Source organism: Notamacropus eugenii, chromosome 2 (genome assembly GCF_028372415.1).
Source record: "Notamacropus eugenii isolate mMacEug1 chromosome 2, mMacEug1.pri_v2, whole genome shotgun sequence".
Lineage (NCBI taxonomy): Eukaryota > Metazoa > Chordata > Mammalia > Diprotodontia > Macropodidae > Notamacropus > Notamacropus eugenii.
Window position 1 is genome coordinate 182,950,233 of NC_092873.1, and position 144,179 is coordinate 183,094,411.

The following is a 144,179-nucleotide window of genomic DNA, read 5'->3' on the forward strand; positions in this document are numbered from 1 at the left end:
AGCAGCCTTCAGGGGGCTCTGGGGTATAAGTTGATACTCTGCCAGTGGCTACAACCCCTGCTGATAGTGTTCCTCAAGTGTAGGGAAAGGGTTCCCCTACATTGTGGTTCCATTTTACCAGTAACAGTTGGAATGGTTTCCAAAGGAATATTTATTTCAACAGTTCATTAACAAATATTCAGTCATATTCCCCCAAGAGATGAGACTTAATTTTTAACTCCATAGCACTTCAGTCTCAGGAGAGGGGAAGGGAATTGGGTTCAGAGCATAACTCCATTTCTATAAAACACAATCCCAGTACCAAGTCCACCCCCATCCCTCAGGCCTGAGAGCAAGGCACCCTGGATTCTTGGGGCAACATTTAGCTTGCAATCCTGACTCCAAGGTTGCTGTAACTTGAATCTTCTCAAGTTCTCTAGGTATCACCACTTGCACCTAAAGAATGAGAAAACCAAATGAAACAGAGCGGAGGCAAACACCCCTAGGTCCATTTCTTGGATCAATGTAAAAAAGAGAGAAGATAATTCCTCTCCTCATTTACTTCATGACCCTCACAATGTGGGTGAACTTCTGTCTTCACCCTCTGAAAGCAGCAGAAAAGTGTATGAAGGAAAAAGAGGTAGAAATTGTCTCAGTTGGGCCAGTTTTAAGGGTGCCCTTCTTTATGGCCATGTACCTACTCGAAGGAAGCTCCTGCTCACATTGTTGGATGTTTTCATGTTGTTTGTTGTTCAGTCATTCTGTCATGTCCAGCACTTCATGACCCCACTAACCATACTGTCCTTGCAGTTTTCCTGGTGAAGGTATTTAAGTGGTTTGCCATTTCCTTTAGCTGACTGCCATGTAACCAGAGACTGCCCAAGTTTGTATAACTAGTAAGTGTCTGAGGCCAGATTTGAACTTAGGTCTTTCTGACTTCAGACCCAGAACTCTATTAAATGAACCATCTAGATAGATGGAGTGTCTTATTTAAGACACAATAAAGAGGCCAGTGTCATTTATTTGAAGAGAATAATTAGGAAGGGAGAGGGAAGAATTTGAGGATCTAAAAAGACTAGAAAGCATGTGATGGGGATCAGGATAGGGATGAGGTGGAGGTAGGGGACAAAGGACTCCATTATGAAGGACTTTGAATACCAAAACAGATTTTATAGTTGATCCTAGAGATAATAGAAAACCACTAGAACTTCAGCTGGGGAAAATGACAGTCAGAACTACACTTCAAGAAAATTATTTTATTGTCTGAGTAGAGAATGGACTAGGATGGCTAGAGATTTCTGGCAGACAGATTAACAAATAGGCTGTTTCAATATTACAGGCATAAAGAGATAAGGGCTTATACCCCAACATGTATGCAGTATCAGAAGAAAGAGCAGAAAACATTGGAGAAATGTTACAAAGGCAAAACTGACAGTTCTTGGCAATATTAGATTATGGGGGATAGGGGGTGAGAGAGTAAACAGATGAGGATAACACTTGGGTTGTGAGCCTAGAAGAGGATAGCTGTACTCTTGACAGTAATATGAATGTTTGGAAGTAGAGAGGGATTGTAAAGGAAAATTATGAATTCAATTTGGGATATGCTGAGTCTCCAGGCCATACAGTTTAAAATGTCTAATAGGTAGCTGGAGATGTGAGACTGGAGACAGTCATGGCTGGCTAAGTATATTTGAGCATCATCAGCATAAATGATAATTGCATTCATGGGAACTGGTGAGATCACCAAGGGAAATAGTATAGAAGGAGAAAAGAAGAGAGTCCAAGACAGAGCCCCGTGGGACACCCGCAGTTAGAGGCTATGATGTGAATTAAGATGTAGCAAAGGAAACAGAGGAGTGATCAGATTGGTGGTAACCTATGATTTTTAAAGACAATAACTTGCAACAACTAACTGAGCAGAGGGCCATACAAACAGTTTTAAACTACATGATTTTGGAGCCCTAAGAAATTATGTTATGGTTCTGGTGAAAAAATCAGTGGATTTGGAGTCAGAGGAATTGGTTTCAACCCCCATATAACATGTATATTTATATATAAATATGTCCAAATATCTGTGTATCTGTAAATATGTATATTCACATGCATATTCTCTACATATATGTGCATTTAATACAAGGCAGTTTTTAAAGAGAGACCTCTTACAAATCTGAGTATCAGGAAGGTGATGGGAGAAAGGGATTCTGTAAGGAAGAGGTAAGGGACTTTCAGATACAACCAATCTATTCTCCTCTCTGGAAGAAAAACCTCTTTCAAAATAGATAATCTTTATTATTATAATTAGCTTAATCAGGTGGCTTTCCAGTTGAGAGAATGGAAGGAATGGAATGGAATGGAAGTTTAAAGCAAAAAGGGAGAAGAGCTAAATTATTCTAATACAAGGAGTACTTTGGAGGTGAAGCTTGGCTTTGTGAACTATCATAGTGAAGGATTTCAGGCTGCATGCAGGTGAAGAGTAGGTCTTATGGGGCCTTTTGAGAAAGTATAAAACACACACACATACATACATCGTATACATGTATGTATGTGTGTGTGTTTGTGTGTGTATGTGTGTGTATATATATATATATTTAATAGTGGAAGCACTGGAAATGACAAGATACTTTTTTTTCCATCTCCCTCCATTGTAACATGAGTCCCTAATCCTTCTTCCTGGAACTCTTTAGTTCTTTTTCCATATTTATACTATATTACATGTAAAGCAGGTTTATTTAGGACCAGTCTAAAAGGATGAACACCGTTAATATTGTTTCTGATGCAAAATGCATGTAAGTCTCCAAATGATTGACAGTGAAGGAGATTTTGGAACACCATCCATTCATAAGTCAGGGAGAAACTGCTGATTTTAATAGTCTACCATAAATATTATATAGGAGTTATTTCTTTAACCACCATTAAAATATGATGACATCAGAAGGCAGGAATAGCATCTCAAAGAGCTAAAGAAGGCTAAATAAAGGAATATAATCTGCCAAGTTTCTTCCATCCTTCTCACCTCCATCAGTGCTAGATCTGGAGTCAGTAAGAACCGAATTCAAACCAGGCATCCTAGTTTCAGTCTCAAAGCAAGTCCATGAATTTGTTAGTATCTGTTTCTTCCTCTTTAAAATAGACCTACCACTCAAAGTTGTTGTGATGATAAAGCGAAGTAATATTTGTGTTTCATAAAGCTTTAACTGCAACATAAATAGCTGTTGTCATTATATGCTGTATAGGGAATTTGGAGGAAAAAGAGAAAACAAAACATTTTCTCATTGCATATCAGAAAGTGAAAGCATGAGAAAAAATAATTTTAGTAAGAGATCTGGTTGGTTACAGATCAAAGTTTCAAAGTTGTGGTTGGTTAATTCTGTCTTTTCTCTAAATCTTTTATACTGAAACACTGCTGTCTTTGCTGTTGTTGATCATTCTAAATTGATGTTCATTTCCAGCCACGATGGGGAATGTTATCTGTCATTATTTTTTAAGCATTTTAGTTCAGTCAACCATTGACAAATGCATCCTGTTCCCTCCTGGCTTGCTGTATCAACAGTTCAGTAAACATGCCAAATGTTTTGCTTATTTTTACCAGAGAGAAAACAAGTTTAGGAGCTTAACATCTTTAATACCTCTCTTTGCTAAGAGCCAGAATGAAGACTTAGATGAAGGTCTCCAGTAGGAATAAATATCAGTAATGAAATATTTGGACACACATCGAAGGGACATTCCGATAGAGGATTTTTGTTATCTTGTTTATTTCAAGCAGCTATGTTTCAGGGAGATGGATAGTTTTGCTTTGCTGGTTGTTTATTTAAATAGAAATTGTTTTACAAAATGTGGTAGAGAAGATGAGAAAAGCTTAAGAAGTTTGCCACTCATGTCTGACCATTGACAAAAATAAAATGTTTAATGAAACATGTCACTTGGCCAAATAGTGCACCATTTTCAAATGTCTCAACTTCATGAACTGATTAAGTTCCATATAAAGAAGTATTAAATGCATTCTCTGAAGTTTGACCAGTGGATGATGAAGTATGCTACCCACCTCCTGTCAGAAAGATGATGGACTGAAGATGCAGAATAAGACATATTTTTTGGATATGTACAATGTGGGAATTTGTTTTGCTTGACTTCATATTTGTGAAAAACCTTTTTCCCCAGTAGGAAGTTTGAGAAGGAAAGAATTAATTTTGGTAATTAATTTTTCAAAAACCATAATTATTTTTTTTAAAGTGGACTTCTGATGCTCTCAGAAAGTATCCAGACAAAGGTCCTCTCTCTCAACAATATTTCTACTAATGATTCATTACTTACCTACTTATAGCATACCTGAATTTGTATGATATGATAATTCCAGAGATCATTTTCTTGAGTTGCATAGAGAAAAAAATATTCCATAAAACTTTATTTTTGTATCCTAAATCATGTCTATTTTCATTCAGTTATGCCTAATAATCCATTTCTCTCTTTGGATTAGCCCTCTAACCCAATATGGTGAAGTCAAGATTCCCAAAGGGGTAACCACTGCTAAAATTAACTCTGTCCTACTTCCTCATTTAATTACTGAGTCTATCAATGTACCTCCCATCTAACAAATAAGTCAGCTGAATCCCATTAATTTCTAATCTGAATCATTTACTAAGTAGAAGACCAAACAATAATGATAAAGATGATGATGATGATATCAGTTAAAAATAGCACATTACCAATTATGTAGAGACTTAATAACCCACTGATACCCACAGTGACCATGGGGGAGAACAGGTAGAAATTTGGGAAGTTCATGTGTAGAGAGAACAACACATAACTGATGGCTATGACTCTTGATGTTGGCACTTATTATCAGATTATTTTTTCCCGCTACATTGATTGGCTTTGCAGAATTTCTTTTTCTTCTTTTTCTGTTCTTTTTTAAATGGGATAGATCTCATGGAAGTGAGGGATACAGATGATAATGTTCAAGATATAAAAATAAATGTTGTCAATAAAAATCTATTCTTTTTTTAAATGGTCATATCAGGGAAGGCACATGTATAGTGAGCACATATGCCTGGAACTACTCAAAACTCTAGACTGTGTTTTCCTAAAAGCCAGTGTTCATAACAATTCACTTATAGGCAAGGCTTGAATTTCCACTGACTACTTTAGAAACTCTTCTGGGATACTGAGGGGATGCTATATTTTTGTTTGTTTGTTAAAACAGATATTCTATGCTTGGGTCCTCCATTTCTTCAAAGGCAGTCCTCTTGACTGAGATCTGAGGAGTTTCCACCTTTTAGATCACAAGAGGCAGTATGGAGAAAGATAAAGCATTAGGCAGCCATACAAGCTACAAGATTTCTTCCCTGACCTGAGAAGTCTCACCTAAATGCTGTGAATTGCACCCTTTATGAACTAAACAAAGAAGAGTCAACCATAAATATTTCCACAGAATTTGAGGTTTGTTGTGAAACAGTAAAAAAAAAATCTCTCATATGACTTTAGATTTCTAAAACCTGGATCAAAATTAAGAAGATAATAAATATTATGAAATCTTACTATAATCATCAAAAAGGAACCAAGGGGAAGGAGGGTAGAGGAATTTAAACCTTTATTTACATTTGTATCAAGTTCACTGATCATTAGGAATGGAAATGACCATGTATACCATTTATGTTGGTAGAGTATTCTAACTGTAGAGAAAAACATGGCTAAAGGAAGGATCCTCTTATGTGTAAATATATATATATATATATATATATATATATATATATATATATCTCAGCACTTTTTGTCATAGAGAAAAAATGAGAACCAAATGTGTGCCCATCAGTTGTGGAACAGCTGAACAGGTCATGGCATATGGTATATGGTAAATCATATATTGTGCCATTAAGAAAGGCCACTAGAAATTGATAAAGTATGAAGTGGACAGAACCAGGAGAACAGTTTATGTCATGACTACAACACTATAAAGAAAACTTAAAAATACTAATTAATGTAATGACTAGTAATGATTTCAAAAGATTGATGATGAAAGATATTTCTCACCTCTTAGTAGAGAATCAATGGATTAGAGGTTCAGGACACATGCATGAACAACTATTAAGTGAAATTGTTTTGTTGAATATACTTATCTGGCAGTTACGTGGCTTGGTGAATAGAGTGCTGAACCTAGAGTCAGGAAGACCTGATTACAAATCTTATCTCAGATATTTAATGACTGTGTGACAGTAATCCAAGTCACTTAACCTCAGTTTCCTTAAAGGATAACAAAAACGTTTCCCATGAAGAGTTGCTGTAAAGATCAAGTAAGATAAAGCTTTTGGCACAGTATCTGGCAAATAATAGTAGTTGTATACTTGCTCTCTTCCTTCTACTCATTTCTTATAAAGATGGGCTTCTATTTAAAGGAAGGGGGACTTTTTAAGTAGGGAAGTAGGGTTGTTGATAGGAATAAGGAAAGAAAAAGCATCAGTTAAATATTAAGCTAAAAGTAAGGAGTTCAGAATGAAACACATTCAAGCAGAGCAGTTGTGCTAATATCACATTGGGATTTAACATATATTTAAAAAACACAAAGTATACCTAACAGAAGTTCACAGTTTTATATATAACTCTCTTCTGTTCCTTGTATATTGAAGTCTTTGTGGGTTTTTTAATTTTTTTTTTAACTTTCAAATTAAAAAAGAAAACTAAAAATAAAAAGTCATGGTTATTTTAAATTAGAAGACAATTCTATTGATCAATTGCTCATCTCTATTACATAATCAAAAATCCACACAGTAAATAAAAATGTTTTCTTCTATGTTTCATGAAGTAAAAGGAAATAAATGACCTGAAAACAGTGGGAAATATTAACTATTCTGATATTGTTTTGGAAAATTGATTATATCTTTCTATTTTTCATATAGATGGCTTCTTTTCTAATATATGCTGACTCACACAACCCAAATAGTCATGAGAATTCACTGAATAGCTCAAATCATTTGCTGTTAAGAATAGTTGTCAGGAAAACTAATATTAAAAAAAATATACTAAATTTTTTCAGGTCTTTGTCTAGCAGCTAGTATGAAGGAGGGATTCTGTTGTAGTCTTTGTAATAGCCTAGCTCTCCTAAATCATAATTCAGTTAACTTCAGCAAGCAAAACTTAAGCAGCTAATACATGCTAGGCACTGTGGGCACTGAGGATAATAATAATAAACAAATATTGTCATTAATATTAAAGCATTTGCATAATGCTTTGTGGTTTGCAAAGTGGTTTATAAATATTGACTAAATTTATTCTCACAACAACCCTGGGGAATAGATTTTATTATTAATTCCATTTTACAGATGAGAAAACTGAGAAAGACAAAGATTAAAAGATTTGCTCAGTGTCATATAGATAATAAGTGTCTGAAGCTGGATTTGAACTCATGTCTTCCTGACTGAAGGTCCAGCACTCTATCCATTGAAAACCATCTCTGCCTTTGAGGAATTTAATTCTTCTTTGGCATTGTACTGTTTGTATTGGTACCAAACTGGAACAACTAAGTGAATTAGCCCAGGCATTTGTGTATGGACAAAGTGAGTAGGAGGGAAAAAAAACTCAACTGTGTTTTCTTAAAGCCAGTGTTCGTAACAAAAAACAAAAACAAAACAAAAACAAAAACCAACCCTCCTTATTAAAATAAAAAGAGATCTTTTAGAACACCTCAAATTGTTTCCTACCCTTTAGGCATATAAGAAAAGGGAGAGAGAAGAAAAAATTAGGTGACTTTTCCAAGATTGTGCAATTAATGCTTGCTTCTTCCCTGACACTACTCAACATCAAATCTTTAGAGTCCAGTAGCACTCAATGTCATTTTTAAATTAATGCAATCAAACACAAATTCAATGATGAGGTAAAGGCTTGATGAAGACAATGAATGTTCAGTGAGCCTAGTATTAATTTGAAAGAATGGATAAAGTTGAAGGATTTTGATATCAAAAAAGAAGCTAGTCTCAAAAAACAAATAGATTGTCTGGGATGGTAAAAATCAAAAATATGTTGTAAAATTATCTATGCATATGATCTGATATGAGAGCAACTGATATCGTAAATACTTTTTGAAATGGAGACTCAGATCACTTCTCTGTGGTTCTTAAACTTTTTGTGTCATGCATGTCTTTGACAATGTGATGAATTCAGTGAACCCCCCTCTTCTTAGTCTAAAGTTTTAAAATACACAAAATAAAATATATCACAAAGGTGATCAGTTATATTGAAATAGTTATCCTGATGTTAAAATAATAAATTCATAGACCCCAGGTTAAGAACTTCTAATCTACTTAATTAAAAAAATCAAAAAGAACTGGATTTGTGTTTATTGCATTAATTTGTATAACATTTGTTTTTCTCTCAATCAAAATGCAGCACCACTTTTTGGAGTCTGAGACTTGCCCAATATCTGTATAATTTCACTTCTTAAATTTAATTTTAGTCCAGTTGCCATTGTCACAGTCACTCAAAGAATAGACTTTTAAGTAAAGTGATTAAGATAGTAAGAGGAATTTTCTTTAACCAAATCTGTAACTAAATTGAGGTAGTAGTTAAAATGGAAGTGGAAAATGTTTCTTTTGTTGAGGAGTGTCCTCTACACATCTTCCCTAGGTTCAATCTTCTGTTAAGAGATAATAAGTAGAACTCTGTCAAAGTCAGCCCCTTAATATATCACTCACATCTAAGCTCCCAAAAGGACCTCTTAGTGTTCTTCCTTGACTGTGAAGGATAATTTATGAGCAATCTGCTGATAACAAAGCACTACTCTCCACTCAGTCCCATAAAGATTTTGATCTTTGGGAACCACGTAGCACCATTGTGAAAACAAGGTAAACAGCATCTCTACTGGAAATATATCAAGTAGCCATTAACACATATATTCACATACACATAATACAAAAAGTACTATAAATCAGGAAAAAAAATTGTGTAAGCATCTCTCTACTGTCAGTTTCAATTATACAACGAGCTTGTTAAGTATAATATATGGAACAATGACTTCAGTCTCAGAAAGCTTATAGTTTCCTTGATAGTGCTCATCATATTGTCTGGTCTTACCAGATTATTATGAATATCTCACTTACAAACTACCTGAAATAAGCATCTGTCTCCCCTCACCTCTCTGCTCAAGCATAGGAAGGAAAATGGACACAGATGCTCTTTGGTAAGGTTCATAGACTTAGAACTTTCCCACAATCAGCTAAAGTTCCAAAATAAATTGGACCATGACTCCACTTCCTTAAGTTGCCATTCTAATTTCATGGACCAGTGGTTCAACTTTACTTCAGGGGTTCATGTTAGGTAGGAAAGATAACTATTACTTAAAGGTATAAGGAAGTCTACTTTGATATATTCCAGAACAAGTCTGGTCTCCTCTTTTCCCTCAGGACTTCAGATTACTTACTTCCACATAATATTTATTAGCTGCTTCTAAATTCATGCCAGCTCAAAGAGAAGCAAAAAAGCACAAATATGTCATGTATACACTCATACACCATGAATTTGGAAATAATTTGAAAAATAACGTTTTGTAGTGAAAAATGTAGTGCGACTGGAATAAAGCAGAGACCTGAGATCAGTTCTCATGTCTGATACATAAAAAATTGTGTATGCATGGACAAGTCACCATTTAAGCCACAATTTCCTGTCAAATGGAGTAACAAGACCTATTGTTATTACTTCATAAGACTGGTTTAAGGACATAAGAGATAAGATATGCAAAGTGCTACAAACCTCAATTTGATATGGAAATGTGAGTTATTATTTTGCTCTTTTCAATATTTTGTCCTATTTTGCATTTTAAAGTAACAATCTGCTACAACTAGACAATTACTTTAGGAAGAAAGGCTATATGCAGCCAATGAGGTAAATTAATTACCTTACAAGATTTATTCAAATAATAGAAAATGATAGCTACTGCTGCTCAGTCATCAAATATTTTCTCTCAATCCCCACTCCTCCTCTGAGCAAGCCATTGAATTAATCACCACAAGGATGAAAAAACAAAATTAAGAATAAGACATAGGAAATTTCTGGGGGAGCCAAGATGGTGGAGTAGAAAGACGCACCTACTCTAGCTTTCCCCCCACAACCCATAAAGTACCTCTAAAAATGACCCTAAACAAATTCTAGAGCAGCAGAAGCCACAAAATGATGGAGTGAAGGATATTTCCAGCCCAAGACAGCCTGGAAGGAGGACAGGAACCACAACAGGTGTGGAGCGCAGTGCAGCCCAGCCTTGGCCACACGGTGCGAGTAGGCTTCAGGGGCAGAATCCTAGGCAGCAGTTACATTTCCCAGATTGTTCAACCCACAAACACCAAAGACAACTTAAAAGGTCAGTGAGAAAGCTGTTTCACATGGGGGATAAGGGAATGCGGTTTGGCGTTGTCAGCAGCAGCCACTACAGCAGCACGTTCATTTTTGGAACCCTCAGCCTAAAGGCCCTAGGGAAATTGAGCTGCTGATCTAGGTCTCAGCCCTGAGTGGTGGTCCTGGGTTGAGGAAGAGTGCTGGCAGTGGAGTTGGGAGTGGATTTGGAGGGGGAACCCTTCTGGCAGATCCTGGGCAGAACAGAGTGCTTGTGGTTGCTACCAGACCAGAGCACAGTCCAGGAAACAAGTAGACTCCTCTCCCTTGACTGTGCCACCTTGGAGATAATGAGGACTTACAGGACTCTAGACAAAGGACTCAAAAGTCAAGTAAGTGGCTGGAAAAATGCCCCCCCAAAAGGGAAAAAGAATAAGACAATAGAAGGTTACTTCCCATCCTCTCAGATGAAGAAGAACAATGCATACTATCAGAGGAAGACCTAAAACTCAAGGGCTCTGCATCCAAAACCTCCAAAATTAATATGCAATGGTCTCAAGCCATGGAAGAGCACCAAAAGTACTTTGAAAATCAAGTAAGAGAGGTGGAGGAAAAATTGGGAAGAGAAATGAGAGAGATGTAAGAAAATCAAGAAAAGCAAGTCAACAACTTGCTAAAGGAGACCCAAAAAAATACTGAAGAAAATAACACCTTGAAAAATAGGCTAACTCAATTGGCAAAAGAGGTCCAAAAAGCCAATGAGAAGAAGAATGCTTTAAAAAGCAGTTGGAGTTCAAAATATTAGGAACAAATTTTGAGAAATGTTTTGCATACAACTGGGAAATAAGAAATACAGGTAATGGGGTATAGAAATCTATCTTACACTACAAGAAAAGAGAGAAGATGGGGATAAGGGAAGGGAGGGGTGTGATAGAAGGAAGGTCATATGGAAGGAAAGGGGTAATCAAAATGCAAGACATTATGGAGGGGGAAGATGGGGAGAAAATTTGGAACTCAAAATTTTGTGGAAATGAATGTTAAAAACTGAAAGATTATAAATAAACATTAAAAATTAACAAAAAAAAACAGAATTAGCCAAATGGAAAAGGAGATTCAAAATTTCACTGAAGAAAATAGTTCTTTAAAAATTAGAATGGAGCAAATGGAAGTTAATGACTTTGTAAGAAACCAAGAAATTACAAAGCAAAACCAAAAGAATGAAAAAATAGAAGATAATGTGAAATATCTCATTGGAAAAACAACTGACTTGGAAAATAGATCCAGGAGAGATAATTTAAAAATTGTGGGACTACCTGAAAGCCATGATCAAAAAAAGAGCCTAGACATCATCTTTCATGAAATTATCAAGGAGAACTACCTTGATATTCTAGAACCAGAGGATAAAATAAATATTGAAAGAATCCACAAATCACCTCCTGAAAGAGATCTGAAAACAAAAACTCCTAGGAATATTGTAGCCAAATTCCAGAGTTCCCAGGTCCAGGAGAAAATATTGCAAGCGGCTAGAAAGAAACAATTTGAGTATTGTGGAAGTACAGTCAGGATAGCAGAAGGTCTAGCAGCTTCTACATTAAGGGATGGAAGGATTTGGAATATGATATTCCAGAACTCAAAGGAACGACGATTAAAACCAAGAATCACCTACCCAGCAAAATTCAGTGTGATACTTCAGGGGGAAAAATCGTCATTCAATGAAATAGAAGACTTTCAAACATTCTTGATGAAAAGACCAGATCTGAATAGAAAATTTGGCTTTCAAACACAAGAATCAAGAGCAGCATGAAAAGTAAACAGGAAAGAGAAATCATAACAGACTTACTAAAGTTGAATTGTGTACATTCCTACTTGGACAGATAACATTTGTAATTCTTGAAATTTTTCTCAGTATTTGAGTAGTTGGAGGGGTTATACACATATTTATATATAGATGGAGAGCACAGTGTGAGTTGAATAGGAAGTGATGATATCTAAAAGAATAAAATTAAGGGGTGAGAGAGGAATATATATGGAGAAAGGGAGAAATGGAATGGGGTTAATTGTCTCTTATAAAAGAGGCAAGATAAACTTTTCCAATGGAGGTGAAAAGGGGGGAGGGGTGAGAGGAAAGGTGTGAAACTTGCTCTCCTCACATTTGGCTTAAGGAGGGAATAACTTGCACACTCAATTTGGTATGAAAATCCATCTTACACTATAGGAAAGTAGGGGAGAAGGGTATAAGCAGGGTGTGGACATGATTGAAGGGAGGGCAAATGGAAGGAGGGAGTAATTAGAAGTAAACAATTTTGGGGAGGGCCAAGGTCAAAATAGAGAATAGAATAAATTGGGGCAGGATAGGATGGAGGAAAATATAGTTAGTCTTACACAACATGACTATTATGGAAGTCTTTTGCAAAACTACACATATATAGCCTATATTGAATTACTTGCCTTCTCTGTGTGGATGGGTGGGGAGGGAGGAAGGGAGAGAAGTTGAAGCTCAAAGTTTTAGGAATGAAGGTGGAGAATTGTTTTCGTGTGCAATTGGGAAATAAGAAATATAGGTAATGGAGTATAGAAATCTATCTTTCCCTACAAGGAAAGGGAGAAGATGGGGATAAGGGAAGGGTGTGTGTGTGTGTGATAGAGGGGAGGGCACATTGGTGGAAGGGGCAATCAGAATGCAAGTAGTTTTGGGGTGGGGGGAGGGGAGAGATGAGGAGAAAATTTGGAACTCAAAATTTTGTGGAAATGAATGTTGAAAACCAAAAATAAATAAATAAACATGGAAAAGAATAAGACAAAATTCCTTTCTTTTAAGAAATTTAAAGTTTAGGAAACTGAGGCAAAAATGTGTATCTTCATTTTAGCAAAATTAGAATAATGACTCTATTTCTGAAATTGTGTTTTATTCTTGAACCCATTACGCATTTTGGGCAGAGGTCAGCCATCTAAATAATAATTTTGAAATATTTCTATCAGCTGCCAATACCATTTCCTTCAGTCCATTACATTTTCATTTTTTCTTTCTTACAAAGATGAACAAATCAACATTCCAAATCTAGTTCCAGTCAGAAGGCAAAATTAAATATAAAAATCAGAGATGACATTTTTCTCTAGCAAATGTAATTTTCAAGTCATCATGCTTATCAAAATAATTAAATTGGATTTCTTCTTTGAGTATAATTAAAAGTCTTTGTTATTTCTGGATTTTTAAAAATAATTATAGTTTGGCATCTTTTACTTTTCCATCACTATCCTTTTCACCTTGTCCATGAACATCAATGTCATTTTCCACTAAAAAAAAAAAAAAAAGCCAAAATGTATTTCAAATTCTTACAGTAATTCATTTTTGTGTTCCTAAACACCTTAGGCACTGACATTAAGCTTACATCTCAAAGGTTAAATGATGGAATAAAAATATTTATTTTATGTTCACTAAGGTATTCTAAAAATGATAGAATTTCTGTGCATAGCTTCCTATGTGAAATTAAGAAAAATTAAACGAAATCACATTTCACAACATGCATTGGTTAACTGAACTGTCAACTTTTGAAAATCTGATTTTATTTATCCATTAAAACTAAGTGTTAAGAACATAGTTGTTACAAATATCAGATTTTAAGGATATGATCTTTTGTGATCCTTGGCACCAGTCCAGACATCAGTCTTAATTTCAGTCTCCAACAGACATCTCAACAAACTACTGTGAATATTTCAATTCTTTAACATTCAATTGATTTAGAGTCTTCTGAAAGCAACTGAAAGATGATCTATCAGAGTTACCACTCATTCAAAAAAAAGAAAAGAATTCCAAGTGTTTGACATTGAGGGTAAAAGATTCATTCATGCTCATGCTACTCTGGCTTATAGCAAAAAATCAAAGCACAAAGCTATGGAAAGAACATTAGACATGGAACAGCAGAACCCAGTTCACACTCTACTCAACTATTTAAGGCACCACTAATCTAAGCATTGGGTTCCTTACCTGCAAAATTAGGAAGATGCATTGGGTGACTACTAAGGTTCCTTATACCTCCAATTGATGAGTCATCCACCCATTCATCAATTAGCAAACATTTAGTAAGGTATGCTTGGTGCTAGGAACAAAAAGACAAAAATGAAGTATTTCTTCCTCTCAAGGAACTTATATTTAAGTGGGGAAGATAACATATATGGTACTTCCTACCATATGTGTAGGTGACATATGCTCAAAGGTTGCAAAAACTTGTTAGCCCAAGACAGATAATCAGAAGGTTAACTTGGAAATATTGAGGGTAAAAATACTACATAATTCAAAAACAAATAAATGATTCCAGGGTGATCACAGTTCCGCTCTTGTTTGCTACTGCAAACTAAAAAGAGAGAGCTACATTAAAAAAGGAGTAGTCCCAGTCCTAATTGGACAACTAAGGAAAAGAAGGATTGCCCTTTTCAATTCATTTCAATGTGTATTTGTTAAATGCCTACTGTGTGCCACTTCAGGCAAAGGAAAATCCAGTCATGATACATAGATTGCTTTTGACTTCTTTTATGAAAATCCCAAAGAGATAAATTTAAAAGTAACATTCCTTTAATCTAATTGTCAAATTGCCAGTGTTTTACTCAGTGTATAAACTCATTTTGCTCCATGGGCCTTTCATAGTCATATGTTTAATGAGAAAAACAATTTAAAAAGATCATTCATGCTGAGCAGGAAGAAAAAGGTGTTACTGTTATAATTCACCAATATGCACTGACATCCATTAGAGGTCTCAAGCCTCAGAAGTCTCAAAACAGTGTCTCCTAGGAACTGAAACCCACAGTTCATCTCATAACACATCACTAAACACCCATCAGATAGTAAAATAATTTGGTCACACACAACTGGTTTTTTATCTCCCTTACCATTAAAACATAATCACATGTCTAGTTTAGACAAGATAAGATCCTCATTAAAGTCTCATAAAGTTTGGCTGGCTTGAGTAAATCCCTAAGGGATAGAAGGTTTTTCTCAAGTATAGGAAACTGAAATATATATATTTTAAAATTCATCTATGTAATATGTTAGCATTAGTGAGAAAGTTCTCCTGCCTAGTACTCTTCAATCCATTTTTTGCCAAATCCTAATGTTCTAAATTGACTTTCCTTTCATTTCTAATCTTAACAAATAAGATAATAGCCTTGTTTAAGCAACATCAGAGTCTTGCAGGCTTTTGGATCATAGATTTAGAGCTAAAGGGGTAGCGATCAGGCATTGAGACCAACTTCCTCACTTTACAATAGGAGACAATGAGATTTATAGAGATTGATGACTTCCCTCCTTGGTCACACAGATAAAAATCTGAGATTTTCTGGATCTAAATCCTGTGCAATTTCTAAGATGTAAGGCTTATTTTCCTTCTTCCCCATCCTCTCCAATTTATTTATTCTTTTCATTTTTCTTTGGGAAAACATTCTTACAAAGTGTATAGAATTGGCATAAATAAATCAAACATTTATTAAGCATCTACTGTGTGTCAGGAATTATGCTAAGTGTTAGCAATACAAAGAATAAAGCAAACATTCCCTACCTTCAGGGAGATTTCATTCTGGTGGAAAAGACAACACATATACATTCATGTGTATCACAGTGTACATATGTGTGCATATGAGATATATAAACACATACATGTGTGCATATATGTATGCATATATACGTGCATGTGTGTACATATGCATATATAAACTAAAATACGTATTAAATGTAATAGTGTTTTGTTGTTACATGTGTGTACACACATGCATATATACACATACCCATATGCATATATACATGTATATATAGATATATATACATATATACATATATCTATATATACACTTATTCTATGTATGTATATACATATATATCAAGTAAAATACTTTCATATACATAAAGTATCAAAGAAGTATATATCCAGATACATAGATAAATACGTTGATACATAGATATATAGATAGACACATAGATCAATCAAAAATCAGGAAGAATATTCCCATACAAATCAAATACAAGATAATTTTGGAGGAAAAACACTTGACGTTTGTGGCACTTGAGTTGAATCCTGAAGGAAATGTTTAATAGGTGCTTCATGATATTGAACTGAAGCTCAGCAGAAAAAGTAACATTGAATATAGTGAAATGGGAGTTGGCTGCATTGAAATGATCATGGAATCCAAGGGAAGTGATGAGGTCATCAAGTAGAATAGCATAGAAGGAAAATATGGTCTAGGACAGAAACTCTGGGAAAAACCTGCAGTTAGTTGGTGTGCCATGGATTATTGATCCATGGAAGGAAACTGAGAAAAAACAGTAAGACATGTATGAAAATAGAAGAGAAAAACAAGTTTTGTAAAAACCCAGGGAAGTTATCCTAGAGGAGAAGGTAGTCAGCAAAGGCAAGTGTGGGAGGGAGGTCAAGAAGAATAAGAACTGCAAAAAAATGCCATTGCTTTAGCAATTAAGAGATAATTGAAAATTTTTGATAGGGCAGTTTCAGGTTAGTGATAAGCTTGGAAGCCAGATGGCAGAGGGTTGAAAGTAAAGTGATAGGAGCAGATGTAGAGGCACTGAGTGCAGAAGATTTCCTTTATAACTAACTTTGACTTTTTAAAACTTTTTGACTTTTTTGACTTTTTAAAACATGAGAAGAAAAAGTCAATAACTGGTGTGAGGGATGATAGGGTCTATTGAGATTTTCATAAGAAAGACTTTACCATATTGTAGACCACATGGAAGAAACCAGCTTATAAGGAATGATTGAGATTACAGAGAGAGGAGATGACAAGTGGGGCCATCTGCTGGAAAAGATAAGGAGGAATGCTGTCAAGTATAGAGGTAAAGGGGTTGGTTTTGTGGATGAAAAGGACATCTCTTTATCAGAGACTAAAGTAAATAAGCAAGTAGTAGAAGAAGAATTCAAGGTATTGTAATATGGGGGAAGGAAAAAAGGTCAGCAAATGACCATTTTTCTTTAAAAAGTATGAGGTGAGGTCTTCATTTGAAAGGGGAGAAGGAGGTGGAGAAAATACAAGGTTAAGAGCAGATGCCATGGTGAATAAGATAAGAATAAAATAGTGAGGAGTAAAAGGATTGCGTTGCTACAATGAGGGCCCAAATGAAGTCAGCTTCTCTTTTTGTGGTTTACCTAGCCATAAAGTGATAATCTGTGTCTAAACTACAACAATGATATTGGCAGTGTGTGTGTATGTGTGTGTGTGTGTGTGTTTAGGATTCTTATAAAATTTTTAACTCTGAAAAATTCTGAGCCCTCTAGGCATCACTGAAGATCTCTTCTTACCTCTCCTAGCACTCTTCCTGCCTGAAACCATTCCCTTGTGTTGTTAGCTTACCAAGTGCCTATGGTTTTTCTCTCAAACAACCCTGTGGAATCCTACAAATCAATAACTGTATATTATACATTTTGTATTCCCTTCTTCCTACAAAAAATAGTTTGTGCAATATGTGAAGAATAAATATTAATTAACTGAGTAAGGTCATATTCTGGTTTCAGAATTGGACAGTATTTCTTTATTTGTCTGACCATGATACTATAATCTCGTTAAAAATGAATTTTTAAAAAACTTTTTCTTCAAAAACCACAAGCATATAACCCCCAAAGATCACTCCACTGGGAATTTCCATATCCTCATGGGTTTTCCCTTTGTGAATTCATGACATTATTTTAAAAGGATTTTTCAGGTCTTCATCATAGAAAATTATTTATAATCACAACAGAATCGCAATTTACTTAATCTGGGATTGATATCTGTTAGCTTGAATCTTACTCCAAGTACAAAGTTTAGACAAGTAAAGACATATTCAGGGTTTCCAGGAATTCAATGTTAATATATAAGTACAAAGCATTTATCTATGACATTAAGTGCCCCTACAACTAAGAAATAAACAAAGAAGTAACTAAACATGTTGGTCCAACCAACAAATCCAATTCTTAGAGTTGGAATCAAGTTTTCTAGTCACATTTACAACAAACCATGGAAACTGAATCACACTTATGTAGCATGTAGCACCAAAGCAATATTCACAGAACCCACAGCAGCTGTGAATATCAATGCACAATTAAGCATTGGGAAATACCACAGACTCTCTTCATGGAAGGCAGAACCAAAACATTTATTCAGACCCAAATCCATCACAGCAACAAAAATCTATCACAATAACAATGCAAAGGACAACACCATCCCCAAGTCTTCCCCCTACTAAGCTTCCCACAAACCAGGTCCATTAAACAAATTACAAGCAGGATTTCCTTAAACAAAATCACTCATGCTACCCAGAAGCCTGCATCCTTCCTAGATCTGATAGCTCTCAAGACTAACTTCCTCTCAGCTTTGCTCTAACTTGGCCTCTTCCTGCTCCACCCATTCACCAAAACTCCTCTCATCATAGGCTCCATATGACTTAATGAGACTATTAATGAGTAGGAAAGATTTTCCAATTCAAGTTACCATTACAACTTATTATCCAGCTTTATTTTTATATAAAGGACTATAAATGAGAGGATAATGTGAGCAGTAGTCTAAAGTTTTAGTCAAAACCATTTACAATGATTGAAATTACTTTTTATTTATTATTTTATTTTTCCCAGTTGCATGTAAAAACAGTTTTTTACATTTGTTTTTAAAACTTTGAGTTCCATATTCTCTCCCTTCCTCCCTCCCCATCCCCACTGAGAAGGCAATTAAAATACTTAACACTATAGGTAAGTCAAGGAATTATCCAAACTTCAAAATGTCTTAAAGGTCATCATTCAAATACTGCTGTTAATGAAATACAAATGTTCAATGTATACAACTTCTAAAAATATTAAACATCTTTCAGAAATAAATATGGTTAACTCAATCTAGGATGACGTTTCCAACATCTCTCCTTAATACTTCACAGAGTCTCGCTAAATCTTCAGATCATAAGCAATAAAATTATCATTTAAATAAATCTGGTGAAGGTTTTTTCTTTTATTTTTCAGAAATTTTTTATTTTATTTCCAGATACCATTTGGGGGTTTTGTGATAGTCCCAAACCTTCAGTTTTCTTGGTCTTCTTTGAGGTCCAAAAGGATTTCTGCAATAGGCAGCTTTTGCTTCTCTTTCCTGGTGCCTTCTCTATTTCCTGGAATTTGTTGGTGTCTAGGGCATTCCAAGCTATTAACATTCATGTCATTTGAAATGAAAGGATGATTCACAGATTCTTCTTGTCAGAGGGAGAAAAATAAAATTTAATTTTGTCCTGGACCCAAAGGATATAAGAAACATAATTTCAAGGGATACTTGGTCATCTCACCTTTCAGTACTTATGCAGGCCACTGGGAAAATAATTGCAGCTTAAGGGTCAACATCTTTTCAATTCAGTTCAATTCAAATGGGATAACAAATATAAAGGTTTTTTTTTTTTTGCAAATTTTAAAGCATATGGAAATACTAGCTATTATTATTACCATTTAAATCAATTCAATTTGGCAAATATTTAATACCTCCTCTGTCTAAAACACTGTTCTAGGTACTTCTAGGTATTGGAATACAAAGTAAAAATTAAATACATACATATGTGTATGTACATATATGTGCATGTATACATATATATATAGGTGTGTATGCACATGTGTCTCTATCTATATCCATATCTATCCCTCTACCCTCAAGGAATTTTCATTCTTTTGAGTATTATTGGGCCATTTTATTGGGTATTATGTGTTGTGGGATATCAGATGTAAAAATAATAATAAAGGATAATTTAAGGAAGAAATGAGCCATAAAAACTTGGAAATCAGAAAAGGATTTAACTAAGTTTTTGAAGAAGTGAAGGTGAAGAGAGAGGAAATAGCCTGTGATAAGGCATAGAGTTTTGAGATACAGTGTCACATTCAGGGAAGAGCTAATAGTCCAGTTTTTCTGGTATGTACAGAAAAGAGGAAGAAGTAAATCTGAAAAAAATAGAAGGCAACCCTATTATCAAATCCTTTACCTGTTATGCTGAGGAGTTTATATTTTAAATCAAAATGGGTAAGAAACTCTTCAAGGTTTCTGAGCAGGTCAGACTTCTTAGTTTTATTAAAGAAAGTGGGGCTTGGATCAAAGCAGTCTCATATCTATTAAAGATCCTAAGCTTCAAGAATATAAAAACACCATACTATACATAAGGGTACCAACATCTCAGATGCAAAAGTAGATCAATCAGAAATTCTGAGTGTTGGGATGTGAAAGATACTAGAAGGGCTGTTTCTGGAGACTCATAGTATGGGTGCCAAATGTTTCTGACATACACAGAATATATTTCATAGCTTGCCATGTTGAGATGAAGCTACATAACTAGAACTTATCATGAGCTCAGCCCAGCCTCCACTGACCTAATTACAACAGCCCCAAAGAGCCAAGGCAATAGATCTAAACCAAAAGGGATCCACATACATCTAATGTACTAAGAAGATCCAACAGGAATATTCTCTTGTGATAACAAGAAGCAAAATCCCCTTTTCCTGGCTACCTATCCCCTTCCCTGTTTACCTCAGCCATTCTCTCCTCTCCTGTCCTGTCCTGTCCTCTCCTCTGCTGTCCTGCCCTGTCCTGTCCTGTCCTGTCCTCTCCTCTTCTCTCCTCTCCTCTCCTCTCCTCTCCTCTCCCATTCCACTATGCCCTCTGGAGTCCTTCTCCTTCATCCAAGGTCTCTTCACTGATCAGGGACATTGTAATAGATATTGCATCTTGAGGTAGAGAATAATAAAATGAAAGTGGTGATGATGATGCTGATAGAGACAAAAATGATGTTGGTGTTGTTGTTACTTTATATTATAGTGATCTATGGGGAGATTTTATCTCCCATACTACTACCACTATGGCTTTAATGATAAAAATGTGTCTCATACTTCACATGATTGGCCTACACAATAATGATGATGGTAATAATAACAATAATAATAAAACTAGCATTTGTACAATGCTTATTATGTGCCAGGTGCTCTGCGAAATGCTTTATAATTATTATCTCATTTGATTCTTACATTGCCATTATCTTTATTTTTACATGTGTGGAAACTGAGGCAAATAGAGGGTCAGTGACTTGCCCATTATCACATAGCTAGTAAGTGACTGAGGCCAGATCTGAACTCAGGTCTTCCTGATTCCAGGTCTACCACTCTATCCAATGCAACACCTACTTGCCATAGATATACTATAAAAATGTATACCATGTAAGCATATCTCTCTAAATAATACAATTACTTTATAATTTATAAAGCACTTCCTTCAATACAATCTTGTGATATGGGCAGAACAGGTGCTATCGCTAATTTACATGAAAGGAAAATGAATGTAAAAAAGATAAATTGCTTTCTTCAAGCTCATGTGGGTTATAAAGTGTCAAATCTGGAAGCTTGAACCCAGGCCTCCTGACAGGAAGTCCAGTGTTCTTTTACTCAGCAATGTTTTCTACTCACAAGCCTCAGGGTAATTTAAAAAATAAATGAACTACCTATGAGGACTGCGAGATATATAAGTGCAGATATAAAATCCTGGGCAAGAAGAAAGATAAATAATTAAAAGGTGGTGATCTTTTCAATCAAAGACTGCCAGTGGCCCTCTATTGTCTCTAGGATAAAATAGAAGCAGCAGAGCCTAGATTTTAAGGCATGCTACCTTCTGAGTTCAATTTACCTTTCTCCAACTTATACCCTATTAGTATCCTTCATGCACACTACAGAGCAGTCAAACTGGCCTTGTAGCTGTTCCTAAACTTGGTACTTCACTGCCCACCTCTATGTATTTGTATAGGCAGCTTCCCATATCTGAGGGTTTGCACAACTATGTATTTGCTTCTCTGAATACTTACTGTAAAAGATTCAGCTCATGTATCATATTCTCTCAGGCAAGCACTCCCTTATCCCTTTTAGTTATTAATGTTCTCTTACTAGTTACATTACCTTGTATTAACTAATCTACATAAAGGGTTCATTTTCCAAGTAGAACATACTCTTTTGGGGAATAAGATACGTTAATTTTTAAGTAGTTGGTCAACATAGTAAATAGTGTTGTACTTGAAGTCAAACATCTGAGTCTGGATCTTCCCTTAGACACATTAACTAGGAAAACCACAAAAACTTTCTCAGCCTCAATTTTTTTCATCTGAAAAATGGGAATACTAATAATAACAACCCTATATATCTGTTGTGATGATAAAATATGTAAAGCAATTCACAAACTTTAAGGTACTGTAAAAAAGATAACTATTATCTGTCTATGTGATCATGTCATCCCCTCATCAATAAATTCCAGTGACTTCCTACTATCTACTGGATCAAATATAAAATGCTGTTTGGCATTGAAACCCTTCATAACCTATTCCCCCCTTTCCGGTCTTCTTACACCTTACTCTACAACATGTACTCTTCAATCCAGTGATGCTGGCCTTCCAGCTATTCCATGAATAAGACACTTCATCTTTCAGCTCCAAGTTTTTTCTCTAGCTATCCTCCATTCCTTGAACACCCTCCCTTCTCCATTCCAAATACTGACCTCCCTGACTTCCTTTAAATTCCAACTAAAATTCCACCTTCTATAGGAAGCCTTCCTCAACCTCTCTTAATTCCATTGTCTTGCCTCTGTTAATTATCTCCTATTTACTCTGATATAGCTTGATTTCTATATAGGTTGCCTTGTGTATATTTTTCTTGGCATGTTGTCTCCCTCATTAGATTTAAGATCCTTGAAGTCAAGAATTGTCTTTTGCCTTTTTTTGTACCCCAGCACTTACATATGCTAGGCACTTAATTATATATGTTTACTGATCTTTCTCTCATCTATCAATATCAGTCTTTTATCCCTGGCAACTACTATAATGTTGACCCATAGCAGGCACTAAATATATGTTTGTTTATTTTTTTTAAATTGAATTGAATTCATGAATTAAGTACGATGTTTTCCCTGCATGCTCAATAAAATCAACCCTATTTGATTTCTAGACATATTATTGCCCTTGTGCTGTTGGTATGTAAGTATTAAAATACTATTAGTACCAATTAATGTTTATAGATTTAATCTAATTAGATGTGCTGCTCTCTCTACCATATCTGAAATATTTTGACATCTCAAAATATGAAATGTTCCACTCTTTCCAGGCCTAATTTTATCCCTTCTCCCCAGTGAAATAATTACATACAAATATATTTGGACACTCATATGAAAACAATTATTAGGTGTCTGTAATAGAAAAGTGAATCAAAAGATCTGATTTCAATGTTGGGTTTTTTTAATTGTTGATATTTAGTGATGTCACTTGAAGTACCCCAGCATAATAGGTCTAGTTCACCACCCAAGCACAGATAGTTATTTTTAGACTCAGGGAACATAAGTATAAGATTAAAACTCAGCATCATAAAATGTAGCCCTAAATTTCATGAATAAATAGAGCACATCATAATTGTAATATGTGTTTCTTTGCATGGATACAATGGTAGGCTGTAAACATTTGGTCTTTGTTGGAACAATAGAAATGATGACATTTAGAGTAAGGGGCTTTGGTTTGGTTTTGTTTAGTTTTTAATTATTCAAATCTCCCACTTGCCTTTCCCTTTCAGTTCTCATTGGCAGCTGTTCCTTTTCCTCACCATGCATGGAGCCTGAAGCTTTCCTAGATTTGATGAAGCTAAAACACCTAAAGTGGCTTAACTTAAATTTCTGTCAGGGTTCTTAAGTCTTTCCTATAGAAGGAAGATTATGCTCAGCATTACTGTGCAGATGGTAAAAACAAAGTAATCTTAAAAATCCAGTTTTATTACTTAGCCTGGTTTTTATAATCATGACTAGAAGGTAATTTACAATAATTTAGTCTAAATACTATTACCTAAAGCAAATGCTTTTTTTATACCCTTTAAAAATAGTGACAGAGATTTAGACTACATTGACATAAAAAGGAAGACAACTCTGATTTTTACCTTATAGAAAATGTTTCTAAAATTCCTTAAATGGTAAAACTGGAAATTTAAGATTATGAAACAATTAACCACAACTGGGCTTATGAATTTGGACATATTCCTTAACCTCAGTGAACCTCACTTTTCTCAGCTATAAAATGAGATTAGTCTACAGACTTTTAAAAGTTTTTCCCACCTCTAAAATTCCATGATTTGAGTTTGTAAAAATTCTTAACTAAGAGAGCTCAGAAGCTAGCTAGTCCAATTCCTTCATTTTAAATATTAGGAAATTGAAGCAGACTCAGAGACGTTGACTGCCCTGCCCAAAGTCACTGAGTTGTACTGATGGTAAACACCAGATCAAATATTTGAACATAAGTCCCTGACTCTCTGGTGATTTTTTCACTGTACCACATTTCATCTAATTCCCTCTTAAATATACTTTTTCATGATTTTAAAAGAAAATCTAATATTTCTTAATATTTCTATGGAAAGCTACTTAGAATATCCTAAATATTAATTATAATGTAATATCATTAAGGACAGATATTTCATGGAGTAGTAGAAAGAGTATTATTCTTAGAGTCTTAAGACTCACGGTCAAGTCCATACTAGATATATTATTAGCTGATCAAGTGACTTAACTTCTCTGATATTCCATTTCCCATTTCCTCCTCTATAAAATTTGAATTATAATATTTGAACAACCTACTTCATAGAATTTTGTGAATACAGTTTTTATTTATCTAAATCTTAATATTTCAAGACTTCAGCTGATCCATGATTTCCTTAATGTGATTACTACACACAGTTCTGATTTTCCTTTATCTACAATTTTTCAGCTTGGACAGTTCTTTTCTATATCCTCTTATAAAACCTCCATAGTGTATCCATCTAGCTCTCTTCTGGAGACTTTCTTCTTCTAACATTAGATGGGCACCAGGGCAATATACGGATTACCCAACTTTCACTCTTGCCATACAACCAGCTCACTTCCCTTTTCAATTGTACATTTCTGGAAAATATCGTTTATGCTTTTTCTTTACCCTCACCATGTAACCTTCTATTTCTTTGCAGTCTCAAATTTGATTCTTCAGAGATTTTGATATTCCACTATTTTTACCCATACACAATACTAGGAGAATATTTGTATTTTTAGAAACCAATTGTGTTTGAAATTATCAAAGGCATTTCATAGTTTCCCACATGAAATTTAGCACACTTTCCTTCCCTATTCAATATTAAGCACAGCGCTTTGTTCATCTACAGTGCCTGCCAGGTACATTCTTTGATGGTCTAAGTCAATGAATTACCCGTTTAAGTTGAAAAGTAAAGAAGTGGATAATTATCAATATTATAATTCAATATATCATTCACATGTTTCTGTTCCTATTATATATACGTATTTGTATTCATATACTTACTTGTGTGTGTATACTGCTAATTAGCCTTTTTACATTTCACCTCTCTTGAGTACAATCTGATTAACACTGAGTGACCTCTTTGTTTCCCGTAATCTCTCTGTTCACAGATCTTTCCATTTCAAACTGTTTCTGCTGTTGTTGCCATAGCAAGTGCTCTAATAGCCACAATCCTGCTGCTTAGGTGTCTAAGAAGAAGGAAATACCAGTTACCTTTTGAAATTTCCCACGACATTATACCAAAGGAAAGAAAGCAAGAGCAGAAGGACGCCCCATCTTAGGCACAGAATTTCCCAGGAAAATATGAACTCACAGTTTGTCACAAGGTGAGGGATAGGAAGGCTCCTCTTTCCCATGCACCATATTGGATCACCCATGGACAGTTCTTACACTCTGAAGCTGGCAACAGCCTAGAGGTTTAGGAATTGCCCCTTCAGTATATCCACAGTGTTCTGGCTCAGCAGACAATTTTAGAGACTGCAGAGTATAAATCTGAGTCAGTGTAGCCAATGAGAAACAGAGGATATTTGTGCTTGTCCTAAAGTGAGAAGTCCAAGAGGAAAATCCATAATCTCCATCATTTATGTCCAGAAGCAGACTCAATCCAAGCTTCAATATGTTTTACTGGAAGGCCAGTTGAACACGTCCCAAGTGGAAGAGAACAGCCAAGGAGGCACTGCACTCACTGAAACATTCTCCTATCTCTGTTAGAAATCCAGTTTGTTAATAGTGATATGGCTGTAATCTTTTCCCAGGATTTTATTTATATTTTCAAAATTGATATTATTAATGATGTTGATGTTTAGTACTCTTTCTTTGTTTTGCACTTGCCAGGTATTAGGAAAAAAATTTGTCTCATAAAAATCTTCAAATGTTTTCTTTTTCTTTCTGAAATATTGAAAATGATTTCTGCATTGCAGTTTTTTGATTGGTTTTTTTTTGAAAATTTAATATAATTCTCTTGTAAATCCACACACACCAACCCTACCTCATTTCACTCCCACGTTCTTAGGCAGTTCTTTTACAACTGGTTCACACCAGAAAAAGAATAGACACAATGACCATGACCATGTAAAGGGAAAGAACAACAATGATATTACAAGTAAAACTAGATGCTGTGAAATTACAACTGAGACTGACCCTAAAGAAAACATATAAAAGTGAACTCCCCTCTCTTCTTTTCAGAGGTAAGAGATTAAAGATGTGAAATACTGGAATGGGTGTGTAATTTGGATGTGGTTGAAGTGTTGGCTAGTTTTACTGAAAAGGGTTTTTAAAAAAAATCTTTGTCATAAGGATGGCTCTCTGGGAGAGGGAAGGGAGGTACATATATATACATGTGTATATATACATATGTATGTATATATATACATATATGTATATTTATATATATGCACACATATATGTAAATGTAAATAATTATGAAAACAAGTTACATCAATCTTTTTTAAGACACCAGAGAATATTCAAAATAATTCCTTACCTAAAGAATATCGACAAAGATAGCACAAAGGAAGAGATAAATAGAATAAAGCTATTACATGCAAGATCGAATAAAGTTTTCTCTTTGGCTCTTAAAGTCTTTCAAACCTTTCAAGTTTTCCTACATATTACTCACCTCCATAAACTCTTACATCCAGTGGCGGATGGCCTCTTTTTTGTTCCTCTACCAAGAGATTCCAACCCTCCAATTTTATATCTTTTCTCTAGTGGTCTCCAATGCCTGAGACTCTACTTTCTCATCTCTATCTCAAATTCCCTGTCTTCCTTCAAGTTTGAGGTTAAGTCCCACTTTTTCAAAGTGTTTTGCCACTCATCTAAATCTTAATACCTTCTTTCTGAGTTGACTTATCCTCTGTATGCTACAGCTGTACATAGTTGTTTGCAACTTGTCTCCTCATTAAACCATGATCTTGTCAATACCAGGTTCTGATTTTTTGCCTCTCCTTATATCTGCAAACCCAAAAGAAAGAAAAAAAGATCATTAGCCAAAGGAAAACTTAGTCCATTAGTCATCATGGCAATGCTCAAGATGACAATTCCTTAATTAAAAAATAAAAGATGCACCTTTTCACTAGTCCTGAATGGTCCTGTTAGGATGTTCTGAGTTTATCTGGCTAATTCATCTCAATTTATTTTTCATCCAAAAATAGTTCCCATAAGTATTCAGCACTCACATGGGAACTCAGTGTCTGGCAAATAGTAGTTATTAAAAAAAAAAAAACTTTTTGACTGACAACTAATGTTAACAAAAGTAAAAGAGATAAAAGGTTTGAAAAATATTTTTCATTTATTTCTCTTGAATTCTATAGCCCAATGTTAGTTTTTCAAGAGAATACCCTGCCATATTAAGGGTTAGCTATCCATCTCTGTTTTGGGTCACCTGAATATTTCAGAAATTCAGAAAGTCACTGACAACATTGAAAGGCACAGGATCAACTCAATGGACAAAGATTATCAACATATAATATTTGCAGAAATAGCAACAATGTGATATTCACTGTGTCTACGGCAGCCATGAATATCCTGACACAGTTCTGAATCGTGAAATACAACAGACTGTTCACATGAAAGACAGAACCAAAACATTTATTCATATGCCAGAAAGACAAATCCATCATAGTAACAAGAATCCATATGCAATAACAATGCAGAGGACAACACCATCCCCAAGCCTTCCCCCTGATAGGCTTCCTACAAACTGGCTCCATTAAAAAAATCACAAGCAGGCTCCCTTCAACAAAATCACAAACAAGTTCTTTCACTCACACTAGCCAGTTGCCTGCCTGTCTGTATCCTTCCTAGCTCTGACTGCTCTCTGACCAAATTTCCTCTCAGCTCTTCTCTAGCTCTGCCTCTTTCTGTTCCATCCTTCTTGTTCCACCCATTCAGCCAACTCCTCTCACTATAGGCTCTATATGACTCTGACTTCCATGTGACCCAGGCAGATAACATGGGCTTATTAATGAATAGGAATGATCTTCCCATTTAACTTACCATTACAGCAGTTGGTTTAATCACTGTATTATTTATAATACTCTCTACCCATTTCCCACTAACATGCTACTATTACTGTGAAACTGAAAGAGGGTCACACAGAAAAACATCATTTTGTCAATCATATAGCTATGAATCTTCCCATATTTATGATTATCCTTGGAGACAAGAAATAATCTAACACTGGAGTCAAATTCAAAACCTTTCCTGTTTATCAGAATTTTCCAGGCATTGTGTTTCACTGACAGATCATTTGTATGCCACAATGCTGGATTGGCATATGCTCGACATCTAGAGCAATTCCACCCATTTACTGAGCTTCTGTGGTCTCTCTCTCTCTCTCTCTCTCTCTCTCTCTCTCTCTCTCTCTCTCTCTCTCTCTCTCTCTCTCTCTCTCTCTTCCCTTCCTTACCTTGGCTCTCTTTCAAAATAGATAGCACAATTCATCTAAATGCATTATAGTAAGCATGTCACTTGACCTCTCTAGATCTCAATTTTCTCATCTATAAAATGAGGAGTTAGTTTTGTAGGTGTATCTGGATCTAGACCTGTGATACTTTGATCTTATGATTGTTTCAGCAAAGAAAAAAACTAACACTACTCAATTGCTTGAGCACATCAAAAATAAACAACATTGATAAACTTTAATGTTTCTAATTCCTACTATAATACTATGGCAAAAACATTTACCAGTAAAAACAGCTGTAATGTATGTCATTGTCATGGCTTTCTCATTCTCTTTTGAGAATGTCATATAGCAAAGAGTTATGGTAACATATCTTGACCTTTTCAAAATTGTTAGTGAATATGTAGGAAAAGAAAGTTTTTTCTATTTACCTTAAGAGTGGATGTCTTAAGTTGGCAAATATTAGTCAAGACTAAGTCTGAGATATATCATATCTTTGCTTAGCATAGATAAACATGTAAATTATTGAGACACATACATATGTATATATGTATGTATGTATATGTGTGTGTATATGTATGTGTACATGTGTGTATATACACTCCTCTAACTCCCTTCAGTCTAGCAGTGAATATTAGACTCCTGGGAGGACCACATTGATTCTTCTAATACTTCTCATCAACATTAAGTGAATATCCACTGTGTATAACTTTTTTGTATTATGTATAAAAAGGAAAGAAGTGTAAGTAAATCCTATTAACTTCAATAGAATTTCAAAGAAACATTTTGTACAGCAAAATTATCATTGACCCTGTTGGATAACCTACCCACAGATATAGTTTGATCTAATTATAGCAAAATCTATGCAAATAGCTAAATGAAATTCACATAACCCCCTCAAATATCTGTCAAAAATGTGCATAAAAAGGTCTACATGGTAAGTAGGATAGTATGAAAAAAGCATATATAAAATACTTCCAAGGCTTTAGCCTGTAGGCATTTGGACCTCTAGTTTTAAATAGTATACAAGGGAAAGGGATATAGCCAGATTCTGGCAGAACTTCTTTTTCCTCATGTTCCCCCATAGAACAGTACTTCTTAAACTGTGCATCACAAACCCATATGGAGTGGCAAAAAAAAAAAAAAATGGCAACTGTGAAAGGTTTCTGAACCCATAACAACCAAAAATGGATTAAAAATCAAGCATAATGAATCTGAAGTGTTTCTGGCAGCACCTGCCCATGTTGCATCTCACAATTTCACTGAAGCATTGGTTCACACAAAGCATGAACACTTTGCATTGTAGATGCCTTCAGGCCATGCAAGGGCCAAAATTGCCTTAAAGAGAAAAAGGATCCAGAGTGGAAATCTTTTAAGAAGTCTTGCCCTAGAGTTTACATGTTCCTTCATCTTTGAAGAGATTAAACTATAATAATCATGCAACTGTACTTCTTAAGTGCTTACTGTGTGCCAGTCATTATTTGAGAGAACTTAGGTGCAGAAATAAGCAAAACGTGTTCAGGAAATGTTAATTATTTTCTTGACTGAACCAGACAGCATGATAGCCTAAAAGATATACTTCCTTTGGATGATTCAACTTGGTGAGGGCCTTAAAGACCAGAATCAGGAGATCTAATTTAATGGAAGGAAATTGAAAGCTACAATTGTCTTCTGAGAATACCAAATTCAAGAATTGTAAATGTAAAAGAATAGAAAAGAAGGGAAAGGACAAAATCTTGGAAGAGATTTGATTGAATTTTGCTTTACCTTTGGGACAAAAGTTCCCAATATTATTCTTTTTTTTTTCCCCCTAACCTACTGATTCCCTTTAATTCTCCCTTAATAAGCACACATGACAAAATGTTACAATGATAATTGTTTGTATTTTCAAAAAATCATTACATTTAGCATTTTAAAATTATTTGTAGATGTTAGTCTCTAAATCTCCATAATCACCCTGAAATTCAGGCATCAGAAATTAGAAACAAGAATATTTTCTTTCTGCAGAATCAATTCATCCATCAATTGTCAACAATTTATGAAGTTCATGCTAAATGATAGGCATTGTATCATTCATGTGTGGTTGTTACATTGTCATTGATGATAATACATTGTTTAATATATTAAATAAAAATCTGTTCCATTTTGCATCAATTTCTTACCTTTTCAGATTTATGTGATCTTGCAGTGATCTGGCTTGTTGTCAACTCAAACTTTCTGTGAACAGCTTTGTTTTGTTAGTTGGTAATATGCCTATGATCTTCTGGCAGCCTTTACACCAATGTGTTATAAATGTGTTTGTTCCTAAACCATTATTCTCTTTGGTTGTAATTTCCCTCTGCTTGGAAAGGTCAGTTTTATGCCAGCTGTCTTTGCTCAGAAACACCATCTCATTGTGGTAACTTCTTTACTTTCATTTAATCTTCTCTTAAAAATAATGAAAATTGCAATAAATATTATATTTCTCATATTTCTAGTCTTTTTGGAAGTTAGATCAGATTGAAACTTGGATTTACATATGTGCCTCCTTTTCCTTTCTTTATTCTTTTTCTAATTTGATATCAAATTTGACATTTGCTCTTCATAGACCATTGTATATCATTAATAGATAAGTTACTTATAGGCATACAAGGAGCTCAGGAAGTGGTGTGTTGTAGTCTTTCTTACCAGCTCTCAAGAACTGATTATTAAATTTTCAGTAGGGCTATTTACACCTAAGAAATTGACAAATTCTACAAATCAGGACTTGATTTATTTCTGGATTGTCTAGATCTAAGAAAGTGATGGAGAAAATATAACCTTGAAAGTGTGTTGTACATAGAATTTTTCTTTTTCTTCAGAGTACATCCATTTAATTCCTGACTATTTGGCTGTAGAACTAGAAAACACTGCAAAATTCCTATCCTTGATTAAGCAAGAGGCCCAATTTGTAGTAAAGTGATTTTCTAAAATCAAAACACCTACATGCCTTTTTATGTAAATAAATATTATTAGGTCGAATATCATCATTCAACAATATAAAGCATCTTTGTTGCACACTATCCAGGGCTAGTCAACAATTAACAAAGGAGCAAAACAGAAATTATCTTTAAGTAAGTAGTGTATTCATTATATAGAAATGTACTGTGCAGCTTATAGATTTGATCACAACTCATATTTTGACATAAAACTTGTTAAATTTTAGCCAGTTGGTTCCACTATTAAAAATTCAAAATATATTCAAAATAATATAGAATTATCACCAGCAGGTACATGAAAATTACTAGGGTAAATCAGGAAAAACTTTTTAAAAATGGTGGTGTCTGGTTTGTTTGTTTGTTTATTTTATCAAGTTAAAAAAAAACTCATATATGGAGAGAGGTTGGTTTTTTTTTTTTTTGATGTTTCGTTAATATACTTATTTTAAATGTATTTCCCCACTGATAAATCCTTCCAATCTTTTTGGAGTCCACCTTCTGTGTAGTGGAGTGCATAGAGTTCTGAGCCTGGAATCAGAAAGACCTGAGGTCAAATCTATGCTCAGATATTTTTTAGCTCTGTGACCTGGGTTAAATCACCAAACCTTTGTTGGTCCAAGGCTCTTCAACTGTAAAATGGGCATAATAATTGCACTTATATCCCAGATTTTTATGAGGGTCAAATGAGATAATGTTCATAAAGCATTTTGCACAGAACCTGGTGCATAGTAAATGTTTAATAATGGTATTTCCTTTTTCTTTATGAAAAAAAAAATTTGATCAAATTAATCCAAAACATCTGACATGGAGACGATTTCTGATAATATATATCTTCTTGGTCTTCCCCTCACCTCTTACTTTGGAGGTTAGAGGTATATTTCCGTGGCCACATTGACTTCCATTGCTCAGTGCAATTTCCTTTTAGTGATTTTTTTCATTTACATTGGTATTGTGATGTATCTTGTTCTCTTGCATCTCCGTATTTTGTTTTGTCTTTATATAAATCTTTTAGTATTTCTTTGTACGCCTCATATCAGCTAATAAAAGTTTTTAATCACTTGGTTTTTCATCAATACTTAAGGAAAATTAACCATGTGAGTGTCCCAGCCCAGCCTGAAGTTCTAATGTCTAATAGTACTTACCTATAATATCTACTGCCTTGAAAGGTGAGAACTTAATTATCTCTCTATTATGACAGACATCTAAATATTCTAGAGTCACTTGACTGAAAAGATTATTTGTTTTGGCTTGTTTATTTTGTTTTTAGGGAATAGCTCTCAGTTGGGTAGACTTGTAGCCTATTAAGTCAACAAGATAGTCACCAAGGGATACTTAGTTGAGCTCTTTTCTTGAAATATAAGTCACGGTTGCTATGGATACCTAAACCAAAAAGCCTTAGGAAAAGAGACCTGGACAAATCTACTTGGAGATGATAGAATATTAACTACAAAATTACACATTAGTGACTCCATTTTCCTTATGTGGGGCTCATCTTGTGCCTGTAATTAGGGGCAAAAAGAGGACCTTTAAAATAACTGTAACTGCAAATGTCAGTTGGATAGAAAAAGTTGTCATTTACTATTAGTTCTGCCTGCATGTAAAAGCAACCTCACAGAGAACCTTAAAAACGTACCTTTCAACACCTTTGTCCATCTGGTGACTATTTTGTAATTAATGTTTCTGTTTGATTGCAAAGTAACAATTAAGAATAACATCAATATTAGATGAAAATACTGTCTGCAGAACATTTTTTTCACTAGTGAAGCTACTCATAGGAGTAGTTTACTTTAATAATTTAGCCATAACAGGAACTATGAATAATATATATGTATACATACATATTTATACTTTAAGCATGTAAAGCACAAATACATATTGATTCTTTATACATGTAAAAATATAAATATGTATTTATACAGATATATACAAATTAATATAATGTATTTATAAATATGCTATTGTTGTTCAGTCATTCATCTATGTCCAACTCATTGAAACCCTGGGGACTATAGTGTCCCCAGGGTTTTTTTAAAAAGTGGTGTGCCATTTCCTTCTCCAGCGGATCACCTTTTGTCAGAATTCTCTACTATGACCTGTCCATCTTGAGTAACCCTGTACAACATAGCTAACAGTTTCATTGAACTATTCAAGTCCCTCCACCATGACAACATAATGATCAAGATTTATAAATATACATGTATATAATATACATTGTGGTATGTATGTATATATACATGTGGTATATATTGTGTATATATACATGTATATACAGATGTATATATAAATGTATGTATATATACATTGCTATTAAACTTATCTGTATATATCCCAAATACATGTTCCAAACAGAACACTTTATCTTTCCCCAATCCCAAACATTGCCCCCTCAAAAAACCTTTTTTTTCTGATTTGCCCTATTACTACCAAAGTCACTACCATACTTTCAGTCATGCATGCTTGAAATAATTGTTTCATACTTAACTCTTCATTTATGCTCATTCAACCTAAGCTATCTGTTGCTATGTCTTGTAGGTTCTAATTTCACCACATATCATATATACAAATATATATGTATATATGTATAGATATATACACACACACATATACATATATGTGTGTATGTGTGCATGTATACATATGTATATATGTGTGTATCTGTACATATATATACACGTGTGTGTGTGTGTATAAAATTCTCTGTTTTCACTCAGCCCCAACCCTGATGCAGGCTCCTCAATCTTCATTCATGGACTATTACAATAGATTTCTTGTGGACCTCCCTAATTCAAGTATCCCATTTCTCTATCTGCCAGTCAGCTGCTAAAGAAATTTTCTTAAAGGGCAGGTTTGATTATATTACTCTCTTGCTCAATAAACTGCATTTGCTCCCTATTGCCACATTAATAAAATATAGAAATCTTTGAAATCCAAAGCCCTTTAAAAGTTGCACCGTTCCTAACGTCCTAGGCTGCTTACTCTTTAATCCCTTCCATTTACTCTGTATTATAATAAAAAACATTGGTGTTGTTTCTTACCCATGGTACTCTTTCTCTCAGGCTGTGCCTCATACCAGGAGTTCTCTCCCTCTTTACCTCAGACTCCTACTGACCATGTATAGCCTCCTTGATGATTAAACTGCTGCTTCTGAAGCCATGTAGCATTTTACTTCTTTGTCCCTGGCCAGTGAATTTCTGGTTATCATTCTTAGTCCATATGACCACTTAGTCTGTTGGTTATTTTTTTGAACTAATGAACTATTGATGCTTTATGATTTCTTTGTAATTTCTTTCATCATTGTCATATTTCAATGACTCTCACCTCCCCCACTGAACCCTACCTTTTGACAAAGAATTACAGCTAAGAAAAACAAACCAATATCAGTCATGTCTGACAACGCATGCTTTATTTTCACATCTACAGTATAATACCTCTCTCCCAAAAGGAGAGAGTATACTTTATCATTGATCATCTAAAATCAAGACTAGTGGTTGCATTAAGAATAGTTATAAATATATTTCAATGTCATTTTCCTTACATGAGTGTGGACAATGATTCTTTTCCAGGCTGTGTTTATTTCACTCTGGTTCAACTTTATCCCAAATTTTCCCGAAAGCTTCATATTCATTGCTTTTTTACAGTGCAATAATCTTCCATCATGCATGTACTATCAAACACTACAATTGTTCGGTCATTCCCCTATCCCTAGGTACAAACTTTGTTTCAGTTCTTTCCGAACACAAAAAAGTGCTGATATATATGTTTGTACATAAGGGACTATTCTCTCTATTTTTGAAGCTCTTGTACCAAATAGCATAGTAACTGCAGAGGGGATAAAAGGTCAGTGACAATTACATACTATTTTTTGAGATGGTTAGAGTAATCCAAAAGCATACCACAAGTGAAATAACATATCTACTTTTCTTCATTGTTTCCAATATTTTACATTCAAATTTTAGGTCTATTCTAAGTTTTATAATGCAACTTCTCTCCTTTGTTTAAATAAGCATTCACACCCTAGTCCCATTGGATGTATCCACAATATTCACTCTGTTTCTGTCTCTGTCTCTCTGCTTCTCTGACTCTGTCTCTCATATGAATATAGTTATGTCTGTATATTTGTATGTATTAATGTATATGTATGTATAAATGTATGGATGTACAAATATACATATAATGTGACCCTATATTCATTTGTTTCATCTATTGATTCTTGGTAGCCAATATTATGTTAACATCACTGATTGGTCTGTCTTCTCTGGTTTGGATTACTTTTGAACATACTGGACTAAGATGTAAACCTGTTAGTTGATGCCCTTTCTGCCTCCCCTAGCCAGTCCCCTACCCATGCTGTAAGAAAATAATATTTATTCCATGTACAAAATCTACTTCACTTCAAAAATCAAGAAAAGAAACCCACTTTGTTCATATCTGAATGAAACATGACCTTGGAACAAATTAAGTTTAGTTGTTTATGTTTTAAGTATTTGAGAACGTATAAATGCCTCAAAGTGGTCAAACAATTTAAGTCTTGGTATATAGTATCAAACAGGGAGGGCATGTGCACATACACAAACACCATTTGATACTTAATAACCCAGATGTACTTTCATTTAAATCTATTGCATCATAATGATCTTATCTCATTGGAGAAGAAATTTGTTTAATTCATGTACTTGAGATTTTTTTACTAAATTTTCTCAGAATTTTTTAACAGAAAACTATGATAGAGCCTTAAAGTTCCTATAAAGTTTTTTTTTCCAGTAAGAAAAAATATGTCACTGTTGAATAATTCTCACACATTCCACTCCTTCCAGTGGAGGTCAAGAGCACCCATAATTTTTGCCCATAATTTGCTTCCATCTATGAGGGCTGCCTTGGCAACCTGCCAATAACCCAAGAGCCATTCCTAATTCTGAAGAACATAAAACAGATTGTACCCTCTCATCTCCAATATAAAATAGTCAGTACAGGGAGGCTGTGGGTTTCAACATCCAATACTCTATCTTGATTTAAGTAGCCTTACACTCATAAAACCAAATCCTTTTTCAGGATGAAGAATGTTATCTTTCAGGCCAAATATCCATATTACAATAAGTACACCTAATGAGAAGCTTCTTGAGAGACTAGAAGGGTCTTCACTGCCCTCTTCTGCTATCTCACAGTCCCATCTAAAATGGAGAAGACATTTTTGGGAGAAAAATATCAGCTCTACCTACTTTAAAGTGGGTAAAACTATGCTCATCTGGAGTCTGGAGTGTCAGTGGACTGACTGTAGGGCAGGCAGAATTTCCTGTCCTTCTTGCTCTTGTGTTTTGCATGTCTCTCCCTGAACCATAACCTCTCTTGAATTTAACAATGTACTACAGTGACTTTCTCTTGATCTGTGCCACTTGAGCAGCAGCAGGCAGCATAGTACAATAGACTGAACCTCTTCTGCAGTCAGAAGAACTGGATTCAGATTCTCTTCTGACAACTATCTGTGTGACTTTATAGATAGAATTTTAACTCTGGCACTGTTTTCTCATCAGTCAGAGGAGATTGGACTAAATAATTTATAATTGCCTTTCCATCTCTAACACTATACTCCTAATGATTCGAATCTCCCTCTCCTCCAGTCCATCCACAAGCATTTATTAAATATTTACTTTGTGCCAGGCATTGCTAGATTATGAGATTAATTGTAATTATGAGATTATAACTGATTAATTTTGAGATTAATAGATTATATTATATATATGAGTATATACACACACTATGTATGTGTTGATATATGCATTTATATATGAATATGTAAATATGAACGTATATACTTGTATATAGTATATTTTATTTGTATATCACATGTACATATATACATTGGATTTGCATATTATACATAAAGTATGCATAAATACATACATATATATGCTATGTATTAAATGCAATGCATATATATAATATATTTATAATACACAAATCAAATGCAGATAACTTTTTATGCTTGAAATTACTTTATGAAAGTAGAGGAACCTTATATAGTAAGTTCTCCTCTTATCAGAAAAGAATCTACCACAGAAACTTCTTCTGGCGAGGAATTTCATTTGTCAGGTCTGCAATTGCTATCTTAGTAGATGAGTCAGGGAAGGCAGGAAGGGAAGGAAGCTATTAGCAATCCATTACTTGCCATCTTCTCCCAAAATAAAAACCTCATAAACTTTTCCAAAGAGTATAGTTACCTACAGGATGAAACTGTTTTGTATTTTTTTTCATGCCCATGTTTTGAGTACAATCATTCCAGGAATAAAATATTTACTACAACTATGACTTGAGAAAAATGAATGAAGTCTTCCTGTGGTCTTTAGTTCAGCAAGTTTCAATTTTATTTTCCTGCTATAGCACTTGGCTTTCACATATTTCCTTCCTTTTATTTCTTATGTTTTCCTCTTAGATTTACAGTTCCCTTTTCTACCTGCCTTCTCCAAAATATCTTCCCAAATGAAAGATGAATTTTTTTTAAAATTCTTCTTATTTGCCTGTAAGTTTTTTAAAAAATTGAAAAAGATAGAAAATGGTGGCAACACCATGTTTTCAATAACTTTTCCATCTAAAAACAGAAAATTTGCCAATATTTTACTCTGCTTGGAGGCAGTCACCTGATGCCACTAAATGGTGCCAACTTTGTACCAACTCTTTTCAGAATCTCTTTTGCCTTACTCATACCCAATCATCCACCTAACCACTTATATCTACGTATTGTTTTCTTTGTCAGATCACAAGTCAATGAGATGTATTTTGAACATAACTAAAAGACCCTCATTAAATAAGTCTGTTTCTCTTATGTTTCTGTTTCTGAAATATTGAATTAGCATACATATTTTAGTTATTCTACAAAAGATCAAGTTTCTGTCTCAAATTCTGACAGTATGCTGGACACTAAGGAGTTACAAGAAAGAACTGATACAGGGCTTTTAAAATAAGATCAGTGCTCAAACATTTCACACTACGGTACTCCATTCTTCCACCTGACCTTAGACCTTCATGGTAGTCCTTCTTTAGTTAAGTATTGTTTTATGAAAAAAATAACCCCCCATATGAAAAAAAAATTACCTTCCCATAGGTGTCAACAGATTTTATTGACCTTCTAGAAGCTGTAGTAACTGTGAGGATACTAATTAATTTATTATCAGTGAGCTGGGTTTTCTGCAAACTTCATTTTTTAAAATCTATTCTTTTTGTTTTCGATATTCTACAATCACTTCCATAAGTTTTAAATTTTCTCCCCCTCCTTACATCCTCCCTCCCTGAGATGGCATGCAATCTTATATGACTTCTACACATATATTCTTATTAAGCACATTTTCCTATTACTCATGTTGCATAGAAGAATTAAAATGAATGGGAGAAACCATGAGAAAAACAAAACATAACACAAGAGAAAATAATCTGCTTCATTCTGCATTCCAACTCCATAGTTCTTTGGATGTGGATGGCATTTTGCATCGAGTCCTTTGGGGATGTTTTAGGTCCTTGCACTGCTGTGAAGGGCTAAGTCTATCAGAAACAATCCCAGCACACTGTGGCTGTTACTGTGTACAGTGTTCTCCTGCTTCTACTTATTTCACTCAGCATCAGTTCATACAAATCTTTCCAGGTTTTTGTGAAGTTCTCCTGTTCATCATTTCTTATAGCATAATCATATTCCATTACATTCATATACCACAACTTGTTCAGCTATTCCCCAGTTGATGGCCATTCCCTCGATTTCCAGTTCTTGGCCACCACAAAAAGAGCTGCTATAAATAGTTTTGCACGTAAGAGACCTTTTCCTGTTTTTATGAACTCTTTGGGATACAGTCCTTGAAGCAGTTTTGCTGGGTCAAAGGATGCACACATTTTTGTAGCCCTTTGGGCAGAATTCCAAATTGCTCTCCAGAACGGTTGGATCAGCACACAGCTACACCAACAATGAATTAGTGTTCTAAATCTCCCACATATTCTCCAACATTTATCATCTTCCTGTTTTGTCATGTTAGCCAGTCTGGTAGGTGTGATGTGGTACCTCAGAGTTATTTTGATTTGCATCTCTCTAATCAATAGGAATTTAGAGCATTTTTTCATATGACTATAGATAGCTTTAATTTCTTCTTCTGTAAACTGCCTGTTCATATCCTTTGACCATTTATGAATTGGGGAATCACTTTTATTCTTGTAAATTTTCTGCAAACTTCATTGAGAGCCAACTCATTTATCCTTCAACACATTCACTAGCCTATTTACTAACAAAAGAAAACTGGGGTGGAGGGACTGGCATAATGACAAATTCATAGTTTTATAGACTGTAAAGGCTTGCAATCTGCTTTCCTACAGAAATGACTGTGCAATGTAGATAAATAGTTCAGTGGGACATAGTGGAGAGAGCACTGGACTGGGAGTGAGAAATTTCTCCCTATGAATCCTGCCTCAAACACTTACTAGCTGTGTGATCTAGGGAAAGTCACCTAACCTCTCCGAGCTTCATTTAGTGCTGGACATGACCTCATACAGAGACTGTCTAGGGAGAGCCTAGAGGTTCTCTTGGGCTTTAAACAGTTTATTTACATCAGGGAACAGATGCTTGGAGCTGAAAGATTAATGTTATTCTCCTCCCAAAGAAGGAGATCAGGCTAGAGACTTCAGGGAGTGATCTTTCTCTTTCCTGGAATGGGGGATCTTGCTGTTCAAAGTGCTCCCTCTTGTACACTCCTCATCTTACATCACCTAGTTGCCTTGTGCTATAATCCTCCCCCCTTCATTCCTGTGTCACATAGTGAGGTGGCTCTTCTCCTTGAAAACACCAAACTTTCTAAAGTCACTAGTGATCTCATTCCATCTCATTTTTTCCCAGCAGATTGTCTTCCTATCATTCCCATTCTCACTTATCTTCATCTTCTACCTGTCTACTGACTTTCCCTAATCCCCAAAATCATGCCCATGTCTCCCTATCCTCAAAATTGGTCATTACTACCAAAAATTATACAAGGTATTTCTCACAGAGTCTAGACTCATTGATTGTTGCAAATTTTATAAGTAGTAGAAAGTGTAAAATATACCCCTGCAGGTTAAAACATGTAGTACCTACCAAGTCTCTAGAAAGATACAACCAAGGGAAAAGAATTATACATCATAAGTTGCACATCTTTATAATAGATGTTATATCCCTATCCCATAAATACAAACTCCCAAATAATTTTGAGAATTAAACAAATAAAATGAACTTGAAGGGGAGCATTAACATAGACAATATTATCATTTTAATCACTTAGAGATGTAACATTGAACAATAAAAACTTAAGAACTGAAAACTAAGAGGATATCTAAAAACTGAAGAGTAGATGAATAAATTGTGGTATACGAATATGATGGAAAACTATTGTGCCCTAAGAAATGAGGAAATTACAGAGTGTCTCAGATAAAGGTCTCATATATCAAATATATGAACAATTTTGTCAAATTTATAAGAATACACATCATTCCCCAATTGATAAATGGTAAAAGAATATGAACAGGCACTTTTTTTTTGTTCAACAAATCAAAACTATAGATAGTCACATAAAAATGCTCTAAATCACTATCGGTTAGAGGAATGCAAATTAAAACAGCTTTGAGACATCATCTTACACCTATCAGATTGGCTAAAATGATAGACAGAGAGAGCAATAAATGTTGGAGAAGATGTAGAAAAATTGGGACACTTACTCACTGTTGGTGGAACTGTGAACTTATCCAATCATTTTGGAGAGCAATCTGGAATTATGCCCAAAATGTTATAAACCACTATATACACTTTGACCTACTGATACCACCATTAGGTCTGTTTCCAAAGGTAAATAAGGAAAACAGGAAAAGAACCTAAATGTTCTAAAATATTTATACCTGTTCTCTTTCTGGTGGCAAATTGAGGAACACACATCAATTGAGGAATGGTATATGATTGTAATGGAATACTACAGTGCTGTAAGAAATGATGAGTTGGTTGATTTTTAGAAAAACATGGAAAGACTTGCATGAAATAATGAAGAGTGAAATAAGCAGAACCAAGAGAACATTGTACACAGTTACACCAATATTGTTCTAAAATCAACTTTGAAAGACAAAGTCATCTTTAGTACTATAAATACTCAAGTCAACTGCAAAGAACCTATGAAGGAAGATGCTATCCACATCCAGAGAAAGAACTAATAAATAGGAGTCTTGATAGTATGGTTTTACATGTATACATATGTATACATATATATTACACATGTGTTTTGTGTATAAATGGCAACCTTTTCTAGAGCAGAGTAGGGAGAGAGGGATAAAAAACATAAGTGCACAGCAGAGAACAAAAGGAAATTTAAAAGAAAGCACAGGAAACTAGGGTAACTTTGAAAACAGTGTGTAGTGTTTGTTACATAGTTTTTTTAAAAAAAAGTAGACAACATGAATTGAATCTTCTTTTTTTGTTGTACCATATACATGGAAATGGTTTTGTTTTGGTCTTTGGTATTTAAATTCAAAATGAATAGAAATTAATATAAATAAATTAACAAATAAGCAAATAAATGAGAAAATGTGTGCTTAATTCAGGCACACTTTAGAAAGTCCTAAGGTAGATAATTTAAAGTGGCTATATATGACATTTGTCATCATAAATAGAAGGGCATTGACTCTTTGGTCAAAAATGTAACCCTCTGTCATACCATCTACAGAAAACCTAGGAAAAGCAGATTCTAGTTATATAACCAAACATCTAGCACCTTTCCTAGGTATATAACTCTCCTTAACTGTGAATTACCCTTGTACTCCATCGTTAAGCACAGATACCCTTTTTTCTTCAGTTTCCCATTAAAATTAGCTAATTTGTTTAGCCCTAGAACTGGTCATGCTCTAATTTTATGGGACAGACTTTTGATTCAAATGCCTCTGGTCCTTTAGAAGTAAAAGTCTGAGAGTTCCATAAATGTGTTACTTTTCTTAACAAAGTCTACTTTCTTGTGAATAGTATTAACTTTTTCATTCTCTCTAATGACTCACTGCAGCATGGAAGTGATAGATTCTAAAATACTTAGATTAGGCAGCCAGCCATTTGTGCTTGACTTAGAACTGAAATGTCTTATTAGTACTTTGAGAAGTAGTAATATCCCTACTGATCACTAAGCAGGTAAACTAGGTCACTAGATGGATCTTTAAAAAAAAAAAAAAGAAGGATTCTGTCCCTGTAATTCTATTCTTTCAGCCCCCCAAGTTTTATTATATAGTTCTAGAATGTCTTCAAAGCTCACCCTGCATCATTCCTTGGTTTCCATGCTTCTTGATTTTTCTTTGTTTACTATTTCCTGATTTTAGGTTAATGAGCATCTGCTCCTGAGATGTTTATGTACAGGTTTGGAGGCCACTTTATGAATTTGTGAGTCTTGGAGGTCCTTGGTAATTTGGTTAGAGATTAAAGGCAACTGGAGAAAGTGTTCCCAACAACTACTCCAGCACTTCTAAGAAAAGGTGATTGCTGACAGGAGGATAATGCCAATTCCTGACCTGGCTTACCAAAAGATATTTGTCATGAGGAAGATTGTAACTAAAAATCTCATAAATGTCTGAAATATTGAAGAAATTACATGACTGCCATATTTGACAAATGTAATTAATAAAAATAATTAAATTATTTTTTGCAAAAGGAATATAGAAGTTGTCTATTGCCCTTTTCTAAATAGATTCACCTTACTTAAATTTCTGATATTCTGAAGACATAAGGTTCTACAAATATGATCTATCTGTCTATTCTCTATATTCAAGTGATTTATCAAACCTTTGGTTGACAAAGGTTTACATTTACATTTTTCTTAATAATACAAATTTTCGTATCTATTGCAGTTATGTAATGCATGAGAGTTTCTTAGTGTTCATTTGGCTAACTCACTCTGTCACATTATCCCAGAGTCAGGCTACTAAATTTCATCTTCAGGATTCTAAAGGTACCCTGAGAGTTTGAAGTGTCTTTTGCCTAATGCTATAAATTTGAACCACAACAGATTGTGTTCCCCTCACTTTTAGCTACCAGTGAGTGACTTGCATACTAGTTCCATTAAATCAAGTAATATCAATTAGCTCTTAGAAAAAAATATTTGAAGGTAAAGAAAAAAACAGTAGTACAAATATTTCCCTCAAGACCTTGGACACTTAGTTCCCTATATTAGTTTTATCTCTGGGAAAAGTGGACTAGACTTTGTTCAATTTCTGCATAGATAAGTCCCACCAAGTTAACATGCAAATGTGACATTGCCACCAGGTGAATCTTTGTCTTAGCTACTGCCAAATTATATCCTGAAGGTCACTTTTTCATCCTCAGGTCCTTAATATTGAAGTAGACACAAAAATTGGCATGAATTCTGATATCCAGAATCTCAGAACTCAGTGGCTCCCAGATTCCTAGACTTGTAGTGGTTTGATCTTCTGTGCTTTTGAAATTTGTAGTCAGAGCCTCCAGATTAATCTTTGCCATCTAAAACAAAAGAACAAACACTGAGGCCTGAATTCATAGGCCCATGTGTTAATCTTTGAGGATGAAGACGCAAAGTATCTTTCCCTTACAGCATTGTCTCTCACCAAATATCATCATTCAGTAGTAGAGATCCAAAAATTAAAGCCAAGGAGAAGGTTCTGAGACTCTGGTGAGCCAGTGCATTTGAAGACACCAACCCAGTTCTGGCTATGCAACCAATCAAAAAACCTACCATTCACCAAGTGATTAGCAGACCACAATCAGTTCTACAAAGTTCTTTGCTCAAGGTAATTCCTTTACAACTCATCATAACCCTCCCAGAAGCAGGGTTCCTCAGCTTCTTCCACATAGGGAATTGCATTAGTGTCACTCTGAGCATGTGCCAGTTCTCACTTCACTTAAGTTAAGCTTATGTTTGCCTCTTCTATAGTGCATGGAGACAAGCAGCTTTCCTGGTTTTTCCTCTTTCCTACTAAACTTAAGCTAAAACAATCTCAAGACAGATGGTGGTTTTCCTACCCCTGGAATCTGACAGGTAGATCCGATCAAGGATAAAGAAGGCAAGAATCTGGGTGGTTCCTTAATTTCTGATGATACTGCTGCATAAGGAAAGTTCTTTCTAGATTTAAACAAACAAGAAAAAATGATTTTTTGGTTCCTTACACTAAATGGCCCTGGAATCCTATGTTGATAAACTTGGAAGCAGGCAGAAAAATTGATATGCTTTTTTAAAATGACACTTTTCCTCCTGTATCATCTGCTGGTATATCTCACTTCTGGCAGGTTTTTTTGTTTTGTTTGTTTTGCTTTTTGCTGTTCTAGCCTAATGTCTTAATGCTGGGTAGATGAAAAGGAAGAGGCTTTCAACCCAGCAATATATTATTACTGCAACTGTTGTCTTATATTTTTCCTCCTTTCTATAATTAAATTCCATAAAAAGTCTGTCTGTTCTCAACGACTTCACTTTATTATAATTCACTCACTTCTAAATACTCAACAATCTGATTTCCAACCTTATCATTCAGTTGAAACTGCTCTTTTTTCCCCAGATTTACTTGTTTTCAGTTTTCAACCTTCATTTCCATAAGTTTTAAATTTTCTCCCCCTTCTGCCCCAAGATGGCATGCAGTCTTATATGGTCTCTACACATACATTCCTGTTAAGTACATTTACACACCAGTCATGGAAGAATTATAATGAATGGGAGAAACCATGAGAAAAACAAAACAAAACACAGTAAAAAAAAGAAAACACTTTGCTTCATTCTGCATTCCGACTCCATAGTTCTTTTTCTGGATGTGGATGGCATTTTGCCTCATGAGTCCTTTGGAAATATTTTAGGTCCTCACATTGCTGAGAAGGGTTGTCTATCAAAATCAGTCCTTGTACACTGTGGCTGTTACTGTGTACCATGTTCTCCTGGTTCTGCTCACTTCACTCAGCATCAGTTTGTATAAGTCTTTCCAGGTTTTCCCAAAGTCTTCCTGCTTATCATTTCTTATAGCACAAAAGTATTTCATTATATTCATATACCATAACTGATTCAGTCATTCTCCAATTGATGGGCATCTCCTCAATTTCCAGAAACTTTTCTCTTTCCAAAAGTAACAAGTGGTCTCTTGATTAATAAATATGATGGGGTTTTTTTCTCAATTTTCAATCTTTTCAAATTAACAGTAGTATTTGACATTTTAAACTATCTACTTTACTTGGATACACTTTTCTCCTTCAGTTTTTGTGTGTTTTGTATGTTTCTTTGTTTTGTTTCATTTTCTTTCTGTTGAACTGACCTCTCCTTCTCAGTCTACTTTTCTGCTTAATTATCCAAATCACACACTGTAAAAGTGAGTGCATGCCAAGACCCTCTTCTTTATTTATGTTCTCTCACTTGGTGACTTTATCAGCTCCTGTGGATTAAGATATCATCTTCATGCAGATTTCAGAGTGATGGTCAAATAGATGGATAGATAGATAGATAGATAGATAGATAGATAGATAGATAGATAGATACATAGATAGATACATAGATACATAGATACATAGATAAATATTTAGACCTAATTTATCTGTCTCTGGAGTTCCCAGTCTATACAATGAACTACCTATAGTATATTTCAAACTGGATGTCACGAAGTCACCTCAAATTATCTAATTTTTTTAAAACAAAACTCGTTTTCAGTCTCTCTTAAACCTACCCTTCTTCTAAATTTTCCAGTTTCATTGCAGGCATCACCATCCTTCCAAGGCACACAGTCTTGCAACATGGATCTTAAATCAATTAAATTATTACTTTCTCCATTAAACTTTTCCCAATTTCCCTAATTAGAAAATGCCTCCCCATCTCTTGAGTTCACATGGATATTATGGTGTTTACAGCACAGAGCAGAGATTGACCAGCCATATGGCAAAGAATACAGTAACCATGATGGCAGGAACCAATGACTGACTTCCTACAATATCTTCAGCTTCGAGCCTTTATTTGTCATGCCACACTGGCTATTCTACACCATTCCTGTTAGCTTTTTTCATTTTTATCCTGAGCACCTAGTCCAGTGCCTGACATATATAACAGAGGCTAAATAAATAACTTTTGAAAGTAATTCAATTGCATAATCATGATTAGTGGGTCCACATTGTTAGTTGTCCCAGGGAAGCAGGAACAATTGAGGTAGAATCTGAAGCCAAAGCAGAAAGTCAAGCAAATGCTCCTCACAACAACAACACCAAAAAGATAAAGATTATAATATCTTTCTAACCCTTTTTCCTCCATGATGCAGAGAGGCATTCCATCCAGCCTAACCCTATACTTTCCCTTCCACTCCTTAGTTCTGTTTCCAAAACCTCTGCCTGCAGATATATGTCACAGTGTAAGAGTGTAAATAAGTAGCCACCTCCTCCCCTTTCTCCAGACTTGCACGTTCATTCATTCTCAAGGTTTCTATTCTGTAGTATCATTTGTTGTCAGCATTTCCTCCCTCTGGAGCTCAATTTCCTTTTATCTCTTAGCTATAACGACAATTCTTCTTTGCCTGGATATGTTTTGCTCAACTTCAACTTTCTCTTAATCAATATGGTTTGTCTTACTCCAAGTAAAGAAGTAATCAAGTACCACAATATTGCTGTATTCCCCAACAATCAGGGATCAGTAGGCTCAAAAGGTGGAAAGATGGAGAAGGGGCAGAATAATATTCATCATAGCTTTACTTAGCTACAAAGTATATTATCACAAACAGCAATTGCTTTCTATCGCAGGAAGTAGATTAGTAGAATTTACTGTAGCTTTAATGAACTTACTCAAAGGCCAAAGGAATTGGAATACTGAACCTATCAGGCCTAATTACAAGCAGAAAAACTTCCATTCTTTATTTATTTAATTTGTACCTCTAAATCAAACCCAAATACAAAAACCAAACAATAGACCATATGCTCTTGGTCCAGAGATTCATTCATCTGAAGTAGATAGGGTGAAGATCTATATTCATTGGTACCATGTATAGAAGGAAAAAATGCTTGATACTAAAGAAAAAAGTTACATGCTGATGCATAAGATTTACTAAATCCATGAAATCTTACACCATAAACTAAAAAAGAGGGGAGTCAGTGGAGAAAAACAAAGAGAGCTGAAATTTATTATCCTGCAGCAGACAAGTATAAGAAAGTAAGTTATCTTATGTCTTAAAATGGTCGGACCTATTTGCTAATTACCAAATTCAGAGAACCAATCGATTTTGAGATTAAATTATGTTTATTCCTTTTCCAAATCAGTTTACTTTTAAACTTCTTGCTAAAAGTGCCATCATTTGTCCAGTCTCTCATATATATGGAGTTAAAAGTTCATTATAATTTCTAACTCTCCCAATGTATTTCCACTTTTAAACTAAAAAAAACCCTTTTCCCATAACAAATTAGTCTAAATTATTCCAAATACATTGCTCTATAAAGCATACTATACATATAACTCTATATAAACACGTGCATGCATACAATATACATACACCCATTTGTGGATCACTGCCATAAAATCTTTCAAAGTAGCCATTTTCCTGAATGAAGATATGAAGTAGATAAGGCAAATACAGAGATACTACTTCAGTATGATAAATCAGTCTCTTAGTATCTCTAACATACAGTAGAATTAACACATTAGAAAGCCTTCTTTGTTTTCAAACTCCCTGAAAATTACCCTTTACCTTTACCTTTTATATGCCCCTCCTCTTCATTTCAATCTTTACGGTCCCTACTGGTGACCCTATAAGTATAAGTATAGTATGTTCTGATAGAATTAAGAGATGTGTGCATGAACTCATTGAAGTATTGAGGCAGCTAGTTGAAATGAAAGCATTCAAATTGGAATCAGAAAGACCTGAATTTAAATCTAGCCTTAGACACTTAATATAAACCAGGCAAGTCACTTAACCTTATAGGCTTGAGTTTCCTTATTTATAAAAAGGTGATAATAATAGCAACTGCCTCCCGGGGTTGTTCTATGAACCAAAAAAGATAACATTTGTAAACCTTAAAGTGCTATACAAATGACAGCTACTATTTCTGTCATTGTAGTTGTTGTGGTGGTGGTGGTTGTAGTAAGGAAACATTGGATCATATCAGAGGATCACAGATTAGAAGCTAAAGTTCAGCATTCTATCAATGTACCAGGCTGCCATTTCAAGTCCTAATTGACATTTTAATTGCCCAACCATTTAAAGGATAAATAGAAAGTTTCAATTCTTTGCTGCTTCCTATGATTTCCCTCTGAATTAATCAGATGTTGAGATATCAAAGTCCATTTTTTTAACCTTTCCCAGTGGTGGGGAGAACCATATATTCCATCTCAATTTCTAGTCCCTTGTTCTCCTTGAACTTCTCCTACAATTTCTAATTATACTGATTTCACCAAGACTTGCATATGCTTGTGGACATAAAAGCATATATTAACAATATGTTCACATTCACCAGCCCAATCTTTTGTTTTCAGGAATCTAAGAAATCCACCCACAGAGCACTAACTCCCCCTCACATCTCTCTTTTCTCCTTGATGCTCTTTAACCAAAAATTTTAAGAGAATTCTTATCCTTTTCTTTTTGTCTTTAACTTTAATTTTTATAACTTTTGAAGACATCTACATATTCATAAAGTCTTTTATCATATCTTTGTGATTCCCAAAAATAAAAAAGTTCCCTTCTAAAATAAAACCACATAAACCTTGATTTCTTTCTATACTTCCCACCCTTCCCAGTCTATGAGACCCTTTAAGAGGATTCAATTTCTCTTCTTTGGGAATTTCTTCTTAGCATCATAGGCAAACCCTCTATCCTTCTACATATGTTTATCTCTCTTAGACACCTAAAAGAAAAAAACCATTAAGAGCTCATCATCCATCCCACCAAGATATATAAACAGACTCCTTTCTTCTTTCCTTTCATGTTTGTGTGTGTGTGTGTGTGTGTGTGTGTGTGTGTGTGTGTGTGTTGTATATGTTTAGGAAAACAAAGCTCTATGCCTGTTCCTTAAGACTCTCATGACTGGCCAAGGTCCTGACACAGACCCCTACCACATCCTTTTACCAAATCAAATGTAAACTGATATGCCTTTCACTCCTAGAGTCTTTCTGATATATGAATTTTCAGGAATGCAAATTATTGCCCTATTTACCATGCCAAAAATTTCAGCCCACAAAAATTAACTAATCAACAACATGGTGAAGACTACAATATATGATCAGATAGGGTGAGATGATATACTAGAACTGAGAAGTGATTTCAAGGCCACACTAGACATGACTGTGAATCAAGAAAGAGTCCAACTATCCTAGCTACCCCACAAAAGCAACCAAAATAGAAGCAAAAGGATCTTATGAATCAAAGCAAACATTTACAATCCTTTTCTTACTCTATGATGCATTCAAGCATTGTCCATTCTAGTCCCTTCTCAATTAATTGCTTCATCCTGCACCACACATACCACAAATTCTCCTATTTGTTGGCCCTAATTACAAGATAGGGACAACTACCATTCCATAGGAAAATCAAGCCTTGAGATTATTACAATACCTTTTTTTGTGATCTACTCTTTTATTTATGGAATTAAATTTCTTTTAGTTACTTAGTACTACTTATAATTAATCTCCTCCACTGATTCATTGAATTCTTGCAATCTAAGTGCATATGTCCCTCAAGATTCTGCTCTGGGACTGCTTTCCTTCATTTGATTCTTTTTCCCTTGTAATCTTACTTTTTCCTATGGCGTAAAATATTATCTATAAATAGATGGCTTCCGAATCATTATGTCTAGCCCCAATCTCTAGTCCTATGTGTCCCGCTACAAGTATTCATATGTATATCCTACCAGCATCTTAAATTAAATATATCCAAAAACTAACTCATTACTCCCCCCAGGAAAACAAATATACTTCTATTGATGTAACCACCATCTTCCAAATCCAAGAGGCTCAAAATCTAGAGTCAATTTTGACTCCTTTCACTCCTTTCATATCCAATTGACTTCCAAGCCCTATGTTCTTATTTTCAAATGGAGTGAATGAAATTACAATAACATATCAGAAAGGACAACTTTCTTCTTTCCAATTTTTCCAACTTTCTTCCATTTTCTATGCCAAGGAGAATTATCTTTGAACTAAAAAATACAAATAAAAAGAGGAATAATTGGAGCATGATAGCCAAGTTATGTAGAAAAATAGCCAAAAAGGTTTCAGCTGCCTTTGGTGAGTTTTACTCACCAGGTCTAGATGAATTACATCCTCAGGTAACTGAAAGAATTGGCTGATGTGACTATTGAACTGCTAAAAGACAATATTTTTTCAAAGTAGAAAGGCATCTCTAATAAAATACTTGAATGATAGTCTGCGTCAAAGTCTAATTCTCACTCTCATTAACATATAACAGGAACACCAAATAAAACAATGTGAACATGAAGAAGGAAGAAGGGGAGCCCTAGGGAGAAAAGGAGGAGGAGGAGGAGGAGGAAGAGGAGGAGGAGGAGGAGGAGAAGAAGAGGAAGAAGAAGAAGAAGAAGAAGAAGAAGAAGAAGAAGAAGAAGAAGAAGAAGAAGAAAAAGAAGGAGAAGAAGAAGAAAAGAAGAAGAAGAAAAGAAGAAGACGAAGAAGAAGAAGAAGGAGAAGAAGAAGAAAAGAAGAAGAACAAGACGAAGAAGAAGAAGGAGAAGAAGAAGGAGGAGAAGAAGGAAGGAACTTTTTAAAAAGTATATATCATATATATATGTATAATATATATATATATGTTATAGTACCATCCTATTTCTCAAAAATGTGTCCAACACTCCCTTCTTTGTCATATGTATACTACTGAACCATAGTTAATCATTGTGGTATGAAATATGCTTCCAGAAATCTCACAAGTTCAAAAAATATTAGGCTTATATAGGGCAGTTAGTGGTAATATATTATAACATATGTTAGAGCCCTAAAAACAAATAAAAGCATACTTTTTTACAATTCAATATCCTATATTTTGTTTGAATCAAGATGGGAAAAAAGTGGGAGGGACCCTCTTTTAGATATAAATTACATTTGACTGACTTGATGGCACCAATTTATTGAATATACCATGGAACCAGAGCATCTGCTCAGACTGAAGAGTGAAAGATCTACTCAATGGACATCTAATAGTACTTTGAAGTGGACTCAACTACTCTGAGATTGTATAACTTCACCAACTTACTATTTTTATGCTAAATATAGTGCTGTGTTTGGTATGGACAATATTATGTATTATCATGAAAACACATAGCTCAAAAGAAAACCTTTGTAACATCAGTTCACGTCTACTCAATGACAGAGAGCTGTGGGAAGAGTCAAAGCAGAAAGTCCTTGAGAAATATACCTGAGCTGAGGGAATCTACAAATTAGTTTCCCAAATAGAACACATCAGTAGACGTTTTATACAGGAAGGTAAATAATTGCTATTTTAAATCTATCTATAACTCCTTTTTAAGCAAGAAAAAGTAACTTGTATATTCTAAGGTAATCTGTGACAATTTCTCTTTTAGCATTGTGGTACAATGGAAAGAGCCTTGACTCATGATCTGAGGAGCTGGGTTCACATCCCACCTCTGAGGATTAGTAGCCATTTGAATTTGGGCAAGTAATTCTCTTAGTCTTCCTCATAGAGGGTTGTATTAGGTTGCTCCTTATCTTTGTCCTGTGACTTTTGCAAAGTAAATTCTAGGGATTAATAAATAGTAGGCTTTGCTCAACTTAAATATAAATGGAGGCTAGTTCTAAAATGCAATCACTCATCTCAAGAGAGAAAATATTGGTCCTTTACTGTTTGCCCACATACAAGCAAGGTACAAGCAGTCCTTCCATGTGCCAACTCTGTTGCAAAACTGCTTACTGAACTGCACTTCAAAATCATCAACATATCCAACTTCAGTAATGTATAAGGTAGAAAAAAACTAATAATCCAAAAAGAACAAACAAAAGAGTGCTGCATCACATATTTTCCCTTGTTTTGGTATTGTGAAAAAGAAACTGAAGTAGAAATGAAAAGACCTGGATTTGAATCTCCATTTGCATGGGCACTTTGGGCAAGTCACTTAAGTACTTAACTACTGTTATCTTCAGTTCCTTTATGGAAAATAAGATTACCGATACTGGCCCAGACTACTTTAAAAGTTTTTAAGGACCAAATTAGATAAGGTATGTGAAAGCACTTTATGAACTATGAAGAGATAAATTAATGTAAATTATCACTTCATTTTTTATAAAAAGGCCTATATCACAATGTACATGATGACCCTCATATAATTATATACCCTTTGTACACAAAAGTGCTTTAGACAGAGAAAACACACTAAGTTAAAGATCAATGAAGCAAAAAGTATGAGTTCATATTAATAATAAAATGAACAATACTTTCCGGGCAGCATTATCTAGCTTATTGCTTTGTATCTTACATATGAAAGCTACTATTGTGGCTATTCAACCATGGATGACAGGATTCACATAACAACCAAGCCTTTAGGCAGCTGTTACAAAAGTAGTGATTCCCAAATGAATAGTTCCCATAAGCTCAAGTGACTAAATCATATGACCAAAATGAATGGCAATGGGTGTCAAGGAAGGAGTTGTTTTTAAATAAGGATTAGGGTGCTGCACTAATCTGCAGTACACTTAAGGGAGTTAGACAGGACCAGTGAATTGATGTTCACATTTTTCCCACTTTGCAGATAGGAAATCAGTTTGAGATTTAATAACTAGGGGGTGTTGCTGACACGTGTCCTATCCTGTTCACAATAAGAATTGGGCATTTGAAAACCACACAATCTCCCTGGCAATTCAGTTGATCTAACTAATAGGGTAGGAAACTCTAGGGAAGTGCTAAACATTATGAACTGGTGCCATCTATTCTCTCTGTTTATCTAACAGCTACTCTTCTCATTAGTTTAAGGAGTATGGTCAGTGTGAATTTATCTGATCAGAACAAGTATCAATCCCCTATTCCACAAAGAAATTTCTTTCTCTTCTTTGTATTTCATTGAGCTTTCATTATATGATCAAGGCATACTGAGTTTAACTGTACAAACAAGCAGAAAAGCATGCTTCTGCATACATTTTTACTCACAGGTACAGAATCAATAAAGGGGGTAGAATCACTAAATTCAAACACTATGTGTATGCACCTGAAGTTTCTTCCCATCTCCAGGATCCCACTACTCAAGTCATCAAAGGTGTTTCCTTTGTTTGGAAGGTCTCCCTCCCATTCTATTAACCTTGCCTAGACACCAAAGGACCACATCAGCTATTGGTTAAGCCTCTCTCTTGCTATATTAGTAGTCAATCATTTTTTTAACCTGGTTCTAAATTTCTTTAATGACATATTCTATAAAGTTTCTCTTGTGTAATTCCCCATGTGTAATGTATTATGTACAGCATGCTCATAAGTACCATGTCTTTTCATTACCCTTGAGTAATCCTTAACTCTAATTCTCAAGAACACTGGTGTTAAAAAGATGGACTTATGTTTGAAGAGTTAAAATTTTATAAGTATACAAAATTCCAATGAGCAAAACACCACTAACATGCTTTGAAGTCTCATGTTAAACAAAATTTGTACTCTTAGTTTAGCAGTGATTGGCTTTCCAGCTAATGCAGTTGGAAAGAAATCACTCCCAGCAACAATATATACCATTAAAGTAGACAACATCACTGGACCAGTTTAAATAAATTAAAAAGACCAATGCTTTTGTTTGTTTGGGCCTTAAGAAAGCAACCTTCCTTCTATTGAGGCTGTATGATTGTAATGTTAATTAGCTCTTCCCCACCAATTAATAGTACTCTAGTACCTTTTGTTAATTTCTTTTGAGGCACTCCATCAGAGGGTCCTGCCCTCTGACTATGGAAAGTGTATAAATACTCTGAGGTGAGGTTTTACTTTGAGGCTTAGCATTTGGAAGAAGGTTTGTGTGCCAGATGAGACTCTGGGAAGCCCCTAAGGAGCCTCCCCACCTTGAAAACCCAGAAGTTGATGCTTCTCTCTCTGGTAACCGTGCATGTATTGCTTATGGTCAGACAGTTGGAAACCCTGTCTGTCGGTCTTTATTTCTCTATTTGTATTTTCTCTGAAGTTCAGGGTGCTGATTTTGTCCCCTGAACTAAGTGAATGATATATGTGCTTGATTAAAGTAGATTGTTGACCCCTCAAAAGTTTCCTTCCTTTTAGAAAAGTTGATCTAAGAATCTGTACAGCAGGCCCTCTTATGTATGTTTGGGGTCCTTACTGATACAATGACATAATAAAAGAAGCACCAAACTCAGAGTTCAGAAGCTTGGTTTGAATCATAGTTCTAACATGTAACCCTGCACATGTCACAGCCTCAGTTTCTTAATCTGCAAAAGGTAATAATATTTTTGCAACTTACTGATACAACATAGTGTAATGAGTAGAGAAATGGCTTCTGGGCGAAGAAGATTTGGGTTCAAGTCCTTCCTCTAACATATACTGGCTGTTTAACCACACAAAAGTCACTTAACCTCTCAGTGTCCCAGACAACTCTTTTAAGACAATGAGTTTCAGAAAAGATGATGGTACACATTGATAGAAGAGATTCCTCACTTAGAATTTCCTATAAGGATAAAATAACATATTCAAGCTAAAAAAAAATTTATTTTCTCAGGATTAGGAGGAAAAGATATTGTAACCTTAAAATGGTATAGAAATGTGAACTATTTTATCTTCTTTGAGCACAATGAAAATGACTGTACTCTTCTAGTACAAAATAGACTGAACCTCCAGATAGGGAAAAGGGGAATCTGTTCTCAGTATCCACAGTTGCCTTTTAGTGACCCATCTCACTATGGCATTTTGGCCTCATTCCCAAAGCTGAACAGTTTCCTAATTATCATTCTGTGGATGGCCTAGTATTCATCTCAGCCTCACCTGGGTACTGTAAACACACTCAACTATTTGGTGGTTGTCAGAGATGCTTAACTGCAAAGTTTAAAGCAATCATTCCCTCCCCTCAGAAGAAAAACAAGGAAGATTCTTTTCTTACTGCACTCCGTTTACTTTCTCCCTGGGTTATCTATTTGCTCTCTGGATCAAATCCAAAAAAAAATAAAAAGAATCTGTCTGCATGAGAGTCTTCATTACATTTTCAGGGAGAATTCAGTAGTAGTGCTGCTGCTTCAGAATGAGCCACTGCTCCAGGGATCATTTACCTGCTTATTCATCCTCAAGATAGGAAACATGAAATGAAAATGGAAAAGAAAACACACCCTAAAGCACAACCTTTATTTTTTTTAAAGCTGACATTTATCTATTAAGTGCTGCAAAGTTTGCAAAGAACTTTAAACTCAGTATGCCATTTCAGGACATACTGGGGTGGGGGCGGGGGCAATAAGGAAGGAATTAAAAGACATAGTCACACTCTGTCCTAGAAATACACAATTTATTTGCATGAGAAAATGCATCCAAATTTTCAGGGTAAGGAATGATATTTTCTTATTTAATTGTATGAATTAAATAGCAGTTTGCATGTAAATGCAATGATTCTTATGAATTATGATAATGTAGAAAAATTGAAATAATTGCATTTCCAAATCATGTTGCCTAAGTTTTGCTTTCCATACTTCAACAAAACAAAATAGAAAAGAATCACCATATTTTTCAAACTCTTATTTGAAATCTAGGTTTAATATTTGGACTCCACTCACTTTCTCTAAATTTTCTTTAAAAATATGTTTTTTTCTACTGTAAGAAGATTCATAGAATTAGTGGATTAGAGTTCAAAACTGAAGTTTTATATTTTTGTCACCTCTCTAATTTTACAGATGAAAAACTGAAGCCCCAAGAGGTTAAGGTTAGTCATATAATTGAGAGTTAGAGCTAGGATTTGAAATTGGGTCCTCCAATTCCAAATTAATTATGTTTCTTACTATGTTTTGCTGCTGATAGTGAAGAATTAAAAGTATTAAAATCGTGAAACTTTTTTTCAAATGGACAAATTTTAATTATACGTAGTTGATTTTTATTGACAATGTATCAAGTATCTTTTGAGAGATGAAGATACTCCTTCACTGGACATTTTTTTAAAAAAGCTATTTGACTATGATTTGTTGTCAAGATGGCATGGTTTTCTTTCAAGTAATCTAAGAACTCAATGCCTAGTCTTAAATACAAGTGGAGTAGGTTGTTGACCTTCTCTGTCAGGACCTAATACAAATTCCCTGACACAACTTTCACATACACTCAACCAACTGATACCAAATCATCTCTTTTAGCTATCCACATCCTCCCAAGTTCACCATAGGGGCTCTGCTAAGCAAGTTGGAGGAATTCCTTACCTTTTCCCAACATGCCAGGGGTAACAGTAGACCCTCAGGTCATTCACTTGTCATTATTCACTTTTATCACATTGCCAAGTCATGTCTTTTTTTTTTTTTTATTTTATGAGACTCATATGATATCCTGTCCTTAAAGAGATTATATTCTTATGGGTGAAAATCACACAAAAAGAGAGCCAAAAATCAGGGAAACGTATGTGGGAGAGAAGGCTCCCAAGATGGTGTTGAAGTTCATATAGTTAAAAGAACAGTTAGGAGAGGAATGAAACATGTCTGTCTTGGGCTTCACTCCAAAATGAAATCTTCAGGAAAAATTCAATCATGGGAGAAAAGAAAAACAAAATGTCAAAGAAGTGATTTAGGATGAGAAATTCCTATGCACTGAACAATATTCCTGGGAACTAAGGCAGCTGTCATGGTGGCAAAGTCCAAGAGATACAAAAACACATCTAGGAGGTAGCGAACAAGAAGATAATTAAGAAGTCCTGGAAATGATGAATATCAAATAATTTAGTGAAGATAAAATTAATTGTATTTTATTAGAAAGTGACCAATTCCTAATATGAGAAATTTCTAAATTAGCTCTTTGTATCCCCAATAAAACCATCTACATGTTGAGTAAATATCAAAAACAATCTCAAATTGGAAGAATCAAAGTAAGTATACATGGTAGGCAAGTGAGGAGACTCTGACCTGACCCTATTTAAATAAGCAGTTGACAGAGGGAAAAAAATGGATATCAACGCAGAGGATTACCATTTTCTCAGGGAGTTTAAGTGATATAAATCAATTGTCACAAGATCAAAGTAACCTAGAAACTATGTGGCAAGTGAGATATTTCTATCTCTGACAGTGAGGGATGGTGATCAAGAGTTACAATGGTTTAGAAGGCAAAATCATTTATAAACACTTATACAGAAGTATGATAGAAATCATTAGTAGTATTATTAGCCCAAAAATTAGTGAGAAATAATGGAGGAGGGCAGAAACAAGTTTATAGAAAGCATAGTAAGAGATAGCTCCACCACTTCATCTAGAGAATATTTAAACTGGAAATAGGAAGGAAGATAATAAACAGATGGAGGATGAGGCAAAAATTTTCCATAAATGCTTTGAATATCATCAGTGTCAGAGAAAGTGCTACATTTGGAATCAAACACCATGTATGATGGTGAAAAATACAAGATGGGAAGCACCCCTGAACTAGATAGAGTAAACATGAGAGGTAGATACTAGAGGTATCACAGTTTTGACAGTGTTGAGGGACTGAATCTCAAGATTTCTGAAAGAGGAGAATTCCATATGATTGAGGTAAATCATAGCTCTCACCCTTAAAGAAAAATGACCCCTTAGAAAATATATGTAATTTCTAAATTATTTGCCTATATATGTATTTTGTGAAATTATTTATAAGAATAATCTACATTGACATTAAGGAATCCTGAACATAGACAAGAGAACATGGCTTTTGCAAACATTCATTCCATAGCAGATCATTTTTAACGGTCGTTTTCCCTCACTTTCTTCTTCTAAAAATGGCAATTATAATACATCTAGCTCACGGTGCTGTTGTGTGGCTGAAAGAGTTAATGCATGTAAAGCTCCAAGAACACTTTAAATCATTATACATGTGTCAGGCAATACTATTACTGAGCACTGGGCAATCTCTCCTTCTGAGTAGTAACTGCTTCTGACTTTTTCAAGAACTTTCCAGAATTTAGCTGTTTGTGTGATTCATTTCTCTGCTTTATTGATATCTACCCAATGCATGTAATAGCAAGACTATTTACAGACCTCTCTCTACCATAGATACTGGCATAAAAATGTCACTAGCAGATTACAAATTGACCCATCCAATTTGTGATTGATATAATGTTTCACTGACATAAATTATTACAGATATGGAAAATGACTTGTTTAATGCCTGGAATGAAAACCTGAAAGCAAGATTCTTGATAGGTTAAGCAGATCAATTTTGGGGGAGGAGCAGAGCTTAGGGAAAGCAAAGGGCAATGGATAGGGTTGCTGAAAAATAAGAACAAGTCACTAAGATGAGAACACAAGCTGCTACAAGAATACCCAAATCATCAGAATGCTATTCTGCAAACTTTCAGTTAGACGTGGTTCTGCTGAATCATCTGGGGTATTACCTTTTGAATTTCAGGATTTAAAATTGTACCTCTTCTATCTTCCTATCTCTTTGGGTAGCTGGTGGCTCAGTTGATATGGAAACTGGAAGAACTGAATTCAAATTCAGCCTCAGACACATTTTAACTGTATGATCCTGGGCAAGTCACTTAACCTCTGATTGCCTGACAAAAGGGACCTTCTGGATCCACTAGAGAAGGAAATGACCAACCACTCCAGTATCTTTGCCAAGAAAACCCCAGACGGGATCATGAAAGGTCAGACATAACTGAAATGACTTCACAACCCTTCTAGTGTTGAATAAAAATATCACTGTCAACCCACTAGCTGCTACCTGAGTGGCTTAACCCAGGGTATTTTTGTTTGTTTGTTTTTCCCCAATTTGAGCTGCAGTTTATGCATTTAAGAAATGAATGAATTGAACCCATTAATCTCTAAGTTCCTGTCCACCTCTAATTGCAGTCTCACTATCTGGGCCCATGTTGCCTTTTGACTCTAGGTTTTCGGTGGGAAGACTTTGGTTGTCTGCATTGCAAACCACCATGTCTTTCATGTGAGGCAGTGTGGCATACCGGCTACAGTATGAGCCTCACTTTCAGAGAAACCAGATTCAAGTCCTGCCTCTGCTATCCACTGGCTACATAATCCTGATCAAGTCACCTCATCTCCCAGTGCTCCAGGAAACCTTTGAAGATCAAGTTTCAGAACAAATATCAATCTTCACTGATTGAGGAAGTTCCTTCTTTGGGTCTTCACTACACCCATGAAAGCATATTTCTAGTTCACAACCAAAAAACACACCATACTCATATATATACGGTCACTGAATAGAACTGGAAGGTACTTTAGAGATCATCTATTTGATCATGACCACACCCATCCCATTTATAGTTGAGTAAACTGAATTCCATAGAGGTGTAATGCTTTGCCCAATATCAACCCCATAGATTAGTGGCAGAGAGTCTTAATTTGAACATAGAAGCTACTTTGATTCTGGATACATTATTTTTTTTCCATTAACCATGATGATGCTACTTGATGGCCTCAAATGCTTCTATATCTAAGGTGTCTTCAAATTAAATCCCTAAGATAATGGTGAATTATTATCATTTTTTAGGACAGGAATCTAATTTTAATGTCAACTAACTCATTTTCTTAGAGAAGAACTGGACCTCATCCTCAATACAATTTTATGAAAGAGTTAAGGTAAGATCCTAAGGCCCCTTCTCAGACTTCCAGATATTGAAAAGAATCTGGAAAAGACTCTAATGATCACTTGCCCATGCAGAGAAATAGAAAATTCTGCTCATTATTGTGAGAAGAAAAACTACAAGAAAGGGTAATTGACCTTTACAGAATATGCCAATTAAGAATAGAACTTGTCTTTAGACACTAACAGAGACATTACAAGTCATTATTTGAAAGGTTGAGGGGAGATTTTGAGGATTAAGTCACTTGCCAGGACCATTGACTCTCAATACCATGCCCTTATTTTTTTTGGCTGCATGATCTTTTCATATGCCAGAGGGACCATTCCAATGAGGTAGGACTGTTTATCAATGGTATTTACTGTATTGCTATGTATTTGCATCTTAGAAGATCTTGATATTACTATCTTAGGAAACAATTCCTTTACAAGCTAAGGATCCCCTTAGTACCTCAGGGGGAATTGTTTTGGCTACTCTTTTGCTATATACTACCCCAAAATTGTCCTTCTACCAATAATATTTAAATCTGTTTAAAGGTAATATCCTGGTCGTTCCACAAATATTTCTAAAATACAAGTTCTCATTGTGCTATTTAATCTATAAGAAGGAAAAAGAAAAGATATTTTCTTTTTAAACTGCTGCATACAGAGGCAACATAGTGTAATGGTTAGAGAGCTGGTCCTAGATTCTAGAGGAGGAGAGTTGAAACGCTTCCTTTCATACATACTAGCTATGTGATCCTAAAAAGTCACCCCATCTCTTAATGTCTCTATGAAAACCAAATGTTGCAGATTATATACATTGGCAGGTGGATTTCCTCATGGGAAGTTCATCCTAAGACTGGACATCAACAATAAAAAAAGCAATTAATAAATAAATAAGGTACTATGTATTATATCGAAGTTGGCCAACATTAGTTTTGTTAAATTCTTTTTATCCTCTTTTAAATTCTTTATCATAAGTGATGGTACACTGAGCAGATGAAGGGGTTATATTGTTTATAAAATTAGTTTATGTAAAAATAAATGTATACTTTTAAAAAAAAATAAATGTAAAGAAGTTCTAAGTGTTTCTAAATTTTATCTCCTACCGTATGAAATAAGGACCCAAAAAAGCTATGTGCCTGTCTCCATTGACATTTTCAATTTAATATTTCACTAAATTCTTCTTAATTATAAATAAGATTTAGTCTGCATGGAAAGCCTTTCCGTCTGTAGCGCCAGGATCATTGTCATCTCCTAATTTCTCAGTCTCTCAGATTTCCCTTCAGAGGTTCTTTCAAAAGTCTCTTTCCACCAACCTCCACAATTAGTCATTTCCCACTACTTTCCCATTGATAATCTTCATTCTGTGTTGCTCTGTCAAAAGATCTAACTCTAGCCGATGTGTACAAGTTGTTGTATCCCACCATATTAAAAGAAGAGATTTAGCCATAATGACTCCTTAGAACTTCTGAAGACGTCCTTAACCTCCTTTCTTACTAGGTGTCTTCCCCATGACTATTCTCAGCCCCTTGACATTTAATTTGTGATCCCACTCTATCACTGAAGTTGCTCTCTCCAGTGATCTATCACCCAATTCATTGGCCATTTCTCAAGTCTCATCCTCCTTGACCACTCTTCAGTACATAACACCATTAACCATCTCCTTCTTATAAAAATGATCTTCCTTCTATGTTTTCTTGGCATCATTTCCTTCTATTTTTCCTCTTCAAGTCAACTATAACTTCAAAATTGCTTTGGCTATATTTTCATCCACGCATTGTCCCACTGCAAACCTGGGGATTTGTCTCAGGCCATTTTCTCCTCTGTATATGTTGTCTAATGGCTTCATTTATCATCTCTATCTAGATTATTCCTATATTAACATGCCTAGGCCTGGTTATCCTGACCATAAGTCCTACATCACCAACTGCCTGCTAGACTTTCCCATCTAGATGTCCTGTAAGTATATCAAACTTCATACATCCAACATGGAATTCATCATTTTTTTTACCTGAAATCCAGTCATCCTCCCAGCTTCCTTATACTTATAGAAGGCATTCACCATCCTTTCTGAAGGATGTCTCTGAAGCTGCAGCTCTGAAGTCATCTTAATTCTGTATGGTCCTTGACTTAGCTATGAAGGCTTGTTTATTCTACCTGTCTTCCAGCATCACTCACATAGAATTAAAGCATGGTAGTATCTTAGGTTTAGAACTGGAAAGGTCCCCAAGTCAAATCCCCTCATTATACAGACGAGGAAATTGAGGTTCACAGAGGTTAAGAGTGACTTGCCCAGGGTGATATAGCTAATAAATGTCTAAGGCACACAATTGTTGTGCATTGTTCAAGCTTTTGGACTTTTGAAATATATTGAACACTTTGCTGATTTTTCTCTCCTATTTTTCTTTTTGGTTATCTTTGAAAGACACTATTTGTTATATGGGATAGCTCTCTGGGAGGAGAAGGAGAGAAATACAGTGGAAAACTATAAGAATGTAAAACAAAAAGAAAAAATTATGTCTAAGATAAGATTCAAACTAATTTCTCCCTCACTTGTCCAGGTCTTTATCTTCTGTACCACTCAGCTGTCACCATCTGTTCTCTTCCCTCCATTTGACTGCAAATTCAGTCCCTAATCATCTCTTTCCTGAATCATTGCAGTAGTTTCCTTATAAGTCTCTCTGGCAGGGGCACCATTTCCACCTAAATACTAAATTGATGTTCATGTGGAATAGTTCTGACCCCATTCAACAAGTTTTAGTGGCTTCCTAATGCTCCTTGAGTAAGATACAAACTCATTCCATTTGACACTTTAAGATCATTGCCATCTGGTTTCAAATACCTCTCCACACTCCCTTCACTTCATTCTCCCCATTCCACATTTTAGCCAAACGAACCTTCTTGTTGTTCTCCATACATGATATTTCATATCTCACTTTCATGTCTCTGTAAAGACTGTTCACAGTGCCTAGAAAATACTCACACATTACCTCTGTGCTTCTTGAAATCACCAGCTTTTTCTTTCAAGATTTACCTCAGATGCCACCTCCTACACAAGGCCTTTCCTGGGCCCCTAATTATTAGTTCTACCCCCCCAGTTAAAATAGCATTCTATTTGATTTATATTATTTTGCATTTTCTTCTCTATGTACAAGTGATATCCTTCCAAACATCAGCTGCTTGAAGATGAGAGTTGTTTAATACTTGTCTTTGTATCTCTAGCAACTCACACAGTACTTTTGTCCGTAGTCAGCCATCAATAAATGTTTGTTAAATTGAAATGAATTGAAATATTCTTGAATGTTTCATGATCAGTACAATACTCCTTGACTGGCAGTCGGTAAATAAACATTTAATAAGCACCTGCTACTGGCCAGACATGATGTCATATGTGTGATTTATATATGACTTGCCTTCTCAGTAGATAAGCGAAGAAGATGGAGGGAGGGAGAGAATTTGGAACTAAAATTTGTTGTTAAAATGAATGTTAAAAATAAATAAATAATATTTTTTTGAAAGGAAGGAGAGAAAGAGAAAAAGAAGGAAGGCTAGATAGAAAGAAAGAAGGAAAGAAAGAAAGAAAGAAAGAAAGAAAGAAAGAAAGAAAGAAAGAAAGAAAGAAGGAAAGAAAGAAAGAGGGAAAGAAGGAAAGAAGGAAAGAAAGAAAGAAGGAAAGAAAGAAAGAAAGAAAGAAAGAAAGAAAGAAAGAAAGAAAGAAAGAAAGAAAGAAAGAAAGAATGAAAGAAAGAAAGGAAAAGAAAAACCTTACTTGCCCTCAAGGAGATTACAGTCTAATAGCTGAACATTAAACACAAAAGGAAACTAAAAGGGAGAGAGATGGTGCCAATTTGGGTGGGGCCATATTGAGAGGATTGCAGAGAGAAGGAAAATGGAAACCAGGTTGACCTCTAATCATAGTGGGAGAGGAAGAATCAGGAGCAGGGAGTACTGATGAGGAGTGAGTTCCAGGCTTGAAGTACTCTTGAAGAATGATGAGGTCCCTGAAGTATGATGGCAAAGTTCAGCATAGTAGCCAGGTGGATCAGTACACGTCCCCTAACATTTTTGTTTCTCTCTTCCCCTGGGGGTTCTGTATATACAAATATATTTCAAGTCTGCTGAGAATCCCACAGTATCTGCTTTTATCACCTCCTTCTCTCAATAGCAAAAGGGAAAATTTAGTTGCATTGGCAAACAAGACACTTACCAAGAAAGCACAACAGATGGAAAGGAAGTAAGGTCAAGGGAGACCCTCAGTGCCAATCTCATTTTTAAGCCACTCTTCATGAGATAATTCAAGATATTAAAATAAGACCACATAAAAATAAATCTGATTGAGTCATGCAAAGGTATACTCTCAAAATTTCTTGGATTTCTAAATTGTATGTGTGTATATGTATGTGTTCATGTATCTATATAGATATACACTATATGTGTGTATACATATATATATACATACACTTATATATGTATTTATGTGTAGGTATACACACTAACACACACACACATGCATACCTAAATGTTGGGCATTAGGGAGAGTACTGGACTTGGAATAAAAAGACCCAAGTTCAAATCCACTCTATACCATTTAATATCTATGTGACCTTGAGTAAGTCACTTAATCTCCATAGGTCTCACTAAATTCCAAGAAGATTGTGAGTGTAAACCACATAACTTTCCTGGTTCCTTCTAGCAAACTCTAAATCTTTGATCTTATGACATATGTAGATGCATAATTAATATTGAAAGAACTGTGTATGCAAAAGTATATGTGTGAGCGTGTGTGCACTTGCACAAGTTTGCCTCACAAAACAGATGCTATGACTTCAAGAAGAAAAACAGTCACATTGACACAGACAGATGGCAATGCCATGTTTTGTGTAGTGAAAAATGAAAAGGTTTGCATTCAGTGGTATAATGTGCAGCTTCAAATATTCAGAGTAGTACAAAAAAAATTAATTTTTCAGCAAGAAATGATTGGTGCTTTCATGACTCCTTTTTTTAACCTCCTTAAAACTTGTCTATTCAAACAGTTAAATACAGTGTATGCAGCTGATCTGTTAGAAAAGGGAGTCCTATCTCATAAGTCATTCCCAAAATGAGAAGAAAAATGCTTCTTTTTCAATGAGAGGTTCAGATCTGCACCTGAAACTCAAGATAAAGATAGCACTTTAGTCTAAAGCTTGGTTTCTTTGGGGGAGGGGAGGTTGCCTTTACAGTGTTTAATACATTAACTAGAATGGAATGATATTTACTGTTCAGTTCATAGAAGGTAATTACTCACTCTTCGATTTCTTTAACAGAAACTTTTGCCAATGTAAGCTTCTTCCAGTGGGACCTCCAAGTGGTTACTTGCTGGTTTTATGCAAGGTTATTTGCCTGATGTTGCTGAACAACTGTGAAAAACTATTCATTGTAATGAAATCATTTTTACTTTACAAAATGTGCTATTCCATTCCTTCCTCCCCATACTTAATGAAGTCGTTGAGGTAGTAAAAGACTAAAAGTCTGACTCACATCATCAAAAATATTCTTCTAACAAGAATCCATTGAGTTGGAACAGTATTTATTTTTGTGCATGCATTACATTATCCCAAAATGGATGTGGAGAATGTTGTAATTATTGTTCTTAATGAGCATAAATTACAGTACACTCAGCCATTTGTCTTGCTGATTTGGGAATGCTGATCAGGTAGTTCTCAGAATGACACTTCAGAACAGTTTGAACTGTCATCATTACCAGTACTATGACCAGCATTCCTAGGATATAAGAAGGAGGAGCAGGACAGTGAGGAGGCTGGAAGAAAATGTATATTTGAAAGGCATAAATGAATGTGCCAGCAGCATTCCCAAATTTGCATCATAATTCAAAACTCTTTCCCATGATGGAAAAAAAAGTCACCACTCTGCGCTAGCATGCTTGGGAAATGTGTTTCATTTGATTGGATGGAACAGAAAACTATCACAATCCTGATTCACAGTATTAATGGTGCATAAATGCCAGTCCTGAAAATACTATTTCTCCTGGTGGGAAGAAAATATTTCCAATGTTTTTGAAACAAAAGGATATTAGCTGTGTTGCTGTGCTGTATATTTTGATGGTCTATTCAGATACAATGATTCTAAGACTTACAATTCCTTCTGACTAAGAAATCTTCTGTGGTTGGGTGGTGCAGTGGATAGAGTGCTAGATTTGGAACCAGAAAGACAAATTCAAATCTGGTCTCAGAGATTTACTAGCTATGTGACCCTGGGCTAATCAATTAACCTCTATTTACCTCAGTTTCCTCAAATTGTAAAATGGAAATTATAATAGCACCTACCTCCCATGGCTGTTGTGATGATTAAATGAAATAATATTTGTAAAGCATTATGCAAACTTAAAAGAGCTATGTAAGTGTTTGTTGGTGTGATTGCTGTTATTATCATTCATGTTAAGAACAGCCTCGATGCCAAACGTACAAGAAAGTAAATGTTTTATTTCCAGCATAGCAAGAAACAATCTAAGGCAACCTCCAGAAATATAGATTGAACAGTAGGATTTCATATTACCCAATGCTGTCCCTGATATTATGGGCACAAAGAGATTCCTTGTTACTATTTTGATTCAATATGTTTCATTCTAACCTCAGATTCAACATGGTCTCATTTGGAAAAAGTTATAAGCCCAAATTAAGAGTGTGCTAGCCTAAATAGAAATGCAAAATTCTCTGTGGAAGAATTTAAGTTAATTCAATAAATAATTTAGCTTTAGAATAGGAAAAGAAAAGAAAGTTGGGGTTCACAGTTGATGATGAGATGAGGAAAGATGGTTCCCAAGTGTTGAACACCACAACACATGTGAGGACGGGAGAATTAACTAGTTGAGGCAAATAACATCTATAATTCCTACCTCATAAGATTTTTGTGAGACTTAAAAGAGAAAGATGCTTCCCAAATTCAAAAGCCAAAAAATATATACATATATATACACACACACATATATCCATGCACATATATAAGCATATACATATACATATATGTGTACATATGTACATACATATACACACACAGGCTTTGCATATCTAAGAAAAAAACAGGAATACACTGACATCTAATTTACTAATGTCATTTTTGAGAAAGAATACTATAAAATAATATGGCATGCCACAATTGGAAATAAGGTAGTATACAGTAAAAAGATAAAAAAGGCAATGAGATAAACTTTGAGGTACAAAGAACAATATCCCATCATGAGTCCTTAAAATAGTATCTGCAGTCCCAGATCACACATACTTTTATAGTCATATTTTTTCCTCCTTGTTTTACTTTTGAGATTGTATCTCCTAATCTTTCTCAGGTTGGAAGCACAACTGTCACTCAGTGACTCCACTCAATTTCACTGCAAATCCTAGAAGTTTTGACCTTCTCAATTTGTGACCTGGATAGGCCCTCCAATCTTGCATCTACAACTGCCTTCAGACATCTCAGACTGGATAGACAGTAGAAATCTTAAATTCAACCTGTATGAATGGAACTCATTATCTTTCCTCCATAAACTACCCCTAACTCCTACCTACCGTATTATTGCAGAGGGCAATACCATCTTCCTAGTCTCTCAACTCACAACCTAGGAATCATCTTGCATTTGTCACTATTTTTCAACCCATCCCATTCCCTGCAGCAATATCTAATCTACTGTTAATGCTACTGGATTTTATCCCTGCAACATTCTCAAATTTGCACCCTGCTCTCCTCTGACACTGTCACTATGGTAGTGCAGGCCTTTATCACCTCCCACCTTGACTCATGCAATTGCCTCCTGTTGTATCTGCTTGCCTCAAGTCTCTCCCCACTCTATCCTTAAATCAGCTATTAAAGTGATTTTCTTAAAGTACAGTTCTGATCATGTGATTTTCTTTCTCAATTAACTCCAGCAGCTCTCTATTATCTTCAGAATCAAAATCAAAATATTCTATTTCATATTCAGAGCCTTTCATAACTTAGCTCTCTCCTATCTTTCTAATCTTCTTCCAACTTACTCCTCTCCATGTACAAAAGGACACTCCATTTTTCAGGTTGGGATGTTTTTCTGGCTCTCTCTCATGCCTGGAATGCTCTCCCTCCTCTATTTGACTTCCCTGCTTCTTTTAAATACCAGTTATAACCCCATCTTTTACTGGAGGCCTTCCCCAATATCACTTAATTTAAGAAACTTTCCCTGTTAATTATTTCCTATAACAGACTATCCTATATATGGTTTGCTTTGAAAATATTTGTTTGCATGTTGTTTCCTCCATTAGGTTAGAAGTACGTTGAGGACAGAGACTATCTTTTGCCTCCTTTTAATATCTCTAGCACATAGCAAAATGAACATTCTAATAACAACTCATTATGCTACTATGGATTTTACAGATAAAGATGACTTCAGCTACTGGGATCTAATATTTGAAAAGAATGTGGCTAATAGGGGCCATCTGAAATTCTGTCCTTCTGAAAGATACTCTGGCTTCAGAAAGTGTATACATGGCTTTTAAAGAAAAAAAACATTCTGTAGCTAAAATGGTAATAAATGAATGATGGAATAAAAGACTTAGCAATAAGTATAGTTTAAATCTTCAAGAAGTCCAAGGGCCTCCTTCAATACAATATAAGGATAAGATTTTCTATTATTTTTCAAAGAAGAAAACAGAATTGTGGGAAGGTCAAAGCCCTAAAATCTCCCTAAGGGCAGTGTCACATCACTAGAGCAGATATGATCTCATTATTAAGTCACATAAAGATAAATAAGCATTTCACCACCTGGAAATCTCTTTATTTTTCCCCAAGGCTTAAAATTCCTGGGGGAGATGTAAGACCAGCAGAAGTCATGAGGAAGGCATTAGTCTAATCCTCCTTAGAGGGGTCACTGAGAAGGCACTCAGGCTTACAAGCATTCTACCTGGAAAAAAAAATGAATGAAAACATAAATTTATATCATTAAATCAACCCTCTATCCAGAGGAAGTGAAAAGCTGAATCAGATAGAACTGAGATAGGTATCTCATCTCCAATTTCCTGTGGTAGATACTATTTGGAAAATAAATTTTAAAAAAGGACACCAAATTATGATATACAAAGGTACAAAATAAAATGAAAACATCCCCAGGAATATTAGGAAAACACTCACAGTGAGAGAAATAAGTCCCTCAGAACTATGATAAGGGCTCTTTCAGGACTGAGGTTCTTTGATTTTGCAGTTGTAACTCCTAGGCAACTCTCTAGGTTGCTCAAGCACAGTGGAGTGCCTAACTGCCATCAGAAGTGAAAGAAAACTTCCAAGGGCTAATGGTGATGTGGAATGTGTACCAATGACCAGATCCAAACTACTGCTATATCTCGTCATACACATAAGAGTGCACATTCAAGTTTCCTTGATGACTGGGGTGCCTAGGGTTGAATTACAAGCATTTTAATTGCCAGGGAAGAGGAGGCGGCAGCCAGTAGAGAGTTGAGACCTTAGTCATAAGTCAGGCAATGTTATTCATAAGCTGAGGATGGTTGAGTTTGTTTGGGAGAAGTTTGAAGATAATAACCATTCCTCTAAAGTGGACAGTAACTCTATACGGTTTTGGGCTGGTAACTGGGGGAGAGGTGGCACACAAGCACATCTAGTGAATCTTTATGTCCCTGGATTTTTGGACTAAGACGCTGGCTGAAACCTTATAGGCAAAGATATTGAATTATCCATCTTTGTATCTTCATGTTACAGTAGCATCTATCTTCATACCACAGTTTACAGATAAAAAGTAGTTTTAACAAGTATCAATACTATGAAGAACTGGTATGTGGATAGAATGGAACTTATGGCTCCTATATTTTATGGTACCTATGAGATGCAGTGCTATGCATAGAACAGAAATTGAATTAAGTGTTTCATTAAATGTAATAAATGTGTCAGGAAATACATATAATTTTAAATATAAAGTTTCTTTATCACTGTCCATTAGTAGCTTTTCTTTAAATCTGAAGCAGTTCCCATTGAATTAAAGGTTAAGAATAATGGAAACAATTTTATTTATTACACCTTTTTACATGATTCTTACTTAAATGTGTTTCATGAATTGTGAGTAGTCATCACAAAAGGAAGAAATAATCTGGATACTGCCTTCAAATAACAGAGCAATGAAGGTAGAACATTTATCAATACTAAAAATACATGCTTGGCAGGACTTTGGAATTGGGAATCTTGAACAGTGGCCAGAATGGATAGTATTAATTTTCTCCTTAATAACATATGTGATACAATTACTAACAGTCACTTCTAAATTTTAATATCCACTATTCTTTTGAATTATTTAAAAATTTTATTCCATTACATTTTATTAGCATTGTAACAGGTATATGCATTGCAACATCCATTTTATTTCTGTAATAAAATGTATTTACAGATATCATAATAATCTGATAGGTTATCGGTCTTACAATAATGATTTACACTGAAAAGTTCTCAAAAGCATAGACAAAATTCTTCCATTCTTACTTCCCTTTATTTCTCCTTCCCTTCACTTTTCCCCTGCTCTCTACCTCCATCCATTCCTTCCTTCTTTCCTCCATTTTTGTTTTTCTTCCTTCCTTATTTCCTTTTTCCTTCCTTCCTTCCTTCATTTCTTCCACAAAGAATTTTGTGCCCAGTCAGGTGCTGTGGGGATATAAGAGGAATAGTTAGCCCCTTGTCCTCAGGATCCTTAAGGGGTCACTGCTGCCACATGCTTTCTCATGAAATAATTAAAGAGACTGACTAATACATATTCAAAAATTAGTTATGAAATCTAATAAAGGGAAAAAATGACACATAATTTTATCTTATCTATATATTCAATAGTACAATCTTAAGAACAACTCTAGTCATAATCAGTGCAATGAACTAAGAAAGACCTATATGAGCTCTAAACAATATGGATTCACTTATGTCTAGAGAGAATAAGAAGAGAAAGTAAAACAATAAGTTCAATCAATGGGGTCTTCAAAACCATTGTGCCATTATATGTAAACACACAACCAGAGAAATAACTATTGACAGAGGGAATAAAGGAAACCATATAAACATATTTGGAATCAGGGGACCTTGTAGCTATTAGGTGATCTTTTTGAGAACAGGGGCCACAGTGCTTCTATTTAACACTGTGCTTTGCACATAGAGAATTTAATAAATAATGTGTCTTTTCATTCATTTTTCCTAATTTTAGTTTGGCCCTGAATTTTTCATGTGCACCTGTGAAAATCACCTTACTTTTCAGAGATTGCATTATCTCATATGCAAAATAAGAGGGAGGGGGAAGTTTGATCTCAAAGGCCAACGATTGTAAAAACTCAAGTTGAAATGAGTAAGAAACAGGGGTGAGTGATGCCACTGGAAATAAGATCATTTTGTGAATTCAATCTCAACCAATGAGACAAATATAGTCCTAAAATCTAAACCAGGGAAGGATAAAATACAGAATGAAAATGATAAGCCAGTATCAGTATTCCCAATCATTGAATATTAAATTCTTACGAGGTTCCAGGTACTGTTCTAGCAGCTAAGAATATGAAAATAAAAAATGTAAATAGCAGTTCCTATAAGGAGCTTGAATGTCATTGAGGGGAAATAGCACATATAGTGATAAATGTATCTAGAATCCAAGCAAAAAAGGGGAGGATAGGGACTTGACTTGACTTAAGATTCCATTCATATATATATAGATAGATAGATAGATAGATAGATAGATAGATAGATAGATAGATAGATATAGATATAGATATAGATATATAGATAGATAAATATAGATATAGATATAGATATATAGATATATAGATATAGATACCTATACCTATATACCTATATATATATATACCTATATACCTATATATATATATATACATATATATGTATATATGTATATATACATATATATATGTATATATGTATATATAACTTCAAGACGAAGGAACTCCTTCTACCCTTTTTGATCTTACCTTTCATCCTTAAAAAAGTACCTGACTTGCCCAGGAACACACAACCAGAATGTGACAAAGCCAGAACTTGAGCACATCTTCTTAGCTCCAGATAACCTCTCTAAAGACCATGCTACATTGCCTCTCCATATACAATATAAATTTAAAGTATTTAAAGTATTTAAGTATGAACATCAGGAAAACTCTCATTTCAGTTATTAAACATTTATTAAGAACCTACTACGTACCAGGCATTGTCCTCAGCCTAGAAATACAAAGAAGGTCAAAAGACAGCCCTTACTCTTGAGGAGGCCACAATCTACTAATGGTGAAGGCAGCAGGCAAATGATTACATACAAACAAAATATCTATGGGATAAATTGGAAATCAACATAGGAAGAAACTAATTAAGAGGGATCAAGAAAACCTTCTAGTAGGTTTTAAGCTTAGGTGGACTTGAAGAAACCTAGGGAAATTAGAAGGCCAGAGATGAAGAGGGAAAGCATTCCACACATGGAGGAAACCAGTGAAAATGTCCAGAAACTGGGAATGAAGCATCTTGTTCAAGAAACAGTAAGGAATTCAATGTCATTGGAACACAGAGTATGTGAAAGGTAAAAGAAATAAAAAGACTGGAAAAGGAGCACTAAAATAATACTTGTAATAACCTTTATCCATCTTTACTGAATCATAATCATTTTTCACTCAGCTCTTCAAAGGATTAAAGAATCTGAACTTGGTCAAGTGAATATTCATCTTCATGGAAAAGCAAATTCTGATTAAAAAAATACCTTTTGATCATCTGAAAATCTTACTTATTTTATCCTACTAATATGGTTAGAATTCCATAGAGTTACATTGGGAAAGAATAAAGAAAACTTGAGAATGCTACTAAATATTTTCCCTCAAATATAAGAAAATGGATGTAAGGGATGTATTTCCTCTGTAAGTCAAGAGTGCATGTTTTCTAAATGCTATCAGCTCTGTGAACAACGTTTTGAGAATAAAAAATAAGGGCAAAAGCTTCCCCTTCAATTTCTAAAAACCCAAGCAATTTTCTGTTTGAATTAAATGTTTGCCATTCTTGATAAGAACTTTAAATTCCTTTCCTTCACAATAATATCTTACAGAAAATCACATCAAATTATTATAATATACATTTAGATACTGATTTCTAAAATATTAGATGCTCACAGCAGAATTTGAAGTAATTTTGCCTTCACCATGTTTATTTTGATAAGAAAAAGATAACATTTTTCTCCAAAATATTGTTCTTCCTATAGTTGCAATATTTTTCTGAAGCAGAATGCAATTCTTGAAAAAAAGAAAAGGTTTTTCCTCAAAACTATTTTTCTTCTGATTAGAATTTTCAAAAGTAAAAGTCAGTAGTAACTCATGTGTACTTAATGTAAATGTCAGATTCATAGACATACTGAGGGACTTGAAAAATATTGAAAAACTCACCTTTCCTAACCCTAGCTTTTAGTATTTACTAAAGTTTAATATTCCTGAATTACTGACATCATTTTAGACATCTTGCATTGTAGACAGCAAAAAAATCCCTTGAATTAATAACTATATAAATTGAAGGCATTAAATTGTTTATTTTACCTAAGCAATCAAATCAGTAGAAAGGAAGAGACCTAAAAGTTTCTTAAGAAGAAAATAGCTAATGATTATAGCTAGCACTTAAGATTTACAAAGTACTTTACATATGTTATCTCACGTGATCGTCACAACAAGCTTATGAGGTGGATGCTATTACACCCATTTTACAGATGAGGAAACAAATTGGAAGAGATTAAGTGACTTCCTGGGGATCACATAGGAAGGCAGTGTCTGAGGCAGAATTTGGATGCAGGTCTTCCTGAATCCCAGTTTATAAATGTAACCTTATGCCACCTAGCTGCTGAAAGCTGTGAGGAGTATTAAGGGAGATTTCCAAACCCGTGATTCCCATGGAGAAAGAAATGCAGCTAGCGTGGGTAAGTAAGAGATAAGATGCTCACACATTTTTAAAACTACTGTGTCTTTATGCTATGCATTTACTGATCCCAAGGCTTTAGGGAAGAAAAAAGGAGCTTTTTGCTTAAAATGATTAGAGAACCACTTATCTATCGATCCCTTTCCCCCACAGTACATCCTGTTTATTCATATGTTCTTCCCAAAATACTTTGAATATCCCCTCTCTCAAATTTCCTTAGTATCAGTCTGGACCACACAAACAATTTCATAATGATATGTATGATCATATAATGCCATTCCTTGCCCATAATCTGTATTACAGGGGATGTATATGTATATATACATATATGTGTGTGTGTGGTGTGTGTGTGTCTATATGTACACAATATAGTGTATATATGTTCATATGTTTCTATTATGCATATGTATATTGTATATTGTGTAATGAAATTAAATTTAGCTACTCCCATCCATTCATATACTCTGCTCATTTCTGTCTGCCATGCTTTGAGTCTCTAGGTAACAGGTATCATGGATATGGAGATGGAAGGAACCACTTCAATCTCTCTTTTTGCTTAGGACCAGAGAATTTACATAGCTTGACCAAGTGTTAAGTATCAGAAACAATATTTGAACTCTGACTCTAGAAACTTTCCACTGTATTAGGTCAAGGAATTCAGGGCATCAGGGCATAGTAAACATGACTATTGTGGGAAGAAGGCAAGATGAAGGCAGTGAATGACCAGAAATCATAGAATGGTAGATTAAGAGTTAGAAGGGGCCAGAGAGTCTCTTCTAATCTATATCCTTCTAACCTCACGTAGTCCATACCCTCCATGCTAACAGATGAGGAATTTCAGGCACAAACAAGATAAAAGATTACTTAAGGTCATGAATCATAAGGTGCAAAGCTTACTGTGCAAAAGAGCATTCTTTCCATTCCCCTATAACGTTTGAAGTGTATCTATCACACTGACTCTATGGTAACATAGCATATTCTAAATGTGACAGATATTTGGGATTTGATTAGCACCCTGGGATTTATAGTTCTGAGGAAAAGCAATTCTTCTCAGCCTTGAATATTTCAAAAAATGAAGAGGCAGAAATGTATAAAGGTTTTGGATTTGAAGTCAGGAAGAACAGAGATTAAGTCCTACCTCTGACATTTTTTAGCTAGAGGACCAAGGATAAGTCATTTAATTCTGCTGAGCCTCGCTCAGCTCTATAGGACTACAAATTTCAGGAAGATTAGTGAATCACTTATCATCATCATCATCATCATTCCAGAATCCTCATTTATTTTAGCCCTTCTAAAGGCCATAGCTCTGTGACTATTTTGAAAGTCAATATGTATATATTATATATGTGTGTTATTACATATTGTAGAAATTTCAGATTTGATAAAGAGTATGACATAGTAATTACAACAAGTTGAAGAATAGTCCTCAGTATCTGTACTTTGAGAGGCAGTGTGCTAAACTTGTCATCAGAAATTCCTGATGACAAATCTGAATTTTAGCACATAACCAGGTTTTGGACCAAGGGGAATGATATTTAACTTACCTATGCCTCACTTTTATAACCCACAAAATGAGGAAGTTGACTAGTTGGCCTCTAAGCTCCCATGCGGGTCAAAACACTCTCATCATGAATGACTTGTCTAGTACTTATGGTTATGCCTATTTAATAACACATGCCAATGAAAGGCAAAAAAAAAAAAATTGATTGGATCTCATTTGAAAATCATTGGTTGTTAACTTACATTACTTCTTTGCTTTTATTTACTTGCTAAGTGCTCCATGGAAATAATTTATGAGGACCAAAATGGATGAAGATTCTGGGATGGATGGATGGATGGTGATGATGATAAAAATGCATTGATATTGTGTATAGCTAACAGTATGAGCTTTCTCACCAGAACTCTAGTGGAAAGTTAATACAAATGTTATCTCCATCTAACGCACAAGGAAACTGAGCCTTAGCGATGTTCAGCACTATACCCTTAGCCACATGACATGAGATAATTAGACCTGAAGCTTTAGCCTAGCTCTCCAAAATGCCTGTCTAGTGTACTACTTGAGTATAAAGCTATCAGGGGAAACAGAAAAATAGCCACTCTGCAGTTGATTTCAGGGAGTCATATTTAGAAACCATCCCAGCTAAAAGTTTCTCAATTTCATCTTTCTCAGAGAATCCCTTCTACCATTGCCATCACAAGTATCTATATTAATGGTAAATTCTCAAATATCAATTACCTTACAGGTAGTGTGAAAAATTACAGATGTAAAAATTACAGATTTCTTCTGTCATCTTAAAAAATCTATTTTTTCTTCTATTTGGGAAAGAAATACAGGTAAATCCTTCTCTGCAGATATCTGAATGCAAAGGTAATTTTTTAAGTAGTTGAATCTGCTGAAGCAGAAAGCAGCACTCTAAATTACAGAGGCTTCTTCTCAAATTATTAAAATAGAGATGTACAAAGAAACATAGTCCTGTAGCTATAAGAGATTTTAGAGGGCATCTAGTTCTACTTTCGCACTTTACAGATAAGGAAACTGACTTGGGAGATTTCCCCAGTATCACAATGGCAGTATTTATCAAAGGTGGAATTTGAACATAGGGCTTATGACTCCAGAAATAACATTCCTTCCACTATACAGTGCTTCCCTCCCTTCAAATACTAAAGCAGCTGAATGGCATAGTAAATACAGTAGGCTTAGAGGCAAAAAGCAGTCCAAATCTGGGTTCAGACTCCAGGCTGGTCACAATCACTGTCCACCTAAGTTTCTTTATCTGAAAAATATGGCAAATAATAGTACCTACCTCACAGGGTGGTTGTGAGTCTCAAATGAGATAACAGTTACAAAGCACTTAGCATGATATGTTCCCTTCTCTTACCTCCAAATAGAAACCAGTCTGTGGTGATTGTGCTCATTTTGCTGGTGTCTTCATTATTGTTGAGGAAAAGGGATGGAGGAATATTTTTTGTTTGTTTGTTTTGTTTTGGGTTTTTTTTTTTTTTAAAGCAAAGAAGAAACTGGCTTATTGCTCATCTAGACAACATGCTAAAGACTGTTGGATCTGGAGTCAGGGAAGACATATGTGTGAATCCTGCCACAAATATTTTGTAGCTGTGTGACCCAAACCAAGTTATTGAACCTCTCTTAGGCTTAATTTTCTCATTTATAAAATGGGGATCATAATAGTACTTACTTCACTAAATTGTTTTGAGGATCTAAACAAATGAGGTAACAAATGTATAAATGCTTTAAAAACCTCAAAGCACCATCTAACATTATTATTTTGTTATTATGCCTTTAAAACTGGCTTCCCATAGAGCACTAATCACAATAGAAAAGAGAAGGAAATTGAATCAGCCACCAAGCTGGCGCAGTTCAATCACATCTATCACAGCCCTTCTTCAAGATGTCACATGAGAAACTAACCCAGGTAAAGGAGAATGATTAGGCTAAATGAACTGTCTAATCTGAAAGACCGTAGGAAACAATAGTTATAACTTTCAAAACTCTATTGGATATTCTGAAGAAGCAGATACCAAAATGTTAAAATTTGTTTTCTTAAAGGTCCATTGTGGTTTGCTAAAATGACTATGGTTTGTTCCCTGTGGACATTCTCTTTTTATGAAACTGGTTTCCCCTCAGGGCACTCCTTTTCAGGCATATCAGCCCTACTACATGATCCTTTATTTTATTTCCTGAACATCATAGATTTGACTGTGTCTCTCAAGTTAGATAAGAGTAGGCTGGGTTCCTCAAAGCACAAAACCAGGTATAATTGGAATAATTGGAGAGGTGGGGGGTGGAAGGAGCTGCTAGTCACAAGAAAAGTAAGCTCACATCAAAGTTCCAATGGCTACATCTGAGAAGCAGACAGGTACCATACATATATTTGCCATCTCTAAGTGTATATGAAATTACTAGTATCCAAGGCACCTTTCTCTAATAAATGTAGGATAATATGATCATGGCAATCAGAAGGTATCATAAAGACCATTTAGCATTATACCATGATTTTACAGAGGAGAAAACAAGATCCAGAGAAGGAAAATGAATTATTTGAGTTCAGATAGACAGTTTTATGGAAGAGGTGGGCAAACTGAAATGTAAAAAAAGAAGAAAAGTCTATTTGTACATTTGGAATTAGAGGTATTAAATTTTAAAAGTTAATCCAAGACTACTTTTCTGCAATTCTAATAATTTTTTCATAATTTTCATATATTTTAATTTACCAGCATCTTTTAAATTATCTGTACCATAGCTAGATAGGTAAATTAAAAAAAAAATACAAGTGTACACATTATACACACACACATTCATACTTAAGATCTTTGATGAGCTAACTAGTTGTTGTAAATCATTCATTCATAAATATTAAGTTGAAGTAGTTTTCATAAGGAATTAATTGTGTTTAGTGGGAACTGAAGAAGAAGGCATATTACATTTTAATATTGTTTCACCCATGACTTTAAAGAGGGAATTCAGGTAGTCTTTTTATGGATCTATCTGGATAGCAGCAAAATGCAGAAAAAAAGAGTGAACTTCTTTTGACTGTCAACATGGCTAAGATCCCATTTTAGTAACAAAAATAGCACAAAATCTCCCAACTCCCTACCAAATGCTGGAATTTGAAGATTCTCTGCAAAAAGACAGAGTTTTCCAAACCAGGGACACACTGCCTAAGAGAGCATGATACCTTAAGGGTGGGGGGAATGGAGGGAGGGAAAAGGCAAGAAAAATGGTCAAAATTATTGAATATCTTCAAGTATAACACCTACATAAATATATCACCTAGAGTAATACACTGAGTTTGCATAAACTGATAGGGAATGCAACACAATGATTAATTCAAACAAATAATCAACAAGTATTTATTATACTCTTAATATATACCAGACATCGTGCTGAGTGCTAGGGATACAATGGAAGAAAAAAAGTGTAACAGTCTCTACCTTCAAGGAGTTTTTGTAGTCTCAAGGAGAAAACATATACACACACAAAAATCAAAGGGACTATATGAGTAAGTGCAACGATCTTAAGTTTAATGCTCTCTAGCTTTAAGCATCATGTACTTTATGACCTTGACATTCTCCCTATGCTGTTTATGATAGTGTTATTGTGATATTGTCATATGATAGTGATAGAAGGACGAAGACAAACATACATGTGCATCTCATGCTCTGTCCTTCACCAGGCTGCTATGTAGATTAAGGTCTTGAACTTCTCCTTCTAGGAGCCAGGTTTTTCCTTTCAAGGTTCAGTGTAAGAAATAGGAAGCAATGATCAGAGCTTTTGTGGCTTTTCTCTGCTTGTGGGCTTGTAACTGTCTATTGATTTCAGATATTTCTGCAAAGCATATGTGTACCCTGCAGGGCTTGTGGGGGATAACATTGACATTCTCCCTAGCTGTGTCGCTCTCTATATATGGTTTCAGCCCAGTTCAGCTTTGCTGAGCACAAAAATATGCCTTACATCCTTGAAAAGGATCTTATTTCCCTTTCTCTTTCTATGTATTCAAACAACCACGTAAGCCACAGTCAGATTTTTTGTTTGTATTTATTTTGGTTTTTGCTTAACAAGTTATTCTTTTATAAGTAGTAACTAGTATAAATAGTATGAACATAATAAAATAAAATGGGGAAATAAAAACATTTAACTTTAATGGAACCAGTTGGGGAAAGATCATAGAGATTCACTATTACAATAGATCCATGCTATAACAAAATACCTAGGAATTCTAGAAACCCTTTCAAAGATTCTTTAAGGGTAATTATTCCCATAATGATCCTAAAGCATTTTAATTTCTAATTTGGTAAACACTGATAGATGTGGACCCCCATTAACAAAAGCTCTTTGGGGATCCTCAGTATTTTTAAGAGCATAAAGGAATGTTGAAACCAAAAAGTCTGAGAACCACTATAGTCTACCCTCTTATTTTAGAGATAAAGAAAATGAGACCCAGGAAGCTTGTAACTTGCACAAAGTCACACAGGTATTGAACATCACAGGAAGGGTTTGAAGCAAAGTTCTCTGACTTAAGAACCACTATTTTTTGCACTGGGCCAACCAGAATACAAAAGGGATCAACTGGCAAACACAGAAATTCAGCTTCTCCCTGAATGGAGTAAGGGAAACAAGGGTAACTTCTTCATCTTCCTTGATCAGACCTGATCAGCAACACAGTTCCAGTTAGGCTCTTGTTCATAATGAGAATATGTCTGTTATTTTCTGCCATGTATAATTGCCTTCTGATTGGTCCCTCTCCATTACAATTCATTATCCCTTCACTTGACAAACTGACCTTTCTAAAATGTAGATCTGACCATATTACATACTCCTCAAATTCAATGAAATCCATTGGCTCCTTGTTACCATCAGGATCAGATATAAAATCCTCTATCTGGTGGAGACAAGATGGCAGAGAAATAAAAGTGCAATGAGTTCCTCCACCACAAACTTCTAATAGAACTAGAAATGTAGCAGATCAAATCCTGTTGGAGAAATCTAAAAAGTCACTCCTTTCCTCGATCCTGCACAGCGTAAGGGGTCTGCAGCATCTAACAGCATCTAGTTACAGCATCTAACAAAGAACATGGGTGCTCAGAGCACTCTAGTACCCAGAGAGAGGCTGTGTCCCAGGGTATGAGGAAGTCTCAGACCCATACTGGGGAACCCCAAACCCATATTTGGCTTTGTAAGGATAGGTCCCAAGTGGCAGCTTTGCCAGCCACTGCTGAATCACTGATGTACAGCAGTTAGAAGATCTGTACCTACCAGAAATTCCTGGTAGAGAAGCCATGGGTAGTGTACCAAGAAATCCTGCAACAGCAGTAGTGTTGCTCAGACCTCAAAACCTGAACAAGACCTCATTTCTAAAAACTGAAGGAAAAAAAACCCTGCAAAGGAATAATGAAGGCAGATTTCATGGAGGAGGGAGTCTATAATTCTGCCTCTCTAGGTCAACAGAGCTTTTTATCTGGCACCCTATCTCCTTTAGAGATAAGTTGGAGTTACTTCCTAGGAAAATTAATCACAAAGGTGACCAGGCTGGAAGCAGGACAAATAGAAATGTGGAGTGTTAATATTCTCAAGGCTGTTGGACTTGTCTACCTGTTGATAGAATTTTGTCAGTGATCAGTGTTGGTAGTATCAATCAAGTTGGGATTTTAACCATAGGAATTGTTCCTTTCATTGATGAATTGAGGGGAAGATTGAAAGAAGGACTGTTATTCTCATGGCTGTTTTGTTCAGTCTTTGACTATCTCCACTATGACTTTTTCCCCATATTATGATTGGGAGAGCAAAAAGAACTGGACTGGAAACAGAATTGGTAGTCTGAGAAAAGTTTGTATTCCTGTGAGTCTTGGGGTTATCTTTCAACATGTGGCAGTTGGTCAGTGTTTGTGCAAAGGAAAGTGGTTCCCATTAAACTATTTATGAGCCTGTAATACCAATGCGATACTCATAGCAGCTGCTATGGGTCTGCAGGCATATTTCCAGGGTAAATTTGCAAAATATAAATTCTTTTCCTCAAAAGACATAACCAAGACATTTATTCAGAAACCAGAAAGTCAATTCCACAATAGTAACAATGAAGTTTGTATACTTTACCAAGAGGGAAGATTGATATCCCCAAGCCTTCCCTTCATCAGGCCTCCCCACAAACAAGCTCCCTTAGGCAAAATGCCCCACTCTCACCCAGGCTAACTGCGCTGCTCCACTCTGAACACTGCCTCTCTGTCAACTCCACCTCAATCTTTCTTCCTGCTGCAACCTTGCTGCTCCACTCATTCAACAAACTCCTCTCACCATGGACTTTATATGACTCAAGCTGTGGGCTGGATCACATGGAACTATTAAGTGGCAGGAAAGGTCTTCAAATTCCCTTAACATTACAGAACCCAAAATTCTGAGGAGGAGAAGGAAGGGAGTGAAATTCCTAGTCAACATTCTCCCATGATCCCCATAAAGGAGGAAGATTCAGGATTCAGGAACAATTCTTTGAACAAAGTCTCAGGCTTCAGCAGATCATAGTGCATGTGTCAATTGCTGTCATGTCCTTGTGCTATAAATTGGTATTGGTGCTTCTGGAGACAGAAGGAAAAGAAAACCACCCTTCCCCTTCCTTCATTTTTGAAGAAGACATAAAGGAAAATATGCAGATGAAGTTCTGGAGAGGGATAGTATAAGACTTGTTGAAAACTTGCTTTTATAGTGCATGAGGAAGGCCTATCATCCAATCATTAGAAATTTCACAAGTTTTTCAGTTGTGCAATGGACTACATTTACTTTAACATAATTGGGTTATTTGTGGAAGGTAATTATGGTTATTCATTTGTTTTATTTTATAAAGAAACAAGCTTCCATGCTACCTGCCATCTCCTTGCTATGTCCCAGTGAGGGCTATTCTTTCTTCTTCTTTGAACTCCTTCCCCCAAATTTCCAGCTCCCTTGTATATACATTTTTTCTCCTAGAATATAAGTGCCTTGTAGGCAGGTACTGTTTTGTATTTGTATCCCTTTCACTTAGCATCATTTTGGCACATGGTAAGCACTTGATGAATGCTTATCTATTTATCTATCATGAAATTGTTCAAGGGTTATCCCTATACATTCATACACTTCATATATAAAGTCAAGATCTGCAGAAGTGCCTGATACATCTCTTTCCTCCACTTACTATACTTTCACTTTTTAGGTACAACTTCCCTAGATTTCTTTCCGGAAGAGGGAAAAAGCTTACTCTCATGAATACTATCACATCTGGTACCTCAAGACACTTTGAGATATATACCTATAGATAACACTATCCCTTGTGCTTATGCAATGCTTGGCATATAGTAAGTACCTAAAAATACTTTCTCTCTCTCTCTGTCTCTGTCTATCTGTCTGTCTGTCTGTCCCTCTCTCTCCATGTATATATGTGTATGTGTGTGTGTTGTAAGTATACACACACACACGCACACACACAGAGTTGATAGTCATTATTCAGAATAGCTATGTTCTATAAATTGTCATAAACATTGAATTAGTGAAGATGCCACAACATTTACTTTAGCACTTTGCAGAGTGCCTTCACAGACAGATCACAGAATTTCCTCTTCCTTTTTTCTTGATATACCATAATGTTGATTCATTAACATTAAACTCATGGCCAATAGCACCATACCTCATGCCTGGGTGAAGTTTACCTAACATCTATTTTCTCTAAAGCATATCACAGCCTTCTTGGGCTTAGTAACACTTTAGCACTATGCTTGGGGGTTATTTTGAACAGCAAAATCACCAATAAATTGTACAAAAATGCAAAAGAGATTACACTAAATAGACTTAAAAAAGGACACATTGAACATATGAGAACTGAAACAAGAAGGCATAGTGTTATATTGTTTTGTCTGACCTCAAGTCGAATATGCAAGTCAAGTTGGATTTTTTGTCGCTACACATGTGTGAATGACTATGAAAGTGTCACAAGCATTGATTTGGTGCTTATAAATAATTTTAGCAACTAGGTGAATTCACAAACACAGGATCAAAAATATTGAGGATCAACTATATGTTCACATATATGTATATCTGTATAAACATATATATTAGAATATGTATGTATACACACATATGTCATTTATTTAACCTTTTTAGTTCAGCTAAAAAGTAGTAGTTCCTTTAAAAGGAAACATTTACTAAGAAATTAAGCAAAATTAAATATAAATTTGAGCAGGAAATGATTCAGTAGATAGAGTGCCAGGCCTTGAATCACCTTCACCTGATTCTTTTAGCTACCATCTGAGTCCAGTATCACCAATTGCTCCATCTTTCCTGAGAGCCAACCAGGTTATATCATCATATTAGTCCCTCTCATGGCCAGTGCCATGGGGCAAGTAGGCGGCACAGTAAATATCAGGTCAGGCCTGGAATAAAGACTTATCTTCTTGAGTTAAAATCTGGCCTCAAACATTTATTAGCTATGTGACTGAGCAAGTCACTTAATTCTTTTTTGCCTCAGTTACTTGTCTGTAAAAGAAGCTGGAGAAGGAAATGGCAAGTCATTCCAGTATCTGTGCCAGTGGGGTTACAAAGAGTCAGACACAACTGAAACATCTGAACAACATGTTCTAAAAGCAAGTATCGATATACAGAGGAGGACCTACTATAACAGGTTCTCAGATCTGCTTTTCTAAAAGGAAAACAACTTTTGAGGGGTCAACAATCACTTTAATCAAGCACATGAATCATTCACTTAGTTCAGCGGAAAAAGGGAGCTTCAGAGAAAATACAGAGAAATCAAAATCAACAGACAGGCTTCCAGCTGCCTGACTGTAAGCAATACACACATCACAAATCAGCAGATAAATAACTGTCTAACTATATATACATATTTACCAGATAGAGAAGAACCAACATCTGAGTTTTCAAAGTTGGGAAGCTACTTAGTGGCTGCCCAAAGTCTCTTCTGGCCAAACAAACACTTCTAATTAGTAAGCCCCAAAGTAAAACCTCACCTCAGAGTATTTATATACTTTTCAGAGTCAAAGGACATCACAACCTTTGATAATCAGTGCTTCATTAAATACAGGATGTAGACATTTGTACAAATCTTCCCTAATCAAACTCCCCTTAACGCAAAGACAAAGATGCATTAATGGGTGGAAAAGATCTTAAATTTCATTAGCATTACCTTGGGCCCCAAGATCTTTCACATCTATTGCGTAGGCAACTTGAATCTGAATAGGCATTAACATTACTTTAGTAAATACAACATAATTCCCCAAAAATAAATACATCATGAACTTTACATTTGTATAGCATCACTCTTTGGGGGCCAGTCTTTGGGGAGTGAGCAACTAGCTCCTCTTTCCTCAATCCAAAACAAAATGTCCAAATAAAGTCCTCTTGAGGGTGTGTCCTTCTCCCTACACTGCCCTTGCAGGCACTCTTGGGTGCAGGCTCTAGTGATCCAAGTCCCAGTTTTAACAATGCTCCATCCCCTGCTTCCAAGTACTGAGGGGTGACTGGGTAACAAAGCCATCAGGGTGGAGTCCTTCATGATACGGGACACTTCTCCCTCACCATCATTTGCAACTCCACACCCTGTGTCCCAAACTATCCCAGGAGAATGCTACAAAAAAGCACACTCATTGCCTTGCTGTATAGTCCCCATCTTGCCCCAGGGCTAAAGTTCAAACTCCTGAGTTCCTCCTCTTCCAGTAGGACCTGGCTGCTCCAAGCCCCTGCCTAGGACTGTGCATAGGCGACTCTCTGCTCCAATTTCTGATCTCATTCCACCACTCACCTCTCCAAGTTTGGCATACTGGCAGTTTTCCACTCCTGCTCTAGACTCCATTCCAAGCTCTCACAGCTCTGTTGTGGTTTCTGAATGCAACATACTTTCAGGGTCTTCACTCCTCTGATACAATCAGGAGCTGGACAAATCCACTTGAGCCCTGACTCTTGCCATCTCGAACCCCCAGGCTTCCACAGAACCATAGCCTCTAAAACTGGTAAACAACACACAATTATGCCAGTCCCACAAAATCCCATACTTTCCTTCTAATTTGCAGATCCTACTGACTAGGCCATAATGTAAAAGCAAGCACCCTGATATACATAGGAGGGCCTGCTATCACAGGTCCTTGCATCAGTTTTACTAAAAGGAAAGCAACTTTTGAGGGGTCAACAATCACTTTAATAAAGCACATGTATCATTTATTTAGTTCAGGGGGAAAAGTCACCACTGTGAACTTCAGAAAAAACATGGAGAAATCAAAATCAACAGACAGGACTTCCAGCTGCCTGACTGTAAGCAATACATACATCACAGATCAACAGACAGATAACTGTCTGACCATACATACATGGCTACCAGATAGAGAAGTACCAATATCTGGTCTTTAAAGCCAGGGGCCCCTTAGTGGCTGCCCAGAGTCTTGTCCGGCCAAACAAACACTTCCAATGAGTAAGCCCCAAGGTAAAACCTCACCTCAGAGTATTTATACACTTTTCAGAGGGTATCACAACCCTTGAGAACCAGTACTTCATTAATAAAAGGTATGGGCCTTGCTACAAATCTTCCCTAATCAAAGTCCCCTTAATGGGTGGGGAAGATCTTTAATCTCATTAGCATTACATACAACTAGAGCCACCATTCCTTTCTGTTATAAAGTCTATGATTCCTGCTTGTGCTAGTCCCTAAGTTCCTGTTTCTTATCTGAACTATCCTTCTTAGTGCAAAAATCAGAGAGAGAGAGAGATTTCATATCAAGTTTTTCAATGCTAGCCACATAAATGAAGTCAATAATTTTTTTCCCAAATTATATGTTAAAACATTTTTTAGCATTTTTCAAAGTTTTGAGTTCCAAATTCTATCCTTTCTTCCCTTCCCCTCTCCTTGAGATGGTAAGCAATCAGATATAGATTATGTATCTTCAATCATCTAAAACATTTCCATATTAGTTATTTTGTATAAAAAACTCTAATGAAAGAAAGAGAAAAATAGCATGCTTCAGTCTGTATCCAAACAATATCAGTTCTTTCTCTGGAGGCAGGTAGTATGCTTCATCACTAGTGCTTTAGGATTTTTCTCGATGATTATATTACATTGTGAATTGTCATTCACAATTTTCATTGTACAATATTGCTGTTACTGTGTACAATATTCTCCTGGTTCTATTCACTTTGCTATGCATCAGTTCATGTAAGTCTTTCTAGGTTTTTCTGAAATCAGCCTGATTGTCATTTTTTAATTGCACATAATATTCCATTACAATCATATAGCAGCTTGTTTGGTCATTCCTCAATTGATGGATGTCCCCTCAATTTCCAATTCTTATCCACTATAAAAAAAGCTAATATAAATATTTTTGGACAGATAGATCCTCCCCTCTCTCCCTTAAATGTAATTCATACCTAATCTATTCCACTGATCCACCACTCTATTTCTTATCCAATACCAGATTGTTTTGATAACTTTCAGTATGGTTAGGCCACTTTCCTTTACATTTTCATTGATTTCCTTGATAACTTTGACCTTTTGTTCTTCCAGATGAATTTTTGTTATCATTTTTTAGAGCTCTATAAAATATTTTTGATAGTTTGATTGGCATGGCACTGAATAGATAGATTCATTTAAGTAGAATTCTCATTTTTGTTATATTAGCTTGGCCTACCCATGAGCAATTAACACTTTTTCAATTGTTTAGATCTAACTATTTGCATGAAAAGTGTTTTGCAATTGTGTTCATATAGTTCCTGGGTTTGTCTTGGCAGATACACTATTATTGTCTAGATTTATTTTAAATAGAATTTCTCTTTCTATCTCTTGCTGTTGGGCTTTGCTGGTCATATAAAGAAATGTTGATTATTTATGTAAGTTTGGCTTATGTTCTACAACCTTGCTAAAGCTGTTAATAGTTTCAACTAGGTTTTTAGTTGATTCTCTAGGATTCTCTAAGCATAACATCATATCATCCTCAAAGAGTGATAGTTTTATTTCCTCATTGCCTATTCTAATTCTGAAGGTACTAAAATTAAGGAAAACTATGAAAGATTTCTTATACTTTTCACTTACAAGAGAAATCCATATGGTCTGGAACTGGCTTGTTCTTCTATGTCTCTGTGGGCTAGTATGCATGTATCAACGCTTTATAGAAGTTTATAGAAATGAACTACTCCATTTATCTAGTTCCTCAAAATTTACGAAGAATGTGTTTTTAAAATATATGTAAATATGTAAAAAAATAAAACTTGATCATCAAAACCATCCTGTGAAATAGTTATCCCCATTTTATAGATGAAAAAGTTAAAGCTGAGAGAGGTTAAGTGACTTTCTCAAGGTCAAAAATTTAGTAAATACCTGACACCAATTTTGACCAAAGGCCTTCCTGATTCTAGGTTCAATGATTTATGTTCTGTACTAGCTAGCTGCCTAAATTTATACTCATCTTCTCACTAATAAAGATATTAACTGTCACTTAATGGTTTAAGTCCTCTCCCATCCTTTGAACCCAAAAGAAAAAAGAATAACAAAATAAAAAAGGATTAAACTCTTTAATTGATGAATCCTGTTTCATTAAGTTTTTATTTTTGTTTTTTTATATATTGTCACATTCTTCATTGTAATAAATATGAAAAGCTTAGATCATATACATATAGTTATTTTAAAACTTCCTTCCTCCCTGCAAAATATTCTCTTTCCAATATTGGAGTAAAATTAAAAACTATATTTACCAAGAGCAAAGTGAGAAGAGCAGCCTCTGAAAATGAAATGTAAAGTTTGAATCAAGTGCTTTAGAATTTCTGTATGGTCCATGGTTAATTATGCTTGCTAATGAAAGAGGAGAGGAAGGGAAAAACAATGAATCCATGCCCTTTATTTTTGAGTGTCAGAGTTAGACAGAAATAATCTACTTAGTCAAACCAGATGTCTCTTAGGATTCCTAGCTCATTTCTAAGCTCAGATCAAATAAAACCTCCTACTTGAAGACATTGCTGATTTCCCCAGTTGTCAATGTCACTCCTTTCAATGAAATTATTTCATATCTGTTTTGTATTTATGTAATAGCATCTTTTCTTCAACAGTTGTCCTGAAATCAAAATGCTTTCTATCTTCCCCACTGACTTCCTAGAGATTCCTATGACTGACAAGAACAGTTTATTAAGTAAAAAACAACTTTGATTGCCAGTGAACCCATGCACCCCAGCTGCACTTTCTACTCTTCATCTTATGATATTGCTTGTTCTTCATATCTCTAGAACAATGATAACAATAAAAACAATAATAACAATTATCCCCTGAAGGCCCAATCCATTGTCCATGTCATAAGATATAGATGGAGAAGGCAAAGTGGGGAATACTCATGCTCTTGAAAATCTGTAGAAAGAGCTTAGAAGACTACAATAATATCTCACTAATACACATCCTAGAACATTTGAATGGAATATTACCTTTAATGCAATCAAAAAGGAATCCAGCAGATAAAAGTGTATCATGAATTCTAGACTGTCAATCAATAATTGAAAGTTAAAGTTTAAAAGGTTAAGGCAATATAAGAAGTCAAAGTAAAACAAAGAACAAAATAATTCAAAATCACCCAAAAACCTTACTATAGAGGCATAGAAATTTATGAAATCAGAGGCAACAGAGAAATTCCAAATAAGGAGACTATGGAACGTTTCTAGTCATCTACACATGTGGTCGCAAGAAAACAACATCATAAAAATGAAAATTGTATCATGTGAGAAGTAGCTAATTTGTACATCATTGATATAAAGACTGATGGCCCATTTGCCTCAAGAGAATAACTGAAATTCTAGCTCTTCCACAAAACTGATTAGGACTATATAGCATAACCTTGCTACCTATCATGTACTAGACAATAGTAAATTCCCATACCACACATAAAGACATTAAAATATGTGGAGAACTCAACTAATAAACTATGCAACTTAACAGTGGTCATCAACCCAACTATTTTCCAGGCACTGATCCATAAAACCTTAAGACAAATAGGTCTTATTAGACCTATTAATACTGACTTACAAAATATACAATTTATATGTAATAAAAGGCTTTCAGAATGTGAAGAGCAAAGGGAAGAAATTAAAGGCACATGGGAATAAGATGAGCTACATGTCATCCCTATTCACTCTTTCTGCTACTGGAATTATTCTGAAGATGCTTTCAGCGAGGATAAAGAAGATGACTTTCCATTCCTATATTCTGCTATTTACAAAAAGCAGTCATTTTATAGACCTCAGCAGAAATCCACAGAGCATTAGATATAGAAGAATAATCTTAGGCTATTCTCTTCTAAGGACCATTTCTCTCTGAATTCCATCAAGGAGAAGATAATGATGAAAAATTACAATACCAATAATTATTTACTAAGCAACTACTCTGTGTCGGGGCATGGCATACAAATAGAAAGTGAAACAGACCCTGTCCTCAAAGACCTTTTGTTCAACCACAGCTATTGCTATTGCTGTAGCTATGTCTACTGCTATTACAACCTCAAAGTTTGCAATGAGCCTTGTATACATTACTCATTCCCAGGGTGACTTTATATAGAGACATTATGAAGCCTTCATCTAGATTGTTGCTCCTTCTTCATTCCTGGAGAGGATCAATGACATCAGGAGGGTGATACCTTGACTTGCAAGTGAATTGGATTTAAGTGAGGCAGGGCTATACAAAGTAATCAGCCTTACTCTCTCCTCCAGAGTCATTCAGATTCCAGGGGTAGGACATAGTTCAAGAACAATGGCAGTGGGAGACCTTGGCCTTTTTAAGCTAAGATCTTTTCCAGTTCTTAGTTTGTCTGAGGTAATACCCAGTGATTAAAGGTTAGGTAGAAATTAAGGTAAAAGATAGTCTAGTTTGCCTTCTCCAAAGGATCAATCAGGTAGGGGAAGACCTTCTGGTTTTCTGGCCAGAGCAGAAAGAATAGCTATTTACAATCTCTCTGAGCTATCAAAACACAAACAATGAGCAAGTGAGCCTTGAGCTGGGAACTATTTGTGGTCAATTAGTGAAAGTCAGAGTGATTTGGATTTAAAGACATAACCAAATAGCTCACTTTGAATCCCAGTGGGTTCTGATTTTTCAGAGCTATATTTCAAGAAATCATAAATGGAAACTACATGAGCCAAAGAGTCAATCATCTCAGTTAAAAAAAAAAGTGATAGAATAGATAAGAAAGAAGAAAAAATCTACCCCCAAAACCCCAAGCTATCTTGCAAAGTATAAGCAATCAAAATCTATATTCCTTTGGACAGAGCACCCTTGTGTAAGGGTGTGACTCTCCATGTGGACAGAGAGAGAGGAGGAAGAAATGAAGGAATGAAGGAAAGAATGAAACAAGGAAGAAACAAAGGGAAGAAAGTATTAAGCAACTTATTAAGCACTCTATAAAGATCTCATTTGATACACACCACAACCCTGAAAGCTAACTACTATAATTTCCATTTTAAAGTTAAGGAAACTGAGGCAGACTTATGCAGGGACACATAGCTCTTAAGTGTCTCAAGTCATATTGGAAGTCAGTTCTTTCTGACTCCAGTCCCACAACTCTATTCACTGTGCCTCTTAGTGGCAAAGATTCTTAAATTTTTATACGCAGATGTAAAAACAAAAACAAAAACATGGGATGGATGGATGGATGGATTGTTTTTCAGCAGATCTATGGACTTAGATGGGGAAAAAAATCTATTTTTATTTTAATATCATTCATTTTTTGCATTCCTTTTTATTTCTTTTTTTTTTTTAATTTTAAAAGTATTATTCTCAGAAGGGGTACATAGACTTCACCTGACTGTCAAAGGGATCCATTATACACACTCACAAAAATGAACCTCTGATGGAAAGTCACAATTTCATTCCTACAGAATTCACATTTAAATAACCCCTGAAAAATCCTTACATTCATTATTTTATCTGATTCTCACAACTCTGTGAGGTTGTTACTATTATTATCCTCATTTTATAGACAGAGTGAGACTCATAGGACTCAAATGACTTGCCTAGGGTCCTGCAGTTCAGGTCTGAGGTGAGATTCAAAGCAAAATCTTCCTGACTCCAAATCTAATTTGCTATCCATTATTCCATACTGTCTCTTGATCATTTGCACAAAATGTATTTTCTGTTGGTTAGAGTCAACTTAACGGAATTGCACATTGAATGTACTGACAAGGGAGACCAAATCTTTTTATAGGTGTGTTTATGAATACTACAGGATTTTCTCTATATAAGGTAACATAGAGTTCTGACTGAAAGGTGGGAGATAGTTTATGAATGTTCATGGTCCTGTCTAACCTTATAATAGTGTAACTCTTTCTCAGAGGGGCTCTTAAAAGCATTAGTCATTTGATGACTGTGGGGAAATTTTTAAAATATTGAGAGGATAGAAAATATGGTACAAAAATAAATCATCTTGGGAACATTGTCAAGTTGAAGGGTTTCTCTGTTTTGTTTGCCTTTAAGCTAGGTTATTTTTCCTCTAAAAATCAGAGGGCTACTGTCACGGAATTTAACCTGATTTTTAAACCTTCCACAAAAACTAAGATGTAAGGAAAGCAGAGATCAGATACAGACACTTGAGTCAAGGCAAAAAATGATGATATATAGATCTCAGTGACAGAACTATGCTGACAAGAAAGCCAAGGAAGAAGGGACTGAGGCTCTAATGGTGAAAAGTGAAAGGAATCAGAGGAAGTAGCTTACAGAATAAGGAGAGAAAGAGAATGAAGAAAGAAATTTTTATGCATCCATAAACAACCAAAAAGTTACTCATATCCCACTTGCCTTCTTTTCTTCACCTCCCAGTGGCTTTACCCAAGGTCTGCTGAAGTTCATGCTGGTCAGCAGAGGCTAAAACTAGAATACAGGAATTGACATATGGACACATACTTGCTTCCATATGCAATTATTTTCCTGTCATTTCTCCTTGAGGTCTTCTAGAGACATGGAGTATAATCACCTTCCACCATGATAGTTACCATGGTGCCCTTTTCCTCGACCACTCTCCACTTTTTTTGGACTACCCTCTGTACCACTGAACCATTATTCCTTCACCCCAAAATTCATATTCCCCAGGACAATTTCAGTTATGTCTGTGATTTATATTCAAGACCTAGAGTACTATTGCTTGGTCATGGTCTTGGAGTCGGTTCTCTTACTCTTTGTTCTTAATAGACCTTTGTAATGACACAGGTGTGCTTGTACAGATTTACAATAATGTGATATTTCCCAAATGCATCTACTTTCACCTCCATTTTTGAGGAACAAAAGAATGAAATGGGTCACATTGGGATGTTATATGTTGAGAAATAAAAGATTAAACTGTTCTATGAATGTCATTTGAGACACATTCCTGGGACTCCTCAACATAAAATAGCATGATTAGTACATTCAAGCTTAGCAATTATGATTAATATGTGTGCATATATTTTTATATTATATATATGCATATATGTATATATATATATATATATACAATGATGATAATAAGAAATCAATTATAGCTTTCAATAAAAAAGAATTTTTTTTTCACTAGTGGAAGCAGATAAGAGGCAGAGAATGAGAAGGAGGAAGCCTTAGAAAGAAGTTCATAGCTTTTCATCCAGGAAAGCAAAAGCAATCAGTGTAGACAACAACAGAGTAGATCAGTTTCTGCAAGTATCCTAGTGGTGTTTTGATCAAAAGGGAGCAGAAGAGAGGCAAAGTACCTGGAATTCCAAAAACCTAAGTACATCTAATATGTTGAAAATTTCATTAATGATAAAGTCTGTCTGATTCTATGATGTTGCTCATTTCTAGAATGAGTATATGCATCCTGGGGGATTACAATGCATTGACAATGGTTTTATGTACTATCATTCTCCGAGAAACTCCAAGCAGATTCAATGTTTAGCTTTTGTTGTTTAGGTATATTGTAGAGCGCTAGATCTGAAGTCAGAGAATCATAAATTGAAGGATCATAGATTTAGATCTAGAAAGGACCTGTAAATCACTCACTTTACACATGAAAATACTGAGGCCAAGAAAATTGTCCAAGATTAAACAAGTAGTAAGAATCTGAGGCAGGATTTGAAACCAGCTCCACCTTAATGCTTTATGGATTATATGATCTTGATTTGAATTCCAGAACTCCAGCTTAATTTCTATGTGGTCTTTGTCTAGACAGTTAACTTTTCTGGGTTTCTGCTTAGAAGTGAGCTAGGAATCCTAAGGTGCAGGCAGCGGTTGCTTGAAGACAACTTTATAGTTGTAATGAGAGAAAATAGATGACTTCCACGGTTATACCAGATGGCCACTAAGGTCTATTCCAGATCTGAATTTGTGTTTCTATGACCTGATGATTTTGAAATGGAGTCATTTATTGTCACACTGCAACTTCAGGGTTGTCTCTAAGCAATCACTGTCTGCAAAGAAGCACTTCACATAGTAATTTGTGCTCTTTCCAAGCTAAAATTGATTTGCACTTGTTTTGCAAATATTTCATTTTATTGTGAGGCACCATGGCAGAATATACAGGTAATGAACCTTAGGACCAGGCAGAATTGCTCTCAATTTCTCCCTATTATACATACTGGCTGGATGACCCTGGCCAAATCATGCAGCCTTCTCCATACTCTGGGCATCGTTCTAAGACTTAAGTTTCACAGAAAAATGTTGATATGAATGGGTAGATGGTATTTCCTTACCAAAGAATTCCTCAGACTAATGAAATCACAGATTCAGTCCTTATCTTTCCTGTTCTTTATTTTTATTTCTCTAGGGGTTGTATGCCTCCAATAAAATATAGCTCTTTTAAGCCAAGCCATTGCATCAGAGATCTAGAGATGAAAATTACCAAAGAGGTCATCTACTTCAATCTCAACTTTTTATGGGTTAGGAAAGCAGGAAATCAAGTCCCACAATGTTTAAGTGACTTGTCTTTGTGCATGCAGGTAGATAGAGTATGAGTTCCTTGAGAGTAAGGACTGGGTTTTTGTTTTGCTTCTGTTTTGTTTTTTGTTTTGTTATGTATGTTTTTGCCCTTCTTTGTATCCCTAGCATTTAGCACAATGACTGGAAAATGCTTAGGCACTTAAGAAATGTTTATTGACTTGACTTATTGATGACTTAAATAGCAGAGCTGGATTTCAAGCTTATACCCTGATACTAACAATTTAATGAATATTATTTTTACTGCACCATGTTATTTTTGCATTTGTATTTCTAGCTCTTTGAATGTAGTAGGTACTTAATAAATTAAATTAAACCAAAATGACCAGCGGAATAATTGTTTTGTGTTGGTGACCCATGAAATAAATAAAACTATAGAAACACATTACAAAGTACATGTAAGCACAAATTATTTGTAAAAGAGTGCCCTTCATTAGGTTTGGAACATAATATATGAGTGAGATTCTAAAGGTAAAATGAAAATTTACGATGAATTTTTAAATATATACATCAGGATAGGGGAAAAAAGGGGTAGAAGTGGCATGTATCAAGCTATAAGTAGCAGTTTACCAATCACAGTCTTATAACAGCACTGTCAAAAGTGACCTTAGCCATCATCTCATCTAACACCCTCATTTTATGGGCAAGAAAACTGACAGTGCCCAAAGGCAAATGGGAGTCAGTCAGTCAGTCAATAAATATTAATTAGCTACTGGGGTGGGATTTTAACTGGGACTTAAAGGAAGCCAGAAGATTGATTACCTGCCTATACCTGAACTTTCCATTATGATCTCATCCCAGGATCAGAGAAATCCAGGAAACCTGGCTACTCACTGCCTGAAGGCAGTTCAGTAGACTACTTTGTGAAAGGGAAAGGAAAATGCTGGAGTCATTCTGTTACTGACTCAATTATTATCATGGTAAACCAAAGTTATTCACCAATGATCACCACACGAGCCCACCTGCCCCATACCTACTCAGTTGTTCCAATGAGTGACCAAACTAGCAACTTTGTTTTTAAGTGTGCTGTATTTATGAATTGCCATAAGAGGCACAGACTTTGGGGATTGGAAAGGATCTTATGGATTGTGTAAACCAAGTAAACCTTTGCATTTTGTGTAGGAGGAAACAGACCCAAGGAAATTCCAAGTTTCCCAAGTAGTGACAGAGCTAGTACTCAAAGCTTCCTAACTCAGTCGAATGTTCTTTCCACCACACCATATTTTCCCTCAATTATTTCTCTATTCAATCTGAATATATAGCTAATCACTATTGTAAACTTGGAAACAATTTGAAATATTCCCTAATAAAAAATAATTTTCTTTCCTAATCAACAAGAAACTTTGGTTTCTCTTTTTACTGTGCAGTAAAAGAAATTGCAAATGCACTGCTGCAAATGCATAATGTGGTATGAGAGCTATTTTTCCTTCCGTAAGTTCTCTGTACCTTCTCAAGTATATCTTCACGGTATATTTCCATGTGATCATTAAAATCAATAAAAATTAGCATTTATCTCAAGCAAAAATGACCAAGAGCTATTTTTTCTTTTCTTTTCTTCTGAATGCAATGAGCAAAAATATCATTTTATTCTACTATAATTGATCTTCATTGATGATTTTTTTATAGATTAATACCTCAGGATGTCTTACGGAAAACTTTGCATGACGCTTTATGGGTGCATCTGATATGTTATCTAATTTTCCTCTAATTAGAAACACTCTGGGACAATTCTTGGGGGAGAAGCACTATGGAAGATGAGAAGTGATTTGGCTTTGGTTATCCAGTCCTTGTCTTCTCAATTAATTATAACCATGTTGAGGAAAGTGAGACTAAGAAGGTAATTAGCATGATAGTCTGAACAAGAAGAATAAAGAAAACAGCAAAATTAGAGTGACTGGCTGATCCAACTGAAAGAGGAAGCAACTTAATATCAGATATCCTTCTGAAAAGACATTATAATAAGGTGAAAGTGACAATTCTTTGGAACTGCAGACAGCTCTAAGAATGTCAGTTTCAGAAAGCTGATGAATTCCTTTAAAAGGAGAGAAATATTGTGTATGAAAAATGAAGAATCTGAATTAAGAAAATAGTACAAAATAGTAAACCTTTTTCCTCCATTCTCTGCAAAGCATTTCCAAATTAATCTTCCTAATACTCAACTTGCACCATGCTGCTCACCTGTTCATGAACCCTGTCTGCCAGGATGAGAAGTATTCATTTTGCTCCTGGACACTATGGGTTAAAAATATGGCCCCAAACCAAAAACAGCTTGCAATAGATATGGGGAGACAAGACATATGAGCATGATAAATAATGGACAAGAGGGCATTGCATCTAACAAAATGATATGCTGATGTAATGAAATGTTAAATTGTTTGGCAAAGATGTTGAGAGAAAAAGATAGTTGAAAAGGAGTTCTAATTGTATGGTGCAGATAATATTAATTTATTGAAAGGAGAGATTAAGTGGGTTGCTACAAATCAGGGGTTCTTACATTATGGTTAGGAAATGAAGTCATTTTTTTCATTCCTTCTTATTCAAATAAGTAGAAAGAAATGGATATATTTAACATATGGGAATATTTATTTTGTATCTGTTTTGTATGTGCTAATTCATATTGTCTCCTCAAGTAAAATACAACTTTCTTGAGGATGGGGACTATTTTATTTTTTAATTTGTATTTCTTGCCTTGCACATAGACACTTAATAAATACCTCTTGATTAATTTTTTTTTTTTTACATAAAGAAATGGCAATCATGCTTAGGTAAATTTTATTTTTCTAACTTTTTTGCATATAGGATGGGTGTTTACTCAATATAAGTTCCTGGAGGGCCCCAACGGCTTTTCTTTTTGTTTGTTTTTATTTCACTAGTGTTTAGCATATCACCTCGCTGGTACTCATACATCATTATTTTTTCAATTTAAATTAACTTAAATAAATATATATGTACATTATATATATATACATATATATGTGTATATATATGTATATATGTGCTACTAAAGCCCTGCTCTCTTTAATTCATAAAATATACAGTGGTGGTTGATCAAAAGAGTATTAACCTGTGTAAACATGCACTGTTACATCTCTCTGATCCTCTGTTTCCTCAGGTCTAAAATGGGTATCACTCACGTCAAAGGGTGACTCTAAGGAAACTATTTATAAACTTTAAGTTATAAAGACATGTTCTTTTTTCAGTCTTCAGTTTTCTTAGTTATTGAATGGTGCAGTTGAACTAAGGATATCTTAGGTTTTCCTTGTTTTTTGAATTCTATGGTTTGAGAGGTAACTTGGTACAATGGAAAGGGCTCTGATTTGGAGTTAAAGAACTTGAGTTCAAATACCACTTTGAACATTTCATTCCTGTGTAGCCTTGGACAAATCATGTCACTTCTCTGAACCTCAGTTTCCTCATCTCTAAAATGAAGGAGTTGGATGAGATGACCCCAAAGATGACCCCCCAGTTCCAACTCTGATCCTTTGCATAATTTTCACATGAGGATAATTGGATTGCCCTGTATTACCTATGCATACTCACCACTTTCCTGGCTCCATATCTATACAATTTTTTTTCCATATCTAGAAACTCCTATTTCTTCATCCATTGGAATACTATCCACGCCTTAAAACAAGGATTCTTAATTCAATCTCTCTCTGTCTCTGTGTCTCTCTCTGTCTCTGTCTCTGTCTCTCTCTGTCTCTCTGTCTCTCTCTCTCTCTCTCTCTCTCTCTCTCTCTCTCTCTCTCTCTCTCTCTGTCTCTCTCTCTCTCTCCTCCCCCCCCACTCTGCTATGATTTGAGAAATTCATGTGGCCCCATGTCAGTGTAGATCAACCCAAATCCATCCTGCCTATGAGATGAACGATATGATAAAATACAATGCAGTTTCTTCCTTTTTAGATGACACTGAACTGCTCTATCTCTATCTTGTATATACCTAATTATTTATAGCTTATCTCACCTATTAATTTGTATTCCTTGTGAGAGCAGGAGCTGTTTCTTTCTATTGCCAGTGGTTATCAGAGTGTGGGCATATAGTAGGCACTTAACAAATGTTTGTTTGTTAACTGACTGAATGCAGCAAGAGTGTTCTGTATACAGTACTTGTGTGCAACTCATTGTGCTTGGCTTTTTGAGGGAAACTCAAAGTTGAAATATAACCCTGTCTTTGTCCTTCCAGAGCTCACAATCTGGTGAAGGAATAGAAAAGCAACACTGATAACTAGAATACACATTATTACCTGAGAAAGACATAGAAGAGTTCACAAAATAAAGTGGTATGTGAAGTCTGAGAGGAAAGTCATTACCAATAGTGGAATCAAGGAAGCTTTCTTGAAGTTGTGCTTTAAAGGATGGATACCAATTTAACAGTTATGGAAGAAGGAGGCCAGTAACTTCTCTAAGCCTTTATACCTAATTCTGGCTAATGGAATGAGGAAAGGCTTCTTGGAGGAGGTAGTACCTAAATTGAGCCTTGAAGGGACTGAAAGTGTATCCAGTGAGGAAAAAAAGAGGGAAAGGAGGGAGGGATTGGATTCTGAATCAGTACAGAAAGTACATTTAAAAGATAGAGTTAGAAAAGATTGGTGCACCTGGGTGGCTCAGTGGATGGAATTCCAGGCATTGAATCAGGAATATGTGAATTTAAATCTAGCTTCAGACACTTACTATCTGTGTGACCCTGGGCAAGTCATTTAACTCTGCTTGCCTCAGTTTCCTCATCTGTAAAATGTGCTGGAAAAGGAAAAGGCAAACCATTCCAGTATCTTTTCCAAGAAAACCCCAAATAGGGTCATGAAGAGTCAGATGCAACTGAAAGCAACTGAACAACAACACAAAGGAAAAATTAGAATCTAAATTCTCTTTATAGGATGAGAAATAGCTCCATTTGAGTGTAATACAGTATGAGGGAGACTAATGTGAGATAACGTTGGAAAGGTAGCTTGGAGTCAGAATGGGGAAAGTTCTAAATGCCAAATCAAACTCAGATTCAGTATTTGAGTGGATTCATAATTTCATGACAAGTGAATTCTACTATTTGAACTTTGAGGTATCTGAGCCAACATAGAAATTCTCTCATAGAAAAATAAGTGAGGAAATAAACATGTATATGAGATAAAGATAGATAAATAGGGGTACATATGTGTATGTACATGTGTATATTAGTGTCTCCTAAATAAAAAGTTAAAATTAGAAACAGATGCTTTTCCCTTCATGTAAGCAGTCTTTTTTCTTGATTACTCACTTTAAATGTCTCTGTATCTTAGGTCATTAAATATATTTATCTAATACTTAATCTATGACCTCTTTCATCTTTCTGTGTCTCTGTGTCTGTCTCTTTTTATGTTTATCTCTGTCTTTTTCTATGTGTCTCTCTTACTCTTTCTGTATCCATCTTTGTCTCTTTGATAGCCTCTGTCTTTCTATCTCTGTCTCTGTCAATATTTTCATCTCCATGTCACCATCTCACTCCAACTCATTTCTTTCTCTCTCTCTTTCTCTCTCTCTCTCTCTCTCTCTCTCTCTCTCTCTCTCTCTCTCTCTCTCTCTCTCTCTCTCTCTCTCTCTCTCTCTCTCTCTCTCTCCTCCCTGTCTCTTCTCTCTGTCTCTTTCTCTGTCTCTCTGTCTCTCTCTGTCTCTGTCTGTCTCTGTCTGTCTCTGTCTCTGTCTGTCTCTGTCTCTGTCTCTGTCTCTCTGTCTGTCTGTCTGTCTCTCTTTCTCTCTCTCTCTCTCTCTCTCTCTCTCTCTCTCTCTCTCTCTCTCTCTCTCTCTCTCTGACTATCTTCTATTTGTTGCTTAACTTGCTTAAAACTGTGCACCTGTACCATTTGCTCAAATACATAGTTTTGGTCGCCATGTTTTGTTGTTCTTACATGTCTTAAAAACTACTTTAAAAATGTCAATAAAGGCCATCCTTATTGTTTACAAACATCTGGCTTTCCCCATTATGTATATAGGGTAGGAGGAACTGTGGGCCAATACTACTGTTTTTATTCCATTTGAATTCTTTATTCAGCCTTGTTCCTTTGCATTCCCTCCCTTTGGGTACTGCAATGATTTCTACAGTGTGATAATTTAACCCAGAGTCACTTTACAATGACAGAGACTGTCATGGCAAAAAGATTGGCCCCTCTCTTGCTTATTCCTTTAACTGGACACAACACATTTGCTTTTCCTTTTTTTCAAGGCTCCACTATAGTGCTATCTCTATTACTTTTCCTTCACTGGAAAATAACCTCTCTCACCTAGCATTTCTCATGTCACTTTGCTTCAAACTTATCTTCGTGAGTATATTTAAATTACAGAATAGTCTAGTCTGAAATATAATGGCTGTGTGTTTCCAGGCAAGTCACTTTACTTCTCTGTTCTAAGCAACTCTTTCCAATTAGTAATTCAATTCCCAAAACAGCTGCATATCTACATTGGTACAGGAGATTTCCTCACCGAGAAGTTTATGATCCCAATGAAATCTCAGTTCCAGTCTCTATCATTATCTTTATCCATAAGCATTTATGAACAAGCTTTTCCCCCCTCTATCACTATCACCACCACTATTAGTTTATAAACTTCTTGATGGAAGGCATTAGGTTTTATTTCATTTCTTTACCCCTGGCACACTAGAAAACTTCTCAATCTAACTATATGATAGTGTCTGACTACATAATGTTGTTCAGAGAGGTTGGTAATTTGCCCATAGTCACACAGCTTATAAATGAATGAGGCAGGATCCAACCCCTCTGTATAGCTTTGAAATTGATTTTCCTATGTACCGTTTTGACTATCTCCTTCTCTTGTTCAAGAAATATTAGTGGTTGCCTCTTGTCTTTGGAATACATCATAAATGTCTCCATTTGCTTCTTAAAGCCTTTCATAATCTCATTCCAATCTAACTTTCCAAATTTATTTCTCATTGCTCTCCATACATTCTAGTCAAACAAGTCTACAGATTGTTGAGTATACAGTACATGCATCTCCTTCCTCTCTGCCTTTGCAAAGGCTGTGTCATTTACCTGGAATGTACGTTCTTCTCACTTCTGCCTCATACAATTCCCAGCTTTTTTCAAAGTTGTATTCAAGGGCTAGCTGATAAAGCTAGTTTAGCCAAATTCCAACAATTTGCTATTGTCTTTTCCCTGGAATCTGTTTGTACACTTGTAATAGCAACAACACTAGCACACAGGGTAGGCTGCTAGCACAGGTTCTTTGATATGTTTTTCTAAAGGAAAGACAACAATCTTACTTTAATTGTGTGTGTATGTGTTCATCCTTCATTGCCAAAGAAGACCATGCCATCAGAGGAATAATGACATGACTTGCACTTAACACTGTTTTGAGTGAGGGAGGGCTGTGCAGGTCATTTTAATTACAGATAAGTAGAAAGAAGTGAGTATAGAAAATACAACCAGAGAAATTAGGACAGAGATTTGACAGGGCTTCAACTGTCTGAACAAAGTAATAAACATACATACACCACCAAACTGGAATAGCACCAACACCTGAGTAGTCAGAGGGCTCTTAACAAATGGCTGCTCAGAGTACTGTCCAGGGAATCAAAAGATCCTTCTTGTGTGCAAGCCTCTAAAGCAAAATGCCAGCCTCCCAGAGTATATAACTCTGACTTGGCCCCAAATTGACTTAGAGTCAGAAAGCATGTAATCTACATAACTCAGCACAGCTATGTATTATTAGGGTTAAAAAGAGACTAATCCTTCAGATGTTTACTATATAGTCTCAGCCTAGGAAACTGAATTCCAAAAAAAAAGCATCAAAAAATCACACTTTGCTTATGCTTATACAATACTGTATTTCATTTGCTACGTACATGTCATTCCTCCTACTGGTAGTTTAATATGCAATGGAGGTTTTGATGGGGGTAAGGGATGGAAAGACATAGCTATGCATCTTAGGTTGGTTATCAGATCTGTCCTGTCCTTGATATTTAGGTATAAATCACCCCAAACTGAGGTACACAGCCATCCATAAATTAACCCACACCCATCCCTTCTGATCAAAGAGATTGCAATAGTACCTCCTCCTCACCAATCCCCAGACTGACAAACCCTTAGAATCTGTTCCATGACCTACCAATTCATCACTTTCAAAATCAAATGTTCAAACTACCAGGAATTATAGGTCCTGTTCCTCATGGTTTAAGATCCCTTTGGAAGCTTCATGAACTCAGTTTCCACTTAGCAAGAACAAGTGTCCCTGTCATCACCCAAACCCTAAGATTGAGTAGTTGACCTTGGTTAAGGAATACCACAGAAAAGTGGGAGAGAGGGAGTCCCTAGAATAAAGGACTTGAATTTAAATCCCACCAATAATTCTTATGACCTTTGTAACCTTGAGCAAGTCACTAAGCCTCACTAGGTCCCAGTTTTTTCCATCTGTATAAGTAAAGGGTTGCACTAAATGACCTCTAACAACCCTGTTAGCTCTAGAGCTACATCCTCTGACTCACAAATAATAATTCAGTCTGATTGAATATCCTTATTGACAAACTAGAGACTATTATTCAAATTTTCAAATAAAGAACACATCAGAGTGGCATATCTGACCATTCCTTGCCAAAAATCTGATATTATGTGTCAAGAAAAATAAAGAATTTGCTCTTGTCACTATGGTAGAATCTGAAAAAATATGTTCTTATCTGCCCTTATGTCCCTGCCTGCTGGACCAGCTGACAGAGACAATACTATTGACAGAATTTGACCTCCAGGGGATAGAAAACAGAATTGGAAAACTGGAAGGTAATAAAGACAACCTTCTACACTCTGTATGGTCTGTAGAATATTGGTTAGATTCTGCAGTTTATACAATGACCCTGCAAATGATCAGGTTCAAGGATTCATCACTATCACTGCCCAAAGCAATTGTGGCCGATCTTGAAGGCCAATGTTCTGAAGGACTTTAAAATCTGATACTGAAAAAGAACTCCTTTGACATGTCAGTGGGAACAGCTCAACTAACTGGTAAAATGTACCCTAGAGCCCTGATTTTATTGCCTGGACTGTAAGTGGCAAGTGACATCTCATCTCTGTCATCTCTGCCTTGTCTATAAAATGATTGGCCATCAACCAAATGATTTCCTTTAAACCAGGAATATAGCATACACTTTTATATCTGCTTATATACACATATGTATATGTGCACATACGCATATACTGTAATGCGATGCACAATCTACATCCAGTGAACATGCAGCTGAATATACATGTGTACATATAATACACAGACATGCACACACATAAATTTACATATACATCCCTATTCAACACACATAGATAGACATATACATATTTAAGCACATGCAAGTAATCATGTAGATGTATGCATAGGTGTTTAAATGTGGATTGTATTGCACAATTGCATTGAATGTAAGATACATGTTAATGTATTATATGCACATGAATATGTGTGCATATTTGCACATATATATTAATGCACTATGTGTACAGTATGCTGTGTGCACATGTGGACATGTGCTCACATGTGCTGCATTGCATGGACATATATATGTACGCCAAAGAAGTACAAGAAACTCACACAAAAGTACCAGCAGAAAAAGATCTTGCTAAACCATTGTAGTCAAAGAGAATTTCCTGAGACTCATGTTCTGAAAGAATTTCAAATCTGTCAGGAAAAAAGAAAATGACATGGCATGTAGAAAAGCTCAGCTCCCCAGAGATCTCCAGCTAAAATTTCTGACCTTGTTGCCTGTACTGTAATTGACATCTGACAGAGAAAAGAACTGGGATAAGTCATAAGGACCATGCTTGCCATCTGACACTACCCATTCCTCATTCCTCTCATTTCTTCATGTTTATAAAGTAATGTAGCACCTTGATAAGAACAGTGGATTAGGAGTTAAAGGACTGAGCTTCTAAACTGGTTCTGGCGCTGACTAGAGGTATAAAAAAAAAGACCCTCAGAGGTAACCTAGATTGATTTAAACTCTTCTTCTAAATCTATTATACTGTGTAATAAGTAATCTTGTTACTCGTTCATCTGTTTCCATTTCTCTGTGCCTGTGGTCCTATATATCTCCTTGTCTGCCATTCATGATTACATTGATTCCTATAACTTTGATACTGCCTTTTCTCCTATCCTAATATGTCTTCTCATTATGACAGCAATAACCCTGCATACAAAACAGAATTTAACAGGGGAGGAGTCAACAGGGCTAAGAGAATTATACATTTTCACTGAGTTGACCCAACACAATCCTCTAAACAATTGTTAATAAATACTTTGAATCAAATTAAGAGGATATTTTTTTAAAAAGTTAAGTTTCCAGTGGAAAACTTAAGGGGACTAAAAGAGAGTTGTGTCTGAGGACACTGGAGTTGGAGTTGATTAGTAGGAACCAGGAAAGAGGTAGCACCAACTGTGGGACCTGGGGGTAGATATAACACGAGCTGTGGAAGCAGCAGCAACAATGGTAGTAGGGCACCAAGAACAGTAAGGAGTTTAAACTGCTGGTCAGAGAGCTGTTGCAATAGACCCCTGTACTGGCACTGGCATTGGCATTGGACACCTCCTCCTATTCCTGGGTCACAGTTCTACAAAAGAATGGAATGGCTACATTCTGCAGGTCACAAGGGAGCCGGGGTAAAGAGCAAAGTGCAGACCAGAAACTTAGTGACTAGAACTCTCCCTGAATCATGCCACCTTGGAGACAGTAATATCCTACAGGCCCTCAGATCTAGCCTCCTAGACACAGAAGTTCGAACTAGTCATCACTATGACCCCCTACCCAGAGATGATGAGAGCCTAACTTTACCATAAAGATCAAAGCCAAGGCATGAGCTGGAAATATGAGCAGATAACCACCCCCCCCAAAACGAAACTGACCAGAAAAAAAAAGAAAAACTTGTATGGCAGCAGGGAAGTTCAAGACACAAATTCAGAAGACAATCCTAAAATATCCACAATTAAAGTCCCACCACCCCCTAAGAGAAGAATACAAATTAGACAAGAATCCCTAGAAAAGCTAAAGAAAGACATAAAAAGAGTCAAAAAAGATTTTAAATATCAAATAATAATGTAGAGGAAAAATTGGGAAAAGGAATAATAGCACAAGAAAATTATAAAAAGAAATTTAGTAGCTTGGTTTAAAAAAAATACAAGTCTTCACTATGGGAAATAACTCCATAAAAATTAAAATTGGTCAAGTGGAAGCTAATGACTCCTTGAAATATTAAGAAATAATTAAACACAATCAAAAGATTGAAAAAATGTGAAATATTTCATGAGAAAAAAATCTGACCTTGAAAATAGATGGAGGAAAGGTAATTTAACAATTATTGAACTACCAGCATATGCTGATTTTTTTTAAAAAAGAACTTATACATCATATTCTAAGAAATTATAAAGGAAAACTACTTATATATCATAGCTCTAAATGGCAAAGTAGAAATACTTATATGTATACATATTTATACATATCTATGTATGTACAATTTATCTATCACATCTTGAAAGGAATCCCAAAATGAAAGCTACCCAGAATATTATAGTAAAATTCCAAAATTCCAAAGTCAAAGTAAAAAGACTGCAAGTAGCCATAAATAGACAAATTAAATGCCATGGGGCCACATTCTAGATCACACAAAATTTAGAAGTTACCATACTATATAAAGAAATGAAGGAACTGGAATATACCGTTCTCATAGGCAAAGGAAAAACTGTTAGCTAATGAGTAAAAAGTAGAAGAAAACCAAATTATCAGTTTAAAAAATGAAAAAGGTAAATGCACAACCAATGAAGGTGAAATCAAAGCAACTATTAGAAGCCATTTTGCCCAACTATATGCAAATAAAACTGATCATCCAAATGAAATGGATAAATATTTACAAAAATATAAATTGCAAAGGAGCTGGAATTATAACCAAGAATAATCTACCCATCAAGTCTGAGTATAACCCCATGGGCAGAAAGTAAACATTTAATGAAATAAAGGACTTTCAAGAATTCCTGATATACAGCCCAGAGCTGAATAGGAAATATGACATCCATACCAAGACTGAAGAGTGAAAAAGAATAGTATTAAAAGAAAAACATGAAAGAGAAATCATAAGGGACATAGTAAGACTAAACTATTGAACTTCCCATATGAGAAGATGATACATGTAAGTATTTAAAACGTTTTCATTATTAGGGCAACTAGAAGGAGTCTATGAGGACAGATGTGTTGAGTGTGAGTCTATTATATTGGAATAATCTCAAAATAAAAATGAAAAGATGAGAAAAAGGGATACACTAAGACAATGGGGAATAGGAAGGAAGAATTGGGGAAATTATCTTACAAAAAGAGGCACACAAAGTACTTATATGATAGAAGGGAAATGGATATAGGGAGTGGTTAGTGTTTGAAGGTATCATCTGAACTGGTTCAAAGAAGATTTCTAAATAAAACTTTTAGATTTGCATCTGATCATTAAGCAATGTTTATAGCAATCATCTCAATGGTCCATGCCTTGCTAACTTCTCTTTTTTTCAGGGAAGGGAGTTTTGAAAAAAACTTGACATACTCCAAGATTATCAACAATTATTCCATGATGCTAATACAAATGTTCAATACTCATCACTTGTCAAAGAACATTGTCAATTCAGCCATATCATAATTTTTGTTGATGCTCTAATTTTCTAATACTTCACACAGAGCTTATTTTCTAGGATTCTAGGTGTCATGAAATATATTGATGGTACTCTGATCCTGAGTTCAATAGAGTATGAATTACTGTAAAAAACTTTCAAGAGTCTAAAATCAAATCCAAGTAAAATGAAGAGAGAGACAAAGAAACAGAAAGACAGAGAAACAAAAAGAGACAGAAACATAGAGAGAAAAGAGGACAGAGACAAGAGAGATGAGAAATTAGTCACTGCATTGTTACCTTCCAAGGAAACCAAATAAATTCTGTTGGAATTTGCCCCACTGAACTTAGGTGGGGCATGTCCCATAAAACTTGTACAAGAATAAAGTGAAAGCTTCAGTCTTTTTGGATCTTGTGAATTTTGTCCTCATTTCTCATCCACAAAAGCCTACCTTGGAGGACTCAGTCACTTCATTACCTTCTGGCACAATACATTCCATTTTTTGGCTATTTCAGGATGAGGGCCCTTTCTCAAATATCAAGCTGTTACTGAGTTTTGAACCTGCGTTAATGCATTAAGATGAACATAATCTTCTGGTTGCTAGTTGTGACACTTCCCCTGACAACGCTGAAGTTGTGCTTAGACAGAAAGTAACAGATGACCCTGAGGTTCCACTTATTTACTACTCAAGAACAAAAATCACTTAAAGAGTGGAACTAAGCATGAGTTGAAAAAGAAACCTTTGGTGCTATCATGGAAGTCAAAGAAGCTCTTCACCTACCTTTGTGGTTATGTTTTTACAATTTGTAATACTCAGTCAATGTCTTATTGTAGCAGCTCAACTCAACTTCTCCATGGAGTCTGTCTTGAGCCTTCCAGTTCCTCACCTCCCCAACAAAAACGAATTATTTGTGTGCTTATTCTTTATATATGTCCTTACCCCCACAAGCGTAGACAGCAAGTTCTTTAATAAGGCAAAGACTATTTTTTCTTCTTTATATCCTCAGAATAGTTTCTAATATATAGTAAGGGTTTAATAATTATTGCTTTAAAAATGTCTGTTGATTAATTGCTTGATCTTATATAACTCACCACATGTAGCCCTCAATTTTTTTTACAAATAGCTTTGATGATATTTGTTTTCAAATCCTTCCTTTTTCCTCTCACTCACTTCTTCTCTCTCTCTCTGTTTCTCTGTCTCTCTCTCTCTCTCTGTTTCTCTGTTTCTGTCTCCCTTTGTCTCTGTCTTTCTCTGTCTCTCTGTCTGTCTTTCTCTCTCTCTCTCTCTCTCTCTCTCTCTCTCTCTCTCTCTCTTTCTCTCTCTCTCTCTCCCTCTCTCTCTCTCTCTCTCTCTCTCTCTCTCTCTCTCTCTCTCTCGACCCCAATTCTGTATTCCAATTCTGCTTCCTATGGATCTAAACCTAAGCTTAGAAGGTTTGAACTGCTTTTTTTACAACCTGGGCCATTTACTGTTTCTCAGGCAGTCTGGAGATTCACCACATTGATGCCAGGTATCAGCTTAGTCTGTAGTAGCTCAGAATTCCTGAGCTCAAACAACCCACCACTCTCAGCTGCAGAAAGATTTGTTCACCAGTAAATGGGATTAAACTTGGCCACAACCATATCTGGAGGGTAGATTCTTTCTCAAAATTGCTTAGGATGTTGCTATTCTATCTCAAACCTCTGATTACAACTCTGTACCAATTACTTGTAACAGAAAGATTGGCAGACATTCTTATTTCTGATTATCATGAGCATTAATTAAGTGGAGATTAATTTAGGCATGCAGCACAGGAATAATGTCCCTTGCAAACCTTAAAGCACTAAATAAATTTACCTATGATTATTACCATTACTCCTGTTTAGTTCATGATTTCTTCCTTCTGAGCTCAGTCATTGTACAGTTCAATGATTTCTATTCAGAGTTCATCCTGAAGTAGTTTTGAAATAATAATAAAGAATTTTGAAGGCCTATTCACACATCCCTTACTTGTTTTATGACACAGGATGCAACATGTCAGCTGCTATTTTTAAATGCTACCATTTGTCTATAGCCTGTTTGTGGTATTATATCATATATAGCTCAAAGACCTGCCTGCCATTAAGAACTCTGGCAGGATTTGTTGCCTGATTATTGTTAGATTAAAGCACAAGGGTTTATTTCAGTAAAGTTCCTCTTTTTTATGCTGTTATTGTCTCCTTCTCCCCTAATCATCCTCACCATTTGCTCTAAACTATTATGGATTGATGTTGGGTAGGTTCCATGGCAATAACTGAATTAAATTGAGAAACCAAAGAAGATGCCACAGCAAGGAAATTCTTTTGCATACATGGGCCAGAATCACTAGATGACAAGGTCAGCCATCAAGATCATTGAACAAGCAATCAAAAGCTGGAATTCAACAAGTCAACAGACATTCTGTAAGTATCCACAGAGTGCAGAGAGTTTGATAATAACCAGGGAAATTACAAATTTTAAATAATAGCCTGTATCTCAATGAAGCTGAAGTGATAAGAGAAAAGGAGAGAGAGAGAGAGAGAGAGAGAGAGAACATTTATTGTTTATATGCCAAGCACTCTGCTGAGCACTAGAAATACAAATACAAGTGTTGTTATTCAGTCTTTTGACTCTTTGTGACCCTATCTGAGATATTCTTGGAAAAGATAATACAGCTGTTTCCCCAGGGTTACACAGCTAGTAAATGTTTGAGGCTAGATTTGAACTCAGAAATATGAGTTTTCCAGACATCAGACCCAACACTCTATCCACCACATCCCCTAGCTGTCCACTATATTCTTATTGAGAAAAGCAAAACATAAAATGGAGCTAGGCAGGGGAGGGTGGTTCCAGCTAGGAAATCATCAATGAAGGGAACAGGACCCAGAGCAGGACATCTCAAGGAGGCAAAGCTGTGAGTCAGAAGATAGAGAGCTTCAGAAAATAGGTTGAACTGGGAATAAAATGAGCCTATTTTGGGCACTTCATGAAATGGAGATATTGACTGGGACTCATCAGTCAGAGCAGGGTCCATAAATGACACAAAAACATATAATAATTAATTATAATTAATAAAAAATAAATTAATAATTGATTAATAAATAATTAATAACATAATTAATGATAATAAACAATACAATACTAAATTAGATGCAAGTACTTATATGAACTGATGTAAAATGAAATGAGTAGAAACAGGAGAACATTATACACAGGAACAGCAATATTGCAAGATGATCAACTGTGAATGACTTAGCTGTTCTAAGCAATACAGTGATCTAAGACAACTCTGAAGGGCTTAATATGAAAAATGTTATCTATCCCCAGAGAAGAAATGATACTGAACTGAAAATTGTTTTCACATGTAATTGGGGAAAATAAAATACTATTTAAAGAAAGATGACATTAAAAAAATTAATTCCAAGTGAGAAGATTGTTATTGACAGGGATGGAAACTCCAGGAACAGAAAAAAGATTCTGTAGACAAGGTGATACTTGAGTTAAACTCTGATGGATAGGTAGTAATACAGCAAAAAGGAATACAAAGGAAATATAAAGAGGAAAGAGGGATATCCCAAACACAAGCAACAGTATAAGAAAAGGAATAGAGTAGCATTGGGAGAGATTGAGGCAGGCACTGTGTGGGAGATGGAATTTGAACCCTCGCTATTCTCAGTCCATGCCTAGCACACCATCTGCTATACCATAACATTAATATTTGCTATTTGAGTCACAGTCCCTATGGTAACAGAAGGTATAAGGAATCTACCGCATCTTTTCTTCCTGGACTCAGGTCCTACATTAGCAATAAATATCTTTTCTTCTAGGTGTATTTGCCTGGCTCTCGTCCAATGGCTCTCATCTATCCACAGCCGCTTTCTTGTCTAACTCATTCTTGGGGTCAAGCCCCCTGAAGTGAACCAGGAATTTGTCTGTGAGGAAATATTGCTTTAAAACACACATTGGAAACCTTTTAGACAGGGGGACAGTGAGAAGTTACTGCTACTCTGAAAACTCTGTCTAGTTGTTTGGCATCTGGAGAATTTGCTTCAGTCTGATTTGTGGAGGTCTCTCAAACTGACTCATCTTCTGTCCAGACCTCCCTCTAAAAGTTTGGTGGTTGTTTTCCATGGCCTTGTTATGAGGACTGAGAAATTAAAGAGCAGGGGCCAACTAGAAATGGTTTAGGACATTTGCTTTCTGTCCAGTGCTGAGACAAAAGTTCTGTCAATACATTTCAACAAACCTTCTTTCATCTACTACCCAGGACTTTAGGACATTGTCTTTGTGTTAGCTAATGATCCAAGCTTTTAAAACCACAGAACAAATCATTCATGTTTTTCAGTTTGTTTTTAATACAAATAAAATGATTGAATTTTTTCCCTTGATTAAGATATCATTTAATTTACCACTTTTACAAATAATCTGGTCCAGCAAATGGATTCTTGAAAAAAAAAAACACCAGGGAGTGGAGCCAAGATGGTGGAGTACAAAGATGCACATACTATAGCTTTTCCCCCACACCCCATAAAATACCTGTAAAAAAAATGACTCTCAACAAATTCTAGAGCAGCAGAAACCACAGAAAGACAGTGAAAGAGATTTCCAGCCAAAGGTAACCTGGAAGGCCAACAGGAAAGGTCTATCCCACAGGATGTTGAGCAGAGTGAAGCCCAGCCCTGGCCACATGGCCCCAGGAGGAACAGGACAGGAATAGGCCTCCAGAGCAGAATCCCCAGCAGGGAGGGTCTCAAATCACTCAACCCACAAGCGCAAAAGAAAGCTTCAAAGGTCAATGACAGGGATTTCCCAGATGGGTGAGAGGGGAGCAGGGTCCCCCCCAGCACAGGCCCTAAGCAGCAGGACAGCAACAGCACTGCTTGGCAGTGGCCAAGTCAGCAGTAGCTTCCATTGTGGGAGTGGCTCAACTTAAAGGCCCTGGGAAATTGAGCAGCTGATCTGAATCTCAGCCCTGAGCATGGTCCTGGGGTGAGGAGGAACACTAGGACCCTCCTCTTGACAAAGGATTCAGAAGTCAAGTAACTGGTTGGGAAAATGCCTAAAAAAGGGGGACAAAAATAAGACCATAGAAGGTTACTTTCAAAGTGAACAGGTATTTCTTTCCATCCTCTCAGATGAGGGAGAACAATGCATATTGTCAGAGGAAGTCAAGGCTTCTGCATCCAGTGGCTCCAAAATGAATATGCAATGGGCTCAGGCCATGGAAGAGCTTGAAAAGCAAGTCAACAGTTTGCTAAAGGAGACCCAAAAAATGCTGATGAATATAACCCCTTTAAAAATAGGCTAACTCAATGGGAAAAAGAGGTCCAAAAAGCCAACGAGGAGAAGAAGGCTTTAAAAAGCAGAATCAGCCAAATGGAAAAAGAGGTTCAAAAACTCACTGAAGAAAATAATTCTTTAAAAATGAGTGGAGCTAAGGGAAGCTAATGACTATATGATAAACCAAGAAATTACAAAAGAATGAAAAAATAGAAGATAATGTGAAATATCTCACTGGAAAAACAACTGACCTGGAAAATAGATCCAGGAGAGACAATTTTAAAATTATGGGAGTACCTGAAAGTCATGATCAAAATAAAAGCCTAGACATTATCTTTCATGAAATTATCAAGGAAAACTACCCTGACATTCTAGAAACAGAAGGCAAAATAAATATTGAAAGAATCCACCAATCACCTCCTGAAAGAGACCCAAAAAGAGAAACTCCTAAGAATATTGTGGCCAAATTTCAGAGTTCCCAGGTCAAGGAGAAAATATTGCAAGCAGCTAAAAAGAAACAATTCAAGTATTTTGGAAATACAATCAGGATAACACAGGATCTGGCAGCTTCTACATTAAGGGAATAAAGGGCTTGGAATATGATATTCCAGAAGTCAAAGGAACTGAGATTAAAACCAAGAATCACCTATCCAGCAAAACTGAGTATAATACTTCAGGGGAAAAAATTATCATTCAATGATATAGAGGACTTTCAAGAATTTTTGATGAAAAGATCAGAAAATGTGACTTTCAAACACAAGAATCAAGAGAAGTATGAAAAGGTACAGAGGAAAGAGAAATCATAAAAGACTTTCTAAAGCTGAACTGTTTACATTCCTACATGGAAAGATAGTATTTGTAACTCTTGAGACTTTTCTCAGAATTTGAATAGGTGGGAGGATTATACACACATACACATATACACACACACACACACACACACACACACAGACAGCATCGGTTGAGTTGCTTCAGAAGGGATGATGTCTATAAAAAATAAAATTGGGGGGTGAGAGAGGAATATATTGGGAGGAGAAAGGGAGAAATGGAATGGTACAAATTATCACTTATAAAAGAGATAAGAAAAATCTTTTTCAATGGAGGAGAAAAGGGAGGAGGTGAGAGGGGAAAAGTGAAGCATTCTCACCACATATGGCTTAAGGAAGGAATAACATGCTCACTAAATTTGGTATGAATATCTATCTCACACAACAGGAAAGTAGAGGAGAAGGGGACAAGGGGGATGAGGGGGATGATAGAAAGGAGGGCAAATTGGGGAAGGGAATAACTAGAAGTAAACACTTTTGGGAAGGGACAAGGTCAGATGAGAGAATAGAATAAAGAGGGGACAAGGTAGGATGGAGGGAAATATAGTTAGTCTTATACAACATGACTATTATTGTAGTCTTTTGCAAAACGACACATACATAGCATATATTGAATTGCTTGCCTTCTCAGAGGGGATGGGTGGAAAGGGAAGAAGGGAGAGAAGTTGGAATTCAAAGTATTAGAAATGAATGTTGAGAATTGTTATTATATATAACTGGGAAATAAGAAATACAGGTAATGGGGTATAGAAATCTATCTCACCCTACAAGAAAAGTGAGAAGATGAGGATAAGGGAAGGGTGGGGTGTGATAGAAGGGAGGGCACATTTAGGGAAGGGGTAATCAGAATGCAAGTTGTTATTGGGTGGGGGAGGAGAGAGATGGGGAGAAAAATTGGAACTCGAAATTTTGTGGAAATAAATGTTGTAATCCAAAAGGAAATGGAAGGAAGGAAGGAAGGAAGGAAGGAAGGAAGGAAGGAAGGAAGGAAGGAAGGAAGGAAGGAAGGAAGGAAGGAAGGAAGGAAGGAAGGAAGGAAGGAAACACCAGTGGCATCAGGAAACAGATGCCGAACTGGAGCAGGCCTGGGTCTCTCGTCTTTGGTTGGGCAGTCTCCCTTGAAACCCCAATTCCCAATGTGCAAGTCTTTTTCCTGTGGCATAAGGCAGATAAGGTGGGGGGTTGCAAAAGTTCTCATTTTGTGGTCCTCTTCATCTCCAGATTCAAAAACCAACTTCTTTTTAGAAATCTTCTACCTCATAACTTTCGCAATCTCAATTATTCTTTTGTCAGTGAGTTTAATGTCCCTCTGTAGTATTGTCAGGTCAGTCTAGAAATCATTAATGTGCAAAGCCAATGCAATTACATAGGCTCTTATTTTAGCTTTCATTGAGTCAGAAGTCAAGTTCTGTAAACTGCCATTACTGGAAGTCAAACTAGTAAAATTCCTGAGGAGTTTGGTATTAATAATACATGTTTATCAGGTCCCAGTGAATTCTTCTTCCTAATCACAGTCTGAGATCTGACTTTGATGATGTTTAAAAACCATAGACATCTATCCTTGTGGTCCTGGCTCTCTTCATCTAAGGGCAAGTTCCTCAAGGCTTCTATGACAAGGGGACAGTAGCTGTTTTCTTCTATCATTTTCACTATTTCTTCAGATGTGACATTCTTTAGAACTTCAGATGGGACATGAAGTCCTTAATATTCTTCAGGACAAAAGTCTTCAAGTTTATAAATTTCCTCTGTCTTGAGGCCATCAGCATGGCACAAGGTAGATAGATTCGTCTTATAGGTCATCTTGGGCAACATCATTAGTAAAAGCAGTGATCCTCTTTTCATGTATGATATTTTTAGCAACTTTGGCCACAACTATATTTAAAGTTTCACTGTCAACTTTGTTCGTTCTTCTACAGCCCAGAGCTCCCTACTGTTTGGTAGTCCCAAAGGCTTCAATGCAGAAGTCTACCTGATCTCTGCAAGATTTGGTCGGATTTCCTAATGTTATTTCATTATCTTTCAAGTCATCTGAAAACATTGGTTGCATGTTAAACAATTCAGCATCAAATATTTCCATTTGGCCAGTTACTATTCAAAACACCAACAGGGCACCTGCATAAATTGTTGCACGTCAGTGCTCCAGGACCAAATTGTTTCCTACATAGGAAAGTCTGTCTGTTTCAGTAGTCAGTATCCTTCTGAGCTTCTTCTGAGGGTTAGTGGTATCTTTGCTCTTACATAAAGAAAAATTCACATTTTAAGGATTCTGAAATTTCCCATTTGAAAGTTAAACTAGAGCAGCCTTCTGCCCTTTGCCAAGCTCCCTGTGATACTGCCACATTGCAAATGCAGACATGGCTGGAGCAGCTCCACTGGCAACAACTGCCACTGCTCAGTCTGGTTTCCACTCCATGTGGAGTTTCCAGTCACCAACCACCCCCAAAACCTCCCAAATTATTGAATTTTAAATTTTCATTTATTAAAATCTCTAATGTGATGATCATGATGATGGTGATGATGAACATGGAATGAATCCTATATTGATAGGATCAGAGAATCTAGATAGGATGCAGATCCTCTGGAAGGAAACTCAGAAGTGATCTAATTCAAACCGACATTACCACCACTGATTTACAGATGAAAAAAACATAAAGGCAAGGAATCGAAGTGACTCCTGTCTTAAACCTAACAGAAGTGCAAGGAATTGAAGTGACTCCTGTAGTTAACTTAAAAGGTAGGATTCATTACTTGGACCTCTGACTACAGAGTCAATACTCATTCTACTGTACAATGTTTGCCTGCAGTATCAGAAAATACTACTCCAGTGTAGACCCAGACAGAACTGTTAACTAGCAAAATTTTACCTAGAGCAAGAAATACAAACATGCATCCTCAAGTTGCTAAGGAAAGTAGGGTAAGGAGAGGGAAACGATGGCAGACACTTTGATACCCAAAGGCTAATGACCAATGTTGGGGAGCTGAATTAATTGGCTAAGAGTGCAATATCGGAGTGAACCAGTGGGTGGTATTCTACTTGGAGTATCAGTTCAGTTCTCTCAGCAAATTATTGTTCATAGACACAGTGAGATATTTTTCAAGTTGCAACAGCCTTATTGGCAGATAGAGGGCAGTCAAATCCTCAAACCTGTGACCTGTTCACTTCTCTCTGCTGTCCTTCAGTAGTAAGGGGATACTTCCCCTCCCAGTCCTCCTTTTCACGTAGAAATGGCTTTTTAACTCCTTGCTATTTCAACTCTTGATATGAGGACAAAATAAGATACTCAATTGTGGAATACAATTTAAATTTGACTCTGTCCTACTGCTTGGGTAATTCCCCCACCAGTGTCTTTACTCATTTAGAAACTCAGTTTCTAAACTGTGGAAACACAGTTGCACACAAAAACCAGTTCAAAGTAAACTCCATCAGAGACTTACATGAACTGATGCTGAGGGAAGTGAGTAGAACCTGAAGAATATTGTACAAACTAACAACAACATTGTGCAATGATCAGCTATGCTTTTCTCAGCAATACAATGATCCAAGTCAACTCCAAAAGAATCGTGATAGAAAATGTCCACATCCAAAGAAAGAACTATGGAGTCTGAAAGCAGATTGAAGTATATTATTATCACTTGTTTGTTTTCTTTCTTATGGGTTTTCCTTTTTGTTCCGATTCTTCTTTCCCAACCTGACTAATGTGGAAATATAGTTAATATGATTGAACATGTATAACCTATAACAGATTGCTTGCTATCTTGAAGAAAGAAGGGAAGGAGGAAGAAATATTTGGAATTCAAAATTCTACAAAAATGAATGTTGAAAACTATCTTTACCTGCAATTGGAAAAAAAATTAAGTATAAAAAAATAGATTCCATCCCAAGTAGATATAATACTCCCTAACTATCTTTACCTACCGTGTCAACATTCCTCTTTGATCTTTGATGCAGTGGAAAAATTGTCAATTTCGGTATAAATGTATGTGCGCACACACACACACACACACACACACACACACAGAGCTTATAAAAAGGAAAGGGAGAAGAGGCTTTGCTCTCTTCTTCCCAGGTTAAGAGATGAGATAAAAAATAGCAAAGAGACAGAAGATTTCAACACTTCATATCACCAGTAATGTAAATAGGATCATTAATAGTTTCCAGTTCTGTGTATTTAGAGTTAAGATAGTCCCAATGAGACAGTTAAGATGAAGATTTTCATGCCTTGTACCCCTGTGCTACCTATTTTATGACCTGACACACAAATAGAAAGAAATAAAAAATATAGTGTCCTTTTAATCCTATCACATGGTGTCCCAAAGGATTATTGTAAACCTGGATTGGGTGGGGTGGAAGGGAGAGGGGAAGTCTAATTAAGAGTGATGGGTGAAGGGGGAGCTACAGAACCTATTGTATTAAACTTCAGTTTTGAAAACCATGAGCTGAGGATCTTCACAAAGGCAGTGTAATAGACCAGCTTCTCTCAGGCAAGGCATATTAATTCATGCCATTATTCACTCTTAAATCAGTTGTCGATTATATAAATGCTAGAAACACTGAGCACCATATCTGACAAGATAGATAAATTTGTGGGTTCAACAACCTCTAAAATTCTCCTATAAAGCTAAATTTTAAAATTAATAATGTATGCTCACAAATTCACATATATCCTTTTGGCTCATATCTAAAATCTTGTATGTAAAGATTTAATGTTGAATTATGTATCTCTGAGGAAAAAAAATCTATCACTTAAATGCTGACACAGCCATAATAATTTCAATGTCATCTCACTTCTGGGTAAAACATTGGAAAATGTCCCATTAGGTGTTTTAATTGGTTATTGTAATCATCATTAAATAACAATTTATCAAGTATCTACTGTCTAGGGCTATGTTAATTATTGTACAAAACAAATCTAAAGACACAAATTTGAATTTGCAATCTAAGATGTGTAACAGAGGCACGTATAGACATTTTTATATATACCCAGGACTCTGAAACCACAAGCTTACATCTAGAACTGACCTTTACAGGTAAGTAATCTATCCCTCATTTTACAGATGAGGAAACCAATTATTTTAATGTTCTTCTCACTGAATCAACAAGTATTTGTGGAACTCCTGCTATGTAATAAACTAGTGGGGTTTCAGTTTTATTGATTTTTTTATTCTGCAGTGGTTTCTTCATAAACAATTCCCCACCATCCTGAACCTTCTCTTTCAACAAAGCAGCAGTTGAAGAAAACCAGCCCACACAGAGAACTACCTGACAGCATATCATATTCCACATCCATCATCCCCTGCCTTTACTGAGAAAAGGAAAGTTTATCTCATTATCTGTTCTCTGAGACCAAGATTGGTCAGTACAGTTACTCAGAAATAATCTGACTCCTGGTATTTTGTCATTTACATTGTTTGAGTCAATGTATATTTCACTATGGTTCTCCTTGTTTAGTTCCTAATCTATCTAACTTTGCTCAGTCAGTCTACTCCTCATATCTTGTCTAAAATCTTTTTAGACACTGGAGGCAATATGATATAGTATATAAAATCCTGAACTTAGCCTCTAAGTAACTCTAGTCTCAGACATTTATTATCCATGTAACTCTGGACAAATCACAAATCAAAGACAGCTAGATGGTGCAGAGGATAAAGTGCTAGGCCTGGAGTCAGGCAAACCTGAGTGTGAATTGTGCCTCAGGTACTTACTTGCTGTGTGATCTTGGACAAGCTATCTAACCTCAGTTTCCTCAACCATGAAAAGCTTATAATAACATTGACTATTTCCCAGGTTGCTGTATCAAATGAGACAATATTTCTAAAGTACTCCACTTAGTGGCTGACAGTAGGCACTGTCTAAATGTTAGTTATTATTAGTAGTGGCAATCTGGTAAAGTGGATAAAACTCTGGACTTGGAGCAAGGAAAAATTGAGTTCAAATTCAGTCTCAGACACTTACTAGCTTTGTGACTTTAGCAAGTCATTTAACCCCTGTCTGCCTTTGTTTCCTCATCTGTAAAATAAGATCATAATATTATCTATTTCCCAGGGGAGATGTGAGGATAAAATGAAATAACTTTTATAAATCTCTTTGGAAACTTTGGAGCGCCAAAAATGTATGTAGTTATCATCATCATCATCATCACTATACCTCTCTGTGCTCCCAAATCCATAAAATGAGGACATTGGTGTAGATGACTTCTACAGCCTCTTTCAGTTCTAAATTTCTGATCTTTTGATACCTGCTTACCTGTCACTCCCAATTTCCCTTTCTTTCTATGAACTTTGCAAGTCTATTGTACATTAGCAACCAGATCCCTCAATTACTCAGTCTGGTTCTGACTATACCCTCTAGCCATAAATGTCTTCCAAAACTCAAATTTTTGCACTTTCTTTCTACACACACTACCTCATATAAATTATACTCTCTTATCATTTCTAATTACAACACTTTTAATCTAATGACTCCCTAGCCTATCTCTATAGCATCATTCTCTCATCCTGAATACTGTCACACTACTGCATGGGTGGTGGGATTGTGAAATAGTTGAGACATTCTGGAAAGCAATTTGAAATTGTACTCCCCAAAGTCACTAAACCACACATCTTTTGACTCAGCAATACCACTATTAGACTCATATCCAAAGAGATTTTAAAAGGGGCAAAAGGACCTATATGTACAAAAATATGTACAAGAGTTATTTTCATCGTAGCCCCAACCTGGAAACAAAAAGGATAACCTGCTTCTGGAAGTGGATTAATTAAGTTATATGAATATATGGATATAATTATGCCATATGAAATGACAAAATGATTAGTTTCAGGAGAAAGACTTCTATAAGAATTCAATGCTTCATGTATTGATGCAGAGTAAATTGAGCAGAACTAGAAAAACACTTTATACAATGAAAAACATTATAAAAAGCATAAAGAACTCTAAAAGACTTTAGGACTCTGACACATGAGATGATAACACATAAGTCTAAAGGACTATGGATGAGATACACCACCTACCTACTACCAGAGAAGTTCTTCACTCAGAGTGGGAGTCTGATAAGACCTTAGTCTAAACTGGCCAAGGTACCACATTGCATCCTGGGCCATCTCCAGTCATTCTGATGAATATCAGGCCACTGGATCCAGATGGCTCTGGAGAAGATAATGAGGCTAGCCACCTTGCACAGCCCTCCCTCACTCAAATCAAAGTCAACTGCAAGTCATGTCATTATCTTGATGTCATGGTCCTCTTCAAGAATGAAGGACAAACACAACAACCAGAGAAGTGATGGACTTAAAATGCAGAGTGAGAAATGGATTTTTTTGGACATTAGCAATATAAGAATTTGTTTTACTTGATTATTCATATTTGTTATGAGTTTCTAAAATTGTTCTTCTGACAGAGAAGGAATAAGAAGAAATAATCAATGTCTATAAAATATATGATTTTTAAAAATCTGTTAGCCAAGCTTAGATACAGTATTCTGCAAAATATTTTCATTTTAACTCTTTTGTAACTAAACTGGCTTAATTTCTCACCCAAATAGAATCCTCTTCTTAATGCCCCACTTTCATTAATGGTACTGATATTCATTCATTTTTATTTGAAACCTCAGATACAACTTTAAATATTTTCTTTCCTTTGACTCTCACAGTCAATCACTAGATACCAGCGATTCTTTTTCATATGTATGCTAGGGTCATCTCTTCACTTTCATTTTCACTAACACCACACAACTGGGTAAGAGGAGGCATAAGGAGATGTGATAAATTCATTGAATGATCCATCATCATTATAGATGCCTAACTTTGATCATCCATAGAATGGTGTTACCTGCAATCTGACTATCCCAAAAAGCAGGATTAGATTGAGTAAAGGAATATAGAACTGGGTTTACAAGGTAGGAAGGTATTTCTATGAAAGGATAGCAGTACTGACCCCATATCTAGACCATTTTATTTAGGGGCAAGGATCTGAGCTGGGAAACCCAGAAAGGCTGTTAGCTGCCTTAAAGGCAAAGAGCCAATTCATAACTTCCTTTCTGTAGAAAACATTACAATGCACTAAACTACCTTGAATTTTAGTTGAGATCACAGAATTTTAGAATTGAAGGGGACCCAAGTAGTCATATATCTCAACATCTCTGTTTTTTAGGTGAGGAAACTGAGACCCACAGAAGCTACAGTTTCCCCTTGTCACACAGCCAGCTTGTAATAGGGATGGAAATGCATGCATGATAGTCATTTCAGTTATGCTGAACACTTCATGACCTTAATCGGGTTTTCTTGGCAAAGATACTGGAGTGGTTTGCCATTTCCTTCTCCAGATCATTTTATAGATCAGGAAACTGAAGCACACAGAGTTAAGCAAGTTGCACAGAGTCATACAGCTAGTAAGTGTCTGAAGAAAAATTTGAACTCAGGTCTTCCTGACTCCTGGTCCAGCACTCTATCCATTCCACCACCTAGCTACCCCATCAAAGCAGTGGAAATAGAACAGTTTTATCTTGATTCTTTAAGTGCTTTGCATTGAGCCACATAACCTGCTGATTTCTAAGTATTCTATGGTAAAGTAAAAGGAAAATTGGCTCTGGAATCAGAAAACATGGATTATTAATCTCTGAGAATTACTGCCAGTGCAATTTTGTCAAGTCACTTCACTCCATCTAGGACTCAGTTTCTTCATTTGAAAATGCAAGAATATTATTACCTGATCTTTTGAGATTCCTTCTGATTCTAGATCTATGTAGCGATGACATGATTTTGACAAGAAATAATAATTTTTCCTCATGCTGTAAAATATTTCTCAGGAATCATAAGATAAAATACATATTGTATAAACTAATATGTTTTGGTCTTATCACTCTCACTAAGGTCACTCACATTTTGCCATTTCCCATAATCTGTACCCATAATCTACTTTTCACAGAGTTGAGACCATAAGCACTCAGAATTCTTTAAACAAGGATCCTCAAAGAAACAGAAACAAAAGATAATTGAGTAAGCTAAATTCATTTTGTTTATAGGCTATTTTCCAGATATAGTACGTGTGGACATATGTGTGTGGGTGTGGGTGTGTGTAGGGATGTGTGTGTTTTAGGCCTGGTGTATATTTTGACTGTGGCTATAAAACTAGATATAGTAGATTGAGTACCTGTCCTGAAGTCAGGAAGATTCATCTTCTTGAGTTCAAATGTGACCTCAGACACTTACTAGCTGTGTAACCCTAGGCAAGTCAATTAGCCCTATTTACATCAGTTTCCTTATCTCTAAATTGATGGCAAGTCACACCAATATCTTTGTCAAGAAAATCCCAAATGGGGTCATGAAGAGGAGGATTTTTTTAATGCATCTTTGCTCAGATTCTCTTTTCAGGGTCTCTGAGGTGGGTGGGGGGAGAATCTGAGTAAAGATGCATTAAAATAATCATTCCAAATTGATTATATTATTGTTGCTCAGTTGTGTCCTCCTCTTCATGTGATTGCTTCTAAGAATGTTAAAATATTTCAAAAAAAAGTTTATACTCCTTCAAATCAAGTTTTGTCAGTAGTATGAGAATAAAAGGCTGGGTTAAGTAGTAAAGTTGTTGAGGTTTTCACTTGCCTTGGCCTTTGGTCTATAACTCTGAGCCAAAAAAGAAAGACACAGCAGATTTTTTAAATAGACCTTTCTAAATCTTTCTAAGTCAAAGCAGCCTTAGGTTTTTGCTGCTAAAACCATCAGTGTTTTTAGGACCAGTCATGCATAGAAAAAGATGTGAACTGCATGACAAATCTAGGGCAAACTGAGCTGCATAACAACAGGAATTTTGAAAATGGCCTAAGAATCAAAAAATTTTAGAACCAAAAGTGCCATAAACATTACCCAATAGTTTTACCAATGAGTCTACTAGAGTCCATAGAGTTTGACTTGACCACAGACAGTAAGGGATAGAGGAAGAATTCAAATTTAAGGTTCTTGACTCAGCTCAGTGCTCTTTCCACCACACTCTACTGTTATTACATAAAAGTACTATGTTGTGTTTACTTGTCATTCTATTCTTGCTCCTTTCATGTTTCCAAGTTCTTATTTTCTTGTATGTAGCTAACTTGTTTTTTAGTTAGGTGTTTATAGTTTTATTTCTAGGCAAGTGTCTGGGTCACAATTGACTAATGACTTATTTCCTATCCCAGAGAAATCTTGAGCAATCATATTGCATAACGAAGATCCAGCACTATTTTGTGGAAGGCAGGACAATTATTGGAAAGAATTAAATTCATAAATCATAGAACGTTAGAGCTAAGATGGTCCACAAACATCAGCCTAACTTCAATCGGTCTCTTAGTTTCACAGATGAGGAAATGCATGAACAACATGTGAATTCACCATCAGACTTGAAGTCAGAAGATTCATGGGTTCAAATAGGCACAATACGCTCCACTCCCACCTCACTATCTAGTCTGAATTGACTCATCTGTAAAATGGGGGTATGGAAAATAGGAAACATTTCTAAAATCCTGTGATCCTACGTGATGATGTATCAGGCTACATCATATCATAGATTCAGGACTAAAGTACAGGTGTTTTGAGTCTAGGTTCAATGTTAGGATTTATTTCATTTTATACTGACACATGATGTGCCAAGGCAAATAAGATGCTATGTAGAATGATTACACATTACACAAATGTTTTTTGTATTTAATTAAAATAGAAAAGATAACCAATCACTCTGCTGGTTTTGCCATGCACCTCAATAAATGGAAAATTTCATGAAACCCTATGGAATCTAATGCCACTCCAAAAGATCTGCTTTGATATATTCACAGCTTCAATCACATTCAAATCTAATTGCCAAGATCTCTTAAAACTAAAGCTTTAGGATGTCAAAGGTCAATGATGTAGTCATCTTTGTATAAGAAGTCTCTTTATTTCTTCACATTATTGAGATTTTTAAAAGAGATTAAATAAGTCCAGGGGGATTGAAAGATTTAAGAATTCACATTTGGAATATGGAGGCTTATGAAGCCTTATGAAGCTTTTCTTTTACATATATATATATATATATATATGTATATATATATATATATATGTGTGTGTGTGTGTGTGTGTGTGTGTGTGTGTGTGTGTGTGTGTGTGCTGAATTTTACTTATTACTTATTTTTAGCCATTGATTTTTAATAGGTTATGATGAAATCTTGATTTTATAACTTTTTCTGACTTTTGCCTTCTAAGAGTCAGAATATACTGTCAGTAGGACTGAAGTTATAAATTATATCACTTTTTACCTCCTTATTCATAAAGCAAGCTTTACATCTAAAGAATTGGGCTTATTTAAATGGCATTACAAGCTTCCTAGGAGTCTGAGTGACTTATCACAAGAGAATTGAATATCTTGAAGATAGAGTGATCCACACCAGGGAAGTATTAATGGATAAAAAGTGAGCAATTTAAAAAAAAAATCACTATGAGATCTGCATTATACATCCTTAGTTCAATTGGACAAAATTTGATATTTTAAATTACCATAATTTGGGGTCCTCTGGTTTTGTACTAAGTATATGTCTGAAATTTCCCATTCTGCAAAGAAAGTAACTTCCTAATATTTTCACTAATACTTAGTTATAATTATATTGGGCTAATTGGTATCATTAGGTTCCTTTTAGAGAACCAGGGAGATAGATAGGTTAAGTAACCTCCCCAGAGTCCCACAAAGATAAAAACATCTCAACTTACTCTTGTTCAGTCTGAAAACATCAATAGCATTGCTTAAGCACCTATTGTTATTATATCTTAAACACAGTCCTTTTTTTGTCAGCAAATATATGTTGTCTTCCTCATGATAATATTCACTGCTCCTGGGTTTGTAGAAGAAAATGGATAAGTTGTACTTGTAGGAGTGGTTTGAGAGCAATAGCTTAAAGTAAGGACTTCTAAGAATCTTCCTGATATGTAAAGACAGACTCATATCTGAGCAGAGGAGAGGAAAAGAGCTATGGAGAGCTATCTGATATATCCCTGAAAGTAAAACCTATAACAGAACCCTACATTTCTTTTCCATTTGACCCAGAATATATAAGGGAAATTTTTCATACACAGGTCAAAGGATTCTGGGAAGATGGTGGAGTAGGTCAGAAAATTCCAAGCTCTCCAGATTTCACCCATAAATAAGACCAAATAGTACTGCAGAGAAAATGTAAAGTGGAAAATAAACAAGATTTAGGGGAGAACAGTAGTGCTCTCAATCAGAGAAGAATGGAAGCAAAATCCCAAGACTGAGGTTTGGTCCCTATGAAGTATAAAGACCTCCAGGCTTGTTCCTCTGAAACAGCAAGTGGCAAGCCCTAGGGCTAGCTGGGGCCAGAAGTAGCCTGGACCCCATCCTCAGGAATTTTCATCTCCTGAATAGTGTGGGTACTCAGGCAGCTGAAGAGGCTAAGATTAAGGTAACCTCTACTGATAAGGGACTACAGTCCCAGCTGTGCTACCAGGATGTGGCTTTAGGTGAGAAGGACCCAGAACAGGCCAGGTGAATGCAAAAGTAATTGGGCAGGGATATTGATGACGGTGGACATTTAGAGGAGGGAAGAGTTCTTGGTTGTAGTTCTATACCAGAAGAAAGAACTGAACAGGAATCTGAGGCCAGAGAAACTGTCTCCCATACCTCAGGACTAGGGGAGATTACAACAAGTTGCTATAAATTTAAAAAAAAAAAAGTAGACAAAGGAAAAAGAACCTAGACATGGAAAGTTACTATGGGAATACAGAAGATTGGAGTTCCTCTTCAGAAGAGGACACTGAAGCAAGTAAAGCCTCTCATACCCAAAACAGTAACATCAACCAGTCAGTTGCCCAAAAAGAATTCGTAGATGAACTTTGAAAAGACTTTAAAAATCAAATGAGACAGAGGAAATTTTCTTTTAAAAAAGTAAGAACAATCCAAGAAAAAATAAGAAGATTATGAAAACAGAGTTAAACAACTAGAAAAGAAGATCCAGAATCTTGAGGGAAAAAAATTGACTCCCTGAAAATTAGAATTGGACAAGGGGAAGCCAACAAAGTTATGAGACCAAGAAATAATAAAACTAAACATAAAGAATGAAAAAAATTGAAAAGAATGCAAAACATCTCATAACAAAAACAACTGAGCTAAAGAACAGATGAAGAAGAAAAAATATAAGAACAATCAGACTACTTGAAAGCTGTAATAAAAAAAATCTTGATACAATAGCACAAGGAATAATTAAAGAAAATTGTCCTGAAGTGTTAGAACAAGAGGGGAAAGTAGAAACAGAAAAAACACACTTATCACCCAAGAGATCCTATGAGGAAAGCCTAAAGGAATATCATAGCTAAATTCTGAAACCCCCAGCTCCAGAAGAAAATATTATGAGAAAAGAAGAAAAAGATTAAATATGGCAGAGCCACAATTAGAATCATACAAGATCTAGCAGCAGTTACACTAAAAAACTCCAGGTCTTAGAACATTACATATTGAAGAGCAAAAGAACTGGGATCATGGCCAAAAATATCATACTCAGCAAAATTAAGCATAATCTGGAATTTTAAAAAAGGACTTTCAATGAATTGCCAGACTTTTAGGATTTGATTTAAAAAAAGACCTGAACTTAATAGGAAATTGGACATACAAGATCCAAATATATAAGAGAAATATAAGGCAAACATTAAAGACTAATTACAATGGGTTCAATAAGAACAGACTTTACTTTATACATGAGGAATTGTAAACTGTATCTCTAAGATTACAATTAGTAATTGGATAGTTTGAAAGAAAGATTGGGGGTAACAATGAATATGATGTGATTTTAAAAAGTAATACCTTCCAGGGAAAAGTTAAAAGAATAATTACCTTATACAAATGAGGTGCAAGAGGAAAAACTCACACAGAAGAATTAGATGAGGGAGGGAGGCTAATAGTCTGGAACCTTTCTGCTATTGGCAATCAATTTAAGAGAGATATTTTGTATGTATGTATGTGTATATGTGTGTATGTATATATGTATATATACATATATATATGTCTTCTAAATTCAGAAAGAAATAAAAAGCTAAGGGGGTAGTAAAGGGGAGGAATTTTTAGAGGGAACCCTACTCACATGAGATCTGGATTAAAAACAGAACAATATGCACATTTAAAAGGGAATAAAAGTCTTCTAAACATGTTAATATATAAGAAGGTGAGGGAATAGAATAAGATTATAAAAGTCTTCTAAATTTAGATAGAAACAGAAGGATAAGGGGAAAGGTTGAGGAAGAGGATAAGGGAGGGATCCTTGGAAGGGGGTTAGGTTAAGTGTTAGGTTAATGTTAATGTTAGGAAGTATAGTAGAGGAATCATGAGGAATAGGAAATAAGAGATACACATAAAAAGAAAATAAAGAACAGGAGTAGAATTTATTAGGGAAAAAAAAGCAGGGGTAGAAATCATTATCTCAAAGTTAAAGCTACAATAGATTTAATCAAAAGAGAAAAACAGGGAAACTATACTATATGTCAGCCTTTTTAATCTGTATTGTTTTAGACTACTTCAAATAACTAGACAGTGTAAGTTTTGGAATAGTTCTGTGGTGTAGGAAATGATTGGGTGGTGATTTAGAAAAGTATGGAAAGACAGACTTATGAAAAGTGTTATCCACCTTCAGAGAAACAGAGCACAAACAAGTAGAGTACGGTCTTTCATACATACATATGAATGCATATATAAGTATATCTGCTATGGTAATAGAAATCTCTATATATGTATGTGTCTATGTATATATATATATATGTATATATATGTATGTATATATGTACCTATGTATATAGGTATATTGCTTCACAAAAGAAATGACGGTTTAGGTTTTGTCTTTGTATATCTAACATAGAGCCTCAGCCACAATAAGTGATATTTAGAAATGCCTATTGATTTCAACTCAATGAACACTGGGTTAAACTTCCATCATAGAGTAACTCGGAAGTTGTAATACATTTTAAAAACTTGGAGCTATGTGATATATCAGGAATGATTAGAGTTCTGTCACTCCAAAAGCTACTTTGCACCAATATTATATATGCTTATCCATTTACCTCTATTCTCTATAATAGTACATTCTATTCATGAAGATTTCATGAGGAACTCTTTACAAAAGGCTTTCTTCACAACAATTCAATCATCATCCATCATCTACTTCCATTTTGCAAACAAAAAAAAAGATTATGGAAATTTGGGTGACTTGTCCAGTTTGCAAAGTTAAGTAGCAAGTAGTAGGGCTAAGAATTGAAATTTGAGGGGATGGAGCCAAGATGGTAGAATAACAGCACACACTTTCTTTTTTTTTTTTCCTCTTCTTTTAAAATTTAATTTATTTATTTAACTTTTAACATTCATTTTCACAAAATTTTGGGTTCCTAATATTCTCCCCCCTTGTCCCCTCCCCCCACCCCAAAACACTGAGCATTCCAATTGCCCCCAACATCAATCTGCTCTCTCCTCTATCATCCCTCTCTGCCCTTGTCTCCATCCTCTCCTCTGTCCTGTAGGGCCAAATAACTTTCTATACCCCTTTACCTGTATTTCTTATTTCCTAGTGGCAAGAACAGTACTTGACAGTTGTTCCTAAAACTTTGAGTTCCAACTTCTCTTCCTCCCTCCCTCCCCACCCCCTCCTTTTGGAAGGCAAGCAATTCAATATAGGCCAAATCTGTGTAGTATTGCAAATGACTTCCATAATAGTCGTGTTGTATAAGACTAACTATATTTCCCTCCATCTTATCCTGCCCCCAATTACTTCTATTCTCTCTTTTGATCCTGTCACTTCCCATGAGTGTTGACCTCAAATTGCTCCCTCCTCCCCATGCCCTCCCTTCCATCTTCCCCCCCTCTCTGCTTATCCCCTTACCCCTCACTTTCCTGTATTGTAAGATAGGTTTTCATACCAAAATGAGTGTGCATTTTATTCCTTCCTTTAGTGGAATGTGATGAGAGTAAACTTCATGTTTTTCTCTCACCTCCCCTTTTTATCCCTCCTCTAATAAGTCTTTTGCTTGCCTCTTTTATGAGAGATAATTTCCCCATTCCATTTCTCCCTTTCTCCTCCCATATATTTCTCTCTCACTGCTTGATTTCATTTTTTTAAGATATGATCCCATCCTCTTCAATTCACTCCATGCACTGTCTCTATGTGTGTGCATGTGCATGGGTATATGTGTAATCTCACCCAGTACCCAGATACTGAATAGTTTCAAGAGTTACAAATATTGTCTTTCCATGTAGGAATGTAAACAGTTCAACTTTTATAAGTCCCTTATGACTTCTCTTTGCTGTTTACTTTTTTCATGCTTCTCTGCATTCTTGTGTTTGAAAGTCAAATTTTCTCTTCAGCTCTGGTCTTTTCATCAAGAATGCTTGAAAGTCCTCTGTTTCATTGAAAGACCAATTTTTCCCCTGAAGTATTATATTCAGTTTTGCTGGGTAGGTGATTCTTGGTTTTAGTCCTAGTTCCTTTGACTTCTGGAATATCCTATTCCACACCCTTTGACACCTTAATGTAGAAGCTGCTAGATCTTGTGTTATCCTGATTGTATTTCCACAATACTTGAATTGTTTCTTTCTAGCTGCTTGCAATATTTTCTCCTTGACCTGGGAACTCTGGAATTTGGCCACAATGTTCCTAGGAGTTTCTCTTTTTGGATCTCTTTTAGGTGGTGTTCTGTGGATTCCTTGAATACTTATTTTGCCCTCTGGTTCTAGAATCTCAGGGCAGTTTTCTTTTATAATTTCATGAAAGATGATGTCTAGGCTCTTTTGTTGATCATGGCTTTCAGGTAGGCCCATAATTTTTAAATTGTCTCTCCTGGATCTATTTTCCAGGTCAGTTGTTTTTAAAATGAGATGTTTCACATTATCTTCCATTTTTTCATTCTTTTTGTTTTGTTTTGTGATTTCTTGGTTTCTCATAAAGTCATTAGCCTCCATCTGTTCCATTCTAATTTTGAAAGAACTATTTTCTTCAGTGAGCTTTTGAACCTCCTTTTCCATTTGGCTAATTCTGCTTTTGAAAACATTCTTCTCCTCATTGGCTTTTTGAACCTCTTTTGCCAATTGACTTAGCCTATTTTTCAGGGTGTTATTTTCTTCAGCATTTTTTGGGGTCTCCTTTAGCAGGGTGTTTACTTGTTTTTCATGCTTTGCTTGCATGTCTCTCATTGCTCTTCCCAGTTTTTCCTCCTCCTCTCTAACTTGATTTTCAAAATCCTTTTTGAGCTCTTCCATGGCCTAAGCCCATTGAGTGGGCTGGGATACAGAAGCCTTGACTTCCGTGTCTTTTCCTGATGGTAAGCTTTGTTCTTCCTCATCAGAAAGGAAGGAAGGAAATGCCTGTTCACCAAGAAAGTAACCTTCTATAGTCTTATTTTTTTCCCCTTTTCTGGGCATTTTCCCAGCCAGTAACTTGACTTCTGAATATTCTCTTCACACCCACTTGGACTCCAGATCTGCCCAGCCAGCACTTGGGGTCTGAGAATCAAATGCTGCTTCCCAGCCTCAGGGCTTTTGGTGGGGTCAGGGCTGCTATTCAGTGTGAGATCAAGTTCAGGTGCTCAGGTGGGGGCAGGGCCGCCTCACGGGCTCAGTTCCCTCAGGGGGTTTATGCAGAGACCTTCAACAATGGATCTGGGCTGCTTCCTGGTTGGGGAGCCCTGGTCTGCTCCCACCTCCACTGCTGCCTCCCGAGGGGGCCTGAATTATGGGGGCACCCCAGTCCTCTCTTGACCCACCAAAGAGACCCTCTCACCAACCCTTGTCACCTGTGGGTGGAAAGACCCGCGTGGCCGCTGGAGATTCCATCCCTGAAGCCCGCTCGGAACCGCTCCTCTCGGTGCCGCACCACCAAGGCAGGGCTGGGCTCTGCTCCAGGTCTGGAGCACGAGGGATCTTTTGTGAGAGGTTTGCAGGCTCTCTGGAACAGAAATCTCTTCCACTCCATTGTTCTGTGGCTTCTGCTGCTTCAGAATTTGTTGGCAGTTCTTTTTTAAAGATATTTTATGGGCTGTGGGTTCGGAGCTAGAGTATGTGCGTCTTTCTACTCTGCCATCTTGGCTCCGCCAGCACACACTTTCTAGAGCACTGCCCCCAAGCCCAGCTAAATACCTTTAAAAAATAGCTCTTAACAAATTCTGGAGCTGCAGAACCCACAGAATGACTGAGTGAAGCAAATCTCCAGCCTAAGACAGCCTGGAAGATTACCAGGAAGTGTCTATTGCACCACTCGTGGAGCAAGACAGACTCCAGCATGAGCTGTGTCAGCACAAATAGGACCAGAGCAGGCCTTGGGATGACTGAATCTCTTACACCTGTGGCAGTTTCCAGACTTCAGGACTCCAAAACAGGAGGACAAATTGGAAGTTCAGTAGAAAAAGTCTGTGGGACCAGTGTGGGAGAGATATATTCCAACCCCAGCTCCAGGGCAGCAGAGAGGTAAGAGGGCTGAGGAACTCAAGGTAGCCACAGCAGCAGCAGGGGCAGAAACAGTGACTGTCTCTGGAGCTCTAGCCCCACAGATTGTGGGGAAGTCGAGAGACTGACAGTACACCCCCCTACCCCACTGGAAGCAGAGATCTACCTTGACAAAGAGCTCTAAAGTCAAGTAAATGGCTGGGGAAATGAACAAAAACTGAAAAAAGAATCAGACTATAGAATCTTACTTTGGTGACAAGAAAGACCAAAACATGCAAACAGAAGATAAAGTCAAAGCTCCTCCATCCAAAGCTTCCAAGAAAAATATGAATTGGTCTCAGGTCATGGAAGAGCTCAAAAAGGATTTTGAAAATCAAGTAAGAGAAGTAGAGCAAAAACTGGGAGGAGAAATGAGAGTGATGCAAGAAAATCATGAAAACATTGAAAACAAATTATGTATGTATGTATGTATATTTTCAAATTCAGCGTCTCCAAGATAAGAACTCTTGCAATGAATGGTTTTGAGAGGTCTTATGTAAAAAAGCAAACAAAAAACATACTCCCTTGTGGGCAACCTGGTAATGAACTCTTTCTGAACTTAGCTACTGTGATCTTTGAATGACAGGCAATTTGCTGCAGGAACCAATACTGTATCCTTTCCAACCTGGACAAATCTGCCAGAGTTAGTTTACTACTGTCATAGACTTTGAGAATCTAGGTACCAGAATGGAACTTTAATTGGTCTTGCTCATGAAGCCACAAAATACATATTGGCTGAATGGATGAATACATGAATGAATGAAAAAAATTGTGAAAAAAGAGTCAACTACATGCTAAAGGAGACCCAAAAAAATGCTGAAGAAAATAACACTGTAAAAAATAAACTAACTCACAAAAGAGATGTAAAAACCCAATGAAGAGAAGAATGCCCTAAACATCAGAATTGGTCAGATGGAAAAGGAGGCCTAAAAGTTCGGTGAAGCAATAGGAATACAGGAGGAATATTATAGTCAAAAGAGAGAATAGGATAAATGAGCAGGATAAGATGGATGGAAATATAGTTAGTCTTTTACAACCTGACTTTTATGGAATTCTTCTGCATAGCTACACATGTATAACCTATGTAGAATTGCTTGACTTCTCAGGGTGGGTGAGTGGGGAGGAAGGAATGGAGAGAAGTTGGAACTCAAAGTTTTAAAAATGAATGTTAAAAATTGTTTTTACATGCACCTGGGAAATAAGATATACAGGAAATGAGGTATAGAAATCTATATTGCCCTCCAAGAAAATAGAGGGGGATAAGACAAGGGAAGGGTATGATAGAAGTAAGGGCAGACTGAGGGGAAGGGGTAATCAGAATGCACACTGTCTTGGGGTGAGTGGAAGGGAGAGATAGGGAGAAAATTTGGAACTCAAAATCTTGTGGAAATGAATGTTGAAAACTAAAAATAGATAAATTAGGAAAAAAATAATTGAAATTAGATATTTCAACTCCAAACATTATTATCACTATACCATAATGTTTAAATGCTCAGATTCCAAATTCTTCTTTACGTAGGAAAATACGCAAGTGGAATACATGCTGTATTTGTAGCTAATTGGCATGTGTTTAAGTGACCTCTGTCATGATTTATGTCATCTTGGGCAAGTCATTTAACTTTAGGGAGCTTCAATCTTGCCATCTGTAAAATGAGGACATTAGATTATATGACTTCCAAGGTTCCTCAAAGCTCTACATAACTGACATGATAATAGTAAATGGAAAGTAGAGTCAAGATGGTAAAATAAAGGCAGGGACTCATATGAATTCTCTCAAATTCCTCTCCAAATAACTTTTTAAATAATACTTCAAATTGAACTGTGGAGTTGCAGGACAAGCAAAAGGTTAAGGTAAAACAATTTCCCAATCAAAACAATTTAGGAGGTCGGCTGGAAAAGTCTGTCAACTGGAGTGGTGGTCAGGCCTAGAATGCAGGGTAGTTCAGGCAGTGCTCCAGCAAGCCAGGAGTGAGCCTTGGAAACAGCTAGATTGGCAGCAGTGGCAGCTTTGGAAGCTCTCACCCCACAGATGGGATGGGGATCAGAAAATGGGTAAGAAAGATTACAAGAGATACTTTTCTTACACTGGGTACAGGACTCTGTTGTATTGCCCATACATGATTCAGCAAGGAGGAACACTAGTGTGCTACTGTTTTTGCCAAAGAGGACCATGGACCATAATCACAGTTCTGGGGCAGAGAAGAGTGCCTGTGGTTGCTCATGATGGAGCAGTGATACTGGTCTCAAGTCCAAGGAAGAAATGAGTACTAATGCTTGCAGCCTCAGGAATACAGTGTCCAAGGTCACAATTTTGGGATCATAAGGAGCAAAATAACTTGCAGCAGTAGGGCATCAGTGGTCTGGTAACAGTTCTAGGGGGAAGAGAGCTTTTGGTCAGTCAGAGATCAGAACACTGATCAGAAAAGCAGGGACCACACTTCTTAGATGATACCACATTGGAAGAACCAAAACTTTACAGTCTCTGAGAACTACCTCTGAAAACAGCCATTTGAAAAACCTAAAACTTGGGACAATATGCCCTCCACCCAAGTTCAGAGTCTAATTTCAAGATAAAGTTCAAAGTCAATAAGTTGCCTAGAAAAATGAGCAACCAATCACAAAAAAAGAACCTAACTATAGAAAGTTATTATGGCAACAGGGAAGATCAAGAGACAAATTCAGAAAAAGACAACAAAATCAAAATAGTTTCACACAAAGTTTCAGAGAAAAAGAATTCCTGGAAGATCTCAAAAAGAATTTTAAAAATAAAATGACAGAGGCAGAGGAAAAAAATGAGAAAATAAATGAAAGTGAAGGAAGAAAACTATTAAAAGGAGAGACAAGAAGTTGGTAAAAAAGAAAAAAAAGGCAGCTAGGTGCTACAGTAGATAGAGCACTTGACCTGTAAAAAGGAAAATTCATCTTTCTGAGTTCAAACCTGACCTCAAACATTTACTAACTGCATGACTCTGGGAAAGTAACAACCCTATTTCCTTAGTTTTCTCAATTATTAAATGAGCTGGATAAGAAAATGGCAAACTACTCCACGATTTTTGCCTTCCCAGAAAACCTCAAATGGGGTCACATGGAGTTGGACACACCTGAAACACAACAACAACAATAACAAAAGGCATAAAAATACCAAAGAAAATAACTCCTTATAAAACAGATTTGGCCAAATGGTAAAAGAGGCACAAAAATCTACTGAAGAAAAGATTTCCTTAAAAAAGTAGAATTGGTCAGATTAAAATAAAGTACAATAATTCATTAAATAAAAGAACCCCTTAAAAACTAGAAGTTTTTAATGGAATGGAAAAAAATAGGTTTAAAAGTTCATCTAAGAAAATAATTCCTTAAAAAATTAGAACTTGGCAAGTGGCAGTTAATGACTCCATGACAGAAAAACAAAAATAAAAATAATGAAAAAATAGAATAAAATGTGAACTATCTCATTGGAAAACCACCTGAACTGTAAAATAAATCTAGGAGAAATAATTTAAGAACTAAGGTACTACCACCATGATAAAAAAAAAAAAAAAGACCTAGACTTTCATATTTCACATAATCATCAAGGAAAACTCCCGTGATATTCTAGAATCAGAGGTTAAAATGGAAGTTGAAAAAAAATCTACCAATCACCTTTTGAAAAAGATCCTAAAGTAAAAACTCTCAGGAATATTATAGCCAAATCCAAGAGCTGCCAGGAGCTGTCAACGAAAAATATATTGCTAGAGAATAGAAAGAACTCACCTATAAAATGGAAGCAGACAGCTGAGTGGATTAAAAACAAGAATCCAAAGATATGTTGTTGACAATAAATACAGTTGAACCACAGGGACTTACAGAATAAAAGTAAAGCCCTGGAGCAGAATCTATCATGCTTCAGATTAAGTTAAAAAAAAGCGGAGGTAGCAATCATGATCTCAGCAAAAGCAAGAATAGTTCTAAATAAAAGAGACAAGCAGAGAAACTATATTTTGCTAAAAGGTACTACAGATAATGAAGTAACATCAGTATTAAACATATATACACCAAATGGCATAGTATTCGAATTCTTAAAGGAAAAGTTAAACTAGTTATAGGAGGAAATACACTGTGGAACTATACTAATGGGGAACCCCACTTTCTCCTCTCAGAACTAAGCAAATCTAACCAAAAAAATAAACAAGAAAGAAGTTAAGGAAATGAGTAGAATTTTACAAAAGTTAGATATGAAAGACCTTTGGAGAATATTGAATGGGAATAGGAAGTAACATACTTTTATTTCAGTGGTACATGGCATTTACACAAAAATTTGACCATGTATTAGGAAATAAAAACTTCCCAATTAAATGCAGAAAAGGAGAAACACTAAATGCATCTTTTTTAAAATCATAATGCAACAAAAATCACATTCAATAATGGGCTGTGGAAATAGATAAAAAATTAATTGGAAACTAAATAATCTAATCTTTAAAGAATGAATGGATCAAAGAAAAAATTACAGAAATAATAAATAATTTTATTAAAAAGAATGACAACAGTGAGACAACATCCCAGAATTTATGGGTTATAATCAAAGCAGTACATTGTGGAAATTTTATATCTACAAGCACCAAACTGGGCATGCAAGTAAAAAAGACAGAAAAAGAACAAATTTTAAATACCCAATTAAACACCAACTTGGAAATCTTGAAAATCAAAGGATATATTAATAAAATTGAAGATAAGCAAATCTTTGTTATAATAAATAGAACTAGGAGCTGGTTTTATGGGGGGGAAACAATAAAATAGATATGCCATCACCTAATTTGATTTAAAAAAAAAGAAAAGAAAAACAAATTACCCATATGAACAAGGAAAAGAATGAATTTACCACCAATGAAGAAGAAATTAAAATTATTAGTACTAGCTACTTTGCCCAATTACATGCCAATACATCTTACAATCTAAGAGAACTTAATGAACATTTACAAAAACACAGATTGCTCAGATTAACAAAAAGAGGAAATAAAATACTTAAATAACCCAATCTTAGAAAAAAACAAATTGAACAAGTCATAAAGGAGTTCTTTAAAAAACATTCCCCAGGAGTAGAGGAATTCAAAAGTGAATTCTCCCAAACATTTAAAGAACAATTAATTTCAATACTATATCAAATATTTTTACAAACAGGTAAAGAAGAAATCCTATCAAATTCCTTTTATGGCAGAATTATGGTGCTGATATCTAAACCAGAGAGAGAGAAACAAAACAGAAAAAGTTGTAGATCAATTTCCCTAATGAATATTGATGAAAAAATTTAAATTAATATACTAACAAGATTAAACAATATATTAAAAGATCATACACTATGACCAGGTGAGATTTATACTAGGAATACAGGGATGGTTCAATATTAGAAAAACTATAGGTATAATTGATCATATCAGTAACAAAAAGAGCAAGATTATATTAATAGATTCAGAAACAGCTTTTGACAAAATATAATGACCATTCCCACTAAAAAACAGAAAACATAGAAATAAATGGAGCTTTCATTGAAATAGTAATATTTATGTAAAACTGTCAGCAAGCATTATTTATAAAAGGGATAAGCTAGAAGTATTACCAATAAAATCAGGGGAGAATCAAGGATGTTCATTATCACCACTACTATTCAATATTGTACTAGAAATGCTAACTACAGAAATACAAGAAGGCATAAATAGGAGGAATTAGACTACAGAATGAGGAAACAAAACTATCACTCTTTGCAAATGATATGATGATGTACTTAAAAAATACCAGAAAATCAACTAAAAACACAATTGAAATAATGAACAACATCAGCAAAACTGCAGGATGTAAAATAAACCCACATAAATCATCTGCATTTCTATATATTACCAAAAATGTCCGGGAGCAATAGATAAATAGATAAAATAGCTGTAGATAATATAAAATACTTGGGAGTATAACTGCCAAGATAAACTCAGGAGCTACATGAACACAGTCACAAAACACTTTTCACACAAATAAAGTCATAGAAAAATAGCTGGAGAAATATTGATTGCTCATGGGTGGACTAAGAAAATATAGTAATGACAATTTTACCTGAATTAATTTATTTATACAGTGCCATAACCATCAAACTAGCTAAAACTATTTTATAGAGATAGAAAAAAAAAATACATCTGGAAGAATAAAAAGTAAAAAATCTCGAGGGAATCAATTGTAAATGTGCCATATCTCAAACTATATTACAAAACAATTATCATCAAAATAATCTGGGTTTAGATTAGAAATAGAGTACTGGATCAGTGGAATAGATAAGGTACACAAGAAACAGTAGTAAATGACCACAGTAATCTAGTGTTTGATAAATACAAACAGCCAAGCTTTAGGGACAACCTACTATTTGAGAAAAAAAAATGCAGAGAAAATTGAAAAGCACCTTCACAGAAACTAGGTATAGACCAACTTCTCAAACCACTGTGATGGCAATCAAATTAGGATCTTCTGCTGCTTTTGTTTTACTAAAAGTGCCTCTGATTGAATAATGTGATTAAATAAAATCTTGCTCACCCATTGATGGGCCTGCCCACTGTGGGAAGCTTGATTAGAGGAGTTGTTTATAGGAGGGTCTCAAGTACCTTTTGCTTTTTTCCTTTGAGGCACTGGGTCAGAAGGTCATGCCCTCTGACTCTAAAAAGTATATAAATACTCTGAGGGTGAGGTTTTACTTTGAGGCTTAGTTTATGTAAGAAGATTTGAGTGATAGATGAGGACTCTGAGAAGTCACTTTAAGGAGCCCCCCAGCTTTGAAAACTAAGATTTCAGTGCTTCCCTCTCTGGTAATCATAGACAGACAGTTGGGGTTCAACTGTCTGTTGAATTCAGGCAGAAGAAGCCATGTCTGTTGATCTTTAGATTTCTCTGTATTTTCTTTGAAGTTCAGGATGCTGACTCCTCTGAACTAACTGAATGATATATCTGCTTGGTTAAAGGAATGATACATGTGCTTGATTAAAGTGATTGCTAACCCCTTAAAAGTTGCCTTTCCTTTTATGAATGCAGATCTAAGACCTGTGATAGCAGGCCTCCCTGTGTATGTCGGGGTGCTTACTGATACAACCATATACCCTGATAAGGTCAAAATGAATACATTATTTAGAGATAAATGGTGATATCATAAGCAAAATAATTCTCCATTTAATAAATGGTCAAAGGATATGAATAGTCAGTTTTCAGAAAAAGAAATCAAAGCTATGTATAGTCATATGAAGAACTACTCTAAATTACTATTGATTAGAGAAATGCAAATTAACATACCATCTGTAAGGTTAATGGGATATAAGATATTCCCTTCCCATTAACAGGCCTCACATGAGCCCCAGCATAGAACCAATTAGACTCTGGGCCACAGGGCCCACACCTTCCCAATTAAGATTTCCAAGTTTCTTGGCACTAAGACAATCAAGTGTTGAGTCTTTGATTGGAAATAGTATATATTGTATTGCTTGGAGGGAAAGGTGTGGGTGGACAGAGAAGCAGACAGAGACAGAAACAGGCAGAGGGAAGAATTTGCCTAAGGGAACTTGCTTATGGGGAGGCTTGATGGAGAGAAAAGTTGGTGGTCCCTGGATTGGTGATAAGTAACTTACTAAATCTTGCCTTCTTGCATCCCAATAGGAATGCTTCAAATAAATATTTTGATTTTGTTTTAGAGGAAGAAAGTTTGTTATATCTTGTGAATCCACCATGGAGATATGCATGCAGTTGCTATGGGTATCACATTGGTATCACACCACCTCATACCTATCAGATTGGCAAATGTTAGAGGAGATATGGAAAAATTGGGACATCAATGCACTGTTAATGGAGTCGTAAATTGATCCAACCATTCTGCAGAGCAATTTGGAGCTGTGTCCAAAAAGTTGTAAAACTCTGCATACCTTTTGACCCTCTGATAAATCTGTATCCCAAAAAGATTTTTAAAAAGGAAAAAAAGACTTACATGTACAAAAGTATTTATGGCAACTCTTTTTATTTTGGCAACACATTGAGGGGATGCCCATTGATTAGGCAAGTTGCAATATATGACAGTCATGGAATACTATTATGCTATGAGAAATGATAAGCACATTGTGTTATGAAAAATGAAAATTCAGAAAAATCTGAGACTTATACGAACTGATGCTAAGTGAAGTGAGCACAACCAGGAGAACATTGTACACTGTAGCAGGAATATTGTATGATAATCAAAATAACTAATGACTAAGCTGTTCTTGGGAGTGCAATGATTCAAAACAATTCCAAAGGACTTATGATGAAAGATATTTTCCACCTCCAGAGAAAGAACTAATGGAGTCTAAATGAATAATGAAATATAATTTAATTTCTTTCTGTATTTTTTCTTGTATTTTTTTGTATTTTATTTTGCAACATGACTGATATAGAAATGTTTTACATAGCTACATATGTATAATCTATAGCAAATTGCTTGACTTCCCAGAAGGAGGGAGGGGAACAGTGAGGGAAAGAATTTGGAACTCATAATTTAAAATAAAAAAAAGCAAATGTCAACATTTTTACATACAATAGGAAAAATAAAATATAAAAATTTTCACTTAAAATTATAAATGCCAGCTAGTTTAGGGTTGAAGATTTTCATATATTGTCAAATAAATATTCTAATACAAATAGTAAAAGAATTGTAATATCTTCAATATGTGTGCTCTCTTTCTAGGAACCCATCTTATATTTCAAGGGTAACAAAGAGAGGAAAAGCATACAAGGTCAAAATAACTTGCAGTAATGTCTTCACCTGCCTGAAAATGGCTAATAAAATGTCCCTGTAGAATCAATACTTTATAATGGAATCCTGAAAGCTATAATGGTTTTCCAGCACTAAGATCTGCAAGGAGCAAGACAAGCATTAATAACAGTAGGCTGATAACTATCGCTGGTTCTTTTCTTTTTGAGGTAGGAACGAGAGTGGCTTTGTTCTTGGTTTTGCCATTGCCTAGCAACTGATGGTGTTTTAATATTTTTAATAATTTTGTGACAATTGAAGAGTAACATAAGAAATCACTTTTCTCTTTGAGTAGGGATTCAACTAAATTCAAGAGAATGATCTTCAGACTGAGGATAGAACAAAAGATTGTTAAAAAGGAGTTGAAATCTAAGATAACTGAAGATGTGATAAGAGGGCACATACCTTTCTTTAGTGAGTTCAAGTGATCAGAACCAGAAGAAACAAGTATTAGGATGATAAAAAGAAATGACAGATGAGATCGATGAGCTACTATTGCTGATTCCTGAAAAAAAAAAATTGAAGATGTAAAAGGTGCTTCCAATCTGGCTTCAGATTTCACCACTCAATTGAAACTAGTCTCTCCTAAGTTACCAGTTGCATTTTCTGACCTCACTTTCATTTGCTTCTCCAAAGTTTTTGACATTATTAAATATTTCTCTATTTCCAAATGCTTTCTCTTCTTTGAGCCTCTTCTTAGGTCCACTGTCCTACTTGACTACTCCTACTCAGTTTCCTTTACAGTATTGTAATCCATACCATGCCTATTAACCATGAGTGTTTCCCAAGCCTCTGTCTTCTTCTCTGCTCTTCTCTCATAACCTTGTGCAGTGATTTTATTAAATTCTATGGATTCAGTGATCATCTCTTTCTCTCTCTCTACATATATGTATATATACATATATACATGCACACATACACACAAACAAACACACATATATATGTATATGTATGCATGTATGTGTGTGTATATGTGTGTATATGTGTGTGTATATATATATATATATATATATATATATATATACACACACATATACACACATATCCATCTTTTCTCCTGAGGTCCAGTTCTACATTACCAACAACCTAGCTGATCCATAGGCATCTCAAAATCAACACATTCCAAACAGAACTTATAATCTGCTCCCTCTCCAAAACCTACGCCTACTCTAAGCCCTCTAGTTTTTTCAGAGAGTGCCATCATCCTTCCAGTCACTAGGTTTACAACCTCAGAGTTATCTTTGACTTCTCCCTTTCTCCTCCCATATCCAGTTACAAGTCTTGGCAGTTTTCCTTTCATATCATGCACCATTCTCATTCATCTCCTTCTTTCTACTCATATAACTATCCCCTTTAATATAGCAAAAATTTCTGAAATATTTTGCATATGATATCACTGTTTCTAGACCTTCTCTTCTCAAATCCATCCTACACACATTTGCTAGAATAACATTCCTAAAGTACAAATCAGATCATAGTATTCCCCTGCTAAAGAGTTATCATTAACTCCCTGTTGCTTATTTTTTCTAAAAAGTGATCATCATTTTATTGCAGAACTATGGTGAAAATTGAAGGTGTCTGAAAGACATCAAAGTGGCATAGTACACAGAGTACTGTTTTGAGAACTTGGAAGATCTAATTTTTAATCCTGCCTCACATAAGTACTATCTGCCTGACCCTGAAATTTTATATAATCTTCTCTGGGCCTCACTTTTCTCACCTGAAAAATTAGAATAGTTGAGGGAGGTGCAGAGCCAAGCTGGTGGAGTAAAAGCAGGTACTTGTTTGAGTTCTTCCCCCAAATGCCTCCAAATATCTGTAAAAATGATTCTAAACAAATTCTAGAGGTACAGAACTCACAAAATGACAGAGTGAAACAAATCTCCAGTCCAAGACAACCTAGAAGTTTGACAGAAAGGGTATATCATATTGAGCTGGGAATGAAGAGTGGTCCAGCATGCATCAGTTGGCACAGATGGGGCCAGGGCAGACCTCAGTGGATGGAATGATTGACACCCATGACAGTTTACAGACATCTTAACCCACAAACACCAAAGACAACATAGAAGGTCAGTGGAAAAACTGTTGGACCTGAATGGGGAGGGACTCAATCCTTGCTGGGGTCTGGCCCCAGTCCTGGGGCAGTGGAGGTGGAGGCAGCAGTGGCAGCAGCAGTAGCAGTGGCAGCAGCTGCTTCCAGAGCAGACAATATGGGATTGAACATCTGATACAAAACACATGAAGCCTTGGACAGTACACCCACCCTCACTCCACCCCCAATGGAAGCAGAGTCTTATCTTGACAAAGAGTTACAAAGTCAAGTATTTGACTGAGAACATGAGCAAACAGAGTAAAAAAAAATAACCAGAATATAGAATCTTACTTGGTGACAAAGAAATTCAAAACAGACAACCAGAAGAACACAACAAAGTCAAAATTCCTACATCTCAAGACTCCAAGAAAAATATGAATTGGTTTCAGGTCATGGAAGAGCTCAAAAAGAATTTTGAAAATCAAGTAAGAGAAGTGGAGGAAAAATTGGGAAGAGAAATGAGAATGATGCAAGAAAATAATGAAAAACAATTCAACAGCTTGCTAAAATAAACCTCCCAAAATACTGAACAAAATAACACCATGCAATATTGCAAGCAGCCAGAAATAAACAAGTATTGTGTAAATACAATCAGGATAACACAGGATCTAACAGCTTCTACATTAAGGGATCTGAATGTGGCTTGGAATATTATATTCCAGAGGTCATATATATTAAGATTAAAACAAGAATCATCTGTAGTGTCAATGTGTTATTCACAGCATGTGCAATGACTATGAATATGCCAGCATAATTGTGTATCACAAAATATAACAGACTCTTTGCATGGAAGATGGAACCAAAACATTTTATTTAAAGACCAGAAAGCATAATCTGTAATAGCAACAAAGAAATCTATATAAGTAAAAATGCAGGAGACACCACCATCCCAAGCCATCTATCTGCTAGGGCCTTCCCACAAATGAGCACTCACACCTCACTGCCTGCTTCCCCCTCTCTCCCTCAGCTCCAACTTCTGTAGCCAACTTCCTCTCATCTCTGTTCCTCCCCTCCTGCTCCATCCCTTCCTGCTCCACCCTTTTGGCAAGCTCCTTCCAGCACAGACTCATGTGACTCAGGCTTCCATGTGACTCAAGCAGGTCACATGGGCCTATTAGT

The 144,179-nt window shown here is 35.7% G+C and overlaps 1 pseudogene; it reads right to left on the reverse strand.

Moving 5' to 3' along the window:
* Positions 1–13,510: 13,510 nt before the first annotated feature.
* Positions 13,511–116,088, reverse strand: LOC140522890 (DNA-directed RNA polymerase I subunit RPA49-like; annotated as a pseudogene).
* Positions 116,089–144,179: the final 28,091 nt, after the last annotated feature.